We start from the raw sequence: 144,179 nt of genomic DNA, 5'->3' as shown, positions 1-144,179 counted from the left end.
TGATTGGCCCTGAAATCTGTGCCACTGTTTGGGTAGGCACCCCATGCCAGCGGTGCTGAAGGTCACAGCTGCCCTCAACTTTTATACCTCCAGGGGTCGGAGATTGATCTTTGCGGAGTCTCCCAGTCAGCTGTCCACTCTTGTGTCAAGCAAGTGACAGACGCTCTATTCAGGCGTGCATTGACCTTCATCCACTATGCTGGGATGAAGCCAGCCAGACATACTGAGCCAGAGGCTTCACTGCCATTGCTGGCTTCTCCCATGTCCAGGGTGCAATAGACTGCACACATGTGGCCACCAAGGTGCCAACTGGTGAGCCCAGTGCCTTTGTCAACAGGAAGGAATTCCACTCCATGAACGTGCAGGTAGTGTGTGATCACGGGATGCTGATTCTACAAGTATGCGCAAGGTACCCAGGCAGCTCCCATGATGCCTACATCCTCAGACACTCCTAGGTGCCGGGGCTTTTCAGTGCTCCAGCACAGCTGTATGGATGGCTGCTGGGTGACAAGGGCTATCCCCTCAGAAGGTGGCTCATGACGTCTCTGCGCCATCCAATATCAGAAGCTGAGCAGCGGTACAATAGGAGCCATGCTTCCACAAGGGCTGTGGTAGAGAGAATCATCGGTCATCTCAAGATGCGCTTCCGATGCCTGGATCATTCAAGGGGCACACTGCATTACCCCCCAGATCGTGTATCACTGATAGTGGTTGCCTGCTGCGCTCTCCACAATCTTGCGCTGGAAAAGGGTGACGCAGTGGGCAAAGAAGATGTAGATGCTGTTGCTGCGGCTGCACACAAGGAGTCCAGTAGTGAGTCTGAGGATGAACACGCACAGAAGAAGGCTGAGGGGGTAGACGCTGACCCAGACGCATACTCCATGGAGGCAGGGACACTCAAGAGGCTTTAATCCAATGAACCTTCAGCTAGCACATCACAGATGGACCTCCAACACAAGCCAGGGCTGCAGGTTCCATATTCGATACCTGAGTGCTAAATCTGCTGGTACCATGGGCACTCTCTTTCTCCGCCCGCACCTCAAGCAAGTGTGAAGTGCCCTCACCACTGTGCCCCGGGACACTAACCGATGATCTAATTCCCACCGAGGTGCTAGTATCTGCGCTGGTGCCTGCTTGGCAAAGATGGTGTGACGCTGGTGAGTCAAAATGTTCAGGGCCCTCAGTTGTGAGAGGTGGCCCCTCTGCCTCCTCCCCCCAGCCCTGCTCCAGTGATGCTGAAAGGAAGAACAAGGACTGTTGATTAGTTAAAGTGGAGACAATGTCAATGTGCATGCCCGTCCCCCGGATCATTATGCGCTCATCCTTCCATAATCAATGGCCAACCCATGTTGCAAGCTTCAATCACTGAGCATTCAGCAGTGCCATAGCTGCTGGGATGCACATGGTAACCTCAGTGCTCGGCAACCATACCTCCCCGTGGTACCTCAGCCTCACTGCCACCGGTGGACCTAGGCAAATGGCGCCTCTCCAAATCCATGGCCTGCTGCTCGAATCGAGGCACAATAGTCAGCTGGGCCTGGCCTCCGCCAGTCTGTATCCATTCAGTGGCATTGTGTGCAGTCTTCTCCTGAAAAGGAGAGATGAGCATTGATTAGTTCAGCCTGTACCTGGATTCCCATCACATCCCTGCCAACCCAGCCAGAGTGGGACATTGCAGGGCCCTGCAGCTGCCACACACTCACACAAAGAAGCCAGGGCTAACCCCACCCTTGACCAAACGCGGCCTCCATCACATTTGGCATCACAAGGTCTAACCTTGCAAAGCAAGGAGCACAAGCATGTGGAATGCAAAGGCCAGCAGATAGATTGGTGCCCCACAAACTGGAAGCTCCCCTCCCAGCATGTTAGCACCCTGACTTTGACATGCTTCGCAGTTCCAGCACTATGCCTAGGTGCAGATCCTTGAGTTTGCCCCCGATTCTATACTCTGGGTGTCAGTGTCACACATGCTGCAGATGCAGAACCCATCTTAGCACAACCATCTCAGGGTCAACTAGGCATGGGCAATATCTGCTGGCTCACCCAGCAAGGGAAACATGCTGTGAAGCATTCAATGCTTTACCTACACTCAGAGTTGTTGTGGGAGCGGGGGGGCACCTTGGGGGGAAAGGCTGACGGCTGTATTAAGTGACCTCTGCCAACACGGTACTCACCCTTCCCGAGCGCAGGAGGTTGTTGAATCTCTTGCGGCACTGGACCCATGTGCGTCGTACCACATCATGGGAGATCACGGCCTTAGCCACCTCCTCCCAGGCACGTTTAGTCAGGAGGGCAGCTAGGCACTCATCCGAAAACTGAGGGGCACACTGCCCCACTGCCCTACCCTCCGGCCTGGCCTGCTCCACTGGCCTACCTTCCAGACTGACCTGCTCACCAGAAGCCCTCTGGTGAGCCCTTCTACTTGCCATTGTGAGCAGCATTTCCAAGGCTGCCAGTGCTTCATCTAAACAGGCCGCTGCATTGCCATTGGACCCGGCGGTCATTGCACTCCCACCGCTGCCCGCCCACTCCTGTTATCCTTGGGAGTTGTGCATTATGCTGGGCGGGCCTTAATTGGCACGCCCGCCTAAAATGACCGCGCGGACCTGATTGCAGGCGGCGATTGGGTCCACGCCAGCTCCCGCTCAGCCTACCTGACATGTGGAAAATTCTCCCCAAACATTCAAATTAAGGCCTACAGAGTAGTGGGGCTTGATAATTCGTGCACTTCTCCCATCCCCATCATAACATAATCCATGGAATCAGTCAGGCATCACAAGGTAGACCAACCTCAGAAACTATTCCTTTCAGCTCAGGTTCATGACTTAACATTGAAATACCCAGAATGTTTTGACAAAATTTGCAGTTTTAAGGGAGCTTCGATGTTACTCTTGTAGAAGAATGCAAGTCCGTCAATTGATCCACCATGTAAGTGCTACATCCACATAAAAGACAAATTGAAGGCTAAACTAGACCAAATGAAGAAAGATGAAATCAAAAATAGCTCCTTCCTATCTACTCTCTGTGCCACTCAATTTTACACACCTCAATTAAATCTCCCTTCAACCTCTTCTATTCCAAAGAAAACCATTCCTCCTAGCAAAAATTCCCCATTGCTGGAAACAACTTTGTAAATATCCTTTATCTTCTCCCTGATGCAACCACATTCTTCTTGTAATACTGTGACCAGAACTGTAAACAATAACCTACCTAGTGTTTTGTACAGTTCTAGGCCTTGTCCAATAAAGGAAAGTATCTCGTAAGCCTTCTTGACTACTTTTTCTACATGTTTTGCTACCTTCAAGGATCTCTGAACATACACTCCAATGTCCATCTGTTCCTGTACACTTCTTAGAATCCTCAAATTTATTGTATATTCCCTTGTCTCATGTGCCCTCCCCAAATGCATTACCTCTCACTTCTCCATATTCAATTTTATTTGTCATTTTTCTGCACATCTGACCAGTCCATTGATATCTTCCTGCCGTCCACAGTTCAGAATCTTTTCCAATAACTTGCTCACTGAAGTTAGGCTAACTGGCCTGTAATTACATGTGCTATCACTTTCTCCCTTTTTAAACAATGGTATAACAATACCTGTCCCTCAGTCCTCCAGCACTGTGCCTGTAGCCAGAGAAAATTGGAAAATGATAGTCAGCATTACTGTTATTTCTTCCCTCGCTTTCCTTAGCAAGCTGGAATGCATTTCATCCAAGCCTAGTGATTTATCGTTCTTCTGCTTCTTCCTTCTTCCATTTTATTGGGGCTGCCACAATGTTGGTTGACTAGGCTTCACTGTCTCCTCCTGTCACCCATTCTCCTTCAATTCCCAACACGTTTAAATCTCTCACCACTGCATCTTTCCATCTAGTCTTAGGCCTTCCTCTTTCTCTTTTTATATTATAAATTATAATTGTCATATCATTATTATTATAATTATCATTATTCAATAAAATTTTTGTCCCAACACAAGACTTGGCATTGTCACTTATTCCTGTTACGGCCAGAGAATGGCTCCAAACCTAAGTGAGATACCAAAGGGACTCTCACGCCTCTACACCCTCTGAGGTGAGAATTTTACGCTTTGCAGATGGGCGTGCGCCCGACTCGATTGGGCGTAAAATAGCGCGAGATGGTGTCGGGTAAGCATCCCGACGTCATCCCGCACATGCGCAATCTTCAGGTTGGCAGGCACGTGCGGGTGTCGGAGCCGCGTCCACCATCAATTAAGAGGCCACTTAACACCATTAAAAAGGCAATTGATCCCGATTTTATGTTTCCCGTGTGATTTTGCGATCGCCGCATGTGCAAAATGGGTAGGCGGGCAGCCCACATTTTGCAAAACCTCCATGATCCCTGTTGTGGAAGTGTCCATGCACCTCATTGACCCTTTTGGCCGAGCGCACTGCCTCCTCCATTGAGAGAGTGGTGACTCTCATGGAGAGGCAGCTCCAGGGACAGAATGAGGGATTCCTGGGGTTGGGCTCGGACCTCCAAGTCCTCACACGGGCAGTGACCTCAGGTGGTCAGTGCCAGTGTGGGAGATGGATGAGGCACCCAGTATCCCAGCTAGGTGCCCATCCATCAATGGCAGGCAGGGAGGTGCAGAGCAACCTCACATTGGTGCACGAGTTGCTTGTCATCTCTGCAGGCTCCTCTCAGGTCGCTGTGGATGATGGCTGTAGCTCCTCTGCCCATCTGCCAGTTACCATGGCATCTGATGAGGCTGTGACGACTGGGAAAAAGCCAGCCGTGGCACTGGCCACTTCCTCCCAGGCGGGGCCAGCACAAGCTCCACTGGCCAGGGGATGACTGCCAAGGTTATCAAGGCCAATAAGACAGCAGAGTCAGCAGGCTGTCTCCAATGCCAGTGCCAGCGAGAGGGTCACCAAGATGTAGCACTTGCAAACGTAAGTTTAAGGCACCATGAGCACAAGAGGGACTGGTCATGGGTGATCTTCAGTTGTGTAATGTTTTGTTCATGTTTACTAGTCTGGGAATGAAGACCAGAGAAGGTTATGTTAATTTGTTTGGATTGTGAAAATGACATAAATTTTGTTTTTGTAGTAAGTTTCTATACCTTTTCGTAGCCTCCTTACATCATCTTCACAGCTTACAGTCCCTGTCCAAAAGCAATAAGACCTGGATAATATCCAGGCTTGGGCTGACAAGTGGCAAGTGACATTCGCGCCACATAAGTGTCAGGCAATGACCATCTCCAACAAGAGAGAATCCAACCATCACCTCCTGATGTTCAATGGCATGGCCCAGGACAGTCACTCTCACTTCTCCAGATACTCCGTCATGGTACCATTAACCATAAACTTAACTGGACTAGCCATATAAATACTGTGGCTACAAGAACAGATCAGAGGTTAGGAATCCTTTGGCGAGTAACTCGCTTCCTGACTCCCCAAAGCCTGTCTACCATCTACAAGGCACAAGTCAAAAATGTGATGGAATACTCTCTAATTGCCTGGATGAGTGCAGCTCCAATGACATTCAAAAAGTTTGACACCATCCAGGACAAAGCAGTCCGCTTGATTGGCACCCCATCCACAAACATTCACTCCTTCCTCCTTCCGATGCACAGCAGTGTGTACTATCTACAAGGTGCACTGCAGGAACTCACCAAGGCCCTTTAGGCAGCACCTTTCAAGCATACAACCATTGCCATCTATAAGGACAAGGGCAGCAGACACATGGGAACACCACCACTTGGAAGTTCCTCTCCAAGCTACTCACCATCCTGTCTTGGTAATATATCACCGTTCCTTCATTGTCGTCGGGTATAAATCCTGGAACTCTTTTCCTTACAGCACTGTGGGTGTACTTACACCACATGGACTGCAGCAGTTCAAGAAAGCAGCTCAGCACCACCTTCTCAAGGACAATTAGGGATGGGCAATAAATGCTGGCCTAGCCAGCGAAGCCCACATCCTGTGAATGGCCAAAAAAAAAAGTTCTCATCATCCCTACCATATAGCTCAATGTTACCTCCAAACATTATTGACCATGGCGCTTCCTGACTCATTTGCTCTGTTAGAACATCCATGACAATCAAGAAGAGGAAGGGCCTCAATGTCAGCACTTGGTACAATCCAACCTTGCCTTCAAAACTCTCAATCTCCGCATACTGCTTCTTACTCTTGTCTGGCATTCCTTATACATTCCAGTATTGGTTGCACATTCTTCTCAGGGGCTTCATGAATTTTAGTACATCTCCAGGCTCCTTCCCTAGGTACCTGGTCATAAGCCTTTTCTAGGTCAATGAATATAATCTTCATGTTGCATTGGCCTTCCCAATATTTCTCCATCACTTGTCTTAAAGCAAAAAATGACATTGGTGATGCTTCTTCCAGGCATGAATCCAAACTAACTTTCGTAGATTTCCACTATGTTTCCTCAGTCTCTGGTCCATGACTCTCTCCCATATCCTGAAGGAATATGATAGGAGTTCTCCTCAGTTGAATCTTGAATGTTTTCCTTTCATTTGAATATCAGTACCATAATGCCATTCCTCTGCTGGTATCTCATCCATTCCTGCAGCATTTCCATTTTTCATTTCACTTTCAATGATGCTAAATACCTTAATATTCCCTTCTTTACTAAGTTCATCACATGCATTATTTCACACTGCTCCTCCTTAACTATAACATCTGTTTTGTCCCTCTCTTTTGTAAAAACAGTCACAAGGTATTCATTAAGAATGCTGTCCATATCTTCCGCCTCCAATTGCAAGTAGCCATTTTAATCTCTAATTGACCCTACTCTTTTTGTGATTATCCTAATACACTTCATGTATCTGTAAAACATGTTTGGGTTTTCACTGATTTTACTTGTGAGTAAAAGTGTACAATTGCTCTCTTTGAGTGTACGGAGTTTCTCTGAGAGTTCCTCAATGAAGCTGTGGTATAGACATGCTTTGCAGTGTACAACTTGGCAGGCTGGTGTTTTCTGTCGTGCCCCCTTATTCTGCCTGCATTCACACACTGCTGTTCCTCCTTGTCCTCCATAATAATGATGTAATCTCTGATTCAAGAGCTATTCTGTTCAGCATTCTATATTCTAAAAATTCATTGTGAAAAAGATTATTCTAAATTTCTCATTTTGCGTCCCCTTCTTGTTATATTCTTAAGTTTATTAAAGGAACACACTTGGAACATTTGGGAAGTAGTCACAAAGATATAATAATGATGAATTAGATACCTACAAAAGGTTTTAATTGGGTGAAAAGGATACTGTGCATTGTGAAACTTGGACTGATTAACATTCATTCAATGTGCCTGCTACCTCTAAGTGACTAGCTGTCAGGGAGTGATGTAATAAATCAATAACCTCTTTCCTTTAAGCTTTCATAGGCACTATATAAGCTCTTGCTCTAAAGAATTGTGTTAATCCTGCTATTAGAAATCTCAGATGACACAAAAAACATGTCTTTTGGTGTTTGGAGTTCAGTAGAGGGTACTTTCTGGTTTTAGAAGCACTTTAATTCCTTTTTGCAAGTAATTGAACAGAACTTACTACTTTGCTGGTGGTTATCATACGTAAATAACAACCATAGGCCTGACTTTTTGCACAGATGGAGAGGCTCTATGTCTGCGCAAAAAAGCCGACAGTGGCCTGAATCAGGAAGTCCCGCCCCTAAACCTGGCCTCCACCATTTTTGCAGGGGAGATGGAATGGGGGTGTGTTCTAAATAGGGCATTCATGTTCATGGATGCAGTTGCCCATATGAATCAGCAGCTGCTTCCACTCATGTATGATTTTGTTGAGGTGAGTGTCTGAAACCCAAAGTGTGCAGATTTGACCAGGTAAGAGCAGGTCTGAACCTTGTGGATTTGTTTAGTTAGCCAGAGTACCCTTTTGGAGAGATAAAATACCCCTTTGGATATGGTCCTGGGACATATTTGGGGGAGATCAGGTGCCCTTTGGGATTATACAAAGTATACAGGATTGTGTATAAAAAGTGCAAAAACCTATTGGAACTGTCCAATTTGTCAAAGCTCTTTCAAAGCTGTCAAAGAACTGTCCAAGCTGTTAAAGAACTTCAAGCTGCCAAAGAACTGTCAAAACTAATGGAATTGACAAAACTCATTGGAACTATCAAAGCTGTCAGGGGATTAAACTCTGCTGGGCTGTCATAAAAACCCATCTGGTTCACTATAATGTCCTTTAGGAAACAAAATCTGCAATCCTTAACTGAACATGACTCCAGACCAACAGCAATAGGGTTGACCCTTAACCTCCCTCTGAAATGGCCTAGCAAGCCACTAGGGCAATTAGGGATGGGGAACAATTGCTGGCCTTGCCAGTGACACCCACATTCCATGAAAGAATAAAGAAAATAAAAGACTGTCACCGACCTTTTCAAAGATGGTTCCTCAAAGTCCCGCGTGAACAATGTATTTGTGAGGATGCATGTTTTACCCTTTATCCTTAAAGTGAATAATTCAGTTTAAAAATAACCCTTCACCAAAGCCTTTTTACTTAAAAAGGAAAAGGTTAGTTTATTTCACACTATTGCTGTGGAACTGCCTAAGAAAAGATAAGGTTACTAACATACACACACAAAAATTAGTTACAAATTAAGATAAAATGATATGTAAAAACATGAGTCAAGTTTAGTTCATATTCATCACAAGCCTTACATATTTTGAAGTCGAGATGTTGCTTGTCTGAAGTGAGGGTCTTAAGGTTGTAGAGTTGTCTCCACAGCTGCCACTGTCAATTTGCCGGAGGTTGCTTTAAACAGGTAGCTTAGTAGGTGGAACTAGGTTTACAGGGAGGAAAGAAGATTTCTTATTTCTGTTCTGCTGGCGTGGAACTTTTAACTGCCTAGTTACTATTGAGCAGACCAGTAGCTGTTTTTAGATGCTTTTCTGTCTGGGTTGAAGCTTGTTCAAGGTAGTTTTTACTTCTTCAAGATGGCTGAGTTGTATCCAGCCTCCTGCCCTGTTCAATGCTTTTTGCAGGAAAGTCAAATGGCAACTGTTATCATGTGACTTGTACAAGAACGACGTGTCACTTTCCTTATAAGACATCGACGCTTCAAACAGTCTCTCTCTCAGCTGTGGTTCTCAGCTTTTGTACTGGCCAAGGCAACGTTTACATTCTTACAATGAGGTGTAACCACTCCTGGATGAGACCAGAATGAACCATAATTAAATTAAAGATTGTCTTTTGTCCTCTCAGAAGCGGAGTCCCAGTCTGAAATCCACAATTCTGAGGTAGCAAGGATCCATTTTGAAACAATCTTTAAACTCAGTCCAAGGCTTTTTTTAAAAGTAACCTTTACATAAGTTTCTAAAAAATTATGTCATACTGTGCACTGTAAGGAGACACTGGCCAGGATATTGCCAACGGCGTGTGGGGGCGGGCCCGACACGCCGACATTCAAAATGACGCGCGATGACATCGGGCGTCCCAACGTCATCACACATCATTTAGACATTTCGTTCGGCGGGCATGTGCCTGTCGAACTGTCAATGGCCTATTAAGGCCATTAAGAAATCAAGCAGCCTTTAAATTTCTCAGGAAACCTGATCCACATGATGGGACATGTTTAAATAATTTTTTTCCTCCTTTATTAAAAAGTTTCACTATCAACTTAATCTCCCTGAGGCACGGAGCTGCCTCAGGGAGATTGCTGGGCTCTTACCGGCGCATGCGCGAAAGAGTGTAGGTCCCGACTCTCCCTCCTCTCCCTGCCCGCACAGGTAGCACTGAGCACTACCGGCCGTGCGTCACAATGGGTGAGCATTAAATGGCCCGCCCACGTGAAATGGCGGTGCACAGCCAATCACGGGCAGCGATCAGTTCCGTGCCTGTTCCCGCCCAGCCCGCTGTACATTGGTAAGATACAGCCCACAAATTTATTTCATGTCTGCTTGGCTCCTAAGTTATGCCTCTGGTGGATACTAGGTGAGTTGGCATGCAGGGGGAAAGGGCTATTGGGGCATGGGTTGGCATGTCTTGGCACTAAGTTGACAGAGGGGCTATAAAGGGCCATGGGGATGGGTGCGAGCATGTGTTGGCCTAGGGGTTATGAGGGGCCTTGGGGATGGGTATAGGGTGGCACGGGGGTATGAGGGACCATGAGGTTGGGTGGCTGGGCCATGAGGTGACATGGGTTGGCATGGGTGGGGCAAGGGTAGTGTGTGTGGAGGGCTGAGGTGGGTTGAGAGCTGGAGGACCGTTAATTTGTTTTGTTCATTTTTAAAAATAACTTCAACGGAGCGCCGGATCACAGAGGCAGGCCTTCCACCCCACCCGCCTCCGCACTCGTTCTGGGGCGACACGACTAGCTTCTAATCCAGCCAGCCAGTCCCCACTCCCACAATGAAAATTCCAACTTCAGGGCCCCTTTATCCCCAGATCAGGCTGGCCGAGGCTGGAAATATCCCACCTCTGTGCTCCTGACCCAAGTGCGAAAATCTGGGCCATAGAGTTAATTGTTATAGATTGGTAAGTATATTCTTTAAACTTGGTTTCTATCCAAGTGTTTTAATTAAATTATCTAAGGGACGATTATACTTTGTCAGTGATATCTTTATAACTGTAGAATTTTTAATAGCAGTAAATATTGACAGAGACACTAACATGCAGCTGCAGCTCTGTCATTTTTTGATTATTTTCCCACAGAAAGTATTTAGGAAAGTTACTTTTAATGTTGCCTTTTTAAAGCAAACACACTGACAAAACAAAAACAGAAAATGCTGGATAAACTCAGCAGGTCTAACAGCATCTGTGGAGAGAAAAAAACAGAGTTAACGTTTCGAGTCCGTATGACTCTTCTTCATGCTTTTGCACTTTGACAAAAGGTCATTGCTATGCTGATGAAGTTGTTTCCCCAAAAACGTGTAAACATATAGTTAGCATGCCTGAGCAATTAGCAAGTACCTCATGATCACTGATCGGGCAACAAACAATGGTCGCTGTTACACTTGTCTGCCCCTGTCTAATGTTGACGATATTTTACACTGCGAGTTGCTATTAGGGTGAGGTTGAAACAGCGCAGCCTCCTCGACAGACATCACCGAGCTGCGTAAACCAGGCAAACAACTGTGCAACTCCTGATCCAATCAGATTGAAGTAATGTGAAATTAGCACTGCAAAGACTGAGAAGGAAGTGCAAACTGGAATGGTGAATTCAATGCCAAATCAGATAGGGAAGTGAAGTAATGAGAAAAAGAGAAAGATTGAATTAAGAAAGAGAGAAAAAAAGAGGCAAGGAAAATATTTTTTAAAATTAATTTTAATTTTAAAAAACTCTCCAAAACAGCTGGAACCTGAAGGGATAAACATCAACTTGCTGTAATTTATTATGTTGCTAAAAGGGTACTTGAAGTTATATAAGCTTTCAGTTTATTACATATCAACCCAGCAAATGGAGGGAGTACATGCTGCTCAATGCATTTGAAATGGAGAACCAGACAGCAAGGTGCCACTTTCACAAATTACACAGCAAATCTCCAACAGCAATGCTTTGATTTCTACATTGAACCAGGCACCTGCCCTTGTCTAAGCTGTAGCAACATTTGTATAATAACAACAACTGCTACTAACCTCACTGTCATTGTTGCAGCCATTTTGGGCCAATATATTGGAAATTCTTTAATCTCTGAGAAAACAGAAGGGGATAGAAGAGACTTCCAGAATTTCCAAGGAGGTTCTTGCACTCATCTGCCAGTGAAAGGCCCTGGAAGGCTTGCTAAAATTATGTAAATGCTGCTACAATTACGGCAAATGAGAAGTTCCAGAGAAATTTACACCCAAAGACATAAGAACATACAAATTAGGAACAGGAGTAGGCAACTAGGCCCCTCAAGCCCACTCTGGCATTCAATAAGATCATGGCTGATCTGATTGTAACCTAAACTCCACATTCCTGCCTACTCCGATAACCTTTCACCCCCTTGCTCATCAAGAATATATCCACCCTGCTCTCATGCCTACATGTCTGTCCTTGGCTTGCTGCAATGTTCCAGTTAAGCTCAACGCAAACTGGAGGAACAGCACCTCATCTTCCGACTAGGCACTTTACAGCCTTCCGGATTTAACATTGAGCTCAACAACTTCAGATCATGAACTCTCTCCTCCATCCTCACCCCTTTTTGATTCCCTTTTTTCAAATATTTATTTTTAAATTTTTATATATACATTTTTTCCCCACCTATTTCTAGTATTATTTTCTAATCTTTTTTCCATTTGTTGTTTTATCCCCACCTTTTAGCCTATTTTGATCCTTGCTCCCACACTGTCCCCTCTCCCCACCCCAGCCCCACTAGGGCCATGTGTCACTGGTTCATCCTGCTTTCTATTCTTACTGTCACCATTAGCAGCTCCTTTAGCCAGTATCACCACCAACAACACCCCTTCGACCTTTTGTTTATGACATCTTTTGCAATCTCTCCTTTGCCTCCGCCTATCACTGACCTTCTATCCAGCTTCATCTGTCCCATCCCCCTTAAACAGTATATATTTCACCACATTTGTACTTCTGTTTAGTTCTGAAGAAGAGTCATCTGGACTCGAAATGTTAACTGCTTCTCTCCACAGATGCTCAGACCTGCTGAGTTTTTCCAGCAATTTTTGTTTTTGTTTCAGATTTCCAGCATCCGCTGTAATTTGCTTTTATTTAAGAATATATCCAGCTCTGCCTAAAAGTATTCAAACTCTGATTCTACCGCCTTTTGAGGAAGAGAGTTCCAAAGACTCAAGACACTCAGAGAAAAAAAATTCTCCTAATCTCAGTCTTAAATGAGCAACCCCTCATTTTTAAACACTGACCCCCTAGATTCTCCCACAAGAGGAAACATCCTCTCCACATCCATCCTGTCAAGACCCCTCAGGATCTTAAAGCTTTCAATCAAGTTGCCTCTTACTCTTCCAAACTTCAGCAGACACAAGCCTAGCCTCTCCAGGAAAGCCTGATTAGACAAATCTCTGATTCCAGGTATTAGTCTAGTAAACTTTCTCTGAACTGCTTCCAACTCATTCACATCCTTCCTTAAATAAGGAGACCTGTACTGTACAACATACTCCAGATGTGGTCTCACCAGTGCCATGTATAACTGAAGCATAACTTCTTCACTTTTTTATTCAATTCCCCTCACAATAAACAATAACATTCTCCTACCTTTCCTAATTATTTACTGTACCTGCATACTAGCCTTGTGTGATTTGTGCATGAGGAAATCCAGATCCCTCTGAATCTCAGAGCTCTGCAATCGCTCACTATTTAGATATTATGCTTCTTTTTTATTCTTCCTGCCAAAATGGACAATCTCACATTTGCCCACATTGTACTCCACTTGCCAGATCTTTGCCCAATCACTTAATCTTATGCTCCTTTTCACTTCCTTACGTCCTCCTCACGACTTACTTTCCTACCTCTCTTTGTGTCATCAGCGAATTGAGCAGCCATTCCTCGGTTCCTTTATCCAAGTCATTTATATATTTATAAATTGCAAAAAGTTGAGGCCCAGCACTGCTCCCTGTGGCACACCACTCATCATATTGTGCCAACTAGAAAAATACCCATTTATGCCAACTGTTCCCTGTTAGCTAGCCAATCACCTATCCATGCCAATATATTACCCCTTACACCCTGAGCCTTTATTTTCCGCAATAACCTTTGATGTAGAACCTTATCAAATGTCTTCTGGAAATCTAAGTACAGTACATCCACCAGTTCCCCTTTATCCACAGAAAATGTGACAAGGAGTCAAGAGCTCCAGTAAATTGGTTAAATATGATTTCCCTTTCACAAAACCATGTTGACTTTGCCTCATTGCCTTGATTTTTTCTAAGTGCCCTGCTATAGCATCTTTAATAATAGCTTCTAATGTTTTTCCTATGACAGATGTTAAGCTAACTGGCCTGTAGTTTCCTGCTTTCTGTCTCCCTCCCTTTTTGAATAAAGGAGTTACATTAGCTATTTTCCAATCTAATGGAACCTTCCCCAAATCTAGGGAAGTTTGGAAAATTAAAACAAGGCATTAACTATCTCACTAGCCATTTCTTTCAAGACCCTAGGATGAAGTCCATCAGGACCTTTATTTAAAAAAAAGACAAAGATATCTGTTTGGATTTTCACAGAGACTAATTTAGAAATGCTGGTAAATAGTTAGATGTCATTTTGTTTAAGCCAAGATGTAGGATCCACTGACTTGAAGAAGCTTAACATATTCTTTACTTTGTATAAGTACATAAAATATGTTTAATTGTACTGATTGAATTAGGTGAGTTGGGTCATATCAGCTGCTCTGCATGTTCACCTTACTAAGAACGAACGCAGTTTATTGATTTGTACTAAGCCATGTCTCTTTGAATACTTCCTTAGTCTGTCATCAATTGAAAAAACACACTCATAAGGCATGCATATTCAGCTCAGGTCATGGGGATACTGTTGTTATATCCTGGGTTATGACATCACATAGTTATAGTATGTCACTATATACCCTTTACCCCGCTATCCTTGCAGACTACCATCCCATCTCCAACCTCCCTTTTCCCTCCAAAATCCTTGAATGTGTTGCTGCCTCCCAAATCTGTTCCCACTTTTCCCGGAATTCTGTTTAAATCCCTCTAATCAGGTTTTCACCCTTGCCACAGAACTGAAACAGCTCTTATCAAAGTCACAAATGACATCCTACTTGGCTGTGACAGGTAAACTTTTGCCCCTCATCCTTCTCGACCTGTCTACAGCATTTGAGGTGGTGGATTATACCACACTCCCCCAGTGCCTCTCAATTGTCATCCAGCTGGGTGGGACTGTTCTATCCTGGTTCCATTCTTACCTATCCAACTGTTGCCAGAGAATCACTTGCAATGGCTGCTCTTCCTGCTCCCACATCATTACCACTGGTGTCTCCCGGGGATCAATCCTTGGTCACCTCCTATTGCCTCTTGGTGACATCATCAGCAGCAATGATCAGCAGAATTTCCTCCAATGAAATGTTGGGAAGGCCATTGTCTTTGGTCCTGTAGCAAACTCAGGTTCCTAGCTACAGACTCTATCCCTCTCCTTGGCAACATTCTGAGATTAAGCTAACCTGTTCACAATCTTGGTGTCACATTTGATCCCAAGATGAGCTTCATGCCATCACATAGACTATCTATTTGTACCCCCATAACATAACCTGACTTTGCCCTTGTCTTACCTTATCAGCTGCTGAAACCCTCAATCATGCTTTCATTCCAATGCACTCCTGGCTGTTCTTCCATATTCTACCCCTGTAAACTAAAAGTCATCCAAAACTTGACTGCCTATATCTTAACTCATAGCAAGCCCTGTTTCCCTATCACCCTAGTCCTCGCTGACCTACATTGGTTCCTGGTCAGACAATATGTTGATTTTAAAGTTCTCATCCTTGTTTTAAAATCCTTCCATGGCCTCATCCCTCCCTATCTCTATAGTCCCCTCCAACCCCACAAACCTCTGAGATACCTGCTCTCCTCTAATTCTGGCCTCTCGTGCATCCCCAATTTTAATTGCTCCTCCACTGGTGGGCACGCCTTCAGTTGCCTAAGCCTAAAGGCCTGCAATACCCGTCTTATGCCTCTGTACCTCACTTTCTTCCTTTAAGACACTCCTTAGACCTGCCTCATTGACCAAGATTTTGAACATCTCATCTAGTACCTCCCTATGCAGCTTGTTTGTTTCATAATGCTCCTCCGAAGCGTCTTGGGATGTTTCAAGTATTTTAAAGGTGCTCTATAAGTTGTTGTCGTTGTTGGACAACATGAGCTTTTCTGCAATTCTGTGCCCTAAGGAATAGTTAAAGGAACAGTCCAGGTTTCCAACTAACTATTTATTAGAATAAAGGCTTATGCACATCACCAAGATTTCCCTAATGGAAAAAAGGAACCTAGTCTATCCAAATGGGAGGTCTTGTGGAGCAGTGGGCAGTGTCCCTGCCTCTAAGCCAGGAGCTCCCTGTTGAAGTTCCACTTCAGGACTTGACGGCTACAGAAGGTGCATTTGTTAAGTGGTCAAACAAATTGACTACTGGCCACTTACGGGCCTCATTCTGCCTCCGATGCTATTTTACATGTGGTAAGGGAAGGTGGAGACAGGCAGTAACCCAGCAACTTTCACCACACAGGCTGCTGTTGGGCAGGAAGGGAAATTACCTCCTTTGGGGGGGTCCCCTGTGTCCATCAGAGGCAACGTTCCCTAGACTGTGCTCCCCTTTTCACCCACCCTATGGTCTCAAAAATCCTGCCCCCAACCACCCTCTCCCTCCTCGCTGGAGTTTACCAGGCAGACCCATTCAAAATCCCAGACTTACTTGAAGTCCGTGCTCCATGACTTTTCTTCCTCGGGGACTGCTTGCAGTCCCAGCAATGACCACTGCTCGATCTTGGCGGTGCTGGGGCTACAGAGTTTCCAGCCAATCAGTTTAGCTGGCAACTCTCTCGTTCCAGATGGGGGAGGATGTCCCACTCTGAATCAATTAAGGATGTTTCTAGTATAATATCATGACAGGACATCCGGGTTTCTGGTGGGCATGCTGACAACTGACCTTTTTGTTGGTGGGGCCGGGAATACAGCAACTCATAAAATCTAGCCTCATGGCTCAAAGATTGATGTATGGAAAATGGGTTTCAATTGATGGGGCACTGGCACCAGTACTGGGTAAAGGACTGTTGGGATGGCCTTCACCTGAACCACACTGAGACGGCAAGTCAAATAACTAGGCCTGTAGAGAGGGATTTAAGCAAAATAGTGGGAGTGGGGGAGGGTCCATGTGAGGGGAGATTTGGAAAGTTAAAGAGAAATGGCAAGGCAATAGTGTAAGGAAGCAATACGGGTAATGATAATCAGGTTGTGGCAGGAAGGGACAGAGCATATAAACATAAGAGTGAATCAGCAAATATGGTCAGAGAGGGGGCAAATAGCTTTAAGTTAACAGAGTAGGAAGAGGGTTTGGGTGAAAGGATATTTAGAAATTCAAAGATAAAAGTTGAGGTAACAGAAAATATATCAATGTGGTTAAAGACGAACTGAGTGGGACAGGAAAGGACAGAGAGTTTAGTTTGACAGTAACAAAAGGTAACATCCATTCAAGGAATAATAATAAAAATATAAAGTTGAAGTCACTTTACCTGAATATGCAGAGCATTCACAACAAGATAGATGAAATAGAGGCACAAATGGAACCAAATGGTTTAAATATAATTATCATTACTTGTCAAAGACATGGTTACAAGGTGACCATGATTGGAAAACAAATATCCCAGGGCAGGATTTTCCCCCCGTCGGAGGCGAAGTTGAAGGGTGGGTGTGCACAGGCACGCCATTTTACGTGAGTGGGCCAATTAAGGCCCGCCCAGCATGATGTTCACACAGAAGCACTATGTGCTTCCTGTGCGAGCGGGGGAATTCCCAAAATCATGAGTGCGCTCTTTTGCGCATGCGCACGAAAGAGCGCACTCATCTCTCTGAGGCTAAGTGTAGCCTCAGGGAGATCGGCCCCAAATGTAAAAAAGCTAATAATAGAAAAATAAAATTTCTCTAACATGTAAGAAGGGGTAGTTCTGTTGTCGGTGAGGGACAGTCGAGTGGTTGGGGGGACAGTCAGGTGTTTGGGAGTATGATTTGGAGGGGCAGTTGTGGAGTTATCCAGCTGTTAGACCAGACTTTAATCTAACATTTCCTGGGTAACTATCCAATAAGAGCTGCAGATCTGTCTGAAGTCTTTGACTCTGAGCTACAGTCAGAGACATTTTCACAGGATCTCAAGAAGAATGGGAATAGCCCAACAGAAGGTTAAAATTTCCCAGCAATTCCCACATAGGCCCACATGTCAAAACTTCCACAGGGTCCTGCATCTTCCATCATACGTCCAGTCTGTGATGATTTGGAGACCGGATGATTTGAGCCATTTTTTTGCGAAAGGGAAATCCTGTTTGAAAAATTTATTAAAGTTTTTAGATGATGCGACTAGCAGAGTAGATAAAGGGGGACCAATAGATGTAGTATACCTGGTTCTCCAAAAGGTAAAAAGGTGTCACACAAAGGTAAATACACCAGATAAGGGTTCATGGAGTTGGATAAGTTATATTAGCATGGATAAATGATTAGTTAATGGACAGGAAGCAAAGAGTAGGGATAAATGGGGTATTTTCAAGTTGGCAGGCTGTGACTAGTGGAGTGCTGTAAGGATCAGTGTTGGGGCCTCACTACTTACAATCTATGTTAATGATTCAGACAAAGATAAAGAGTAACATATCCAAGTTTGCTGACGATACAAAGCTAGGTGAGAATACAAGCTGTGAGGAGGACACAAAGAGGCTGCAAAGGGATATAAGCAAGCTAAGTGAGGTGGGCAATGAGGTGGCAGATAGAGTATAATGTGGGAACTTGTGAGGTTACTCACTTTGGTCGTACGAATTAAAAAAGAATAATATTTTTAAAAAGGCCTGAAACTTGTAATGTTGATGTTCAGAGAGGCTTGTGTTCAGAGAGACTTGTACAAGTACAAGTAACACACAAACTTAGTCTGCAGTTACAGCAAGCATTTAGGAAATCAAATGCCATGTTGGACTTTACTACAAGGGGATTTTTTAAAAATTCATTCACGGGATGTGGGCTTCACTGCCTGGGCCAGCATTTAGTGTCCATCCCTTGCTGCCTTTGAGAAAGTGGTGGTGAGCTACCTTCTTGAACCACTGCAGTCCATGTGGTGTAGGTACTCTCACAGTGCTATTAGGAAGAGAGTTCCAGGATTTTGAACCAGCAACAGTGAAAGAACGATGATACATTTCCAAGTCAGGATGGTGAGTGACTTGGAGGGGAACTTTCAGGTGGTGGTGTTCCCATCTGTCTGCTGCCCTTGTCCTTCTAGATGGTAGTGGTCATAGGTTTGGGAGGTGCTGTCTAAGGAACCTTGGTGAATTCCTGCTGTGCATCTTGTAGATGGTACACACTGCTGCTACTGTGTGTAGGTGGTAAAGGGAGTGATTGTTTGTGAATGTGGTGCCAATCAAGTGGCTGCTTTGTCCTGGATGGTGTCAAGCTTCTTGAGTATTGTGGGAGCTACACTCATCCAGGCAAGTGGGGAGTATTCCATCACACTCCTGAATTGTGTCTTGTAGATGGTGGACAGGCTTTGAGGAGTCAGGAGGTGAGTTACTTGTCGCACTATTCCTAGCCTCGACCTGCTCTTGTAGCCACAGTATTTATATGGCTAGTCCAGTTCAGTTTCTGGTCAATGGTAACCCCCAGGATGTTGATAGTGGGAGATTCAGTGATGGCAATGCCATTGAATGTGAAGGGGCGATGGTTAGATTTTCTCTTGTTGGAGATGGTCATTGCCTGGCACTTGTGTGGCACAAATGTTACTTGCCACTTGTCAGCCCAAGCCTGAAAATTGCCCAGGTCTTGCTGCATTTGGACATGGATTGCTTCATTATCTGAGGAGTCACAAATGGTGCTGAACATTGTGCAATCATCAGTGAACATCCCCACGTCTGACCTTATGATGGAAGGATCTTCATTGATGAAGCAGCTGAAGATGGTTGGGACGAGGACACTACCCTGAGGAACTGCTGCAGTGATGTCCTGGAGCTGAGGTGACTAACCTCCAACAACAACAACCATCTTCCTTTGTGCTAGGTATGACTCCAAGCAGTGGAGAGTTTTCCCCCTGATTCCCATTGACTCCAGTTTTGCTAGGGCTCCTTGATGCCACACTCGGTCAAAAGCGGTCTTGATGTCAAGGGTAGTCACTCTCACTTCACCTCGGGAGTTCAGCTCTTTTGTCCATTTTTAAACCAAGGCTGTAAGAGGTCAGGAGTTGAGTGGCCCTGATGGAGCCCAAACTCAGTGTCAGTGAGCAGGTTACTACTAAGCAAGTGCTGCTTGATAGCACTGTTGATGACCCTTTGCATTACATTACTGATGATGGAGAGTAGACTGATGGGGCGCTAACTGGCCGGGTTGGATTTGTCCTGTTTTTTGTGTACAGGGCATACCCAGGTAATTTTCCACATAGCCAGGTAGATGTCAGTGTTGTAGCAATATTGGAACAGCTTGGCTAGGGGTGCGGCAAGTTTTGGAGCTCAAGTCTTCAGTACTATTGCTGGAATATGTCAGGGCTCATAGCCTTTGTAGTATCCAGTGCCTTCAATCATTTCTTGATGTCACGTGGAGTGAATTGAATTGGCTGAAGACTGGCATCTGTGATGCTGGGGACCACCAGAGGAGGCCAAGATGGATCATCCACTTGGCACTTCTGGCTGAAGATCGTTGCAAATGTTTCAGCCTTTATTCTTGTATTGGAGTACAAGAATAAATAAATCTTGCTATAATTGTATCAGGCTTTGGTGAGACCACATCCAGTGTGCAATTTTGGCCTCCAAATTTAAGGTGGGATATACTTGTATTAGAGTTACTACAACAAAGTTTCACTAAATCGGTCCCAGATTTGTGAGGCTTGTATAATGAGAGGCTGAATACATTGGGTCTATATTCTCCAGAGTTCAGGAGAGCAAGAGGTGATCTCAGAGGAACATTCAAAGCTATGAAGGGGCTTGGCAGGGTTGATACTGAGAGGCTGTTTCCCTGGCTAGGGAATCTAGAACAAGGCAGCACAGTTTCAGGATAAGGGGCCGATCATTTTGGGCTGAAGTGAGGAGAAATTTCTTTATTCAAAGGGTTGTGAATCTTTGGAATTCTCCACCCCAGACAGTTGTGGTTGCGCCATCATTGAAGTTATTTAAGGCTGAGATAGACTGACCTTTGGTCCCTGGGAATCAAGGGATATGAGGATTAGGCTGGAAAATGGAGTTGAAACCCAAGATCAGCCATGATGATATTGAATTGCGGACCACACTTGATGGGCCATATGGTTTTCTCTTGCTCCTATTTCTTTTGTTTTTATTTAGTGTAATGGGCAGGTTTGCAGAGCAGACAGGTCAGATTTTTCTCTAGATACCTTACAAATATGGTTGAAAATGTGGAAAAGAAAAGGAATGTCTGTTATAGGTTTTAAATATATCTTACAAATAATGAGCGCATCGAGCAGTATCGGTGGTAATCACCACCAATCGTCATTGTGTTAGCCTGAAACTGTACGGAGAGGTATAAAAACAACAACTTATATTTACTTAGCACCTTTAATGTAATGAAAGTTCCCCAGGTGCTTCACAGCAGTCTTATAAATCAAAGAATGACACCGAGCCACAGACTGAGATATTATGTGAGATGACTAAAACCTTCACCAAAGTGGTATGTTTTATGAAGTGCCTTAATGGACGAAAGCAAGGTAGAGAGGTGGAGTGAAGCTTATTATCTAAATGGTGAGAGGTTGCAGAGCTCAGTTACAGAGGGATTTGGGTATCCTAGTGCATTAATCACATAAGGCTAGTGTGTAGGCACAGCAAGTAATTAGGAAAGCTAATAGAATGTTATCATTTATTGTGAGGGGAATTAATTACAAAGGTAGGGAGGTTATGCTTCAGTTGTACAGGTCACTGGTGAGACCACATTTGGAGTGTTGCATATAGTACTGGTCTCCTTATTTAAGAAAGGATGTAAATGTGTTAGAAGCATTTCAGAGAAGGTTTACCAGACTAATACCAGGAATGGGTGGGTTGTCTTATAAGGAAAGTTTGGACAGGTTAGGCTTGTACCCATTGGTGTTTAGAAGAGTAAGAGTGGACTTGATTGAAACCATTAAGATCCTGAGGGGTCTTGATAGAGTGGATGTGGAGAGGAGGTTTCCTCTTGTGGGAGAACATAGAACTAGGGGTCACTGTTTAAAAATAAGAGGTCGCTGATTTAAGACAGATGAGGAGAATTTTTTTTTCTCTCAGAGGGTCGTGAGCCTTTGTAACTCTCTTCCACAAAAGGCAGTGGAAGCAGAGTCTTTGAATACTTTTAAGGCAGAGCTGAATAGATTCTTGATCAACAAGGGGATGAAAGGTTATCAGGGTAGGCAGGAACATGGTGTTGAGGTTACAATCAGATCAGCCATGATCTTATTGAATGGTGGAGCAGGCTGAAAGGGCTGAGTGGTCTGCTCCTGCTCTTAACTTGGATGTCCGTGTGTGATGTAGGGGTGGAATTCCAGAGCTTGAAGCCTAGGCAACTGAAGATACGGCCATTAATGGTGCAGAAATTATGATTGGGAATGCACAAGAGGCCAGAATTAGAGGACACTGATATTTCTGTCAGTTTTGGGGTTGGAAGAGATTACAGAGTTAGGGAAGGGCAAGGTTATGGAGCAATTTGAAAACAAAGATGAGAATTTAAAAATCAAGGCATTGCTTGACCACAAGTCAATGTAGGTCAACGAGCACAGGGGTGATAGTTAAATGGGGCTTGCTGTGAGTTAAGGCAGCAACTTTGAATGACCTCAAGTTTACAGAGGGTAGAATGTGAGAGACCAGTCAGAAGTATATTAAAATAGTTGGGTCTAGGCGTAACAAAGACATGGATGAGGGTTTCAACAGCAGATAAACTGAGACAGGGGTGAAGTCAAAAAGGAAAATCTGAACTAAAGTACCAAAAATCATTCACTATCAAGGAAATTGTACTATTATCTTTTTAACTGAGTTACAATGTTCTTGTTGCAACATGCAGGTTTCATTTGTAGTTATCCTGCAAAGCTATAAAGCGGCATTGCACATTTTCACATTATTTTGATTTCAGTTAGCAATTCAATCAAAGGTATCATAGAATCAACCATGGCTTAAAACTAGTTTCATTAAAATAGAATCAGGAAAGTTACCCTAAGACTATAGCCTTATTAACAAGTTATATTCCTGGCCAAGATTGGATCTGCCTTCAGGAGCTTACTGTTAAAGGGAATGAGAAATAGCATAACAGTTGCAGCTCTTAAACCGTGACAGCTGTTGTTTCAAGTGGACGCCTTTGTTGTTGGGCACAAAAGGAAAACCAATCAGCATGACAAAATATAGATTAGCTGGTCATTCATCTTGCTGCAATTTATGGGGCTTTGTTGTTGGGAAATTGGCTGCCATATCTTTCTGCATAATATCAGTGACTATATATCAAAAGTAATTCAAAAGCACTTTGCAACATCCTGAGGAAGTGATAAGGTACTATATAAATGCAAGTTCCTTTCCTTTCCTTTCAAGCTGTATGAACAGAGGCAACCATTGGTTTGTCTTGTCATAATCCTATCTCTTTTGTCAATAGAAAAGATAATTACTTGCTTAATATACAGAAATGGCCATGTAGCATGTTAAATTCTCACCTCATAGACTTTAACATTTCTGTTTTTCTAAAAGCTATCCAATTCTCTTTTAGAAGAATTTGTGGAGTTTCACAAATAGCTTGTGTCAGATAATTTCTCATTCCCATCATCTTTTCTGAATATTTTCCCCTAACCACCTTCCCCTAACCTTTTGTGATGACCTTAAATTCATGCCTTTACCATCTGTTTACCAATGAAAACATTCTATAACTATTTACCACATTATAATCCTTCATAAACTAGAACATAGGAAGACCATAGTCAGTCACCCCTTTAACTTCTCAGCTCTGTTGAAAAAGCTAAATTTCTAAAGCATCTTCCCATCTAATTTCCTATCATTGATAACATCCTAGTGACAATGTGCTGTACTTTTTTTTCCATTTGAATAACATTTTTATAATAGTTTGCCAAAATTATACATAATGTACCAATTGCAACCTAACTAAATTTATACAAGTTGAAATAAACATTTTGCTTTTGTATTCTAATGCTGATAGGTATAAAGCCAAGGGCCAGCAATTTACCAATGACCACTTGTGGTCTGGAAGGTTGTTTTCCACAGATTAGTCAATCTACTTTACAATGTAGGCTTGTAAATTTACTTTCCATTTAGCACATGAACTATCACCAACTCAGAGGAATTAGACAAAGATTAGTGTATAATCAAGGAAATTTTAAATCAAAATACTGGGCAATCTGTTTCATCCAATTAATATCACTCTTACAACAAGATTAAATTGAAAAAATTACACCTGTGTAACATACAGGACAGAATGCTTACCCTTACTACAGTAGTTCCTCCATGCCAAGAAATCTGAGTGTAAAGTGACTCAGTTCCAATGTCAATGATGTATGTCTATTGCTAAGCTTTAAAACCAGTGTAATTTTCACTTTCTTCTACACCAACATTACAAGTACTTAAAATCAAATCAATTTACCCAATGCATTGAAAAGGAGTCACATGCATCATGTTACAGGTTCTTCATGCATATTGAAAATAATTTAATTGTCTACAAATCCTGCAAGCCAAGCAGCAAATATGGATTAAAACAAAATTTGATTGAGTTAACCCATTGACTCAAAGTACTAGGGCTAGAAATTTCCTTGGATAGCAGAGCTCCAGGCAGTGGTCTGGAAGTTTAGCACCACTTTTGTGTTTTTTCTTGTTCTGCAGGGCAGTTCCTGCACAACTCGCACTTCATATTCTGAGAGGAGCAGGCTGCATGCAAGGGTATCCCCAGTGTGCAATGGAAGACCATGAATCAATGCTATTGTGATTAATGAACAACGTACTGGATTTCCTTATGAACATATGAATTAGGAGCAGGAATAGGCCACTCGACCCTTTGAACCTGCTCCAACATTCAGTGAGACCTTGGCCGATCTGACTGCAATCTCTTGCCCTCCACCGATTCACCCTCTTTCACCACATTTGTTTATCAAGAATCCATCTACCTCTGCTTTGAAAACATTCAAAGACTCTGCTTCCGCTGCCTCTTGAGGAAGGGAGTTCCAAAGGCTCACTACACTCAGAGAGAAAATTCCGTCTCATCTTTGTCTTAAATAAGCGACCCCTTATTTCTAAATGGTGACCCCCTAGTCCTAGATTCACCCACAAGGGGAAACCTCCTCTCCACATCCACCCTGTTAAGATCCCTCAGGATCTTTCAATCAAGTTGCCTCATACTCTTCTAAGCTCCAGTGGATACAAGCCCAGCTGAACAACCTTTCCTCATAAGACAACCCATTCATGGTATTAGTTTAGTAAACCTTCTTTGAACTGCTTCTAATGTATTTACATCCTTCCTTAAATAAGGAGATCAGTATGTACACAGTACTCCAGATATGGTCTCACCAATGCACTGCACAACTGAAGCACAACCTCCCTACTTCTATATTCAATTCTCCTTGCAATAAACAATAACATTCTATTAACTTTCCTAATTATTTGTTGTACCTGCGTACTAGCTTTTTGTGATTCATGCACAAGGATACCCAGGTCCCTCTGAATCGCAGAGCTCTGCAATCTCTCACCACTTAGATGATATGCTTATTTTTTATTCTTCCTGCCAAAATGGACAATTTCACATTTTCCCACGTTATACTCCATTTGCCAATCTGTGCCCATTCACTTAACCTGTGTCCTCTTGTAGCTGCCTTAAGTTCTCTTTACAGCTTACTTTCCTACCTATCTTTGTGTAATCAGCAAATTTAGCAAACAAAGCTTTGGCCCTTTCATCCAAGTCATCTATATAAATTGTATGATCAATGTCTTCCAGCAGCATTAGGAAGAAGATAGCAGTGCGGGCACCATTCCATCAGACACTACAATCATTCAGATCAGATGAGTGCACCAGATTTAAGTGCTACCCACCTAAGCCTAAATGGAAACAGACATCTTGCAAATCATGAACCCGGTGCCTGGAAATAAAGGCAACCCAACTTCTAGCCCTTGGTTTCATCTAAATACCGATGACCAGCATGAAGAAATTGTCCTATGAGGACATTGGATTCTGCTCATTTATAGAATTAGAATAATTCATTGTATAGGCATACTTAACATCTATTTCTCTCCAAACAGACTACATGTCATTCCCTAGACTGAACCAATAAATGATAGCATGGATTCACACATCTGTTCTGGGACAGTCACAGAGTGTCCTCTTTCTGGGTATTTTGTCTTACAAATGTATTTTGCTGTAATTCATGCAAATCTTTATCGAGCCACCATTGGCCTGTAAACAGGTTGGCTCTAAAGACTAGAGAAACTGCAAAACTGTGACCTTATCAGTTTGTTGAAAGGATATATTGGAACAGAACTGTAAAGAAAATATAATTTTTTCTCAATATTATTGTGGGATACTGTGAAGCAGGCTTGTAGGGGCTGTGTGCATGTTGTGTGTTCATGTGCATGACTAATTTAATTAACTGAAGACAGTCAGATTGCAAGGTTTAAATCATCAAAGGGTTAAGATGTAAAAGCAGGCATTTTGAAGTTGAGATGGATGAGCTAAGAAGGAATCCCAGTAGATACATCCTGAATAGGATTTTACTATAAGATATAAATGAAGGGTGAATTTTTATCTGTTGAATTTCAAAGAGACAGAAAGGAAGTTTGACAACTGGCAAAGCTCATAAAAAAATAAAGCAAAGTTATTAAGTTTATTTTTCCTGGAAGTGCTGGCCATAAAGACAACACAAAATATTTTTAGATTCTGGGAAAGGTAAGTTTCAAAGGAAGGTTAAGAACAATGGGCTTAAAAGGCACAAGGGGAGAAAATATATTTAAGGAAAGATTGAAAGCTGTATGAGCTGAGTTGCCACATGAGATCTTGAAGCTGTGTGGAGCCAGACCTGTGAACAAGCAACCTCTAGCCACCCCAGAGAAGTGCTTGCTTTTTCCAGAAAGCCAAGATTTTGCACAAGCCTTGGATTTCCATTATTGAGTGAGCGGGAGTGAGAAGCCCTATGACATACCGTGTACTATCGCCAAGTTTGTGGATGACACAAAAATAGATGTGAAGGCAAGTGGTGAGGATGACACAAAGAGTCTACAGAGTGATATAGACAGGTTAAGTGAGTGGGAAAAAATATGGCAGATGGAATATAATGTGGGAAAATGTGAGGTTATGCACTTTGGTAGGAAGAATAGCGGAGCTGAATATTACTTAAATGGAGAAAGACTGAAGAACGCTGCAGCACAGAGGGATTTGGGGGTCCTTGTGCATGAATCCCAAACAGCTAGCATACAAGTTCAGCACGTAATAGGTAGGGCAAATGGAATGTTGGCCTTTATTTCAAAGGGAATGGAGTATAAAAATGGGGAAGTCTTGCTAAAAATATATAGGCACTAGTTAGACTGCACCTAGAATACTGTGAACATTTTGGTCCTCTTTTCTAAGGAAAGATATACTGGCATTGGAGGCAGTCCAGAGAAGGTTCACTAGGTTGATCCCGGGGATGGAGGGATTTTCTTATGAGGAGAGGTTGAGTAGGTTGGGCATGTACTCATTGGAGTTTAGAAGAATGAGAGGCAACCTTATTGAAATAGATAAAATCCTCAGGGGACTTGACAGGGTAGATGCTGAGAGGTTGTTTCTCCTTGTGGGAGAGTCTAGGACCAGGGAGCATAATCTCAGAGTAAGGGGGCACCCATTTATAATAGAGATGAGGAAGAATTTATGCTCTCAGAGGCAATCTGTGGAATTCTGTACCACAGAGGGCTGTAGAGGCTAGGTCATTCAGTATATTCAAGGCTGAGATAGACAGATTTTTAATCAGTAAGGGAATCAAGGGGTATGAAGTAAAGGCAGGAAAGTGGAGTTGAGGGTTATCAGATCAGCCATGATCTCATTGAATGGCAGAGCAGACTCGATGGGACGAATGGCCTACTTCTGCTTTCACATCTTATGGTCTTATGGTCTATAGCAACAGTGGGCACCTTGTGGTAATGTTACTGGATGTTTTATAGATTAATAACCTATTGGGATTGTTGCCTGGGAAAGGGTGTTTATTTGTGAGTTTAGCTAAGTAGAAATATTTTGGAAAATGTTATGAAACAAAATATAACTGTGTAACTGCAATCTTGTGTGTTTATGTTTTCTTTCTTTTGTTAATAAGTGTTTTAATTTGGTAGTGGAATCTTTACATCTGACCTCAGTGCACATACTTTCTCTTAATAAAATACAAATTGTAAATCATTGTGATAGTTTGGTCAAGTTTCCCTTTGGGATTTGATCAGTCCAGCAATTACCATCTGCCATTTTATAACAGGACAGTAACACTGAGACAAGGGAAGTTGCATTTTAGAATCTGATGTGCCTTCTTGATTATTTTCATACAATTCTAACTGTGGGATATGCTAACAAGATACATGAATGTACATCATTACAAGAAGTGATACAACATCACATGATTTTGCTCTCGTAGAATTTTGTGGTAAGATGTAAACACAGTAAGAGATGCTTCAATAAAGTTAATGTTTTCCATACTTCAGCAGTCTCTGTAAATATTCCAAGAATATTATAATTACATTTCAATTAAATACTTTGAACGGAGTAGTCTGGAATATATTTTATTGTTCTTCTGTAGAACCTTGGGAATCCAGCATCACCACTGAGAAGTTTCTAATATGACACAGTTCTGGCCTGTCTGCCCAGAATTCTGTGTACTTGTGCTTCCCCCAAGGCACTTTATTTGATTTTTGTTTTTAAATCACAAATTAACTGCACATTTACACAAGCCATGTCAGATTTATGAAATGCTAGGGCCACAAAATTCGATATGGCCTGAAAACAGACATGGGGATCAGGATGCGTGGTTAACCTTTGCCCATTTCTTCCAATGCAGGCAGCATCATTGCCACGATTATAGTATGCAGCCAGAGTTAAACATGCTATTGAATGGTTGCATTTCCTGAGCAGGGCTGCAGAGTCATGAGAGGCTAGAACCACTTAAAGTTAGCATGCATTACTTAAAACCAGTTTTCATCTTTTAAAAGAGAATTGCATTCTGACTCAGGAGGTGCTGGAATGGGTGGGGAGAATATCCAAGCAAGAAGACGACTGAAAATTGGCAAAATAGGAGAGTGAGCTCTAAGGTTCGCTAATGAAGCACTTAGTGCAGGAACTGGACAGGAGGAGAGATGTCCCCTATCCATAGGGAGCAAGAGGATCCCTAAGCAGATGCTTCGAAGACAGTGGGAGCAGATAGCCATTGCGGTGAATGACAGCAGGGCCACAGGAAGTTCAGTGACCTCCAATGAGTGGTTAAGGTCAATGAATACATCACACTTAGTACTGTTGCAAGCCTCACCCGCCACAATTCGCACCTTGCACATAATGCACCCAAACACATTGCACCATATTCACTGACACACCTCCCTCTCGCTTGCAGGACAAAGCGGCACCCAAATACAGGCAACATTACCTAATTGGTGGACAGCATATCTTTACCACAAGGGAGGTGGCAGTGCTTTTTGGAGCAAGCGCAAATTTAGTTGGAGCATTCATGTCAAAAACAGCGTCAAATCAGCGTTAAAAGCCAAATAAGAAAAAGAAAAGAACAAAGAAAAGTACAGCACAGGAACAGGTCCTTCGGTTCTCCAAGCCTGCGCCGATCATATTGCCCGTCAACTAAAACATTTTGCACTTCCGGGGTCCGTATCCCTCTATTCCCATCCTATTCATGTATTTGTCAAGCTGCCTCTTAAACACCACCATCATACCTGCTTCCACCACCTCCTCTGGCAGCGAATTCCAGACACTCACTACCCTCTGCGTAAAAAACTTGCCCCGCACATCTCCTCTATAGTTTTTTCCTCTCACCTTAAATCTATGTCCCCTAGTAATTGACTTTTCCACCCTGAGAAAAAGCCTCTGACTATCTACTCTGTCCATGCCACTCATAATTTTGTAAACTTCTATTAAGTCGCCCCTCAATCTTCGTCGCTCTAGTGAGAACAATCCGAGTTTCTCCAACCTCTCCTCATAGCTAATAACCTCCAGACCAGGCAGCATCCTGGTAAACCTCCTCTGCACCCTCTCCAATGCCTCCATATCCTTCTGGTAATGTGGTGACCAGAATTGCACGCAATATTCCAAGTGTGGCCTAATCAAGGTTCTATACAGCTGCAGCATGACTTCCCAACTTTTATACTCAATATGACGCCAGAATTTGCATACTCTACATATTTTCGGCTCATTCTCCCAGTGACTGCATTTATAACCTTCCCAAAATGGCACCCTGCTTGATCAGTACCAGAAGTGTACGCATGCAGTACTGATGCCATTTTGGATCTGAATAGCATCAGAAATATGGGTGTTACACAACCAAATTTTGCAACTTTGATGCCAAAAATCATGCCTTTTTAAATTGAATGATAAAATACTCAACGCTTCCTGTTTCCAATGTCAGGATTTACCTTTCTCTGAAAAAAAAGTAAACAATAATCTCTCAGCTCTTGCAATTGGCTGTATTTTCAGTTATGATGACAATAACATTGTGATGCAGCTAGAGGCTATAAACAGGAAATCATTTCCTGTGATTTATAATATAAACTGTATTTTGATTAGCTGATTAGTTGCTTTGCTTTTGACCATCTCCTTTTCCCAAACCTAGTATCACATCATCCACTAAGACCCAGGTAATATCATTGTTAACAAATAGAGGTAGTATAAGTAAATTATATTTGTATTTGTGGGTGTTAGGAATAAGTTTTAACTTTAAAGTTTAAGTTTGATTTGTATTTCTGTATTTGTGTGTTAAGAAAAGGTCAAGTCGAGTTTTAGTTGCACTTTAAAAGGTGAAACCTGGGATTGAGTTTCATTTTTGAGGGAGACAGCAGGTCCAAAGCTATTTATATACCTGCATTTCTAATGATTTCTACAACTCTAAGAGAAGTTAAAGTAAACATAAGAGTAGGAAAAACCGTGCTGCTACCTAGCAACAGGAGTCCACAGAGGCAGGACACACACACACACACACACACACACAGACCAAACTAGAAGAAGCAGTTTGAGTTCAGTTGGAAGAAGGTGCCAGGACAGGCAGGACATTAAAACAGAGATAGCAGGTTCCAAACCAAAGAAGAAAGTCCGCAAAATCCAGGGGAGTGGGACAGGAGAGAGTCCCAAGAAGATCTTCCAGTCAAAGGAAGGACAGCAATCTGGAAAAGGTCCTGTTAAGTGAAGTTAAGAGCAAGGAGCAGAGGAAGGCTCCAAGCTTCAAGCTTAAAGGAAGAAAAGCTGCAGGAAGTAGATTAAAGCGAGAGACCAGAAGGTCCAAAGAGGCAACTGAAGGTCTCTAACACTTTGCTATGGGCATGTGAAACAGTGGTGCACTGTTGATGGCTGAGTTGATGAAACAGAGTGCATGGAAGAAAGCTTGAATGCGTATGGTGACCCAGGGGAGAGGAACATCAGAAGGAGAGTTTAAAACCCTGGAAGCAGACTCTTGAGGAAGATGTCTATGTGAAATGTTGTTTTGGAAGAAGATTCCAAAGCAAGTTCTTGGAGAGTGAAGATTGGAAGACTTGTGTGAAAGACGGAGTTCAGTAAGACCAGTTGGCTCACGGTGTAACGAGCATCTGGGGAGAGTTGAGGAGAGATTCATAGCATCTGTTTGGGGCGGCATTTGTCACTTGGTTACAGAGTGTGGTGTGTCTGACCACAGGTTGCCTATCGGTTTACATGGACTGTGCACTTGCTGTGAACATTAGAGTATAAAACAGCTTGTGTAACTTGTGTTATCCTTACAAATCTGTACATATCTGTGAAGGCATAATTGTGGGTGAAACTGTAATGTAGTATGGTTCATCTTTTCTGGTTTAATAAATGTTTTATTCTTTTGTTAAAAGTTCATCAGCTAACTCCGGTGACTCTGTTCAGTAGCTGCCCTCCATGTTTCTAAACAAAAATTTAAAAATTAGGATCTGTCAAGCTGGGTTGTAGTAGTCCAGTAGTAACATCAGCTTGGGTCATAACATCATAAATATCTTAAGATAAAGAAAAATCAATAAACATGACTTTTGAATGCAACAGGCAAGACTCATATTGCGTAAGCCAACACTTAAAGTATAATGATATTCTGAGGTTGGAAAAAGCAAAGAAAATAGTGATGCACTGGAGAGGTATTGTTGTACTTGGTAAATCGATCCTGAATTTTAACTCAATGTAGAACTAATTTTATTCTTCTGGTTGTCCTACATTAAATTAAAGCCAGATATTTTTTTTAATTATTTCATGGGATGTGGGTGTCACTGACAAGGGCAGAATTTGTTGACCATCCTAATTGCTCTTGAACTGAAAGTTTGCTAGGCCATTGCAGAGGGCAGTTAAGAGTCATTGCTGTGGGTCTGGAGCCACTAGTACACCAGACCAGGCAAGGATGGCAGATTTCCTTCCCTAAAGGAAATTAGTGAATCAGATGGATTTTTATAGCAATCGCTGATAGCTTCATGGTCACTGTTACTTCGAATAGCTTTCACTTCCAGTTTTTTAATTGAGTTTAAATTCCACCAGCAGCCAAGGTGGGATTTGAACCCACATCCCCAGGGCATTAGTCTTGGCCTCTGGGCTACTAGTCCAGTAACATTACCACTATATCACTGCCTCCTCCAAAGTTGAGTTACCATAAAACAGTTTATTTGAGTTATTTAATTTGGCTATATTTATATGTATAGTAACAATTCGTTATACTTGAGTCTAGAAATTCACAATAATAATTGAGCTAGTTAGAAATATGTGCCAAAGGCTAGTAAAGTTAGGAACAAATATGTTTCTCTCCCTCTACTCAATCTTAAATTGTTTTTGGGGATGTGGTGAATAGCGTGCACTGTTCTTCAGACCATGCATGGACCTAGCTTCCTGAATTAAAAGGAGGAGCACAGCAAAGTACAGGCTTCACACACAGTGAGCTGGATTTTATGCAGCTCATCATGTGGGGGACCATGGCAGCCAGGCCCACATAATTGTGGGGGTGGCCCTGCTTCAGTTTCCCAGTGGCGAGTGAGTCAGAGGGCGGATGCAGGATTCCAGGATGCTGACGTTAGGATGTTAATTCGGCTCAATAATCAGCCAATTGATGCCCATTATCCCTGAGCCGCCGCAATTTAGTGGTGGCTCAGAGATTAAATGGAGGCCATGCAGGTCTCCCACACCCTCGGAAGGCCACCCAGAAATCCCTATCGATTTTGCCAACAACCACCCTGGGGAGGTCCCTTCCTATCAGGCACTTTGTGCCCGATCGAGGGACCCAGAATCAGGAAGGCGTTTGGCTGCTGAAAGACAAACCTGCTCTTGCCTCCCAGCCCTCTTTTCCCTCACCACGTGACCTCCACCCTGCGACCTCCTTCCCACCTTCACTCATCTGTGGTCCCTCTGCGATCCTGGGCCTCAGGTAGGTGCAGTGCTGCAAGCAGCCACTGCTCCCACTGTTGCTCGTGGCATGAGGTGCCACCAGCCTTTAACTGGCCGGCAGTTCTTGGCAGGCGGGACCTCCTCCACCACCAGGAACCTCAATCATAGGGAAGGTCCGAAAGTGGCAAGTTAAATGCCTGAAGGGCACTTGATTCTCTCGGTCTCTCATGGAACAGATGCAGGTTTCCCATCACTTCTCCGAACGGTGGACGAGATCCCATTGGCCAGACAAAATCCTGGCTGGTTGTGCGATGCATTTTTACTGCCCACATGAATGGAGTATTGCAGGTGAGCCTGCTTTTTGTTTGCAAGAATGACATGAACAAAAAAATTCACTATAATGGTAACTCCTTTTGGTGCTTCCATGCAACACGACTTAGCTAAAGAAGATAGGAAACAGCAGATGAGGGCTACCAAAAAGGTAGATGGCAAAGGAAAACTCTCCCAGTCTCTCACTACATCACCCTTCAGAACAGCAGACACAGACATGGCTACATAGCTAACCTTCTCAGATTGTATCCAGAATACTTTAATTTTGGTTCTGAAAGTTAAAACAGACAGGAAGCATGTCTACTGGGAGATCAAGGCTACACTCTTTAGCTTTGCAATGGTGTCATTAGCCAAGGAACATAAACATAACGTGAATGTGATTACAACAAGGATCCGTCTGCAACTGCCAAGATCATTACTGAGAACACCACTTGCATTTTGAAGCACAAATTCAGATGTCTGCACAGATCAGAGTTACAGCAGAGCCCATAGAGTATCCAGGGTCATTAACAACTGCATGCTTTGGTTCTACAAAAGGTGACCATGGAGATGTCCAACTTAGAAACAATGCCAGAGCACTAAGGCATAAAGTGAAATCAGTACAGTCAGGAAGACTAGTTTACCACGTTCTTATACTAATGGTCATAGTCTGGATGTCTTCCTTTTTATGTGCAGCTGGTCACAGTCACCTGTATAGAGAAGCACTTTGATGACTGCCTCTGTGATTTTGGTGGAGCCATGCAGTCTGGAGAGATTGAAGGGCTTCCCTGAACAGAACCTAATGCTGATTCCTATTGGTGACCTAATGCCAACCCTTATGAGAATCTTAGCTGTGATCAACAGAACAATTATTTATCAATAATTGCCATATGCATTTTTGGATCCTTTTCATTTCCAGATGCTGACCATGTTAACATCCTTGAGATTCAATTGAACATTTTCCTGATCTCAGATACTCTTGAAGACGTCTGTTATTTTGTTAACAAGCTTTGCAGTATTACTCTTCCAAATCTCTGCTGTAATGCTGTCAGGAGCCAGGGACTTTGCCTTGCTTGGTTGATTTGATTGCCTTTATCACCTTCACAGTAGAAGGAGGAAGAGACAGGCTTTCTCAGGAAACTGCTCAATTTGATGCATAGAATCCGCTGAGTTGTGGGAATCTCTGTTGAGGAGCTCATGAAGTGCACGTGCAGTTTTCATTACAGGAAGACATGCCGATTATGGCAAGAAAATTCTCAACCTCTGGATGTTGCACTGCTGGACCCTCACTTGGTAGAGCACCACCAACCTCACCATCAGCACAGGACTGGTCTAGATCCTCACCAGCCAGCTGGATGGCTCTGTTTTCAAAGTCCATGAGGACCTTGATTTCGGACATTCCGCCACCGGTCTGTGACCTATCTCCCTTGTTGTGTGCCAGGTCATCCTGCATAAATAGAGATAGAGAAATTGTAAGCAGGATGCCTGCCAGACCAGATGAAAAGTACTGAAGGGTTCTCAAAATTCCCACATTTTTCATATCATCAACAAGGATATGACTTTTGGACTTTTAAACTGCTGAGTTAAGTGTAAAACCCTGCAGACAGGAGGCTGGGCCCATGAAGGCCTGGGGCTGCACATGCCCGGGCTTGTTGAGAACATTGTGGATTGTTTTGCCTGAAACCAGACAACGAGAGGAGTCAGAATACGCATTCTTCCCTTTAATACAATCAACCCAGAGAAAGACTTCACCTCACATGAACCTGAAGCCCATCAAACTCTTGCATAAATAATCGCTACTAACTACTAAGGCAGGAAGGCACAATCAATTCAATTATGCGAACCCATCAACACTCCACACAAACAATGGCTTTCAGTTCAAAACTAGATACCAGGCAGGAAGACAATGATAAACATCATGCGAGCCCATTAAAAACAACGAGACATACAATGACCTAAGGAAGCCCACCAAAGTCAAACAAAGAACTAACCTTGATTTGGATTCCGATAAGAAATTCGAAAGACAGTATAACTGGCCAGGTCAGTTGCGAGAGAGAGAGAGAAAACAAGCTAGCAGAAGGGTTGCTGTTTTGAAAGCTGACAGGAGGGAAACCAGCTAGCAGGCAGTGAGCAGTTGGCGAACTGACTAAGGCCCTTGAGTCCTTCGAGAAGAGTAAAACTCCCGGAAGCGACAGCTTGCCGGCGGAGTTGTATTCGGCTCTGTGGGACTGGATTGGCCCAGACCTGCTAGAAGTGTACGAGAGTATGCTCCTGGCCGGCAGCATGTCAGAATCCATGAGGAAAGGCATTATCACCCTCATCTACAAGCACAAGGGGGGAAGGGAGGAAATTAGAAATTGGCGACCCATTTCACTGTTGAATGTGGACTATAAGATTCTGTCCAAGGTCATCACCAATTGGGTCAAATCCGCTCTGGAATTGGTGATTCACCCTGACCAGACCTGCACTGTGCCGGGCAGGAAGATCTCTGACAGCCTCGCGCTGCTCAGGGATACGATTGCCGATGTACAGGACAGGGGTGTGGATACCTGCCTCATCAGCTTGGATCAGGAGAAGGCCTTTGACAGAATATCGCACACCTACATGGTGGATGTGCTCTCCAAAATGGGGTTTGGGGAGGGAATTCGAAATTGGATCCAACTGCTCTATACTAACATCAGTAGCGCAGTCTCAATCAATGGGTGGGAAACAGATAGCTTTCCGATTAAATCTGGAGTCAGGCAGGGCTGTCCTCTCTCGCCTGTTCTTTTCAAGTGTTGCATAGAATCCTTTGCTGAGTCCATCAGGAAGGATCCGGGCATAAGAGGAGTGACGATCCCAAGCAGTGGAGGCACTCAGGTCAAAGCCTCCCTGTACATGGATGATGTCGCCGTCTTCTGCTCGGATCCGCTGTCGGTTCGCAGACCGATTCACATCTGCGACCAGTTCGAACTGGCCTCGGGAGCCAAGGTAAATCGTGGGAAGAGCGAGGCCATGTTCTTTGGGAACTGGGCTGACTGATCCTTTGTCCCCTTCACTGTCAGGGCTGACTGCCTGAAGGTGCTGGGGTTATGGTTTGGAGGGACCAGGGCATGCGTTAGAAACTGGAAGGAGCGAGTGTCTATGGTGAAAAGGAAACTGGGCATGTGGGAGCGACGCTCCCTCTCCATTGCGGGTAAGAACCTGGTCATCAGGTGTGAAGCACTCTCGCTGTTGCTGTACGTGGCGCGGGTCTGGCCCATTCCACACTCCTGCGTGGTGCCGATCACTCGCGCCATCTTCCGCTTTATCTGGAGGTCAAAAATGGATCGTGTCCGCAGGGACGCGATGTACAAGCCCCTAGATAAAGGGGGAAAAAACGTGCCCAACATCGCCCTCATACTGATGGCCACCTTTGTGTGTGGCTGCATCAAGCGGTGCGTAGACCCTCAGTATGCAAACACCAAGTGTCACTACGTGCTGAGGTTCTACCTGTCCCCAGTGTTGCGAAGGATGGGTCTGGCCACGCTGCCGCGGAATGCTCCAAGTAGTTGGACCGTACCACCTGTCCCTCGTGGAAAAATTTATGCAGAGAAACACCTTTGACCACAAGTCCATCAGGCAGTGGGCGGCACGTAAGGTCTTAGAGGCCCTGAGGGAAAAGGAGAGGGTGGATCCTGTGGGATGGTACCCCGAGCAGACTGTCAAAGTCATTTGGCAGAATGCCTCATCGCCAGAACTTTCCAACAAGCACCAAGACGTAGCTTGGCTGGTGGTGAGAAAGGCCCTCCCCGTCAGATCCTTCCTACACGCCAGGAGTCTCACCCCCTTGGCACGTTGCCCTCAAGGTGGCTGTGGTGGGGAAAAGACCGTCGTTCACCTCCTTGTAGATTGTGCCTTTGCAAAGAAGGTCTGGAGAAAGATGCAGTGGTTGCTGTCGAGGTTCATCCTGAGCAGTTCTGTGACACAGGATTCTGTGCTCTACAGGCTGTTCCCAAGGACACACACCGAGACAAACATCAACTGCAGCTGGAGGATCATCAACTCGGTGAAAGACGCTCTTTGGTCTGCCCGAAACTTGTTGGTCTTCCAGCGCAAAGAGTTGTTCCCGACCGAGCGTTGCAGACTGGCACATTCCAAAGTCCAGGACTACATGCTGAGGGACGCACTAAAGCTTGGGGCAGCCGCCGCAAAGGCGCAATGGGGAAGGGTCGCTGTCTAAGACCTTTCTGCCACAGTGCACCGAGGGACTGGGAACTGTTTAAATCCCCTCGGGCTGTACAGCTCAAAATGAATGTCTGCAAATGATTGTAATATTGTTTGTACTGACGCACCTGGTGATACATGTTGTAAAAGTTGAACCTGATTGTACCTTTGTAATGGTGTTTTTGAAATGGTTTGGAATGTGGTTGAAGATATTTTATGAATAAAATATATTTTTGCAAAAAAAAAAGTGAGCAGTTGGGAGCTGTTGAAACAGAGTTTAAGCAAGAAGATCTGGGGGTGACAGACTCAACCGAAGACAACAAGGCCGCAACCGCAGCCCTCCACAAACATCGACCACCCACAACCGCGCCCTCCACCCAACTGAAGAACCTTCGCAGATGCCACAGACCAGGACCACATGGGGACGGCAGGCCCCAGAGGACACAAAGAGCGTACCCCAAAGCTGCAACCGGCTTACCTGGCTAGGTTTCGAACTGTCAAGGAACCCTGGGTTGGTGAGCATGATCCCTGACCTCTCCTAGTTCAATTTAGTTAGGCTTTGGGGGTGGGACAAGGGTAAGGGGATTAGTAGAGTGATTTTCCCTCATTATGCCGTGTGTTCCCCATTCTTAACTAAGTGTACTTTGTAAGTCTGTATAATCTCAGTGTAATCCTAATGTTATAAACTCATTTGTGACTTCAATAAACTCAGTTTTTCTTGCAACAAAACCAGTTGTCTGCTGCACTTTGTCACAACCCACAAATAAGTCCAAGGTCTAGAACCCAGGGAGTGGGAGTGATTCGAACCGCTCAGAAGACAGAGGTAAAACTGACTCACACACTACCACCCCCTACAGAATGCCTGGACTGTGTCGGTGGTGGTGGTCCCATGGACAGGATAAGGACAATGACAGTGAGTGAGAGAGTGAATGGTGATGCCCCTTGAACCGACAGTGAGTGAGGGCCCTGTGGATGTGTGATGGGTTTCTGAGTGTGTGAGTTAAGAGTGACGAGAAGAGTGACTTACTCTGGTGGAAAGGAAGAGGTCATTCATCCTCTTGCGGCACTGGGTGGCTGTCCTCTTTTGAAGGGTGTTGATGCTGACCACCGTTGCCACTACCTCCCAAGCTGGGTTAGTGCTGTTGCTGTCCACCCTGCAGCCAGAGCGGGAGTAGAGGACATCCCGGCAGGCCTCCACAACATCCAAAAGGTGCCCAAAGGATGTGTCGCTGAACCTGGGGGCTGCAAAATTCTCCAGTTTCAGGGCCATGTCTTCTGTGCAGCAGTGATGGTCTGGAAGCACTGAGATGTGTGCATGCAGCTTGAATTTAAATATGGTAAAATGGCATTTTAGTCACCAGCCGCGATGGCGAGTTTTCATGCCGTATCATCCCAAGCCCACACATTATTTATGCACTTCCAGGAAACACGCCATTTCCATGGCGGGCGGGCGAATGTCATTTTCCCACCTGCTACAGCACTTTGTCCCAGATTTGCACTATCCGCCTAACATTTTATCCATTAAGCCATCACAATATCCAATGAGTTCAGCTTGTCCCTGTCAGTGGTATCTTCCCCTTAGCATTTACACTAGGATCTAGAACCAACCCTTATATAATCATGTCTTACTGTCGCTGACAGTCCCTTATTTCGAGGATGATATCTCCTCAGGGCAGTGAGTTTGTGCCATGAGTCTTCATGTGACTGGAAAAGCTGATTCTCAACCAATCTCAAGGATGTGCCATGAGGTAGTGAGATTTGGAGTGCAGGATTTTCTTCCTTTTCTTTCCTTCTCCACCGCTGCTCTGCCACACCATTAAAATGGTGTGACTCTAAGCGCGATGCAACTAGAAGGACAAATTGTCACCATTCTGAAGGATTGGTAGCAAACTCCCCCCAGTCATTAATGTCAATGCTGTTATGCTTCAATGAGGCCTTCAGAGTGTCTTTGAAGCATTTATTTTCTACTCCTCTGGAAAATTGGCCATATACGAGTTGAGAAAACAGGACCTGGTTGGGGAGACAGTTTTTGGCCATCTGGACACAGTATCTAATCCGTCGTAGATGATTTTACAGGAGTTTTGCCTGAACGCTTATGCAGCTGGCTTCAAGAAGGACACTAGCATTTGTTTAATGGCCCTCCCTTTGAATCAGAGGATGTGGCAGAGGCAGTGCTCTTGGAAATTCTCTAGAATTCTTATGTATCACTGTCACACTTTCCAGGTGTGGCTGCAGTACAAGAGTGTGGTGACAACAACTGCTCTGTATACTAGGATTTTATTGACTTGCTACGGTCTTTGTTGTCTAACACTCGCTACCATAGTTTGTAGAAGGCTGAGCTGGCACATCTGATCTGGTATTGGATCTCCTCGTCAATGGTGGTCTTCTGAGCGAGGCAGCTGCCAAGGTTTCTCCTTCTTGACACAATGTGGGCATTATGAGCTGCTGCTTCCTGGATAACAGCCAATGATGAACATGACGGTGTTTCTGCTGCTTAGGCAACCACTAACTGAGTGCAATTTTGTTTTTAATATGAAGGCCATAGGGCAGATATGACAAACCCCTGATACCTAAATAGGTGCCATATGCAAATCTGCACCCAATGGAACCACGCCATCCAATAAAGGCCATCTATCCTACCCCATTGATAACTTAATTCACCTACCCTGTGGAAAGAAAGTATGGGGGCAAAATTTTGCCCTTGGTGTGCGGGCTAGGCAGGGTTGGGCAGGAGCAGTCAGGAAGTCAGCCGCCGCCCGCGATAAGGCTGGAAGGCAATTTCATGCTGGCAGGCCAATTAAGGCCTGCCCGATGTGAAACGCGAGCGGCAACGCTGAGCACTGCCTGTGTGGGTGGAGGGAGGAGGGCGAGCAGGACCTTTGCTCATGCATGAATGCGCGCTACATAATCTCCCTGAGGCCGATCTCGGCCTCAGGGAGATGAAGATAAACAAAGATATATGAAAAAATATAAATAAAAATAAAATGTAATGAAACATATCCCTTCATGTGACTCTGTCACATGAGCAGGGACATGTTATTAATGAAAAAATAAAGTTTTTATTTGATTTTTCTTTGCTTTTGGAAACCTCATCCACCCGTAGATGAGGTTTCCAAAAAAGCTCAAAGATCGCTTGGCCTATTTGGCTGCCCGCCAACCATAAGGTTGGATGGGCAGCGAAAAATTTCCTTTAATTAACTTTTTAATGGCCTTAATATGCCACTTAATTGTCAGAGGATACACTGCCAACTCCAGCACGTGCCTGCCAACCAAAATATCACGTGAGTGCGTGATGACATTGGGACGCACGCCCGATGTCATCGCGTGTCATTTTACGCTCGGTTGGGTCGGACACACGCCCGCCCACCAAGCTACAAATTTTGGGTTCTCAAATCCAGGGTACATGTCTACACTGCAGGCTATATGATCTGGATGGTGTTTGCTGGACTGGCTTGAAAGGATACAATGCATGAAAATTATGGAAGCTTCTTGCAGTGATAATCTGACACAATAGGCCTGAAGGTTAAGGTACACCATTCTCTGTCGACCTGCCTTGTGAAGCAGAAGCAACAAATACATGCTGGAACTTTCCAGCCACGTTGGCATTGGGTGCCGTGGTTGGTGGGTTGGGAGGCCACAATATGGCGAGAAGGCCAAAAATTGGTTTCATGAAGTTGTGAAACCAGTTTGTGATCCACCTGTAAATGGCTGGCCGCGTTTCTCACCACCACATATCAGGAAACTGATTTCAGTACGTTGATGTTTCATTATAAGCCCTGTTCGTCGGAGTCATCCCCCCACGCTGGATCATCCAGGCTCATCTGCATGATTGCAGGCCGATGTGGTTCATAACTGGACATAAGCGACGTGCAGCTGGCAGCCTGCCCATTGCTCTAGACTTTGAGGTGTGTGTTTGCCTACCTGGCTTCGGGCAGCACTCACAGGTCTTCAGCACCAGGCTTCACAGGCAGCACCACATCACTTTTACGGGGCCTCATGGACAGCCTCTACCCAGCAGAGCAGCCATAAGGACTAGGGCTTGCTAGGGGAAGGGGGAGAAGTGGCCTCAGGCAGGGGAAGAGACAGCAGGGTGAGGGCTGCACTGGGAAAGGAAGGCATCCCAGGGTGTGTGTGGGGGCACATGTTGATCTGTGCAAGTGACCTCAAGATGGTGAGGGCTGAGGAAGCAATATCCAGAGGAGATGAGGCCAGGTGGAGATGTGAGGGTGTGTGTGAGAGAGTGAGTGGTGATGTCCCTTGAACTAGCAGTGAGTGAAGTGAAATGCCAGTGAATGTATGATGGCCTTGTGAGTGATGAGATGGTTGCCTTACCCTGGTGGCATGGCTGAGATCATTCAACCATTTTGTGAACTGTTGGCTGATCTCTTATGTGCAACATTGCCACTGACAACCTCTGCCCCCGCCTCCCAAGCCAGAGTGGTGAGACTGATGGGCCTCCTGCGGCCAGAGCGGGGGTCGAGGACATCGGAGCGGGCCTCCATGGCATCCAAAAGGCATCTCAGGCATGCATCACTGAATCAGGGGGCTGCACTCTTCTTGACTTTTGGGACCATATCTTCACCTGTCAGTCCTGGGCTGCAAGCATTGGGAAGCGTGCGCACAACTGCAGTTTAAATATGCTGCCCGGCGTGAGGAAGTGGCGAGGTAATGGTGTGACTGACAAATTGGAAGCCAGCCACCAGCAAGACTGTGATTATGCAGCCACAGGAAACACAATGAGGCAGGAATGGTACGATACGCCGTGAAAAGTCACCATTGCAGCTGACGGGTAAAACGTCCTTTTTTCCACCTGCTACCACAATTAGTACAAACCTGGGATGATTCCACCCACAGAGCTCCTATAATGAATTGAGGCATAGGTCCTGGGGCAGTGTTGGTTAAGTCTGGAATGCCTCAAGGCATTTGTTGGCCCCCACACAAATGCCTTGTTTTTAATTTCAATCATGTAACATGTTTGAAACTCCTGAAGGTTCAAGATCACTGCCTCTTTGTACAATGTTGCATCAAAGCAAACAGACGGGCACATGAGACAGCACATCACTTCAGAAACTGAAGCCTATTGATTATTCACCAAAGCAAATCAGTCAAAACAACCCAACACTGCATGGACTGCAAATTAACTAATATGTGCAGAGAAGTTAAAGACTGAGGTGGATTTACTACAATCACAACTTTACTTAACTGCAATTGCAAGGGTATGGCCAATGGTATTATGAGTGAAGACAGTAAAAGTAAGTTGATACATAATATCAACAGTATTTACGTTTATCATAGTGATACCAGTAACTTCATTGTCAACTTCACAACCTCAACATAAGATGGGTTTCTCTTATTACAGGGTGTCTGCTATGAATGATAAAGTTTATAGAATGGCTCTGAAAATCTTTGGACACCTAGCTTCAATAGTTGTACTGGTGCTAACTATGCTGGGCCATTTTGAGGCTCAGGGTCACAGTGTTTCTGTCCCCTCCTGTCCAGCTTGCTCCTACAATCCTACATGGGCATGTTTGGCATTTGGGCAAAGACTCTGCCTCCAACAGAGGAGGGTCTGTTACCATGCTAGACACTCCAATACTTCCCCTTCAGTTACAGCAGGATGTACCAGATGGACCATAGGTTTTCAAGCCCAATTTTAGTGTTAGTATCAGTATTTTCATTTGTAAGTCTACAGACATGTGTTGATGGGGCCCTAAAATCATATAAGCTTTCTTTGAATAGAACACTGCCCTGGTAATAAACCATGTTGCTTTCCTCAATAATGCTGTGGAATCACCTTTGGATTGTTACTGCATTGAGTCACCATGATCTTATTTCTGCTTAATTTATAGAGATTGGTATGAATTGTAAATTTCCTCTGTTGGTATCAAATAGAAAATAAAGATTTAAAATACTGCAAAAATTAGTGGTAGTCCAAAATATTGGGAAAAGTTTAGAAACCAGCAAAATATGACTCAAAAAAGCAATAAAGAAGTTGGAGAAAGAGAGAAAAATAGCAAGCAATATAAAACCAGATAGGAAAAGCTTCTACAAGTATATAAAAAGGAACAGAGTAGCTAAAGTGAGCATTGATCCCTTAGAGAGTGAGACTGTGGAATTAATAATGGGAACAAGGAACTGGCAGAGACTTTGAGCAAGTATTTTGTATCTGTCTTTGAAGATACAGAAAGCATCCCAAGGATAGGAGAAAATCAAGAGGCAAAATCAAGGGAGAAACTTAAAGCAATCAAAATCACAAGAGTAAAAGTACAAAGAAAACCATTGGTACTGAGGGCTGACAAGACCCCTGGACCTGATGGCCTACATCCTAGTGTCATAATAACATAAGAGCATAAGCATAAGCAGGAGTAGGCCTTTTGGTCCTTTGAGACTGATCCACAATTTGATAAGATCATGGCTGATGTGATTGTGGCCTCTATTTTTCTATATACTCCCCATACTCTTTGGCTCCATTGTCAGTCAGGAATCTATCTACCATAGCCTTAAAAATATTCAACGACCCTGCCTTCACTGCTCTCTGGGGAAGAGAATTCTCCTCATCTCTGTCTTAAAATAGGAGACACCTTATTTTTAAACTGTGTCCCCTAGCTCTATTATCTCGCACAAAGGGAACATCTTTTCAGTATCCATCCTGTCAAGTCCCCTCAGGATCTTATGGGTAGAAATTTACGCCGGCGGGATTTTATGGCCCCGAAGTCAATGGACTTTTGACTGGCTTGTCGCATTTTATGGCCCCGCCCCCACGTCGACAGGGCTGTAAAATTCCGCCCTATATGTTTCAATCAGATCACATCTCATTCTTCTAAACTCCGATGAATACAGGCCCAACCTGTCCAACCCTTCCTCAAAAAACAACCCCTTTATCCCAAGAATCAGTTGAGTGAACATTCTCTGCACTGCTTCTGATGCAATTATATCCTTTCTTAAATAAGGAGACCAAAACTGTACACAGCACTCCAGATGTGGCCTCACCAACTGTAGCAAATCTTGCCTACTTTTATATTCCACTCCCCTTGCCTTCCTAATCACTTGCCGTACCTGCATGCTAACATTTTGTGATTCATGTACCAGGACACCCAGATCCTCTATACCATATAGTTCTGCAACATCTCTCAATTTATATAATATGCGGTTTTTCTATTCTTCCTGCCAAAGTAGACAAGTTCACATTTTCCCATATTATATACCATCTGCCAAATTTTTGCCCACTCACTTAACCTATCTATATCCCTTTGCAGGCTCCTTTTGTCTTCTTAACAACTTACTCTCCTACCTATCTTTGTGTCATCCGTAAATTTAGCATCCATACATTCAGTCCCTTCATCCAAATCATTCATATAGATTGTAAATAGTTGGAGCCCCAGCACTGATCCCTGTGGCACTCCTCATTACATCTTGCCAACCTAACAATGATCTATTAATCCCCACATTGTTTCCTGTTAGTTAATCAATCCTCCATCCATGCAGAATCGGAGCAACAAGAAAGAGCTAGACCAGGAGCAGGATGCAAAACAGCAATCTGCCACCTCCATCAGGAACTAATCAGAAGCCACACTCGTAAGGAAAAATCGAGGTGTGACATCACAGGGAAGCAGGTAGGTGATTGACTGGTGAGTATTTCCTATTTATTTTATCTAAACAAGGGAATAAACTGGTGAGACTTATCTTTCTTTTTTAAAGTAAGGCTTATTACTACTGTTAAGGTTTATTCAGTATTAGCAGGGTTTATCAGTATTAATAAGGTTTATTAGTATTGCTAAGATTTATTAATAACAGCGAGATTTTTAAAGAATTCATTCACAGGATGTGGGTTTTGCTGCCTAGCGCAGCATTTATTGCCCATCCCTAATTGCCCTTGAGAAGGTGGTGGTGAGCTGCCTTCTTGAACTGCTGCAGTCCATGTGGTGTAGGTGCACCCACAGTGCTGTTAGGTAGGGAGTTCCAGGATTTTGACCCAGTGACAGTGAATGAACGGCAATATATTTCCAGGTCAGGATGGTGAGTGACTTGGAGGGAAACTTCCAGGTGATGGTGTTCCCATTTATCTGCTGCCCTTGTCCTTCTAGGTGGTAGTGTTCATGGGTTTGGAAGGTGCTGTCTAAGGAGCATTCCTGAAGGTGAATTCCTGCAGTGCATCTTGTAGGTGGTACGCACTGCTGCTACTGTGTGTCGGTGGTGGAGGGAGTGAATGTTTGTGGATGTGGTGCCAATCAAGCAGGCTGCTTTGTCCTGGACAGTGTCCAGCTTCTTCAATGTTGTTGGAGCTGCACTCATCCAGGCAACTGGGGAGTATTCCATCACATTCCTGACTTGTGCCTTGTAGACGGTGGACAGGTATTAATAAAATTGTATTGATTAATATTGATAAAATTTTATTTACGGTAGTAAGATTCATTTGAAGTAGCAAGGTTAACAGTGAAATGGCAGAACAAAAACAAAATTACCTAGAAAAACTCAGCAAGTCTGGCAGCATCAGCGGATAAGAAAAGAGTTGACGTTTCGAGTCCTCACGACCCTTCAGCAGAACTGAGTATAGTTATGAGAGGGGTGAAATATAAGCTGGTTTAAGGTGGGAGGAGAGAGAGAAGTTGAGGGGGGGGGTGTGATTGTAGGGACAAGCAAGAAGTGATAGGAGCAGATAATAGACGGAGACAATCACTGAGAAAGGAAATATGGCTGTAAAAGCGGGTTTTAGTAAACACCTTGTCAAACACCAGGAGAGAAATGGAAAGCAATGAAGGTTAACAAGGCAGAAGAGACAGGCGGAAATCCTGTCGGGGAACAGAGCAATACTTCTTCGAGGTAGGTATTTCTTGAAGAGGAGTGGCAGTCAATTAAACACAGAGATAAAAACAAAAAAACTACTGTGGATGCTGGAAATCCAAAACAAAAACAAAATTACCTGGAAAAACTCAGCAGGTCTGGCAGCATCGGTGGAGAAGAAAAGACTTGACGTTTCGAGTCCTCACGGCCCTTCAACAGAACTGAGTATAGTTAGGAGAGGGGTGAAATATAAGCTGGTTTAAGGCAGAGCTACTCCAACTTTGAGAGTGCACATCCTGTGTTATGTGAGAGCTCCAGGATGCTTCCTGTGTCCTGGGTAACTATTTGTACACGAAATGTTGCCAGTTGCAGCAGCTTGATCTCCAGGTTTTGGACCTTGAGCAGCTATTGGCATCACTGTGGTGCATCCATGAGGTTGAGAACTTTGTGGATAGCACATTTATAGATGTGGTCACCCTCAAGCTTAAGTGTAGGCAGGGAGAGAGGGAATGGACGATCACCAGACAGTGAAGTTGAAACAGGCAGTTAGTGCATAAGCCCTCTGAGTGTATCCCCTTCTGCAACCAGTATTCAGTTCTGAATATTGATGAGAGTGATGGTGCTCAGCTATACAGGGGGGTGCAAGGAAAACTAGACAAACAATAGTGATAGGTGATTCAATTGTTAGGGGAATAGATAAGTGTTTCTGCACACAGATGTGAATCCAGGGTGTTATGTTACCTCCCTAGTACCGGGGTCAAGGATGTTACTGAGTGGCTGCAGAGCACCCTGACGGGGGAGGGTGAACAGCCAGCTGTCGTGGTCCACATTGGTATGAAAAACATAGGCAGAAAGAGGGATATGGTCCTGCAGTCAGAATTTAGGGAGCTAGGTAGAAAATTAGCAAGCAGGGCCTCAAAAGTAGTAATCCCCGGATTACTCCCAGTACCACATGCAAGTGAGTATAGAAATAGGGGAATACAGCAGACGAACATGAGGTGTGAGACCCGCTCGCCGATGCGTAAAATGACACAAAGTGATGTCAGGCATGCGTCCTAACGTCACCCTGCGTCATTTAATTTGTCAGTTCGGCAGGCGCACATCCGACTCGGATGTGCGCCCGCCGAACTGCTAACAGCCTATTAAGTACATTAAAAAAGCAATTGAACTCATTAATGGACCTGCCCATCCAACCTTAAGGTTGGCGGGCAGGCCGGGAGCCCAGGTGGGCTTGTGAAAAAACATGAAACCTCATCAATGGGCGGGATGAGGTTTCATGAGTGATTTAAAAAATGCAGAATATTTTACAATTAAAGTCATGGACATGTCATAGCTCATGTGACAGCGTCACATGAGGGCACATGGCAGGGAAATTTTTTTCTAATCCTTATTCAAAGTTTTAAATCAGAGCCAATTTCCCTGAGGCAGCACTTTGTCTCAGGGAGGTCTGTGCGCTCTTTCGCGCACATGCGTGTAAGAGCGCACTCCCATGCGCGTAAAAGAGCACACTCCCGACTGAGCAAATCCCCTCCCGCCCGCACAGGGAGCGCATAGCGCTTCCTGGCGGACATCACGCTGGGCATGCCTTAATTGGCTTGTCCACGTAAAATGGTGGTGCGCCCCTGATTGGGGGCGCCGATCAGAGGTGCGCCCGCTCGCGCCTGCTCCCGCACATCCCCCCCCGACAGGTGAAGAATTTTTCCCTAAGATTCTTTGGACATTAGGAGCAGCTCTTGGGGAGAAGGGACTTGGACAGGCCAAATGGGTTGCACCTAAATAAAGCTGAGACTATGTTCCTTGTGGGTTATTTTGCTAGTGTGATTGGGGATGACTAAAACTAACTTGGCAGGGGTGTGGGAACCAGGAGGTAATATCAAAGAGGAATAATAAGGTGCACAGACTACTGGGAGAGATGGATAGCACTAGAATAAGGAATAGTAAGTTAGTAGGTGGAGTCAGAGTAAAAGAGAAAGTGATAAAATCTAAATCAGGCTAACTGTGCATGTATGTTATAAATAGAGTGTAGTAAATAAGATTGGTGAGTTACAGGCACAGATTACCATTTGAAAATACAATATTGTGGCAATAAGAGAGATCTGGCTCAAAGAAGGGCAGGACTGGGTGTTAAATATTCCTGGATACAAGGTGTTCAGAAAAGATAGGAAAGGAAGAAAAGGGGCAGGGGTGACTGTATTATTTAAGGAGAGTTTTGCAGTGCTGGAGAATGAGGATGTCTCACAGGGTTCACAGACAGAATCTATTCAGCTAGAGTAAGGAACAAAAAAAAGTAGTGATTACATTGCTCAGTGTATTCTATAGGCCATTGGCTAGTGGGAAGGATGTAGAGGAACAAATCTGCAAGGAAATTACAGAGAGGTGCAAAAGTAATAGAGCAATTATAGTGGGGGACCTTAATTATCCAGATTTGGACTGGGATAGTAGTGGTGTGAAGGGCAGGGAGGAGCAAGAGTTGTTAGTGTTTGTTCAGGGAGTTTTCTACAGCAGTGTGTCCAACGATGGGGGGGAAATTCTTCCCCATGTGTATGTGTTTAATTTGTTGTAAATCAATAAGTGTTTCATTTAGTTTGATATAAAAAGCTCTCAAGAATTCTTGAGCTGCAAAACATACCAATTGAAAAATATAGGTTATGACAGTTGTTTAAAGTTTCCCTCTGGGATTTTAACTAACTCAGCTTTTACAAATTGCTGTGTCATAACAAAAAGCAAAGGGGAAATATGAAAAAAAACTGGCAGCCAACATAAAAGGGAATCCCAACATCTACCATAGACACATAAATAATAAAAAATATGGTAAAAGGAGGAGCAGATCTGATTAGGGACCAAAAAGGGGATTAATGCATGCAGGCAGAGGGCATAGCTGAAGTATTAAATGAGTACTTTGCATCTTTATTTACCAAGGAAGAAAATGCTGCCCAGGCCATGAAGAAAGAGGAGGTGTTTCAGACATTAGAAGGGCTTAAAATTGATAAGAAGGAGGTATTGGATAGGCTGCCTGTACTTAAAGTTGATAGGACACCAGGACTGGATGAGATGCATCCAAGGATACTGAGGGAAGTGAGGATACAAATTGCAGAGGCACTGACTGTAATCTTTCAGTCTTCCTTAGACTCAGGGGTGGTGCCAGAGGACTGGAGGATTGCAAACATTATACCCTTGCTTAAAAAAGGGAGTAAAGATAACCCAGCAACTACAGGCCAGTTAGTTTAATTTCAGTGTAAGGGAACTTCTAGAAACAATAATCCAAGATGAAATTAATAGTCACATGGACAAATGTGGGTTAATTACGAAAGCCAGCACGGATTTCTAAAGGAGAAATTGTGTTTAAATAACTTGCTGGAGTTTTCTGATGAGCTAACAGAAAGAGTTGATGAGAACAATGCTGGTGATTTGGTGTACATGGACTTCCAAAAGGCATTTGATATGGTGCCACACAACAGGCTTGTGAACATAGTTATAGCCCATGGAATAAAAGAGACAGTAGCAACATGGATACAAAATTGGCTGAGTAACAGAAAACGGTGAGTAGCGGTTAAAGTATGTTTTTTCAGGCTGGAGAAGGCTTGTAGTGGAGTTCCCCAGGAGTCAGTGTTGGGACCCTTCATTTTCCTGATGTATATTAATTGCTTAGACCTTGGTGTACAGGGCGCAATTTCAAAGTTTGCAGATGGTATGAAACTTGGAAGCATAGTGAACTGTGAGGAGGATGGTGAATCACTCAGTGCAGAAGGGGTCCTTCGGCCCATCGACTCTGCACCAAAGCATTTCAGCCTCTCTTAAAATGCTTAAAAAATACATTTTAAACATACCCTCTGGGCCTCTTCTGGCCCAGGGTCCAGCTCCTGACAAGTTTTGCCTTACGGGTGAGATGGCACTACTTTACCTGCTCAGACCTCAGATTGAAATTGCAGATCAGGTCCTGATGATGCTATTGTGTATAATATTCACAGAGTGTTTGAAACAGGAGCCCTTTTCCTTCCTGTAGGTATCCTGCTCACTGGAACAGTTTAATATGGGAATCTGCCAGAAAGAAGGTGGATCAGTGGAGATAATTGATTTGAAATTTATTTTATTTATCTAATTTAAATGTCCCCTGCTGCCAAGTTTCTACCAAGTTTTGTAGTAAAACTTGGGCCCCTGTGTTCCTAACCATTACATTTTCAAGTACCTTTTAAATTCAGCAGAAAATGCTCTTTTCTTTCTAGTAAAGGACAATAATTTTCTCTTGTCTGTAATTTATACAGTACAAGTTGAATTAATATGATATCTACCTAGCAAAGATATTTGCACTATTTTTTGATAAAGGAGCTTACATGTAATTCCTACATTGTTTTTCAAACAGTGTTTTGTTTCAGGAGTTGTCAGCACTCAACATTACTAACCTCCATTAACTCATGAATGAAATGAACACAGGACAGGACAAGTGGAAAACCTATCAATGTACTAAAATATAGTGTAGAACATCTATAGTTGCCCCTATGTCATCTCATCTCATAAGGTCACTTTTCAAACCCTTTAAAAAATATTGTTTTTTATTTGTCATTTGTCAGCTGAAGTATTTCACCTTTAATGAGCCAATTGAAATGATTCACATAAACTTGGATTTTGTGTTCATTGTCGTGAAGGGTGACAATGAAACAAATTGAATAGCTTGCCACTTTGTATCATGTAATAGCACCAAGGTACTCCAAGGCTAGATTGTGTCTAGTGTTGTTACTGCTGGATTGGTGAACTTCAATTGTTGTCTCAGCTGAAGCCTCAAACTACATTATTCATGATAAAACTGTCGTTTTGTGCTTATTCAGGTGAAGGATGACAGTGCCACAGAAGGGAACATTTTCCATTTGGCAGCTGGTAGCAATATATTCTTAAGTTATGTATGGTGCTGTCAGTACCGCCAGTGAGCTTCAATAGTGTGACCTCAGCCAGAGCTTCAGAAGGGCATTGACTTTCCAAGTTTCCTGCTGCACTTCATATCCCAGATCTGAAAACTCTGATAACCAAAATGAGACTTTGTTATGGTAAAATGCTTGTGGCTAAGCTGAGGCTGTTAATTTAAACCATTTGTGATCCTTGATGGGAACAAATAAGAGATGATTTTCTGCGTTGGATTAACTCTGGCTCTGTAAAATTTAAGACCATGAATGTTATCACAATTTATTCCATAACACTCCATTTATAAAAAAAAGCTTTTAAATGTGTTCATTAAAAGGCAGTGCAGTTTTGACAGTGCTCATTAATAAACATCAATGTACTGAATAATAAAAACATTTTGTCCTCTCTGAATTTGCTGTCACTTGTTAACAATTTGAACTGGCAAACATTCAGTGATTGTTGTCCTATGTACAGATAATGGACTTTACCACCTCATTGACCTATTTTAATAAGAAAACCATTTCTAATATTTACATTGTCAGCATTAAATTTGCATTCTTGCCAGAAAGGAAGCTTAACTATGACTTACATATGGAGCTGGTTAAATATGCACATTTCTGAGAAAACATTTACTTCAACAGCAATAAAATGACAATACCAAGTCATGATCACCAGTAGTGAGGACAAGGGAATGGAGGGGCACAATAGGCCAGAATGGAAGGAACATAATTCTTGAAGAATGGTAAGGCTGGAGAAGTTTACAGGGGTATGGAAGAAAGAGAGCACAAAGGAAATTGAACACAAAGCTGAGAGTTCTAAATTTGAGATATCCAGGGACAAATGCAGGTCAGCCTTTTATTGAAACCCTCTCTCCAAACTCTTCTTCCTGCTAACTCTGGTTGCCTTTCTCTGGGCCCCATTCTCTAGCTTTTGCTCCCTAAACCATTTGTCTTTTCAACTTCCTGTCCTCCTTTGAAAACTTACTTAAACTGAACTGTTTGAGCTCTTCATAATTGTCCCCATCATCATCTTCTTTATCTTGGTGTCCATGCTTTTGTTACGCTTCTGTGAAATGCAGTGGAGCATTTTTCTGTATTGAAGACACTATTATTATATATATGAGATAATTCCAACGTAACTCTACACAGCTCCTACCTAATCACTCCTGACACTTGTTCTGCTGAAAAGTCATCAACCTGAAATATTAACTAATTCTCTCTCCACAGATACTGCCAGTCCTGTTGAGTATTCCAGCATTATCTGTTTGTATGTGTGTTCCATTGTCTTACTTTTCTCTTTCCTCTGACAGATTAGTCTAATTCATCTTGTTCAGTCTTAAATAACCTCCCTATGAGAATAACGCTTCCAGCTCCATTAATGTTTAGGCTACATTTGTTACAGCTTCATCTTGTAACACATATGAAACAAAGCAAAAACTGTAAAGAGCAGCACCTCAAGCTGCCAAAAGCCACAAAAAAACTTAACAGAGTAAATCAATACCCCATACCTTGAACATCTTGCTGAGTAATCACCTGTTATCAGTGACAACAGGGAGGTGCATTAGTTACAATACCAGAGCCCGCTATAAGGTGGCAATGGTTGATTTTTGCAGGCTTGAACATTTATAGAGATCTTTCAGGAAGATGGGAGTATAATAAAACATTGGGCTGAAACAAGTCAGCAGTCTATCTTGAGGATCCTTAAATTGTTCAATTGCCCAGTTTCTCAAATATCTGTGCAATTATTCTTTCAAATTCCCCATATAATCTGCATTTGCTGCGATGTTCACCATTATCTTCCAGCTTGACATTATGAAGTGTGTTGAGGTGTCTGTTCAAGGAAAGCTTATGGAACATGCACCATGTTAATTGCACATTAATTGTATGTAGGTGATGGGCATTAACTGGGGATTCACTTATGCTCCTGTAAGTAAGAACAGACTGAAACTGTGCTGGTTGGATTAGGAGGTGCATGCTTGGGTTGTGTAACTCTGTAAAGAATGCTTATTAAATGTGGGTTATGGTTTGACCCCAGTTATATCTTTCACTATCTGGCTTTCTGAAGCAAACCAGTCACTGTCAGATGGTGAAAACAGGTATTGCTGCTGATCCAGCTGCCTGAAGCATGGGACCTAAATGAGAGGGAGAGAATGGAGTCACATATGAGGAGGAGGGAGCTTTTCAATTACCTTGTTATTGATTCCCATATTGGGAGGGAGAAAGAGGAAGAGACAATAATAATCAACAAAATCTGCTCTGGAGGAAGGAGAGAGACTGAGAGAGAGAGAGATAGACACTAGCCCTTACAACAAGATCGGGTTGCTTGGTGCCTATTTCTTAAAGACTGTTTTTGAAGTTGGAGGGCAAGGAAGAAAGAAAGAGGCAGGAAGGTCATGAAACAAAAACAAAAATACCTGGAAAAACTCAGCAGGTCTGATAGCATCTGCGGAGAGGAATACAGTTAACTTTTCGAGTCCGTATGACTCTTCACCAGAATGGAAGATTATGAAGTGGGTGTGAGTGTGCTCCTGCAAACTGTCTGGGCTGAAGACACTAATAGCTTCCCCCCCACCCCCCCCCACCCCTACCATTCACTGTCCATCCCACCACCTCACCATTAACGGCCTGGGAAAGCTGGACCTGCCTTGATGTAGTTTTCTTTCATTGTATCAATAAGGCCTGGTGAAGAACTGTGCCTGTATGTCCTGGGTGAAGATATCTCCTCCCTCCACCAGGAAGATCACAACTTGAAACTTGAAAAATCCCCAGAAAGTGCACCCTTGCAGCATCCACCCATCACCAAGCCTGACCTTTGAGTGGTAACTCCACCCTGTAACCTTTCTCTTTCTCCCCTCCTTCCCTCCTTTGTTCTCTCTCTTTCTTTCTGAGAGGCAAACTGACTTGAACATCAGCCTCATCAGTAATTATTGCTGTGTCTTTGAAACTGTACAGAAGGGAGGAAGCCACTCTCACAACCGAGTCAAAGGGAGGGGTGTTTGCCTTTCGCTGCCCCTCTGTGGTACACAATGATTGTCATCAGGCCAGAAACTTGGGGTGGCTGTAGCTAACAAAGTTTCATGGCAACTCCATCTTTGCCAGTGGTGGGGTCTGCAAGGACTTAACTGAGAGTGGCTGCCTCTGCTATTCCCTCTCCCCTGTCCATTATTTACACTAATCAACAATATGCTTCGAGTGAAGACTGAATGTGACAATCAAGGCCTATGCAGAAGTCATGGCTGGGGTTGCCAGTCCTTCAGCTATTGTAGCTACCTCAAAAATACACCAGAAGGCTGTGCTCTCCCTGAAGACCAAGCAGGCAATGCAAATGGCCCTCGAGAGGAGGCTAATGGTGGGCAGGACCTTCCTGCTGGTGGACTTTCTTGAGGCAACATGCAGCATACTGTTATCTCCAATATCCCATCCTATACCCTAGGTGAGCTCTTCCTTCCCAACCTTCACCAGCTAAGTGAGGTGAGGTTGGGGACGGTGTCGATCCTCTTCGGCTTTAGAGAGCTCAGCCTCCAGCCTGTCCTCTCCTTTCAGTGCCAGGTCTTTGTAGGAATGGCACAGGAGGAGGCTACAGAGTGCCCTTTCACTGTCCAGCACCAGGAGGCCACTTACCACATTTCCTGGATGTCAGATCATGCTATGCCTGTAAGAAGGTAGGGAATGTACAAGGGAGCTAGCCCGCCTCCCAGACCACCAAAACATCCCAGGCATCAGAGGTTGGCCCTGCCTCCCCTTGCTGCACTCCCAATTACACATCCAATCCCTTGGGTGTGCGGTCATTGCCGGTGATGTTGACCATCAAGAGTGAGGAGGGTGGGGTGGGGGGGTGGGGTGGGGATGGAGGGAGTGTCAGTGCAGAAGAAAGACGCAGTGAAGAAGAAGAAACCTCAAGGCAACCCTCCGATAACATGGGTTATCCCACGACTAACTCAGCCTGTGCCCCTGAGCTCGTGAGTAGTCCAACATGTGTTGCTGTGCTCCCAATGAATCCTGCCTGTGCCCCTGTGATCATGAATAGTACTGTGTGTCCCTGTGCCCACAAGCAATCCCATGAGTGTTCCTGTGTCTGTGAGCAATCCCATGTGCATCCCTGTGCCCGTGAGTAGTCCCGCTTGTGTCTCTGTGCCTGTGAGCACCCTGTGTGTTCCTATGTCTGCAAGTGATCCCACATGTGCCCCTGTGCCCATGAGTCATCCCACATGTGTTCCTATGCCTGAGAGTGATCCCATGTTTGTCCCTGTGCCCAGGTGTGATCCTGTGTGTGCCCCTGTACCCATGAGTAATCCCACATCTGTCCCTTTGCCCGTGAGTGATACCGCATATGTCCCTCTGCCTGTGAGTGATCCCATGCCCACCAGTGATCCTGTGTGTGGCTCTGTGCCCACGCGTGATCCTGGTTGCAACTCTGTAACTGTACTTGAGCCTGAAACTGCGCCCACTTTGGCAGAACTTACACATTCCACATCCAGGCTGGAGGGTGCAGCAGGGAAGGTGCAGAGCCTGAGGCCTCAACAGATATGGAGGTCACCCTTTCTCCACAAGCTTCCTGGAAAGGAAGGAGGAGAGCTCAAAGAAGGTTTGGCCCTCCGTGGAAGAGGAATCAGTGCACCTCATGGATCCTGCCCCACCCCGTACCAGTAACACATGTTGTCAACGGAGGTCGTCCGTCGTTCAGGAGGTTGCAACTGATCCCTATGTCCGACCTGTGCCTCCTGGGGTTGCGAGAGGCCCACTGCCTGAGGTAGGTGTGGATATATTCACCCAGTTTGACTCAGCCACTTGTCATCAGGTGGCTGCCCTGAAGGCTGAGGCCCGTGAGGTCGATGAGGCTGAGCCCCCCCTGGCCACATGCTGACATCCCTCAGGACCTGCTTAGCCTGCAGAAGTATTCACTTAAAAACACACAAGGTCAAAAGGCCGGAATTGTTGTAATGATAAACGTTTAGCAGGTAGGGGGTCAAACAAACTCACAAAACCTCCAAATTCCAGCCATATACCAGTCAGCTACTGATGGTATAATGCTTTACAGCAACAGCAATTTCTAAACGACATGCTGTACCAAGTCATTCTTACTATTCATCCTTCATGTTAATATTGTATAGAGTATCTGAATGGCGGACTTCATTTTTTTTGGACTCATATTAGCTCATTTATTCCAGGATCAATTAACCACATAAATATACAGCTGGTGTGGTCATTTCAGCTTTATGGAAATACATTACAATTCTACCTTTCTAATTCAGCACAACTATTATCAAATGCCTTCAGAATTAAAATTGTTGCTTGCAGTAGAAATTAAATAAACTAGGATAGCACACAATAGACAGTTGTGTAGCGCCATTAGCTGAGGTCTTCATGCCAACTGAGGAGCCATTGGCTGCTTCCTGTGCAACATTAATGAGCTGGAGTGGCACAAGTAGCTGCACCAAGACTAGTGCAATGCTGAGCTCCTCCATTCATGTACCTATCCAGTGGCTGGAGGCTTTCTGGCAGGCCTGTCAATGCACCAAGTATCTCAGTGTGTATCATCATCAGCGTTTCCTGTAATCCATCCCAACAAAGTGCTCATCTGAGCCCCCTGCAGCAGAATCTGTGTGCGGCCTGGTTCTCTGGGAATTGTGCACATGAGCTGACCTATCCCTCTGGCCTGACTGCAGTCTACTCATGTCTTGTGACTCACCATGTGCAGATCCTAACCCTATACTAGCCTCTAAGATATGCACAGAGTCAGTATTTGAGCTGGCAACTGCGTGCGTAAGGTCAAGTGATGGTGCTATTTCCTCTGATATTTGCTTTTACTCTTGGCCTTCCTCATGAGGCTGCAATGTGGCCAGGCAATAATTCCAGATGACCTCAAATTTGAAAAGCTTGAGGGGGAGGGGAGGGTTGAGGAAATTGGGGATGGGGAGGAAAGCCTGCAGTTCCATGTCATGCTACCTGTCACGATGGGAGCGAGGAGCAAGTAGAAAAGTGCACAAGGCAACAAATTATCATCATTCTCAATGGCCTCGGCAGCACTGGATCCTTGCCCTGTGGCATTGAAGCCAAAGTTTCTATGTGCCTTCCCTTCCAGGGTGTTGACGGGATGTAGGTATGATGATCCTTCACTGATGCTGTGGGTTTCCCTCCTTTGTGGGCCACTTTCTCCTGCAAGATAGAGGCCTGAATGTCAGTGACTGTGTGGGTTCTGTGCCTTCCACAACTTAATAACTTTAGATTTGAGGGGATATGCATTTGTGGCTGGCATATTGGAAGATATTTGTGGGTGAGGTGTAGGTGTAAGACCTGAATGTCAGGACATGCTGCTGAATAAGTAACAGGGATGTGGTGCATCAAGGAGTGAGGGAGGTCAGTGGGGTGGTAGGTGTGGGATGTGATGTGCCGATGCATTCACTCACCTTGACCACTCCAGGATTTTACCTAGATGATTCTTCTTCCTGTTCAGTTCTTCTTCCCAATTAAACTCTTTTTTGCATTGTTATCATGCCCGGGTTGCAACATTCCAACCTTGCCACCTGCTTCTATTCTCCTCAGAGGCTCATTCTTGAGGACATCCTGCTCCCCAACAGAAACATGGCCTTCATCGTGGCATCAACTCTCTGACTAGTGCATTCGGTGTGACATCACTAAAGAGGGAAGCCCTTCCTTTGGGCTGATTTGCAATCCTCCTTTTCTCTCAGTGCTTCAATGTGATTATTTAGCATCCTGCAGTGCATTGCCGCAACTTCCCTTTTATAGGGACTGAACCTTTAAGAAGCAAAGATTGCCTGAAGGCTTCTTCAGAATACTACTTGGCCCCCTGTGGTACACAGAAGACACCAATAACATAATGAAGACCAGTTCAATCCAGCAGCCACTCATGGTCATGCTACAGTCAAGCAAATGAGGTCGGTATGTGAATTTTACATGCTCCCCCAACATTTACAATCAGTGTGGGCATGTCACAAATCATGGACCCCTTGCCCAAAAATTTGGGCAGACGAAATTCCAACACTGTAGATTGGACTTAATGGACCTTCCAGGGCGAGCATGGTAGTAGGGGGTGGCGGGGCAGGTAGATGCTGGGAGAATCGGATGGGAGTACCCGCATCAGATTACTGTCCTTGGAAGAACTGCCCCCAACTGAGTTGGGAGTGTGAAGGGCCTGATGCATGAATCCTGCCCACTGGTGGCAGGAAAGCAATTAGGTTCATTAATGAGCTATTTAAAACCAATTATCTCTGAGCCCGCTGGAATTGAGTTACGGCTTAGGGATTTAACAGGACTCGCACAGTTTTCCTGTGCCTCCTAAAGATCGCTCAGCAAATGATGTTGGATTTGCCTGCAGCTTCATGGGTAGGGTCCCTTGTTCACAGGCACTTTATGCTCAATCGAGGGACCCAACATCAGAAAGGGGGACACTTTAAGGCCACCCCTGCCTTTTCCTTAGAATCACCCCCTCACCGATGACCCCCTCCCCACAACCCCAACACCCCCTCACTCACCTCTCCAGTATTGATCCTGGGACTGGGCATCAGTGCAATCCAGTGGTGCTGCTGGCAATGGATACCTGCCAGTGTCTGACTGGCCAGCAGGTCTTGGGTGTGGGATTTCTGCCGTCCAGGGGCCTTAGTAGCGTGGGAGATCCGACTCTGACCAGTTATGCACCTGACGGTCATGGAAGCGACACAGGGTTTGCACTGTTCTCCCAACCAGTGAGGGAAACCTGTATCACTGAAACAAAACATTTAGTGACCATTATCATTTTATAGTTAAGAGCAAATATATTTTGGGCAAAAGAAGTAATTGTAGTATAAGAGTTTGTAAGGGTTAATGTGCAAAAAGCACCTCCCATAATGATGATTTAAGAGAACACATGACTAAGAGTCAAGAAGGAGAATGTTCATGGCTTAGATAGAGTAACACCTCATCATGAGTAACTGTACATCGTTTAGTTATATATCATAAACTAGTTGGTCTTTGAACATACCAACATCTCAGCAATTGTTCCTCAGCTAGACTAACCAACATACGACATGGTGTCAGAAGAGAAATCCTGCAACATGTTGGCAGCAGTGATGGATCCCAAAACACTGAAAATTCAACTTTAAAGAAGATTTGATGTCAGACCAGCAAAGTGATGCCAAAACTGCAGAACTCTAAGACACAGTTGAGAAACACCAAAGTTGCTCCATAGATGAAGTGGAGGCAGTAAGAGTCAGAACGTCAACCTTGAAAGTTAATCAGTACTTCACTGCAGCACATGGTGGTCTGTGAAGGAAGTCCAGTGATCATAGGCTTCAAGTTGGAGAACCAAACAAAGATCATGGAACTGGTGAGCAACCCTTAAAGAAGGGTAAAAAAATCAATTTGACTGATGCAATGGGCAGGAAGCACATGGTAAACCCTGCAGTCTGGGTCCGAGATCAGTGCCATTACACATGGCAACCGTGGGGCAGCACAAACAAATACAGAAAGCAGCTGCAAATACTCGATGCTCCAGGGCAAGTGAGTGAAGAGGTTATATGAAATAACTTAAAGCCATGTAGTTTTTAATAGCTTTTTGGTGTTGAGAAAAATAAATAAATATCAAGTCTAGCTGTGAGTTCTTCCAGGGAGGGACAGTGACTGCAGCGGGTCTCATTCAGAGGCTGAACAGCACACAAAAGCTTCAAAAACTGGAACGAAAATTTAAAATTTCCGTTAAACCACCTAAAAGCTTAAAAAAGCCGTGGATCCTCAATCTATGCTGGGAGGCTTGGACACATGGAAGGGCCAAATTAAACTCAAAACTGGGCACTTTGGAGAAAAAGATTCTGAAAGTTCTGAATTGCTTCAGGGTTGGACAGTAAGTCTGAAGCTCAACAGGGCAACACATCACTTTACTCCACAGGAACAGTAGCAGATGATGTTATTGCAAGACAGGGCATCAATGACACCCCTGATAAATTTGAGGAAGTCTTAAAAGCCGTTGATAATTATTTCAACTTGAAGAGTAATAAGATTCTGAAAAGGGCCAAATTTAACAAAAGGGCCCAGAAACCAGGTGAATGAACAGGCACTTTTATTAATGGCCTTTACAGGCTGACTGAAGGATGCGAGTGTAGACACCTAAAAAAATAATTCATTTGAGGTCCCATTATAGTCGGTGTTACCGATGAACCCTATCAGGCTTATTACAACTGAAGGAAGACCTAACTTTAGAAAAAGCAAAAACAGCTGGTGAGACAAACAGAGTTCATAAACACAACTGGGCAATACTGCAAGGTAAAGAAAAACTTTGGCACAGGAAAACTCCAGTGACCATACAGTTCCTTAAGTCCAGGAATGTAAAAGAAGCATCAGAAAAGAAGGTACAATTTGAAGGGAAAGTACAAGATGCTATAAAACTCTACCAGCACTGTGGCACCAAAAAGGCTCACAGGCACAAACCGTGTCCTGAAAACATTGCAGAATGCTTTCTCTGTAGGAGAATTGGCCATTTAACTAGATAATACAGCAGGCGTAATGGTTTTATTACACAATGGTTACCAATGCATTGCCAGTAGCCAATGGAAATCCAGCTATACAGTCCGGGAAGGATCCAACTGAAAGTCAAGGGACAGTTACAGACAAAGGAAAGCAGATATTAGAAACATTGTATGTTTTGCAGAATAAGGAATTCTTTCTTTTAAGTAGAAAACCATACATAGACCTCAACCTTGTCAATAAAGTGGAGGGATTCAATCAGCAAGAATTCAAGGGTGACTTAAGAAATGAATCCCTGAAACTATCCAACTGCAATGAAGATCTGGATTGTGACTTCAGCACTGACTTTTTGACACTCTTCACAGAGATCGATAGTCCACTGTTTTGCAAGAGGACACCCAGGAGCAGGTGAGTGGACTCACAATGAGTGCACAGTGAAAAAATTAAACCAGAAAAACCAAGAAAATTAGAATAATCACTCATCACTCGTAGTAGTGCTTCAAAAGTGGAAGAGGAAAATCTGCTGATGGAACACTGCTCAAATACCACATTCACCCAACAGTGGAGACCTTCTAAAGTACATCTACATGTATCCATCCACCGATAGTGGTCGTCAAGGGTGCTCACAGTCAAAGAAGTCAATAAGTAGACATGGAACCAAACCACGCAATGTCTGCCTTTTCTACGTGGGAAGAAGTGAACTTATTGATAAAGCAGTTCTGCTGGATTTTGAGGGAAACCAAGACGTTGATCAGGTGGATTCCTCACATCCTACCCAAAGAATCACTTCTGGGCTAGAAGATCAGGATCATCAGAGAGTTTAGAATGAGAGACTGCAAGGAGTCATCATCTAGAAGTAAAGAACTTTAGAGAAAAACAATCATAGGAATGAGGCTGAACTCCAGAGGCAACGATAGGGAATGTGTGAAACGCAAAGAGCAGGATAAACCAACAAAATTAAATCAAGGAAGAGGGACATGTGATGGAAAAAATGTATAACAACTAACAGAGGAAGAAAAGGATCAAGTCCAGATCCAGAAAGGAAAGAAGGAATAATATTACAGAGAGGTGACAAGCAACAGAGATCATATTTAGTACACACTGTTACGACCAGGATGGGATGACTGCACAGTTTTTTGAGCACCACTACTCCACAGGTCGCACCATTAGTGTAAATGTCTAATTCACTCACCAAAATGGCCAATTGTGTACCTGCACTACTGTTAGACCCAGGATAGAAGAAACTTTAGCCAGGCTTCTTTCAATAAACTCAAAATGATTGATTTATTATTAAATGAAACTTCATTTTAAAACAAGTTGCAAGAGCTGGTTAAAACACAATTTGTAATCTGGAAATGCAACTATCCAACCCTTTTAAAATACCCCAATGTGCATGCACGCATGCATGCACACACACAGGTAGGGTCTCTGTAGAGATTGGTGGTTAAAGAAAAACTTAATGAAAAGGATAAAGTTCACAGGATTTTGATGTTGTCAATCTGATGCTCCCTTGTATGAAGATGGATCACTAGTAAATGTGTGAAGGTGCTCACCAATGAAGCTTTGACGTGGTGGAGTATAGAACTGGATCAATCTCAGCTTCGCAGGTTTCCAAACACAGGCAAGTTCCACTGAGATGAGGATTTCTAGCTGGATGCTGATAATCAAACTGTATTTCAAGCAAAACAAGGAGAGCGCAGGTTGGCAGCTTTCTACTTCTCGGTTTTTCCCAAATGAGTTAAAAAAAAAGTTCAAGACATAAAACTCATCTGCATGAGGTGATTTACAGTAAATCACCAGGGCCCAGGCCTTTAAAACTGTTTTATTTTCCAGCCATTAGAGTAATTACAGCTCAAATAAATAAATAGTAAAGAAGCATTAGAAAAGAAGGTACAATTTGAAGGGAAAATACAAGAAGCTGTAAAACTCTGCCAGCACTGTGGCACCAAAAAGGGTCACAGGCACAAACCGTGTCTTGAAAACATTGCAGAAGTTTTCTCTATAGGAGAATTGGCCATTTAACTAGATAATACAGCAGGCGTAATGGTTTTATTATTAGCATCCAGCTAGAAATCCTCAACTCAGTGAAACTTGTCTGTGTTTGGAAAACTGAGAAGCTGAGATGAGATGGAGAGCCCAAAGATTGATCCAGCTCTATTCTCCACCACGTTGAAGCTCCATTAGTGAGCACCTTCAGACATCTACGAGGACTAGCCATTAAAGTAATTACAGTTCAAATAATATGTTCAAATAAGTGACTAGCTCTCCTCCTCAAGTGCCATGCTGGTCATTTACCTGAAGTCATGTGATTTCATGGAAAAGACATGCTTTCTCACAGTCCAAGGTGAACCTATCCAGGCCAGTTCCCAAGTGTACTTCCAAATTTTTAAAAGAAAACACAGTTCTTGAAGATACGGTTTCCCAACAGTACTTCGGAAGGTACTATGCAAAGGAACCAGAGGAATTTTATTTCTATTCTTCAAAATGACAATCAGTCATATATTTGGAAGAACCAGACGTTGAGTCAGAATTTAATAAAGAACCAGGTCCTTCAACAACTATCAATGAAGGTCATCCAAGTTGGGACAAATGAGTTCAAAGCAAAACTACTGATCTTCCAAGCCTGACAAGAACACAATCAGGGAGAGTTGCGAACACTCCTGACAGATTGAATCTGAGATGTCAGAGACTTGGGGGATGGGAAAGTATGTAAATATGAATGTAAAAATTATGGACGAAGACTTGGGGGAGATGTATTATTTGAATTTGTAAGGATTAATGTGTGGGTCTATGTAAATAGTAACTTCCATAATGATGACGTAAGAGAACACATGACTAAAATATACACGGCTTCAAGAGAGTAACGCCTAGTCATGAGTACCTGTACGTAGTTTAGTTATATGTAATAAGCAAGTATTGTTTGAACATATCAACGTCTCAGCAATCATTCCTTAGCTAGACTAACAAACATACATCATGGTGTGAGAAATGGAATCCTGCAACAGCAGTGATCTACAGATATGGCCCCCAGTATTAGTCACACCGTTCTCATAAGTGCTATCACAATCCTGCTCCTTATTTCTTTGAAAAGTAGAAATTACTTTTGTAATGTTATCAAATGGATGTTTAAAAAAGTCCCCACAAGGGGAGTGTTGACCATTCCCCGACAGAAGCAAGCTGTCATGAGAAGAGACCCGCCTTAATCCCAAAATTCACTGTAGAACATACTCATGTTGCACCTAGTAGAAGTGCTAGAATAAGAGAAAGAAAGGCACATTTGGACACATAAGGTGGACTTGTGTTCACTTTGAACTTTGTTGTATTACAACAGTGTGTGCACTTATACCATGTTTTGTGCTTGATTGAGGTTAAATTCACAAAGAAAGGACGATTTGATGCCAACTTATTCAAGTTGCTAATTCTTATTCTCTAGTCATGTGAACCCAGAAGTCAAGTGTGGTGTCCTGCTCTCATGTGGTTACTAGATTGAAAGATTGGTCCTTTATTTGAAGGTGGGGATAAGGACTTAACAGAGAGTGACTAAGGTAATTGTGTTAAACTGAGAAGAAGATACCAGTGATCAGATATGCTCTGATGCCTCTTGCAGTTGTCACCACCATGTCCCCTGAGTGACAGCCCTAGTGATGCTCCCCTACAAGTACTTCTGTCTCCAAATTGCCATAGCAAATCCTCTGCAAACTGTTCAAATCAGGCTTTCTCGTAATTTAAAATTGTGAGCACACTGGACAGTGTGACACGTAAGTAAGAACACACTGCAATTCTTTTTCTACTTGCCCATGCAACAAATTGTTCCTTGAAGACTTCAATAATCACTTTTTAGTGTGTATATTCGTGATTTATATATACTCATAGAGGGAGGTGTGTTGAAATTTTCAGAAGGTGCTAAAATAGAAGGTATGGTTAATTCCTTAGAAGTTCAAAGGGAGTTGCAAAGGATAATTGATAAGATGGGGAATGCTAAATACATGTTAGATGGAATTTTATATCAGTGACTGTGAGCTGATGCATGTTTGTAAAAAGAAGCAGCCATTATACTCTGAATGACAGTACCATTGATGCTGGGGAAGAGCAGAAGGGTTTGAGAGTTCAGATACACAGGCATTAAAGACAGCACCTCAGGTTGATAAATTATAAAAATAATGGATTTCTAACTTATTGCAAGAGGTATAGAATTCAAAAGCCTCAAGATAATAATGAGCCTATATAAAACCTTAAGACACCAGTTAGAGTTCTTGAAATATTTTTTATCACAATTAGATGTTTTATTTATTTGCTCAAAATTAATAAGGTCCTTGAAAGATAAAGGTCAAGTGTTGATAATTTATTAAGCAGACAGTTCATGCAGTAGTAATTAACCATATACATAGAAGATAGATCTCACAGCCAGGTCAAATGTTATAGGTTGCAAGAAATAAAGAGAAAAATAAGATTGGCAAGGAGAGAATATGAGAATAGAATAGTGGTCAACATAAAAGGTGACCCAAAAATCTTCTACAAGCATATAAGTAGGAAGTGGGTAATAAGAGGTGAAGTGGATCCTATTAGGGACAAAGAGGGTGATATACGCTTAGAGGTGCAGGGCAAGGCTAGAATACTTAATGAGTACTTTGTATCATTGTTTGCAATGGAATAGGAATCTGACAAAATATTGATAGAAGTGGCGAATGTGGAGGTAACGGATGTGGTGAAAATTGAGAGGTAGAAGATACTGCAAAGACTGGTTATGCTTAGAGTGGATTAGTCGCCTGGTCTAGATCGTTTGTATTCCAGATTGCTAAAGAAAGAGGAGGCGTAGATAGCAGTAAGGCTTACCATTATCTTCCAATCTTCTTGAGATAGGGGGAGGTGACAGAGGATTGGAGAGTGGTAACTGTGACACCTATATTTAAGAAAGGTTGTAATGCAGTCTTAGCAACTATAGGCTAGTTAGTTTAAACTCAGCGGTGGGTGAGGTTTCAGAAACAATAATTAGAGAAAAAAAATCAACAAGTAATTGGAGCATTTTCAATTAATTAAGGATAACCAGCATTGGTTTGTAAAAGGCAAATCGTGCTTGACTAATCTAATTGAATTTTTTGATTAAGTAACAGAGAAGGATGAAGGGAATACAATGGATGTTGTCTATTTGGATTTTAAGAAAGTGTTTGACAAAATTCCACATACAAGGCAGATTAACAAAGTTGTGGCTCATGGAATAGGAAGTTCAGCAACAACTTGGGTTAAAAGAAAATAGTTTAAGAACGGAAAACAGTGAGTCATGACTATTGTTCACTCTGGAGGATGGTAGACAGTTATGTTCCCCAAAGACCAGTCTTAGAACTTCATTTGAGATACATATAAATGACTTGGATATTGGAATAGTGTTCAGAAATATATATAGTTTATTAAGTTATATTGGTATTTGTGGGCATTAGGAATGTGTTTTAGCTTTAAAGTTTCAGTTTGATTTGTATATCTGTATCTGTGTGTTAAGGAAGGTCAAATGGAGTTTTAGTTTCACTTTCAAAAGGTGCTTACATTTCTAATGAGGTGTTTTATGACTCCTAAAAAGGGAAACATACAAGGGCAGGATAATTGGACTGTTGCCTAGCAACAGGGAGCCAGAGAAGCAGTCCCCTCCCACAGACACATACAAAAGCAAAAAGACAGCAGTTTGATTTGGAAACTGTTGGAGTTCAGCTGGTTTGGAAGACAGCTGCCAAACAGAAACCACCTAGAGTGGACAGATAGCCAGTCCAAAGCTAAAGAAACAAAAACAAAAATCCAGGCGAATGGAAGAGGGGAAAGTCCCAAGAAGACCTTCTAGTCAAAGGAAGGACAGGAACCTGGAAAAGGCCCTGTTAAGTGAAGTTAAGGTTAAGGGGCAGAGATAAAGGCTCATGCCTCATATTTAAAGAGACAAAAGCTACAGAAAGCAGATTTAAAGCAGAAAGCAAGAGAACAGCTTGCAAGAGGCATGAAGGTCTGTAACTGTTTGCTATGGGCATGTGAAGCAGTGGTACTGCTGGCAGCTGAGTTGGCGAGAGAAAGTGCATGGAAGACAGCTTGAATGCATGTGGTGACCCGGGGAGAGGAAAATCAGAAGGAGAATTCTAAACCCTAGAGGTGAACCCTTACATAAGGTTTCTGAGACAAAGTGTTGGTTTGGGAGAAGATTCCAAAGCGACTTCTTGAAGAGTAGAGATTGGAAACCCTTGAGTGAAAGACCGAGTTCAGTGAGACGAATTGGCTCACAGTGTGACACGTGTCTGGGGAGAGGTGAGGAGAGACCCATAGCATCTGGTTGAAGTGATATCTGTTACTTGGTTTCAGACTGGAGTGTGTCTGACCACAGGGTGCCTATTGGTACATGGACTGTGTACTCACTGTGGCCATTAAAGTATAAGATAGTTTTTGTAACTTGTGTTACCCTTACAAATCTGTGTATACCTGTAAATATATAGTTGTGGGCAAAGGAGTATTGTTATGAATATAGTTCATCTTTTCTTGTTGAATAAATGTTGTATTTTTTTGTTAAAAGTTCATCAGCTGACTCCTGTGACTCTGTTCAGTAGCTACTCTCCACGTATCTAAACAAACAAATAAAAGTTGGGATCTATAAAGCCAGGTTCCACCCTGGGAACAGGCTTGCCCAGGGGTAGTCTCAGCTGGGATCGTAACAATGGAGAGAAAAAGAATTCAAAATTTGCCAATGATACCAACTTGGAGGAATGATAAACAGTTAGGATCATACAAATTAACTGCAACAGGACATACATAGGCTAGCAGAAGTGGGTAGGCAAGTGACGGATGGAATTTAATACGGGGAAGTGTGCAGTGATGCAGATTGACAGAAGGGATAGGGAAAGGCCATATAGAAACTTGGAAACATAGAAAATAGGGGCAGGAATAGGCCATTCGGCCCTTCGAGCCTGCTCCGCCATTCATCATGATCATGGCTGATCATCCAACTCAAAAGCCTGCTCCCGCTTTCTCCCCTTATCCTTTGATCCCTTTCCCCCCAAGAGCTATCTCTAACTCCTTCTTGAAAACATACAATGTTTTGGCCTCAACTACTTTGTGTGGTAGCAAATTCCACAGGCTCACCACTCTTTGGGTGAAGGAATTTCTCCTCATCTCAGTCCTAAATGGTCTACCCTGTGTCCTCAGACTGTGAGCCCTGGTTCTGGACTCCCCCACCATTGGGAACATCCTTCCTGCATCTACCCTGTCTAGTCCTGTTAGAAATTTAAGGCTTCTATGAGATCCCCCCTCATTCTTCTGAACTCCAGGGAATATAATCCTGACCGACTCAATCTCTCCTCATATGTTAGTCCCACCATTCCAGGAATCAGTCTGGTAAACCTTCGCTGCAGTCCCTCTATAGCAAGAACATCCTTCCTCAGATAAGGATTCCAAAACTGCACACAATATTCCAGGTGTGGTCTCACCAAGGCCCTGTATAATTGCAGCAAGTCATCCTTGCTCCTGTACTCGAATCCTCTTGCTATGAAGGCCAATATAACATTTGCCTACTTTACCGCCTGCTGCACCTGCATGCTTACCTTCAGCAACTGGTGTACGAGGACACCAGGTCTCGTTGCACATTCCCCTCTCTCAATTTATAACCATTCAGATAATAACCTGCCTTCCTGTTTTTGCTACCAAAATGGATAACCTCACATTTATCCACATCATACTACATCTACCATGCATTTGCCCACTCACTCAGCTTGTCCAAATCACACTGGAGCATCTTCTGCATCCTCCTCACAGCTCACCCTTCTCCCCAACTTTGTGTCATCTGCAAATTTGGAGATATTACATTTAGTTTCCTCAGTTAAATCATTATAATATATTGTGCATAGGTGGGGTCCCAGCACCGATCCCTGTGGTACCACGCTAGTCACTGCCTGCCATTCAGAAAAAGACCCATTTATTCCTACTCTTTGTTTCCTGTCTGCCAACCAGTTTTCTATCCATCTCAATTCACTACACCCAAACCCGTGTGCTTTAATTTTACACACTAATCTCTTATGTGGGACTTTGTCGAAAGCCTTCTGAAAGTCCAAATAAAATATATCCACTGGCTCCACCTCAACTCTACTAGTTACATTCTCGAAAAATTCCGGTAGATTTGTCAAGCATGGCTTGACAATAAGCCCTAAGCACGGGTAATCTTAGGGGCAGAGTTTGCTAGCCTTGGTCTTGGAACAAGCATGTAGTTTCATCAGGAGCTCTGTAAATAAACTTTACAGTTTCTTACAAGAAACCTGCCCTGCATTCCAAGTTTATTACAGACTTGTAGGACACAGATTTAAGGTTTTGGGCAAGAGTTACAGGGGGAATGCGAGGAAGAACATTTATATGCAGGGATTGATAATGACCTGGAACTCACTGCCCACCAAGGAATGACTTCAAACGGAAATTGTATTGGCACTTGAGGGAAATAAACTTGCAGGGGTACGGGGATGGAGTGACGGAATGAGACTGACTGGATTGCTCCACAGAGAACCTCATATGCTTGATGGGCCAAATGCACTCCTTCTGTCCTTCCGTGCCCGAAATAACTCTATGGCTCAATGGGTTGGATTTTACAGGGCATCACAGTTCCTGGCCCCACGGCTAAAAGGCTGGTGGGCAATCTGCTCATGATCCTGATGGTTTCCCCGTACCAATTTAATGCTGGGAGTAGTGTTAATTGCTTTAAGGCAAGACTTCCATCCCTTTCGCAGGATAAAGTACTGCCTTGGAGGGCTCAGATTGGATTGGTTGGCAGCTCTGTAGTCCCAGCAGCATCACCAGTAGCCACTGCAGGGGCTAGAGGCAGTCGACAATACAGAGGAAGCCAGGCTGACAGGTAAATCTGGGGATAGGGGTTGAAGCAGGGGGGATAATTGGGGCTGAGGGGGTGAGTGCGGGGTGGGGGAGTGGGGTGCCAGGTTCAAGAGGCCAGGGGTGAGGGTTAAAGGGGGAAATAACCTTGAGGGGGTGGTGCCTTCAATGGGCTGAGGGGACCCTCAAAAGAGGCTAAAAGCAAAATACTGCGGATGCTGGAAATCTGAAATAAAATCTGAAAATGTTGGAAAAACTCAGCAGATTTGACAGCATCTGTGGAGAGAGAAACAGAGTTAACGTTTCGAGTCTGTATGATCCTTCTTCAGAACCAAAAGAGGCTCCCCCCTGACACCAGCCTGAGCAACCAAAGCTGCCAGGTTTCCGGTATGGCATTGGCCTCTCCCAGCACAGGTAAAATAAATGTGGGGGCCAGATGAGGCCCTTAAATGGCCATAATTGGCCACTCACTCAAATAGGCCCAAGGGCTGGCGGGGCGGGCGCCGGGGTGGGGGGTGGGGGCATGCCACCCAATGCCTCGCCCTCCTCCCACCCCTGTAAAATTTCATATAGGTAGGGGGCGGCTGTTGATGGTGGGAAGGCCACCCACTGGATTTTACTTGCCCCCCCTCACCTTCAAACAGGAGTGTAAAATCTAGCCCTATGACTAACCATAGCTGATGGTTGGCAATGTTAATACATTAGAACCCTAATAGTTTTTATACAATTCTTTCATTCTGACTACGTGACGATTCATATATTTCTGCAATAAATTATTGTATAAAAAATAAAACACAACTTCATTTGAGAAGGATTTAATTGAACTGTCCCTTGTGGCTAACTTTATTTAATAAACTGGTTTCCTTACTTAACAATCTCTTTATCTGTTGGGTTAATGAGATTGTTATGACTCCTTTACTTCATTATCTTATCGATATTTTCATTCTTCTTACATATAAATGATAAAGAAAGACTAGCAATTCTATAGTGCCTTTCATGAACATCGGATATCCCAAAGCTTTTTACAGTTAATTAAGTACTTTAGAAGTGTAGTCACTGGAAATGTGGCAGCCATAGCAAGCTCGCAAAAATAGCAAAGTGATCAAGACCAGATAATCTGTTTTTGTGATGTTGGTTGATGGATATGTATTGGCCAGGACACTGGAGATAACTTCCCTGCAACACTCAATTATGGTGCTATACTGTGGTTATGTTACTGCACCAGTAACTGAGAGATCTGGACTATTAATCAAGAGAATGCAAGTTCAAATCTCACCTTATCAGTTTGAGAAGTGAAATCAAATATCTGGAAATAATGAGCTGGTGTCGGGAAAAGTGAAATTGTCAGATTAGCATAAAAACTCAAACAGAAAGGAAACCAGCAGTCATTACCTTGCCTGACCTCTATGATTCTATAACCCAAACCATTGTGATTAACTTTTATCTGCTCCCTAAGTGGCTTAGGATGCCATTCAGTTGTATCAAACATTGCAGGTCAAGGAGAAAACCCACCTTGACATTCTCAGGGGAAGCAGGGGCTGACATAAGAATTGATTTTGGCAACTTCACCTATATCCTGAGAATGAATACTAAAAAAAAGTTATTGTTTGTCCTCCAAGGCAAAGGTGACCATGTTCATTATCTGGGGTGTTTGGTAGTGTTCCCATTGATATGTAGGTGAAAGCTAAGGCTGACCTGCACCGAGAAGGTTCTGCTGCAAACAGGTTAGGACAACACAGATAATTGAATTTTGGATGAGTTGCTGGCCTGGAATTCCCCCTCTTGGTGTTTTCTCTCTGCCTCTGATATGCGCTTACTTTCAAGAACAAAGAAAAGTACAGCACAGGAACAGGCCCTTCGGCCCTCCAAGCCTGCGCCGATCATATTGCCTGTCAAACTAAAACATTTTGCACTTCCGGGGTCCGTATCCCTCTACTCCCATTCTATTCACGTATTTGTCAAGCTGCCTCTTAAACACCACTATCGTACCAGTTTCCACCACCTCCTCTGGCAGCGAATTCCAGACACTCACTAGCCTCTGCGTAAAAAACTTGCCCCGCACATCTCCTCTAAAGTTTTCTTCACTCACCTTAAATCTATGTCCCCTAGTAATTGACTCTTCCACCTTGGGAAAAAGCTTCTGACTATCTACTCTGTCCATGCCACTCATAATTTTGTAAACTTCTATCAAATCCAACTCCATCGCTCTAGTGAGAACAATCCGAGTTTCTCCAACATCTCCTCATAGCTAATAACCCTCAGACCGGGCAGCATCCTGGTAAACCTCCTCTGCACCCTCTCCAACGCCTCCATATACTTCTGGTAATGTGGCGATCGGAATTGCACGCAATATTTCAAGTGTGGCCTAACCAAGGTTCTATACAGCTGCAGCATGACTTCCCAGCTTTTATACTCAATACCCCTGCCAATGAAGGCAAGCATGCCATATGCCTTCCTGACTACCTTATCCACCTGCTTTGCCACTTTCAGTGACCTGTGGACCTGTACACCCAGATCCCTCTGCCCGTCGATGCACTTAAGGGTTCTGCCATTTACCGTATAATTCCTACCTGTATTAGACCTTCCAAAATGCATTACCTCGCATTTGTCCGGATTAAACTCTATCTGCCATTTCTCCGCCCAAGTCTCCAACCAATCTATATCCTGTTGTATCCTTTGACAATCCTCTTCACTTTCTGCAACTCCTCCAACCGTAGTGCCGTCTGTAAACTTACTAATTAGCCCAGTTACATTTTCCTCATAATCATTTACGTATACTACAAACAGCAAAGGTCCCAGCACTGATCCCTGCGGAACTCCACTAGTCACAGCTCTCCATTCAGAAAAGCACCCTTCCACTGTTACCCTCTGTACCAAGCCAATTCTGTATCCATCTTGCCAGCTCACCTCTGATCCCATGCGACTTTACCTTCTGTACCAGTCTGCCATGAGGGACCTTGTCAAAGGCCTTACTGAAATCCATGTAGATAATATCCACTGCCCTTCCATCGTCGATCATCTTTGTCACTTCCTCGAAAAACTTGATCAAGTTAGTGAGACACGACCTCCCCTTCACAAAACCATGCTGCCTCTCACTAATATGCACATTTGCTTCCAAATGGTAGTAAATTCTGTCATGAAGAATCTTCTCCAATAATTTCCCTACCACTGACGTAAGGCTCACTGGCCTGTAATTTCCTGGATTATCCCTGCTACCCTTCTTAAACAATGGAACAACTTTGGCCATTCTCCAGTCCTCTGGGACCTCACCCGTAGCCAGTGAGGATACAAAGATTTCTGTCAAGGCCCCAGCAATCTCCTCCCTTGCCTCCCTCAGTACTCTGGGGTAGATCTCATCTGGCCCTGGGGACCTATCCACCTTAATATTCTTCAAGATGCCTAACACCTCCTCCTTTTTGATCTCAACATGATCCAGGCTATCTACACACTCTTCCCTAGACAAATTGACTGCTAAGTCCTTCACTTTGGTGAATACTGATGAGAAGTACTCATTTAGTATCTATCCCATTTCTTCTGGCTCCACACACAGATTCCCACCTCTGTCCCTGAGTGGGCCTACCCTTTCCCTGGCTACCCTCTTGCTTTTTACATATGTATAAAAGGCCTTGGGATTTTCCTTAATCCTGGTTGCCAATAAATTTTCATGACCCTTTTTAGCCCTCCTGACTCCTTGCTTAAATTTCTTCCGACTTTCTTTATATTCTCCACGGGCTTCATCTGTTCCCAGCCTTCTAGCCCTTACGAATGCTTCCCTTTTCTTTTTGACTAATCTCACAATATCCTTCGTTATCCAAGGTTCCTGAAACTTGCCATACTTATCCATCATCCTAGCAGGAACATGCCGGTCCTGAATTCTTATCAACTGACGTTTGAAAGCCCCCCACATGTCATGGAGGTTGCACAATTTTTTATTTGGTTGCGCCCGGTGCAGCGATCCAAAGTGAGCTTCTCCAAGGACTCAAAGTCGATATCAAAACACCTGAGTGAAGCTTAAAGAGTGTCCTTGTAGCACTTCCTTTGACAGCCATGACAGCGCATGGCTCATGGTCTCCATATAAGATTTGTTTTGGTAAGTGAGTGTCTCAAGTCCCACTTCAGGACTTTGATAGCCACGGAAGGCGTGTTCCATAATGTGGCCAAACAAGTTAATTATCAGCCTGTAAATCTTTCCAGTATGCCTGATGACAGACGGTAAGAGTTGGGAGAGTTTTCTGGTCAGCCATACTGCAGGAGGCAACAGTAAACAACTGCAGTACTTTGCTAATGTTATGATCCCAGCTGATGTTACTATTGGACAGGTCAGATCCCAGGGTGGAACCTGGCTTGTTAGATTTTGTTTAGAAACGTGGAGAGTAGCTACGGGGACAGAGTAACAGGAGTGAACGGATGAACTTATAACAAAAGAATAAAACATTTATTAAACCAGAAAAGATGAACTATATTACAATGCTCCTTCACCCACAACTATACCTTTACAGATATATACAGATTTGTATGGATAACACAAGTTACAAAAGCTATCTTACACTCTAATGTCTACAGTAAGTACTCAGTCCATGTAAACCAATAGGTGACCCGTGGTCAGACACACCACACTCTGAAACCAAGTGACAAATGTCACCCCAAACAGATGCTATGGATCCCTCATCAACTCCACCCAGGTTCTTGTCATACTGTGAGCCAACTGGTCTGGCTGAACTCCATCTTTCACTTGAGGATTTCCAATCTCCACTCTCAAAGAACCCGCTTTGGAATCTTTCCCTAACAACACTTTCTCATGGATGTCTTCCTCAAGGGTCCACCTCCAGTGTTTTAAACTCTCCTTCTGATGTTCCTCTCCCCTGGCTTATCACGTGTATTCAAGCTTTGCCTTCCATGCACTCTCTGTCTCAGATACTCAGTCATGCCAACAGAACACCACTGCTTCACATACCTATAGTGAAGAGTTACATACCTTCTCCTGTCTCCTTGGATCTCTGGCTTCTTGTAAGCCTTTCTGCTTTAACTCTGCCTCCTGCAGCTTTCTCCCTTTAAGCTTGGAATCTTTCTCTGCTCCTGGCTCTTAACTTCACTTAACAGGACCTCTTCCAGATTCCTGTTATTTCCCTTTGTCAAGGTTTTCTCGGGACTGCACTTCTTCTGTTCTTTGGGGAAACCTGCTTCCTGCAGTTCCCTCCTGACCAGCTTCTCCTGGCAGCTGGTTTCAACTTTAGTTTGGGACTTGCTATCTGTCCCTCTCCTATGCTGCTTCTGCTGGCAACTTGTAGCAACTTTAGAACACACTGAACTCAAATTGTTTTTGGTTTCTGTGTGTGTGTGTGTGTGTGTGTGAGTGGCCTACCTCTCTGGACCCCTGTTGCTAGGCAACAGCACAGTTTTTTTCTACCTGGTTTGTTTTAACTCCCCTTCAAGAATCATAAAATCTCTTTAACATGCAGGCAGCTTTTAAAGTGAAACTAAAACTCAGGTTTCATCCTTTTACCCCACAAGTACAGAAGTACAAAATTAAACTTAGGGCGGAATCATCCCAGGTTTGCACTAAATGCAGTAGCAGGGTTTTACCCGCCGCTTGCATTGACGGCTTTTCACGCTGTATCTTCTCAAACCCGCCACATTAATTATGCATTCCCAGGTAACATGCCGTTTCCATGGCTGGCGGGCTCTCATTTACATGACACACTATCACTTTATCTCTTCATCACGCCAGGTACCACATTTAAAGTACAGCCATGCCCAGTGCTTCCAGCCCAGGATTGCCGCAAAGAAGACATGGCCTCAAAAGGTAAGAAGACTGCATCCCTCAAGCACCTTTTGGATGCTGCGGAGGCCTGCTGTGATGACCTCTACCCCTGCTCTGGCCGCAGGAGGGACAGCTACATTACCACTCCGGTTTGGTAGGCAGTAGCTGTGGTGATCAGTGCCAATGTTGCACAAAAGATGTTGGACATTCAATGCAGAAAGAGGGTGAATGATCTCATCCATGCAGCCAGGGTATGGCAACCATCTCATCACTCTAAACTCACACACTCAAGACCATCACACACTCACTGGCATTTCACTCACTGCCAGCTCAAGGGACATCACCACCCATTCTCACACACATATTGTCACATGTCCACTGGCCTCATCTCCTCTGGATATTGCCTCCTCAGCCCTCACCATCTTGAGGCCACTTGCACAGATCAACATGTGCCCCCATACACACACTGGGATACTCCCGTTCCCCAGTACAGCTCTTGTCCTGCAGCCTCTTCCCTTGCCTGAGGCCACTTCTCCCCCTTCCCTAAGCATGACCTTGCCCTGAAGCCATTGAAAAGCCACTTACATATGGCTGATCTGGTAGGTAGAGGCGTACCTGTGAGCACCCTAAAAATAATGTGGTGCTGTCTGTGAAGCCTGGCACTGATGACTGAGTGCTGACTGAAGCAAGGTAGGCAAACAAATATTGAAATCCTGAGCAAAGTGCAGCCCACCAGATGCACGCCTGATTTTTCCTGTTGTGAAACACGTCGGTTTGTTTTCCTATCAACATGGGCGGACGGTCCAGTGGTGGGGGGAGGGGGAATGAGTCGGGCAGGCTGGCCTTATAATGATATGCTGATGTATTACAATGAGGTTCCCGACGTCCGATGGTGGGGAATGCAACCCACCATCGGTGGGCGGAGCGGACGATCGCAAACTGGTTTCACGATGTCGTGAAACCAATTTTTGGCCTTCTTGCCAAATTGTCCGCTCACACGACTGAACATGCCCGACACCAGCGGGCATAGAAAATCCCGACCTTAAACTTAAAGATATGCCTTATTCCTAACACACCCAAATACACATATAGCTTACTTAAATTATCTCTAGTTCCTAACACCAAGCATAATCATGGAAATGAGTGTCAAGCATTCTGGCTTCATGACCATCACAACTCAGTGCATGTTGTGGGTGCTTTGTGTGCCAGTGCATGTGAGCACCTCAGTGCTATTCTGGCAAGTGAAGTATCGAATAAAAGACATGCCATTGATTCTGCACTAGCTAATTCTCACATTCTACACACACTCCAGTTAAAAAGACAATGGGTCAGTTTTTGTTGAAAAAAATAAGGGCATGTGAATTATTAGGAAATAGACACAGTTTAAGTAATAAAAACAAAAAGCTAAAAGCTACTGCGGATGCTGGAAATCCAAAACAAAAACAGAATTACCTGGAAAAACTCAGCAGGTCTGGCAGCATCGGTGGAGAAGAAATCAGTTGACGTTTCGAGTCCTCGTGACCCTTCGGCAGAACTGAGTATAGTTAGAAGAGAGGTGAAATATAAGCTGGTTTAAGGTGGGGGGCTGGGGGAGAGAGAAGTTGAGGGTGGGGTGGTTTAGGGATAAGCAAGCAGTGATAGGAGCAGAGAATCAAAAGATGTCACAGACAAAAGGATCAAAGAGGTGTTGAAGGTGGTGATATTATCTAAGAAAAGTGCTAATTAAGAATGGATGGCAGGATACTCAAGGTACAGCTCTAGTGGGGGTCCACTCCTCCATCACCCCCTACTCCTCAACCCCCACCTATGGCACCTCCCCATGCCCACGCAGAAGATGCAACACCTGCCCCTTCACTTCCTCTTTCCTCACCGTCCAAGGGCCCAAACACTCCTTTCAAGTGAAGCAGCATTTCACTTGCATTTCCCCTAACTTAGTCTACTGCATTCGTTGCTCTCAATGCGGTCTCCTCTACATTGGAGATACCAAACGCAAACTGGGCGACCGCTTTGCAGAACACCTGCGGTCTGTCTGCAAGAAAGACCCAAACCTCCCTGTTGCTTGCCATTTTAACACTCCACCCTGTTCTCTTGCCCACATGTCTGTCCTTGGCTTGCTGCATTGTTCCAGTGAAGCCCAACGCAAACTGGAAGAACAGCACCTCATCTTCCGACTAGGCACTTTACAGCCTTCCGGGCTGAATATTGAATTCAACAACTTTAGATCTTAAACTCCCCCTCCCCCATCCCCACCCCGTTTCTTCCCCCTCCCCCTTTTTTTTCAATAATTTATATAGATTCTTCTTTTCCCACCTATTTCCATTATTTTTAAATCTAAAACTAAAACTTTGTTAGTCTTTCCACCCCACCCCCACTAGAGCTGTACCTTGAGTATCCTGTCTTCCATTCTTAATTAGCACTTTTCTTAGACAATATCACCACCTTCAACACCTCTTTGATCCTTTTGTCTGTGACATCTTTTGATTCTCTGCTCCTATCACTGCTTGCTTATCCCTAAACCACCCCACCCTCAACTTCTCTCTCCCCCCGCCCCCCACCTTAAACCAGCTTATATTTCACCTCTCTCCTAACTATACTTCAGTTCTGCCGAAGGGTCATGAGGACTCGAAACGTCAACTGATTTCTTCTCCACCGATGCTGCCAGACCTGCTGAGTTTTTCCAGGTAATTCTGTTACAGTTTAAGTAAGTTTTATGTGTATTTTCGTGTGTTAGGAATAAGGTATATATTTAAATTTAATTTATATTTTTTTCTATTTGTTGGTCAAAAGGAGAAACCTGAGATCTAGTTTCATTTGTGAGTGGAGACAGCAGGTCTAAAGTTCTGTTTGTATACCTGCATTTCTAATGAGAATTTTACGACTCTTGAGTTAAAGCCAACAAGAGTAGAAAAAAACTGCTGTTGCCTAGCAATAGAGGTCCAGAGAGGAAAGCCCCAGCCACACACACAAACAGACAGAGAAAACTAAGAAAAAACAGTTTGAGATCAATTGGAAGTATTTGCCAGCAGAAGCAGCCTAGCAGAGGGACAGATAACAAATCCCAAGCTAAAGTTGAAGCCAGCTGCCAGAGAGGCTGTGCAGGAGAGGGAACGACAGAGGAAGCAGGTTTCCCCAAAGAAATTAAAGCATAAAGTCCTCAAATCCAAGAGAGTGGAACAGGAAAGGGCCAAGTACGACAGTTAGGTCAAAGGAAAAGGTCCTGTTCGGTGAAGTTGAGAGTGCACTGCAGCAGTTCAAGAAGGCAGCTCACCAACACCTTTTCAAGGGCAACTAGGGATGGGCAATAAATGCTGGCTCAGCCAGTGAAGCCCACATCCCATGAATGAATAAAAAAAATATGAGCCAGAAGAGCCAAAGATACGGCTGAAGTTCTGTAACTCTTTGCTATGGGCATGTGAAGCAGTGGTTTCTGTTGGCATGGCTGAGTCAGTGAGAGAGAGTGTGTGGAAGAAAGATTGAATGCACATGGTGACCTGGGGAGAGGAACGTCAGAAGGAGAATTCAAATCCTGGATGGTGGACCCTTGTGGAAGGCGTGTGAGAGAACGTATCATTTGGGAGAAGGTTCCAGAGCGAGTTCTTGGAGAGTGGAGATTGGAAACCCTCATGTGAAAGACAGAGTTCAGTGAGACTGGTTGGTTCACAGTGGGACAAGCGACTAGGGGGAGTTGATGAGAGATCCATAGCATCTGTCTGGGGTGGTATCTGTCACTTGGTTTCAGAGTGTGGTGTGTCTGACCACAGGTTACCTATAGGTTTACATGGACTGTGTATTTACTGTGAACATGAGAGTATAAGATAGCTTTTGTAACTTGTGTTATCCTTACACATCTGTATATATCTGTGAGGCATAGTTGTGGGAGAAGGAATATTGTAATATAGTTCATCTTTTCTGTTTATGTAAATGTTAAAAGTTTTGTTAAAAGTTCATCAGTTGACTTCTGTGACCCTGTTCAGTAGCCACTCTCCACGTACCTAAACAGAAAATAAAATGTAGGATCTACCAAGCTGGGTTCCAACCTGGGATCAGGCTTGTCCAGAGGTAAAATCAACTGGGATCATAACAAATAACAAATACTATTATTAATGAACAAATCAACCACAGCTTGTGGCAAAGATGACACACCCCAGAGTTGCAAATTACCAAAAATTGCTGAAAAGTTTTCTTGAGAAAAAAGGCATACCAACCTTAACCTCCTGATAAATATCATGACATTGCTGCATTTGCACATTAATTGCCCATAAAACACTTCACAAAGTTAAGTCTAGTAGTTAGAGGGGAGAGAAACTGCCCTTAACATCAATGCAATATTTGACATCAAGGACTCCTAGCAACTTTGAAGTTAATGGGGATCAGAGGGAAAACTCTTCACTGGCTGGAGCAAAGGAGGATGGTTGTGTTGTTTGAATGCCAATCATCTTTGCCCCAGGCCATCACTGCAGGTGTTCCTCGAGGTAGTGTCCTAGGCCAAACTATCTTCAACTCCTTCATCAATGACCTTCCCTCCATCAGAAGGTAGAAGTGGGGATGTTCACTGATGGTTTAAAAATGTTCAGTTCTCCAGATATTTCTCAGATACTGAAGCAGACTATGCCCTCATGGAATAAGTCATGCACAACATTCAGGCTTTCTTAATAAGTCAGAAGTAATATTCATGTCAAACAAATATCAGGAAAAGGCTATCTCCAGCTAGATAAAATCTACCCACCTCTGTTTGACATTCAATGGCATTAGCATTGTCAAATCCCCCACCATCAACGTCCTGGGGATTACCATTGATCAGAAACTTAAATGGGCCAGCCACATAAATACTGTGGCCACAAGAGCATTTTAGAGTCATAGAGGTCTACAGCACAGAAAAAGGCCCTTTGGCCCGAGTCTACGCTGGTCAAACAAGTATTCTAATCCCATTTTCCAGTACTAGGCCCATAGCCTTGTATGCCCTGGCATCACAAGTGCACATACAAATACTTCTTAAATGTTATGAGGGTTTCTGCCTTTACCACCCTTTCAGACAGCGAGAGAGAGAATTTAGAGAGTGGGTATTCTTTTGCAAGTGACTCACCAAAGTCTTTCCACCTTCCACAAGGCACAAATCAGGAGTGTAATGGAATACTTACCACTTGCCTGGACCAGTGCAGCTCCAACAACACTCAAGTAACTCGACATCAGGACAAAGCAGACTGCTTGGTTGGCACCCCATTCACCACCTTAATCATTCGCTCCTTCCACCTTCTTGGCAGCTGTGAGTACCATGTACAAGATGCACTGCAGCAATTCTCCAAGGTTTTTTTGGCAGCATCTCCCAAGCCCACAATTGTTGGATATTTTAAAATGTCAAATTTTAGATTTTAAATCTTATTTGCTTACCTTTCTTCCCAGTTCTCCCTCCACTGCCCGCCTCCTGTGGGAAACCTAGATCTGGGCAAATCTCAGTGCTCTTGCATCCTGGCTTTCTTGATCCCAGGCGAACTGCACAAGGTTGTGTGCCTTCACAAAGGTGGTGTCTACGACCTCATGGATATGTTGTGGGTGGAGGCTTGCGATATCCCACAGAGGTCGCCTGTGGAGCCCTGAAAGGAGCCACTGGTGTAAAGATTGAGAGCTGTGATCACTTTCATGGCCACTGGCAGTGGTTGCCCTCCATATCCCCGTGGGGGAAAATCTTGCAGTAGCTGACAGATATGACCAATCAGTTCCCTAGAGCCACACAGTCTTTGGCGACGCTGGTTCTCGGTCATCTTCAGGAATGAAAGGCGGCTCCCATAGGCCCTGGGTGTCACTAGGCACCATCTAGCAATGGCTCACTGTGGCTCTTTGGCAGTGTGTGTGGGAGCCCCAGCCGCCCCTTCTTCCTGAGGGTGCTGCTCATCTCTCTGCGCAGTCAAGCACATCCGTCACTCTCTTCTCAGCCGTCTCCACTTTCTGTAAGCCATGAGGCACACAGCTAGTTCACCAGGCTGCATGCTCCTGATGTACTCCTCCTGCTAGATGAAAGAGAGAGACGTGTGGGTTAGCTTGGGTATTCTAAGCACCTCTCTTGGTTAAGTCTGAAGGCCCCCTAATGCATCCCAGAGAGTGCTTGCCACTACTTGAATGGCCAGAGTTTAGTGCACTGCATGGCTGCCCGAGACCCCATCTATCTCTGCTCCACTGCACCTGACCAATTGGTGACAGCTTTGCCCATTGGACTGCATGCTGTGATCTCAGCTCAGGTGCAGGCATTGTCCTAACCCGTGCTGCAAGGCTGCACTGTTAGCTTGAACCATGGGGGAGACTGGTCCAAACCGGAATGATGACATTGCAAGGGGCTGTGAACGTCTCCACCAGTGGCTGCTCCACAGCCAGCTTTAGCAAGGAGATTGTTCAACTTGCACAGTTGTCCAACTGTTCTGCAGTCCACTAAAACACTCATTATTTTGCTGTCTGTGCCCAAGGGATGAAGAGCTCTGGAGCACTTGGTGGCACTTTCACACCTCTACATTGCTCAATTGGGCAGATAGACTAGAGGCCAACTCCAATCATGTCAGTGTGGCTGTGTCTGAACTGTCTCAGCTGTGGAGGAATGGTCACTTTGTCCAAGGCTTCCATAATTCGTGGCTTCCCTTCCCCCAACCCCGAATGTGCTTGTGCGTTACCATCAACCACAAATGCAATGCAGCAGCCCTTGTCCCTCCCCACAACTAGCCTCAACCCTTGCCCTGGCACCGCACTTTCAGCCAGGTGCGAGAAAGCGACTTGCCTGTGCCCTCACCTAAATGCACAGTGCCTCAAACTTGAAGCCCAACAGGCAACCCTGGCGAGCGCCACGCAATGTTACTGTGCACTCACCTCCAAGTTCCCCTCGAAGTGCAGCTCACACCTTATATATGCTGTTGTGAAACAAATGTGTTCGGATGATCCAGCGTGGGGGGCTGATTCCGGACAGCTGGGCTTATAATGATATGTAGATGTATCACAACGGATGGCGAGAAACATGTCCCGCCATTGAGAGCGGACGATCGCAAACTAGTTTTGTGACATCATGAAACCTATTTTTGACCTTCTTGCCATATTGTCCGCTCACGCTGCCAAACAAACCCACTGCCAACGGGCACGGAAAATTCCATGCTATCTCTTTGGCTTGTAGCTTGTATCAGTGGTTGCAGCTCCCTGAAGTTTAGGAATCTAAGATCAATTTAATTAGTTCCATTATTAAGTAGCTGATTATATACTAAAATTATATGCTTACATCCCCTCCAAGTCACTCACCACCCTGACTTGGAAATATATCACCGATCCTTCATTGTTGCTGGGTCAAAATCCTGGAATTCCCTTCCTAACAGCCCTGTTGGTGTACCTACACCACATGGACTGCAATGGTTCAAGAAGGCAGCTCACCACCACCTTCTGAAGGGCAATTAGGGATGGGCAATAAATGCTGGATCAGCCAGTGATGCCCACATCCCATGAACGAATTTTTAAAAACTGGCCATTGTAGTAGGGTCAGATTCATTTCAAAAGTTCAGTGGTTACTGCTTTAAATGGGATCAAACTTCCCTACTTAACATATTCTTAAAACTAGCATTACTACAACATAAAGAAAAATCAGCAGCTATAGCACATTAGCACACTTCCTATGACTGACCCTTTTGTTACAGAGTTTTTAAAATTATGAAAGGGTAGGGAAGAGTAGGGAGAAACCCCATAGCTGAAGATTTAGAATGAAGGACCATTGAAACAAAATTAGATCAGAGAGACAGCTTACTGTCAGTAAGATCAGAGGCTTTATCAAGCAAAGAATTGTGAGACTGTGAAAATTTAACTTCCAATAATTGCTGATCATTCCACAGTACATTGTTTGCATCCAAGCAAATGGATTTTTCCTACATTGTTATTTATCCATTCCCTGAAATTATTCTGCCCTGTTTGAATTCAGCGTTGGTTGCACACAATCCTAATGCCTCAATTTTGTGCATCACAAATGATGCATCAAAAATTGAAAGTACTAAAAGATTCTCCCTGACCTTCATTCAATTAATTACTGGGTATGTTACAGATCTCTGTCCATTAGAAAATAAATAATTGCAGATGGACATCTTGCTAACATTATTTTCAACCTGTAAACTATAGTAAATGGTTATATCAGAGTATGTGCTCATATTCTCAAGTAATTTCATATCTGTCAAATAAAAAAGTTCCTCAAAGTAAATGACATTTGTCTTATAAAGGTCACCTGCCATTTTTATTTATTGACTTATAAAAATATTACCTTGAAGCACTAAATCTTTTCTGAAATAACTCGTATGTTTTCAAAGGGATGCACAATATTGGATCTGGCTAAGATGTCTTGGCTAGGTCAAACAAGCAGTAAGCTGTCTCTCTGAGGTCAGAAAATATCTTATGTTTGCTAACACTCTTGGCACAACAATGCACCATAATGTTGGAGGCTGTCAGCTAGGAGACAAAACCTTCCCTTGGTATCAAAAAGACATCTGGCTCATTACTTTCACTGTGGATAGTGTCACTTCGCATATATAAAATGATACAGTAAATCAAACATCAGTGAAAGATCTGTGATAGACGTCTTTGTTAGACTTTGAAGAAAGGACAAAAGCAACAAAATGCTTAGCACCTCCCCTCTCAATCATTCATTTGCGTTCTGATTAAATTCTGTGGTCATCGTTCTTGAATATGAAAACATGTTATTATCCTTTAATGCGGAGTTCGGTGGAATTATTTGACAATCTGCTATAAAGCAGTTTCTAAGGCTCAAATCAGTCAGATTGGAATTAACTTCAACATCTGTCAAAATGGTAACAAATAGTTTTGGTTCAGCAGAGTGTATTTTTCTCATTTTAAACAAATGAAGAGGTGTAAGCCAGTAAATTTGGAATCATTTGCATAAATTCATCAGTCCAGCTCAAGATATCCATTTTTGGTGGAAGAAATGCTCAGTAGCAATGTAGTAAATGCATTGAAATAGGATGCAAACGATTTTTGAACTTCAACCCAAAATGGAGACTGAAGACAGCATCGGGAGGCTCATAGGAGGCTATTTTTAGAATCAGTCCTCAACCACCTTATTGAATTTTTAGAGGAGGTAACAGAGTAAGTAAACAGTGTTAATATAGTAGATGTAATTTATCAGGATTTTCAAAAGGCCTTTGATTAGGTGCCCTATAATAGATTAATGAATATGGGAGGAGAATGTAGAACTAGGGGATAAGTGGAAGAATAGATTCCAGCTGGCTTCAAGACAGAAAGCAGACAGTGAGAATAAAGGCAAGTTATTCAGAGTGGCAGAAGGTGGAAAGTGGTGTTCCACAAACAGCAGTGTTGGGACCACTGATGTTCACAATTTACATGCATGATTTGGACTTTGAAGGATATTAATAAACTTGCAGAATGCACAAATTATTAACAAATGAAGTTCAACACAGATAAATATGAGGTAGTACAGCTAAGTAGGAAGAATAGGGAGGTTGCTTATAACTTGGAATGTGCAAATCTAGTTGTGGTAGAGGAACGAAGGGATCCCAGAGTACAAACATACCAATCACTAAAACTTGCACACAGGTTATTAAGGCCATTAAAAAAAACAAGCTCTAGGCTTTATGTGTAGAGGAATAAAATTGAAAAGAGGGGATATTATACTAAATCTGAATCAAACCTCAGTTAGACCACATTTTGAGTACTGTGTGTAGTTCCAGTCATCATATTCTACATAGGATATAAAGGATGGAGATGCTGCAGTGAAGATTTATAAAGATGATATCATAGATGGATGGATATGTATATCAGGAAACGATTAATGATTTGTCTCTCTTCTTTTGAAACAAGAAGACTGAGGGATGACCTAATAGAGGTCTTTAAAATAGTGAAAAGTTTCGATAGACTTGTGTTATGACCACAGCTGATCTTAATTTCTGTGCAAACCAAGTCCCAGAGAGAAACTTGGCTTACCTTTTTTTTGTATTCGGAAAACAAGAAGACGACATGCTGATCTTAGCAGTAAGAGGTCCAGTAACTCTTCTGGGATTTTAAAAATTAAAAGTAAAAGTTTTATTAACAAGAATAAAAGAAAACTTAAGCACACAAGATTAGAGTTGCACAATTAAGGTTAGTCTTAGAAACATAACCCCCCCCCCCCCCCCAAACAAAAAGGACTCTCCACTTGATCAGACCCACAAGTAAACACCTTCCAGGCAACTCTCCCTTAGAGATGTTTAACTATAAGAAATCCAGTAATGTTACCCAAGGCAAACTGCTGTAGCTTCAATAAAGGCATTCCACATGACCTGTAACTCCCTTCCACTTTGCTGTGAAAATCCAAACTTCAGGATAAAACTGCTTTTTGAAGGCCCAGAATTTTATGGCTTGACTGGACAGTTGATTCAAATTGCATCCTCTCCCAGCTCCTGCTCAACCAGCTCCAGCTGCTCAAACAGCTATATCAGCTACCCTATTGCTACCCTAAGCTCTCCACAGTAACTCTGAAATACTCCCCCCCCCCCACCCCCGCACATTTCATCTCAGGTTCCATTGTTCTCACACCTTTTTGAAACTCAAATCGTTCCAAATATAAAACCTTTCATGCCTCTATCTTGTCTTTGCTTTTGGGTCAACAAAATATAATATCCCCCCTTCTATTTGTCTATGGAACTCCTGCAAGATGCAAACATGTTTCTTGGGACTTCCGGCTCCCCTTTGATATTTAAACAAGCTCTCAACTTATCTGAAAATACAAATGTTAGATATAACCTATTAATATGTACCTCAAACATAACACTTCTATCCTTTTCATGTTTTAAACCCCCTGACAATCTGTCTCCTATAAATCTCTGCCCAGGTTAATTAAATCATAGACATACACACACACACATACACAAAGCCTTTTCCACAGAATAACACAATATTTCCCAAAAATATATTAAAAAACATCCATTTCTCACAGTGGATATAGAAAGTGTTTCCCTTTATTGGAAAGAGCATAGCTAGAGGAAATCAATATAAGATAGTCACCAAGAAACTCAATAGGGAATTCAGAAGAAATTGCTTTGCTCAAAGAGTGGTGAGAATGTGGAACTCACTACCAGAAAGCGTGGTTGAAACAAATATTACAGGTGTACCTAATGCAAATCTAGACAAAAATTTGAGGGAGAAAGGAATGATTTGGATGAGGAAGGATGGTAGGAGGTTCAACTGGGACATAAACACAGGGGTAGACTAGTTGGGCTGACTGGTCTGTTTCTGTGTTGTATACCCAATGTAATTCAAATGCAGTTGGCAAATGGATAATGTGCTGCAGCTAACAATTTTAGCAGGGCAAGGAATCAGCCAGCTTCTATACAGAGCCAGCTGGGTGGTTATGTCAGGAGGAGAGCCAATCCCTCAGGGAAGTGAGCATGGACTGGTAGATGCCCACGTAATTTTTTTTTAAGCCAGGATAAGTACTCCTGCTTGTCCTGGTCCCACAAATGATATAATGGTGTCATCCTGGGGAACTTTGGTTGAGCAATCACCAATGGTCGCTTTAAGGATCATTGGTTATGCCAATCACTGCCTCGAAGGAGTGATGAAGTGTGCATGATATGTGATCCATTCATTTGCACTTCAACATTTCAATTATTGCTCTACCATAACATAGGATCCTGACTTACATATTTAAACAGCCTCAAGCTCAAGTAAGGTGGGCATGCCATGTCGGCCCACAGGCAAAGCACATTAAATGGGCTTTGGGCATCCATAGGTCAGTTGAGGTCCTCCCCGTGCCCAATTTTACTCTGCTGGCTGCATCATTTGCTTAGAGGTGGCGAATTCAACATCATCCCTTTTACGTTTCAGGTTATCAGGTTCGCTTTGTTTGGTGAACACTAGCTGCACCCTTGATATTAACAAATTAATATTATTTTGGTGCTTGAAACAATTTGGCAGGGAGAGACCAATGGACTGAACAAACACTGGTGGTTTATTGGAACTAAGAACAGGACACTAATACAATGTATACTTCTTCAATCACTTCCAGCTTGAGACTCATAGTTACCAAGGTAGCCCGCACTGTATAGCGATTGATTAATACAGTCACGTGGTCAATCAACTGCATTCTCTTAAAGGTACGTAGCTGTACATTTTACCACATCCCTCCCCCTTTACTTGAAAGTACAATTGGCAAGCTTCACAGCATCCCAACTATTTACATGACTAATTATTTACAAGTCAAGTCTCTCAGCATCGTAGCTCAACGACCTCGGCTGGTGTTTCCGAGACCCCCTCCTCAGGGGTCAACTGTCTACCGGGCCTTTTGCTGGAAATGGGTAAGACTGTGTCTTCGACCTTCTTATGTCCAACAGGACCCACCAGTACTTCCAAATTATGTGACATTTCTTCCCCGTGCAGTGCAGACTCAGGCGCAAATGATGACTGCATTCCTTCTTGTGGGACTGTCTCTCTTCTCTGGAGATGATCCATGTGTCATCTAATTATTCGGCTGTTTACCAATACATTATAGGAGAGAGGTCCTGTAACGGCACTCATCTCGCCGAATAGCCAATTGGGCCCACCTCCAAAGTTCTTGGCGAGATCTGTGTCTCCCACCGTGAAATTTCTTTCATGATTATGGCCATCATATCTGGTCTTCTGGGCCTCTTGGCTTCTCTCCATCCTGCCCCCTAAATTCGACCTGAAAATAGTTCGACGGGTACGGAGATGTCTCTTCATTAGTAATTCAGTGGGGACAATACCGGTGGTCGTGTGTGGCGGCGTCCGGTATGCGAACAGGAACCGAGACAATCTGGTGCTGATGAAATCCCCATCCAGCTTTTTCATCCCGGACTTAAAGGTTTGGACTGCCCACTCAGCCAGACCATCAGAGGCGGGGTGGTAAGGCAAGGTTTTGATACGAGTTATTCCGTTGAGGAATAAACCTGTGGAACTCCACAATGGTAAATGCAATCCTGTTATCTGACATGAGCACCTCTGGTAACACATGGTCTATGCTGGCAGCAGACATGGGTGACCGGACTTCGTAGACATCCATCCACTTGGAGTAGGCGTCTATTAGTAAAAGGAACACCTTGCCCAAGAAGGTTCCTACGTAGTCGACATGGAGGCAGGGCCACTGCAGCCATTCCCAGAGGTGCAATGGAGCTAAATGAGGTAGCTTTTGTACCTGTTGGCATTGAAGACAATGTTTGACTAGAGTTTCGATGTCTGTGGCCATCCCTGGTCACCACAAGTAGCTGAGCGTGAGCACCTTCATCCTACTAATGTCAGGGTGAGCGCTATGGAACTCGGCCAGTAATGGCCTTCGCCCTCTCGGGGGCAAGATAACCCTTGCTCCCCAAAGCAATATGCTGTCCTGGCTGGTGAGGTCATATCTGCGTTTGAAATAAGGCTTCATGTCATCAGACTTTGACTTGCCTGACCATCCATTCAAGACTTACTCCCTGATGTGAGATAAAAGTGGATCTCGGCTTGTCCACTGACAGATTTGTTTGGCCTGGACCGGCAGGGGGGAGGTGAATCCAAAAAATTTAGTACTAAGACAAGTTCCTGGAGATTTGGAACCTTCACATTGTTATCTGGCAGGGGGAGGCGGCTCAGTGTGTCAGAATGTGCAGTCTGGCTTCCTGATCAGTGGATAAAAGTATATTCATAAGCAGCCAGTATCAGTGCCCACCTCTGGATATGAGTAGATGTAATGTGGGGGGGGGGGGGGGGGGGGTGGGGTGGGGAGCGGTATCACCTTACCTTCTCCAAGAGATTTGTGGTCGGATATAGTGTGAAAATGGTGACCATGGAGGTATTGATGGAATTTCTGAACACCAAACACAGCAGACAAGTCCTTCTCAATTTGAGAATATCGTCGATCTGCAGCACTGAGCGTGCAAGATGTATAAGCCCTAGTGGGCTGTTCAGAACCGTCCGCCATCCAATGTGAAAGTAAAGTCCCTACTCCATAAGGGGATGCATCGCGAGTTAAAATCAATTCTTTTCTTGGGTCAAAGTGGACCAGTGGGGCCGATGATCTTAACAACTGCTTTACCTTCAGAAATGCCTCCTGGCGCGGAGCTTGCCAAATCCATTTATGGTTTTTATTAACCAATGCATATAACGGAGCCAGCACGGTTGATAGATTTGGGAGAAAGCGCCCATAGTAGTTTATCATGCCTAAGAAGGCCTTTGGTTCTGTAGTGTTTCTCGGTGCAGATGCCTCGCAAACTGCCTTGACCTTTACTTCCACGGGATTCAGGCCCTGCACATCGACCTTATGTCCCAAGTAAACTACCCCTTTGGCTTTGAAAATACATTTCTCTCATTTCCAGCATACCACACTTGTGAGAAGCGTTTCAGCACTTCCTCCAAATTAGCTAAGTGTTCTTCGTCAGTTAGTCCAGTGACTAAGACATCATCCAGATAAACAATGACATGGGGCAGTGCCCATAGTAGATTTTCCATGGTACTTTGGAAAATAGCACATGCCGATGAGACCTCAAAAGGTAGTTGAGTATATTGATACAATGCTCGATGTGTATTGATGGTCACAAATTCCCTACAGCCTTCTTCCAATTCTACCTGCTGGTAGGCATGGCTCATGTTGATTTTGAATATAATTAATCAATCTTGGTTACGGGTGTCTATCAAGTTTGGCCACGCTGTTTACAGTTAACTTATAGTCACTGCATAAGCAAACACTTTGGTCTGGCTTCGGTACGGGTACTATGGGTGCTGCCCACTCAGAAAATTGCACCAGTTGTAAGATCCCAACTTTTCCAGTCTGTTTAGCTCGGTCTAAACCTTGTCCCATAGAGCATAAGGGACTGGTCTGGCTCTGATAAATCTGGGGGTTGCATTAGCATCCACGTGGATTTTGACTTGTAGCCCATGAATCCTTCCTAGCTCGTCACTGAAAATGGAAGCGTACGTTTGCAACAATTCCTGTAAGTTTCTCATTCTGATTTGAAAAATCTCGGCCCATTGCAATTTAATCTTTTTGAGCCAGTTGCGACCAATTAAACTGGGGCCCGCCCCAGCTACTACTATAAGGGGTAAATTTGCAGACTGATCCCCATACTGCACCAGGACTTGGCATATCCCTTTCACTCTTATTTCTTCGCCCATATATGTTTTTAATTTAGTACCCGATTTTTCCAAACTTAAAGGATGGACTCCTTTTTTCAGTTATTTGAACGCATGTTCTCCTATGACAGACATTGATGCCCCAGTATTGACCTCCATCTTGATGGGTTGTTCATTGACCCTAATGACTACCTGGATTGGCTCAGTTCTACCCACTTTCAGGTTGTATAATGAATACATGTCAGATTCTGCTTCCTCTGGTTCTTCAAGGTGATAGATTTCATGCTTTTTCCCTTTGTTTTTAAAATGTTGTCTCAGGCTATCTTTACAGTGCCGCATTACGTGACCATTGCGGTGGCAAAAAAAGCATTTGATATTTCTGAAATGCCGATCGCCTGCAGGCTGCCTGGATGCATTTCTCTCATTAATGTCCTGTGTTTTCACTGTAGTACTGTTGTTCTACAATGGTCTGTACATAGTGGGCATTTCCCACCTTTCTGCGGAGTCCGATGTTTTTGCACCTTTTGTTACTGGTCCTTCCCGCCCTACCAGATGGAAGGCGCCATTTTGTGTATCTCCTATTGCCTCCAAGTCTCTAACAGCGCTCTCCATGGCTCTTGTCAATTCTAATGCTTTTCTGAAGCCTAGATTAGTTCCAGGTAGCAATCGCTTTTGAATAGCATCGTCCCTGATTCCACATATCTATCAATCTCTCAACATGTTCCGAACTCACAATATTCTGTTAATTCCTTTAAAGCAGCTATATAGCCAGCAATTGTCTCTCCTGTAAGCCTAGTCCTCGAATTGAATATAAAATGCTGCATGGTGACTGAGGGCATTGGCTTCTTGTGGTTTTTGACAACATTTACTAACTCGTTGAACATCTTTGTATTGGGGGGCGTCAGGTGACATAAGGCTGTTGATCAACCCATACATTTTGCTTCCTCCATCTTGATGGGTTGTTCATTGATCCTAATGACTACCTGACGTTTGATGTAATGAGACAGTCATCGGAAACGGGATCGAATGGCTCAAGATGTCCAAACCGTGGCATACTCGATGACCTAGGAGACTGTGCTTTCAAACAGCTTTCAAGGTAGTGGTGAAGTAACGTAGCTGGCTTACCGCGGCTTTCTTGATCACCGTCAATTGACCCAGTTTATCCTCATCTCCAGCTTTACGTTTTAGGTTATCAGGTTCATTTTGTCCAGCGAACGTGAGCTGCGCCCTTGCTATTAACACATTAGTTGGTGCTTGAAACAATAAGGGCAGAGAGACCGATTAACTGAACAAACATTAGTGGTTTATTGGAACTAAGAACAGAACACCCTCACAATGTGTTCTTCTTCGATCACCTGCAGCTCTAGACTTACAGGTACCAAAGTAGCTTGCGCTGTATAGCGATTGGCCGATACAGTCACGTGGTCAGTTAATTACATTCTCTTAAAGGTACATAGCCCTCCACTTTAACACAGCCCCCAATATATTTACAATGTCACCAAGAACAGTAATCAAAATGCTGCTTTCCCCATTTAAAGCTCAATAAAACATTGCTAAAAGCATACAATTCTGACTGGGGTACAGATAACAGCCAGTAATATGTTAAAATGATTCTGGACAGTAGTTGTACACTTTTCAAAATTTTGATACATTTAACATGACCAAAAAGCCTTTGCGCCACTGTGAAGAAACATATGGGCCCAGGTCTTTTGGTCTCCGGATCACCAGAGATCAGACGTATGCCAGAAGATATGCTATGGGAACGCTCAGAAGTCCCAATGCACTGACTCCATGGGAATTGCCTGGGAAGTTTGAACTTCAGATGAGTAATTCCCCTGTATCCTGGTAAATTCAGTGACCCAGCCAAAGGTCCATTGACTTCAGCGGTGAGCAGATGACCCCAGCGGTGGATGGGGCCAGAAAATCCCACCTCTAGTCTAACTCCTGGGTAACTATACAACCGACCTCTCAATCATTCACACTGGCCCCGTGACTCCCCCCTCGACCCCCCGACTCCCCCCATCTACTGACTCCCCAAAATGCAACCTGACTAGCCCCGACCCTATTTGACTAGCCCCCACCACTCGCCTCCCCACAACCCACCCTGATGAGCCCCTGACCTGAAACCCCTCCAGACCCAATCCAATTACCACGTGGCCCGCGTACCACCTCAACCACCTGTCATGCTACCCACCTACCCACTCTCCCACCTGCCACCCTACCCACCTCACCCACCTTACCGAATTACCCACCTCACCCACCTTCCACCTACCATATGCCACCCTACCCACCTGTCACCCTGCCCACCTATGCACCTGCCACCCGCACTTCACATAGCTTCCAGCTTTCCACCCTATGCACCTACCAACCTAGCCACCTGCCATCCTACCACCTCACCCACCTGCTACCTGGCCCAACTACCCCCCAATCCAGCTACCACCTCACCCACCTGCCTCCCTACCCACCTCACCCTTCACCGAACTATCCACTACCCTGCCACCCTATACCATGCCACCCTACTCAATTGCCACCCTATCCACCTACCACCACACCTACCTCACCCACCTGCCACCCTGCCACCCTGCCACCCCACCCACCCTACCCACCAGCCGCCCTACCACCTCTCCCACCTACCACCCTACCCACCTACAACCCTACCTAGCTGCTGTTCTACCCGCATACCACCCTACCACCTCACCTATCTGCCATCCTACCTAGCTGCCCACTTACCACACCAACCCTAACACTTTCCCACCCTACCACTTACCTCACCCACCCTACCCTTTCCCATCTTACCACCTTATCCACCCTCCCCACTTACCTTACCTTCCTTATCCCCTCACCCACCCTACTCGTTCACATTACCCACCCTATCCCCTTACACACTTACCCTCCCTCCTTTTTAAAGAAACTTTTGGACATTTAAACTCTTTACTTACCGGCTCATGCCATATAAAGGTGGCGTACTTGACTTCCTCTGATGATCTCGATGAAGCATTTCTGGCAAAGCCAGGATCGGAAGTCCTGACCAGAAATGCAGTGCTTCAGTGCGGCAATCTGGAAACGATTGCAACTCCTCGGAAGATCTGGGCCATTATATCCAACAGACGAAGACTAAAGCAGTTGGGTTGAGGAATGCTGCAGATTGTATTTACCAGCTGTGTGAGGGGCATGGACGGGGTGGATAGGGAGCAGCTGTTCCCCTTAGTTGAAGGGTCAGTCACAAGGGGGCAAAAGTTCAAGGTGAGGGGCAGGAGGTTTAGGGGGGATGTGAAGAAAAACTTTTTTACCCAGAGGGTGGTGATGGTCTGGAATGCGCTGCCTGGGAAGTACCTGGATGAGCACTTGGCATGTCATAACATTCAAGGCTATGGGTCAACTGCTGGTAAATGGGATTAGATAGGCAGGTCAGGTGTTTCTCATGTGTCGGTGCAGACTCGATGGGCCGAAGGGCCTCTTCTGCACTGTGTGATTCTGTGATATTTTCAGACCAGAACTTAATCTACACCAGTGTAGGAAAATCACTGTGATGGCAGTTATATTTTACTTTTACTTTTAGCAGCATTTGTTGGTAAAACAAGATGAATGTTAACTGATGCACGTGGGGATACCATGAGGTAAAATTGACAAATATAGCTGGTAAAAGCTATTGCATGTTCAATATTCTTTGCCCAACATCTTTCTTAACAGACCGTTAAAAATTGATCCATGTCTAAAATGAAGTAATTCTTATTGAAACTGGTTGCAATCAGGCAGAACAACAACAATAATGTCTACAGTTTGGAGTGAAATTAGCCCATGCCAACTGCATGGTAGAGGACCAGCACCCAATTTTTCAAACAGCCCAATCTTCGTTCTGCTGAAGTTCACAGAATGATAGTTCAGACTTTTTGGAGACTCATTTCCTCATTTTACTTTAGTTTTTATTTGGTCTGAAATGAAAAATCTTGGTAATGCAATGGAAAATAAAATATGATGACAAACAGGCTGTTGATTTGCTAGCAGCCCATTTCATGCGACTGATGTAGACCAGTTTTGCCCTTTTGCCTTTTTGTGTAGTTCCTTTAACATTGTAAAACATCCCAAGGGGCTTCACAGGTTCATTATCAGGCATAACTTGAAACCGATCCATATAAAGAAATTAAGGGAGATGACCAAATACCTCCAATGAAGAAAGTAGGTTTTCAAGAGCATCTTGAAGGAGGGGAGAGAATTAGACAGGCAGATAGGTTTAGGGAAGGAGTTCCAGAGCTTAGAGCCTAGATAACTGAAGCTGCAGCCACCAATGATGGAGCATGTGCGAAGATGTGCAATATAACACTTCCCATAAGGCTTCTCCAAAGGCATCCAGGACCCTTAGAGAACAAAACATCAAATTGAACTGAAGATTTGAAAAATATCAATGCTTTACAACTGAGTGGCGTAAGGGTGAACTCGAGGGTAGATTTTAGAGCCTTCAACTGCTGCTAGTAGGACTTTCTGAGATGCATTGAGAGTGGGCACAGCTCAGAAAATCTGCCCTTGGGTCAGGATTCTCCCTTCGTCGAGTGGGCGCCCACCCGCAGGACGAAAAATTCTGCCCTTGGGTATCAAGTAGGATTGAAATATTGGCCTGCAGGAAGGCATGACTGAGAAGAATAAAGGCTAGAGGATATTGTTGCTGATATTATCAAACACTTCACGGGGGATATAGCGTTCCCCGAGGCACTATGGTAATATAGTTAAAGCAAACAATGTGGGGGACTTAACTCAGTTTGGCTCTGGTGGGAAGTGAAAATGCAAAAATATAAAGCTTAAACATCAGCTGCCTTGAACCCACCCAGTTCCAGTTTTAGTGGAGCCATGACAGGCAATGACAGGCCATCAGGCAACCAATCAACCAGGAGGCAGGTCACATATTTAAATATTGTAATAAGGCTGTTGATCTCAGATTTTATTTTCTTCCTGGGGCTCAGGAATACCGGGAGTTTTATGGGAGCAGGGTGGCAGGCGGTGGGGAGGGGGTGTAAAGTTGGGCACCATGGCAGCAGCTCTATGCCTGGTGCCTACCCACCCTCACCCATCTCCGCTGCAATTTTGGTGGTGGGGAAGGTGTCTGGTGGCCCACTCACCCACGAGCCAATTGAGTCCATTAATGACCAGTTAAGATGAAACCTGGTGGTCTGCTGGCAGGCAATTGGGGGTGCCTCTTTTCAGGCACACTGTGCCCATCAATTATCTCCCACAAATATAAACTCCATCCCCTTGACCTGTCAGCCCTTACCCTCCCGCTCCCTTCATGTCCCTCTGTAGGGCTTGTCAACCCATTGAGACCCCAGCCTCACCACAAAGTCTGGGCTCCATTACTGAACCCATTCCTCAGGGACTATTGCAGTTGCAGCAGTGACCACCTTTCCCAGTGGCGCAGATGGGGCAAGCGAGCTGCAGCCACTTGACTGGCCAGTAGCTCCCGGAGGCTGGACTTCTTCTTGGCAGGTGACAGGAGGCCCAACTCAAGCCTGGCAACTGTTAAATGACCACACGGAAAGCAACCAAGCAGAGGTGGGACCACCCCTGAGTTTTACACTGGGGGGGGTGGTGTAAAGTTTGGCCCAATGATTCTATGAACCGACACAAGGAGACAAGGGCTGTGGCATGGGACCATTAAGTGTATTTCTAGCACGTCTTGTGGATCAGGAGAAGCAGAAATAATTCCCTGGCCCAGCAAGCAAACCCGTTAAAGTCCCTAGTGATCAGACGCTCCAACATACGAAGATTAATTGAAAACTCTTATACCAATTCTACCCTTGATCCCTAGATTTCTTGCACGCTATTGTTAAATCAGAATACATAAAAAAATATATAGGTCAGGATTTCCCCTTGTCAGGCGAGTGCAGCGGGCGGGCCTGGGAAAGGCCGTGAAACAGGTCACTGCCCGCAATCGGGGCCCGACCGCAATTTCACGCTGGCCGGCCAATTAAGGCCCGCCCACCATCAAATGCGGCTCCGTACTGGCCGGGAAGGGGCGTGGGCCTGTCGGCCGCTGGGTCCAATGGCGACCCGGCAGCTGGTTTAAAAACGGCCTAGGCAGCCCGAGAAAGGCAGCCAGGGAAGGACTCCTGTCTGCTGTTCTAATGATGGACTTGGATGTGGCTGCAAACACCAGGCGGGAGGGCAGCTCGGGTGGGCACTCGGCCCCTCGCTTTTCGGATGAGCGCCTCGCTGCCTTCCTGGAGGAGGTGGCTGCCAGGAGGAGCACCCTTGTCCCCAGAGATGGGGGAGGAGGAGGCCACCTCACCTCACCAAGAAGACATGGGAGGAGTTGGCAGCCCAGGTGAGCAGCCGTGACGTGGTGCGGCGCACCGGGGTCCAGTGCCGGAAGCGCTTCAAAGATGTGCGGCTCTCAGGAAGGGTGAGTACCGTGTTGGCATGGGTCAGTGTGCAGAGGTGTTAAGGTCTGGCCGTCCCCCCAGTGGACCTCAGGAGTGCTAGAGTCTGAGTGCCAACTGTCAATCATGCCGGAGCTGGCCAAAGGGGTGAGCCCTGGTCGCTTGGACTGAGTGCCATGCAGCTCGAGGGCCACGACTTGGATTTGCCCTGCCGTTCTCCTCAGTTGGGGTTGACCAGGGTGCAAAGGCGCTGTAGATAGAGAGTGGACTAATCGATGATCCTCTGATCTTGCAGGAGAAGACAAGCCATAACCAAGCCGAGAGGGCACGTACAGGCGGAGGCCCGCCCAACCTGCTGCTGCTCTTCTAGTTCGAACAGAAGGCCCTCAAGCTTGAGAGCTGGCACGGTCCCCGTGTAATGAGGCATGGAGAGGCGGGGTGCCACACGAAGACAGGAGCGCAATGCACAGAGGTGAGACTTCCGGATTGTGCAACCATCCAAGTGTAGTCTCTTCATTGATGTGAGCCTCGAACCTGGAGTCCCCATTGATCATTGAAAGATGATGGCACCCTTTTAGGTTTGCCAGCAGGCATCCGATCTGCAGAACCTGAAGGGCCACCCCGACACCGGAGGACCATCGGGCGTCATTTTCACCTGCGTCGCGCCCAGTCTCTGAAGCAGGCACCAGCGCAGATACCAGCACCTTGGTGGGCATTATATCGGTGGCTAGTAACTCGGTGCACATTGGTGAGGGCATTTCACAGTTGGTTGAGGTGCAGATGGAGGCAGAGAGTGCCCAGAGTGACGGCAGTCGAAGGACTGCTGAGGGCCAGGACAATGCTCATTGAAAGATTGATGATGAGCCTCTGGAGTCGTCCATTAGGCGGCAGATGCTGGATGTCCAGTGAGATGTGCGGCAGGATCATGCGGTGATCCATGGGTGTCTGCATGCCATGGTCTCCGTGATGGAGGAGTCCATGCAGAGCATGAACACTCTTTGACCATCCTGGGAGAGCGCACTGCCAGGAACTCTCTGCCCATGAAGGTGGTGAAAGTGGAAACAATCAATGATTTCAAAAGGAAACTGGATGGGAGCTTGAAGGAAATAAACTTGTAGGGTTATGTGGATCAAGTGGGGGAATCGGACTGACCAGATTGCTCTGCAGGGAGAGGCATGGATTCGATAGGCCAAATGGCCTCCTTCTGTGCCATAAATGACTGCATGACTCTATGAGGGAGAGCAAAATAGAAGGATATGTTGATAGGGTGAGATGAAGTCAAGTGGGGTGAAGCTTATGTGGAGTATGAACAATGACCTGTAGGGCCTAATGGCCTGGTTTTGTGTTGTAATCTCTATTTATTTTTGTATTAAAACATGTTAATATATGGTTGACTGCCAATTAACCAATTTTTACATATCAGGATAGGTTTTATGAATTTGTACTTCTGTCATGAAGTTCCAGCCATAGGGAGGTCATTTTGTGAGTTAATTTTAATGTATAGATAACTATACATTAAAGATAATATAGATTATTATATGAATGGCTATAAATTGAGAGAGGGGAACGTGCATCGTGACCTGAGTGTCCTTGTACACCAGTTGCTGAAGGTAAGCATGCAGGTGCAGCAGGCGGTAAAGAAGGCAAATGGTATGTTGGCCTTCATAGCCAGAGGATTTGAGTACAGGAACAGGGATGTCTTGGTGCAATTGTACAGGGCCTTGGTGAGACCACACCTGGAATATTGTGTGCAGTTTTGGTCTCCTTATCTGAGGAAGGGTGTACTTGCTACTGAGTGAGTGCAGCGAAGGTTTACCCGACTGATTCCTGGGATGGCAGGACTGACATATGAGGAGAGATTGAGTCGATTAGGATTATATTCGCTGGAGTTCAGAAGAATGAGGGGGGATCTCATAGAAACCTATAAAATTCTAACAGGATTAGACAGAGTAGATGCAGGAAGGATGTTCCCGATGGTGGGGGAGTCCAGAACCAGGGCTCACAGTCTGAGGATATGGGGTAGACCATTTAGGACTGAGATGAGGAGAAATTTCTTCATCCAGAGAGTGGTGAGCCTGTGGAATTCGTTACCACAGAAAGTAGTTGAGACCAAAACATTCTATGCATTCAAGAAAGAGTTAGATATAGCTCTTGGGGCGAAAGGGATCAAAGGGTATGGGGAGAAAGCGGGAGCAGGCTATTGAGTTGGATGATCAGCCATGATCATAATGAATGGCAGAGCAGGCTCGAAGGGCCAAATGGCCTACTCCTGCTTCTAGTTCCTATGTTTCTATTTTTCTATGCTGAGCTCTATGGCTCCAGCATCTGATTTCTCTATTTGTGCTACGGGTGGTTAAATCTCCATCCTGAGAATGCAGATTCATTAAAGCTAACCTGTAATGTATAAGTATTAAATGAATAAAGAAGGAGCTCACTGAACTCCATCCATGCTAATCAGACCTGTGGTCTTTTGGGGAATTAAAGCACTGGATAAGAAAAAGAGTTCTATGCCTGTTCCTGTAACGAGAAGGAGCTGAGAAAAGATTTAACTGCAAAGCTCAAGGAAATGTGGCAGATAATCGTTTGCAGGCATATCAGCAGCCCGCTCCAATGAATGATAGTGCTAAACAGGTATTCTTTAAATTGCATGGTTGATAAATAAGTACCGATAATTACCAGTTGAGATATGAAGTGTCAGTAATATAAGGGATAGCAAAATTACTTTGTCTTACAAGATAGCTTACTTGTTCATTTTACCAGGATCTTAATATTGTTAATAGTTCTCGGAATTGCAATAAGCCAAAGAGTTTATCTATTATGAAAATTGCATTTTATACTCACAGTCCAATGACCCCATTATCCAGCATGGGACCAGAGGAACTGAGTCTAAGTAAGTGATGCAAAGGAGCATCTGAATACAAGGAAGCATAGAGCTACCATTCAGACAGCTCAGCCTATTGAAGGAGACATATGAGGGTGGATGTTAACTCAAGGCAGGTTTGCAGGAAACTGCTTCCACGGGTTAAATCACTGTCCACTAGACTGTAGCAGGAAGCCACAAGGTTAAAATGTCACTGGGGTCCTTTTGATGTATTCAGACTTGATTTGCATTAATTCATGCCTACTTTTGGCAAGCATCTCATCTGTTTGCAGAACCCTGTCAGGTAATAACTGAGATGGTGGAAAAAAGTCAAATTCTGAATGGATAAATAACCTTCTAGTTTCTAACTGCTCAATCATCGAGTTTCTGATGGATGTGTAGAGTTGAACATAACCTCATAATGATTTTATTCTTTAATTTTACAAAAGTAATGGTATTGGTAATTCTTGTTGTCAATTTATGTTTTAAAAATTGCGGTTGTGTACATAGATTGATCAAACGCTTGACAAAATTCAGCTATTATATGGACATTTTAATAATCATCCATACAAGATGTGTACTTTACTGTTCTCATAACTGGAATATTTGTTTTTTTAAGGGAAAGGTTGACATGTATTTTTGTTGCACTGAATAACAATGACTCTAACTTTTTCTTCTTTGCACTCACTCAGGATGGTGACTCGGAGATGAGTTCTGCCTATGGTTGCATGGATACCTGGTCAAATTTCCAGCCCGTTGTTGTAATATGCATTTAAGGCATAGCAGCGTGCCATCACTAGAAGGGAAGTGTGTCATGAGATCCAGTCTTAGTTTCACTTTGGACTATGAGCAGAACACAGCACACCCATCCCTGCTGCTGATGGCTTCAAGCTTTGCTTAGTCTCAATAAATGAACCCACAATGTGTTTACACAATCCATTGTGAGCGATTGATGCCTTTACATCTTTATAAGAACACAACATGATGTTCAGCAGTGGTCAAACTTTGTGGCAGGAAGATTGAGTACAGGTATGACATGGTGTTGGATCCTAGTCGCCAGTTTGCTGGATCCTGTTCGCACGCTTGTTGTAAAGGGGGCTGATTTGGTGCTAATGATAGAGTTGAGTAGCAGACACTTCATAGGTAGAAACTCTGTGTTTGCTTACAAAGGTACTCAGCAGCAACCAAACATATGCTTACACTTCAAACTCTATCTCTACATTACTGCTACTACTACCTACTGACTACAGGCTACTAACTGCAGAGGCAGTCCGCACTACTCTGTTGTTGGATACTAAGATCATGTGATCTTCCATTATAACATTTTTCTCAAAAGTATATTACACATCAGATTACCACATCCCTCCTCGTTTATTTAGAAATACATTTTATATTTACAATTACAATTTTCTCAAAATAGCATGGCTGATCCTCTTGTGTTTTGGTTTCCACATTCCCATCAAACCCTGATAACTTTTGATTCCCTTGCCTGACAAGAATCTATCTACCTCTGCCTTAAAAATATCCAATGACCCTGCCCCCACCACCTTCTGAGGCAGAAAATTCCAAAGTCGCACAACCCTCTGGGAGAAAAAAAAATTCTCCTCACCTCTGTCCTAAAAGGGTGACCCCTAATTTTAAAACAGTGCCCCATAGTTCTGGACTCATCCACGTCCACCTTGTCAAGGTCGTTCAGGATTTTATATACTTCAATCAAATCACTCCTCACTCTTCAAAACTCCAGTGGAAACAAGCCCAGTCTGTCCGCCCTTTCCTCATAAGACAACCCACTCATTCCAGGTATCAATCTAGTAAACCTCCTTTGAACCATCTCCAATGCACTTACATCCTTCCTTAAATAAGGAGACCAAAACTGCACATAGTATTCGAGGTGCAGTCTCACCAATGTCCTTCCATTATAACATTCTTCTTAAAGGTATATTACACATCAGGTTACCACACATGGTGAACAGTCTTAGGTCATGCTACATAACATGAGACGATCCTTGATGTTTTGGTCAGACCGCGACAGAGTCACCATATCAGAGAATGTTGAAATCACAGTGTGGTGACTGCATAGAAAAGCTTTGAAGACACAGTGCCGAGACAGTGCTCAAATAAAGAGCTGGTAAGCAGGCAGATCCCTCGTCATGAGATTGCAGTGCATAGCCTGTCAGTTTAGTGAGTGGGACAATGTGTCAAGTGGACCAGCACCAGGTTAGCTTAGCAGGGAAAGGTGAGTGACCAGGAAGTGAGCTGGGTCGATAGCGAATTAGGGAGCGTCAAACAAAAAAAAACAAACAAAACCGTCATAAAATCAGGCCAGAGAAGGTTGTGATTATAACGGGCGGAGCTTAAATTAAAAAGTCTTACTAGATAGTTGCTATCTATATACTAATTAATAATTGATTGTAAGTGCAGAATTACATCCAATTTATGATCCACGGCTATAGAAGTGTTACTGGTGGAAACTATGACCTAAAGACAAGCATGAGAATGAAGACATATCTTCAACTCAGCAGAAGTATTTTTGTGGATTGTAAGCTTGAAGATGATTGTGAATCTGTCTAGAGTAAACCACAACACATTTGAAATTTCCCTTGTTCATCTATCCCTTTCCACTATACTTATTACCCAGACCTCAGATAGAATAAGGAATGATGATTGTTCATTACTGTTAAGACCCAAGGATGGATGAGATACTTCATCTAGAATCAAAACTATCAACAAGGCTATTATCTACAACATGGTGCATGAAATGCAGCTGTAAGCTTGTGGTTAAATTGCACATCAAATATAAAGCACTTAAAGCCTTATGGAATGTTGACATAGGGACACATGAAGCGGAAAGGCTTCTGGGGAACATTAGTGCTTTAAAAGGTGCATTATTATTTAAAGCGCTGATAAAGAATTGCATATCCTTCTATAGGCTTTGTAACAAGGCAAGGCCACATGAAAGATTTATCATGGGCATGGCTTCAGCCCAGCTTATTTTCAGGATAAAGGATGGATTTTATTGAAATGCTGATGCTGTGAAGGATCGATGCTACTTAGTTTATAGCTCAGCAACAGCAAAGGCACCTGGGAACATGCATTAACACGACTTCAGTTACTGTAACAGATAACATGCTTGGACAGCTTCCAAGAGAACTTGATGAGATAATGCTGACGTATGCACTACAAAGTCAAAAAGTACAGACAGTTCTTTGGTGTCTGGCAGATTTCAGAGCAGGAATCAGGGAGTTGTACTAAAGAAAAGACAGCATTGTAAGGTTGCTGCTACAATTTACTTTTCCTGCCAAATGTTTTCATACCACAAATGCCAACACTATTTTTAACTGGCGTGAACAGTTTCCTTAACATTAACCAAATATGAAGAGGCATCCAAGGGCAAGTTACAGTTTGTCGCTTGACACAGATCTATGTGAATGTTGCTTAAATTCAGCATATTTTGCCTCTTTTCTGCTATAATAGTTTATACTTCTCACAAAGAACACAGAAGTCAGATTATTTAGTCTTGAATTTTCCATTGGCTTTGGAACTCAGACACCAGGGCCAAAAGGGTGTTGCAAGCCTGCACATCCGGGCAGTGCGTTTGATGGTGCAATCTTCCCGGAGATAGTCTCATAATTGGCCACCTCCATGCTTATCATCCAATCAGAGGGCCAGTAACTCTGGAGCCTCAACAACCACACCCGCCCCCCCCCCCCCACCCCCACCCACCACCAGCACCCTCCATCACCTTCCCTCATCCCCAGGAGAGTGGGCAGATGCTTTTGAGGCGGGATAGGGATGGCGAGGATGCCTCAACATGGAGATGCCTTCAGAGGTGAGCATTTAAATTACAAATTCTGCGGGGCAAAGTCATGACTTCTTTCAAAGGAGAAGGGAAAACTCTCCAGTGGATCGGTTGGGCTGCAGGCCCCTCTTTGGGGCATGGAGCCTCTGGTCCTCCTGTGGCTTCCTGACCTGCCGCAGGGTGGTCGCCTCCACTGAGATGGCAGCCTATGCACGTGGCAGGGGCTGCTTCGCCAGCATCAAAATTTTGGCATGCTCACAAAAGCTTACCTAACTGGCCCTGTCATCATCTTAATTGGCTGTACAACACCATAGAACAGGCAGCCGCTCCGAGTCCCTGCTGCCCATGAGAAACATACCCAGTGGCGAGACTGCATCATGGCAGCAAACCATTTTCCAAATCCCCCACCCCGAAGCCCGTCATCATGGGGTAGGCAAAAATTCATCCTTTATTTCAGTAATTTGAACACGATGGCAGCCGAACCCTGAAACAAAATCTGAACAAATCTCTGCAACGTAAATAAAGCAGTGGCTCAAAATTAAGATCATCAGCTTAATTAAAATAACATTCACAAATTAGCTGAAGTTATTTCTTAAAATAGTTCACTTGGATTTTTTTAAATTTCAGAAGTGAGAAGCAAAGATACTATATATGTTAATGCTATACATTAACCTTTTGTGAAGGTAACTTGTAATGATGCTGAATATGTAACCTTGTCCCAGTGGATCAGCATTCTGTTCAAAAAATAAATGAATATTGTTCATCATAGAAAATCCAATTTATACAATGTTTCCTCATCTCATTCTCCCACAATATTATAATAATTAGACAATATATTGTGTACACAAATCAGCAAAGATATATAGAAAACAATCTTGCAATGCAATAGCACTTATTCTGTAATTTGAAATCCTTCAGCTCAAATGTCACATTGCAAAATAACATTTTTTGACATTAAACTGCCTCAGTCTTGGAGCTAAAGGGGAACAACTGCATAAACTTAAATTTTACCTTCACTGCCTGACTGCTTGCCTGACATCTAGTTCTGCATAAGACTTAACTTCCTCCAGCTAAACATTTCCAGCCCCCTACCACAAACTCAGGGCCCTTATCACCACCTCCTCTTCCTTCTTGTCCACTGTCTCAGGCCAAACCAAATTGTTCACAATCTCACTATTATGAGTTACCAATTCACATATCCTCTCCATGGCACAATTCTCACTTGCTCTCACCTCCGCAGCATTGCCTGCCTCCGTTCCTACTTCTGCCTATCTGCTGCTGAAGGCCTCATTCATGCATTAATTACTGACACATTAGATTATACTGCATTCCTTTCATGGCCAATCTCTCATCCCCACAACCCCATAAAGTTCAGTTCATCCAAAACTATTATGCCTGCACATACTCTAACACTTACCATGTCCCACTTACCCATCACCAACCCTGTCCTATCTCAGTCCCACAATGCCTAAAATGTATAATTACTATGCTAGTGTTTGAATTTCTTCATGGCCTTTCCCCTTCAACACTATAAAGTCCTCCAACCAACAACCCCTGCACCATAGTTCTCTGATTCTCTGACTCCGGCCTATACTTCCCTCTCTCCCTTTATCCCACAATTGGCAGCTATGTTTTCAGCCATTTAGATCCCTTTCTTTGGATTTCCTTCTTAAATCCTGCTATCCGTCTTCTTCTCCTCCTTTCCTTGAAAACTATTTCTTTGACCAATCACTCTTTATTTGATTTGGCATCCATTTTTCCTCCAACCCCTGTAAATCACCTTGGAACAGTTGTCTAGATTGAAGGGGCTACATTAATTTGTTAATTAATTAAGTTGTTGTTTTTAAGCAATACATAAAGACATATGTTCACACATACACTCACACAGACAGCCATGTAGAATGTTGGTAAAACACACATCACATAAGATAACAAATATGTTGAAAAAAGTCTCTGAATTCAAGTACCCAAGGTTTGATCATGCTCTTCAGCTCCTGATTCTATCCTCTCTCCGGCCACTTGCTGAGCATGAACCAAATTGTGGCAAACCTTGGAATTCAGTTTAGACCAGAGCTGAGCTTAAAAACTCAATTCCCTCCCTTTACCAAGGCTGCTTATTTTCACCTCTGAAACATTAATCCACTACGTCTCACCTCTACCTCTCTTCAGAAATACCACTGAAACTGCAATCTATGTTTTTGCAACCTCTGGACTTAAATTTTCCAATGTTCTCTGTGCTCTTCCCTCAACCTTCACATTCCATAAATCATAACCTGTTTAAAACTCAGCTGCCCATATCTGATTACACACTAACTCCTACAGCCTAGTCTGCTTGCCCATCCTCACTGGGCTCTTATCTCCACAAGGTATTGGCTTTAAAACCTTACTGCTTATTTTGAAATCCATCCAAAGTCTTTTCCTGGTCCACCTCGGCAAAGCTTTCAGCCTTACATTGCCTCTGTGGTTTGCATTTTTTTGTGTGTCAACCTTCCTTTTGCCTCACCATTGGTTCAGAGCCTAAAAACACTCAGTGCTTGTTAAGGAAAACACCCCACAAGCTTCCTTTATTTGTATGTATTTATTTTCTTTCATTCTACTGCAAAGTGAAGTGGGACATTTTCTATATTTAATTCACAATGCAAATGTTGTTTGTTACTGATTTATCAACCAGCAGATATATTGAGGTAAGTTTTACTTCAGCAGGGTCACAAAACTGGCTATATGAAGGCTGTCATGCATTTCTCCAGTTTCCTTTCCAAAGTCAAATCCTAATAGGAATCAGTTTCCTCAGAGCTTCTCCATTTTGCTGCTGTAGCTTCATCCTAAATTTGGCAGGAACCCTTGTTTATATGGTTTCTGATGAACTTCCAATAAAGTTTCAACAGTGGAATAGGAGAAGCCCAGAGGAACTCACCCTCATTGACCTTCCTTTGTAGATCTAATATCTACCTAACCAAGAATATGAAGCCTGTCCAGCAATTCATGTAAAGATTGGCAGAGTGGAGTTTCTGCTTTGGGTACAATTGAGAAATTGAGCCCAAAATGTGTTTGAAATCGAGCTGGCTAGGTTGCAGTTCAAGTTTCCACAAACATTTTTTTGCATAATCACAAACATAAAATCTTTCAAGGACCAATACAAACCTGGAGCTGTTTTAAGAATATGAACAAAATTAGTTTATCACCCAAAAAATATTTTTATAAGGTGTCCAGTACATTACCTGTGAGTTACCTGATTTAAAAGCTCTGAAAATGACTTAAAAGATCTACAATATGCTGAATCATTTAACAGTTTCATTGGTGTACATCTGTTAATTTATTAGTAATTCAAATATTTTTTGATAAGATAAAGTTTTAAAATGCACTTCTATAGCCTGTGTACCTAAGAAAATGAGCACAATTTGAAGAGCCTGCCCACAAAGGAAGATGGCTGAGGTTGTTAGAGGTCAGTCATCTCAGCCGCAGGACATCACTGCAGGAGTTCCTCAGGGTAGTGTCCTTGGCCCAACCATCTTCAGCTGCTTCATCAATTACCTTCCTTCCAACATAAGGTCAGAAGTGGGGATGTTCGTTGATGATTGCACAATGTCCAGCACCATTTGCGACTCCTCAGGTACTGAAGCAGTCCATGTCCAAATGCAGCAGATCTGGACAATATCCAGGCTTGGGCTGACAAGTGGCAAGTAACATTCACACCACGCAAGTGTCAGGCAATGGCCATCTCCAGCAAGGGAGAATCCAACCATCACTCCCTGATGTTCAATGGCATTACCGTAATTGAATTCCCCATTATCAGCATCCTGGGGGGTTACAATTGGCCAGAAACTGAACTGGACTAGCCATATAAATGCTGTGGCTACAAGAGCAGGTCAGAGGCTAGGAATCATGCGATGAGTAACTCACCTCCTGACTCCCCAAAGCCTGTCCACCATCTACAAGGCACAAGTCAGGAGTATGATGGAACACTCCCTACTTGCTTGGGTGAGTGCAGCTCCCACAACACTCAAGAAGCTTGACACTGTCCAGGACACAGCAGCCTGCTTGATTGGCACCACATTCACAAACATTCACTCCCTCCACCACTGATGCACAGTAGCAGCAGCGTATACCATCTACAAGATGCACTGCAGGAATTCACCAAGGTTCCTTCGACAGCACCTTCCAAACCCATGACCATTACCATCTAGAAGGACAAGGGCAGCCGATAGATGGGAATACCACCAACTGGAAGTTCCCCTCTAAGTCACTTACCATCCTGACTTGGAAATATATCACTGCTCTTTCACTGCTGCTGGGTCAAAATCCTGGAACTCTCTTCCTAACAGAATTGTGGGTGTACCCACATCATATGGACTGCAGCGGTTCAAGAAGGTAGCTCACCACCACCTTCTCAAGGGCAACTAGGGATGGGCAATAAATGCTGGCCCAGCCAGCGAAGCCCAAATCCCATGAATTTTAAAAAAACTGCACTATGGGCAAAATCTCACAATTCTGACGTGGGATTGTGGTCAATTTTGTTAAGGCCTGGTTCAAGCTAATTGAATCTTAAGCCAGTGCAAAAGATTGCAGAGGGCACACTCGTAAGTGTTTTTAGATGTACACTCAATTTTTGGGTGTGCACTTATGTTTTAAATTCCCCAACCTTTGAGCTAGTTCCACCAATTGGTTGGAATCTTGCGTAAAACTAAAAGTGTAAACGCTAACAAATAGAAACATTAACAAATGGAAACACTGCCACAACATCTCCAGAAATGCAGCATTTTCTGCGTAGATTATGCGTCCAACTCCATAAGTGGGTCTTGAAACCACCACCAGCTGATTCAGAAGTAAAACTGTACAAAATAAGGTGAGCTGATACTCTCACTTCCTATGAATAAAGAAGACTAATTTAAGAAAATATTATGTTTCATGCCAAAATATTATTATAATATTGAGCATGTGAAACTCTAAGAGGATGTGATTCATTTTCTACCTAACCATTGATAGAGCTTAATTTCAAAATTATAGTTAGCATGAATACAGGGGCAAAGTGACATATTTTGTATCAATTTTCATAACACACTTCCTTCTCATGCTGGTTTTCAATCTGGAACTTTGTGATACGCTTTGCCTCTCTGATAATTTCTCCATCATTTATCAAATCTCGTGTGACTGCCTTTATTAATGTTCTGCGTTTATAAGGAATTGTGTCTCTCCACAGAACTGCTTGATGAAAGCATCTGTCATTTCTGTTAGGTGATTCAACATATTTCTAGCCTTCACCAGCATATCAATGAGGAGATGTTACTAGCTTACCCGTCTCATTGTAGAATGCTCTGGCAGAAAAAATGACTTCATGTTGCTCCAAAGCTGCATTAGTCTTTCCACGATGGCAGTGATGCTTCCCAGCAGACCACTATATCTGAAAAGATCCATAAATTGTTTTCTGCGATATGTGATTTGTAGGCTGAAGCTTTAATAGATATGTGGATAGCAATCTGAGAAACAAGATTACCAACTTGGAGTTAACTGCTCAATTTGGGTGCATTTCTGGTCATTTTAAAACTGCGGTAATCTGATGTGTAATATACCTTTAAGGAGAATGTTATAACGGAAGATCTTAGTATCCAAACTGGAGTAGAAGGGGAGCAGGAGGAGGTTTGGCTTGATGGACAAAGAAAAGGGGAAAATAAGCAGCAAAGGCAGCTGGGTAACTCTTGGTGGCATCCAAATCTATAAAGTCCTTGCACTTGTAAATGGGTTATCGGTCTAACACTAGAACAGGGTGAATAAAGAAAGACGCATGGTAAGATATGCTTCCATCCCCCCACTTGCTGCTGATCATATACAGATAAAGTAGTGTGGGCTACCTCAGTAGTCTACAGCTAGAGTCTGTAGTGTAGAGACAGGGATTGAGTTGAAAGTACACAAGTGTAGCTGCTAAATACCTTTGTAAATAAACAGAATGTGTTCCACCTAAGAAGTGTCTATTGACCTACTCTGTCTATTGTACCAACTCAGACAACCCAAAACAAGTGGGCAACCCGAATCCATAAGTCCCAACAAACTGGTGACCAGGATCCTACAATAACAGAACTTATTCAGGGGTAGCTCCTGGTTATTATAGGCTACTCTAAAATCTAAAAGCAATTTCAGAGTTAAAAATCAGTCTAACTGAGTTGGTAGCCCTCCAGGACTTGAGTGCCTAATGTATGTTGGCAATGCAGTGTAATACTGAGAGAATGTCAGAGGTCCTTTGTTAAACTGAGGCTCCATCTGTCTGTCTGCTGGATAGTAAGGTATCTATGGCACTTTGAGTAAGCGGGGTGAATTCTCCTTGTGTCCTGGCCTCAAAAGGCAGATTAACTGTCATTTTTCTCAGTGATGTGTGCAAAATGGTCGCTGTATTTGCCTATATGATAATTATATTAAAACTTCTCATTGCACATGAAGTTCAATAGTATTGCTATAAAAATACACGGGACTGTTTTTCCTCACCTTTGTCCCCAGAAACACGCACTTCTCAAGTGCAAAGGTCAGAAGAGTGGCTATGGGTGCCCTTATACAAGGTATCCAGCTGCTTTCCATTGCCATAGGATTACTAGACTTCTCCTAAGGGACAGAGTTGGCCTTGTGCCTGCAATAAATGCCTCTGAGTGTACCAATATCAATGTGGTGGAACAATGTGTTCCCAGTCCCTTGCCCCAGTTCACAGTCACAGCAGCACTGGGTTGCCAAGATGTGATGTGTTTTAAGAAACTGGGATTGGATTTTCATCAGGGCCCCTCACAATGGAAGCTCTGAGGGGCCCAGCAGCAAGTTAGACAGGACATCAAAGGTAGGTTCAAAATTTATGATGAGAGAGCCACAAGATCTTTGGACTTTGGATTTTTACAGGTACAGTAGGAGAAAGCATTCAGGATGCTATGAAGCCAATAGTCAGGACCATTGTTTTTTTACTTCTTCCTCTTTCCATAATTTTCTGCAACAAGGCAATGTAACCAGACCACGTTACCAAGCCAGCTCATCATATAAGCTTCGGGATAAGTGCAGCACATTTCAGGTGGACTTTATCTGTGTATGATCAGCAGCAAGCAGGGGGATGGAAGCATATCTCACCATGTGTATTTCTTTATTCACCCTGTTCTGGTGCTAGACCCATAACCCATCTTACAAGTGCAAGGAGTTTATAGATTTGGATGCCACCAAGAGTTACCCAGCTGCCTTTGCTGCTTTTTTACCATTTTCTTTGTCCGTCAAGCCAAACCTCCTCCTGCCCCCCCTTCTACTCCAGTTTCAAATCCCTAGGGAAGAATATTCCCCCCGTTTGGGGGTATATCACATCCAAGAATGCTTCTTTACTCTAGGGTGGGCAGGCAGAAAGAACTGGAAATCTGAAACAATAACAAATTCAGAAAATATTAGAAACTGCAGGCCCATCAGAGGTATGAAGGGAAAATGCGAGTTTAAAATTTTGGGTGCGGATGGCAGATCCTCATCAGGATTGGCACCAAAAATGCCAAAGATTCTGGCAGTTATTTGAGAGAAATACAAGCAATTAGCCACACATCAGCCTAAATGAAATTTAAAAAAAAATATTAATTTGACCTTCAATATGCTTCTCTGCTATCTTGACAGCCCTCAACTATTTAAACTTCACTCACTGTTTAAACAAAGGGTGCAATGGGGGAGTGCTTCCTGCTAATCTGTTTGCAAGAGGGCAGCATTACTTTTCTTTGAAATGGGGCAAAATCACAGAATTTTTGACTCACACTTCACTCTTTATAGTTATATGGATGGTATTTGTTTAAAGACAATAAACTTTGCTCTGCATTCGTGTTCTGAGTTCAGCTGCTTTATATTTTTCAATCTTAATATAAAGTGCTGATAACTCTTCAGTGGAAAATGAAGAGAATGGCAAATTCGATTGCCTGTAGTCCAATGTAAAGTGGTTCACATTGAAATGTTTTTCTGAGAGCAGCAAAGTCTGGGGTATAAAAAGGAGACGAGTCAACATTCAGTTGAGAGTGGAAAATCGATCAAAGGAATGAATCACTATAGGTTGTTCCATTGGTTGTTGGAATATACATCAGGGTTAGAAGCTCACATTAGTTAATCCTTGAATGCACATTGGGGTATCTATTGAGGAGGAAGAAATTTAGCAGGAATAGAAATTTACTAAATTCAGCAATTTAGTAGATTTGTCACAATTGCCCTGTTTGAATAGATAGCAAGGGATCCTTGAGAGATGCAATAAATTAAAATTTAGTCAATTAAGCTCCCAGTCAGCTTGTAATAAGATAACTGTAACAAATTGTACAATTCAAGCAAATTAAAGGGAATCAATGCTCTGACATGTGAAGAAAGAGATCAGGATAAACCAAACAGTGGAATATCCATAGTGTTAAAAGCTATCTCTATCCTTGGATTTAGACTACCCATTAGAAGAAGTAGGCAGCATCACTTACTCTAGATTGCCTACTGAGAGGAAATCATCAGCAGGTATTCTTCAGGGGATTGAGATTGGTCAGATAAACTAATATAGATAACAGCAAAAAAACGAGAGTGTTATTTCTCACACGTCAAGGTATTGATTCTCTTTAATTTGTTTTAAGTTGTAGAATTTGCTATGGTCATCTTATTACAAGTAACAGGGTGCTTTACTGTCCAAATTTTCATTTAATGTTTTCTGATTGCAATTTTATAAAGATCACCTGATATCTAATCAAACATGACAAGCAATAAATATGCAACTGCGCTCCTGTAATGAGATGTTAAAATCAATTTTCCGTCAATTCTCAACTGGCAACTCCCGAAATCAATTCCTGACTGGTGAGCTATCTTGGGTCGCCCATCAGGCACTTGCAACTTACTGGCCAGGTGCTAATAAGACCTCACCAGCGAGATGGGGCAGGTCTCTCACCGCTGCAATTCAGCACAATGCTGACCATCCACCCAAGTTCTGCAGTGTACCAAAATCTGTGTTTGCTTTATTCTTATTCTTGCAGCTACAATATTGAGGAATCCTACTTAAAATGAGGTTCCTTCCAGCAAAAAAAAACATTTAAATGTAAAACAAAACATTTGTCCTTTTGGCTCGGCCTGCAGCATGCAGTCCCATTAAAATAAACATTGTTAGGCCCTCCCACAACAGGCGCCAATGGGTATGGTGGCCGTGGCACACTGTTCACCCACTCCGTAAATGACAATCACATCAGAATCCTACAACAGGCATAGCACACCAATTTAAATCATTCCTGGCAGGAGTGTTGACTACCATTTCAAGATCTACTCAAAAAATTGAGTCAGGTGAGCCTGGGAGAGTTAATGGATAGGACTTTTAAAAAAAAAAATACCACTCTGTTTCCTGACATAAGTGGGTTGGCAGGCAAACAAATATCAGCTCCAGAACCTCACTGACAATTCCTCTTTTAACAAAAATTGAGCAAACGTCTGCTTTTTAACAACTAATAATGATATCATAAGTAATATAAAGCAAAATACTGCAGATGCTGGAAATCTGACAGAAAAGCAGAAAATTCTGGAAAAACTTAACAGGTCTGACAGCATCTGTGGAGAGAGAAACAGAGTTAATGGCCTGAACTTTTCAGTTGGCGGGCGGAGGCGGTGGCGGAGCCGATCGCCGCCCACGATCAGCTCCGTGCCGCCATTTTACATGGGCAGGCCAATTAAGCCCCGCCCAGCGTAAAACGCGAGCCAAAGCGCTCAGTGCTACCTGTGCGGGCAGGGGGAGGAGGGAGTGTCGGGGCCAGCGCTCTTCCGCGCATGCACGCAAAAGAGCGCTTCAACCTCCCTGAAGCACGGAGCTGCTTCAGGGAGATTGAAGCGGTTTTCAAATACATAAATAAATGGATCAAAAATATATTTAAACATGTCCCCTCGTGTGGCTGTGTCACATGAGATGGGACATATTTTTATATTTCATAACTTTATTTATTTAATTAATAAAAGCTTTAGGGAACGTCATCCCGCTCGTGGATGAGGTTTCTTAAAAAAAGTGAAGGCTGCTTGGCCTTTTCGCCTGCCTGCCAACTTTAAGGTTGGATGGGCAGCGTCAACAATGACCTTAATTACTTCCTCAATGGCTTTAATAGGCCGCTTAAATATTGGCAGGCACACAGCCGACTCTGGCGCGTACCCACCGAATGAAACATCGCGAGACAGCGCGATGATGTCGGGATGCACCCCTGACATCATCGAGCGTCATTTTACGTGTCGGCGTGTCGGGCCCACCCCTCCACGCTGACTGAAAAATTCAGGCCAATGTTTCGAGTCTGTATGACTCTTCTTCAGAGCTAATTATATCACCTGATGTACGTTCAATGCCATATTGACAGCGGAAGATTTCTAAGCATCCCAAGCAATGTCCTTAAACAAGATTTATGTCCTTTGTACATTCTAATGAGGGGCCTAATGCCAGTTTAAGAACCCCTTGGCAAAATTCATCAGTGGTGAGTGCAAAAGGTACTGGATGTTTTGCTCAAATTTTTCTGGAATTTTGTCACAAGAAAGTTAAACAAAAAGATTTGCCAGGAGCAGTAATGCTTCTCTCAGCCTAAACAGCATATCTTAGGGCTGCTGCTAGTCTACTATCATCTCCCTTCAATTCATCTCTCCCCCTAGGGCTTACCTGACGATCATTGCTGATGAGACAGATGACCACCATGGAAGCAATGCTCTATGTGTCTCAAGAGTGATAACAGGCAGCGGCAGATCTCCCCAGATGTTTTATTCGTTCATGAGATGTGGGCATCACTGGATAGGCCAGCATTTATTGCCCATCTCTAATTGCCCTTGTTCAGAGGGCATTTTAAGAGTCAACCACATTGCTGTGGGTCTGGAGTCATATGTAGTGCAGACCAGGTAAGGGTTGCAGATTTCCTTCCCTAAAGGACATTTGTGAACCAGATGGACTTTTGCAACAATCGGCAATAGTTTCATGGTCATTATCAGGCTTTTAATTTTTGTTCAATTTTTTTGGGAATTCAAATTTCACCATCTGCTGTGGTGCGATTCAAACCCAAGTCCCCAGAGAATTACCCTGAGACTCTGATATACAAGTCCAGTGATAATACCACTATACCAACACCTCCCTAATATTACAATAAGGACCAAGTTCAGATTAGGCTAGGATTTGAAACCAAAACAGAACGTGCTGGAAAAGCTCAGCAGGTCTGGCAGCATCTGTGGAGTGAGAAACAGAGTTAACAGGCGAATCTTCCAACCCCGCCAGCAGCAGGGAGCATGGCGAGCAGGGAAACTTAATTTGGCATGCGGCCAAAAATCAGTTTCCCTCTGGTGGGATGAGCTTTAGCAATTATGTTCTCAGGACCTCAAAGGCGGGTTAAAGGCAAGTCGACGTTCCTGACGAACAATGTCGGGAAGCCCTTTTGCATGCATTAGCATGTCATACATGCACATTAAAAGGCCAGCTCACCAGAAAGTGCTGGAAAAGCTCAGCAGGCCCTCCAAATTATGTTCCCCACCAGTGAGAAATTAAAATGTTCACTTTTATGACTGTACATAAGTGGCGTGCACCTGCCCAGGTAGACTTCTTCCATGCTTAACAGTGAGTCGCTGTTGCCTTGTTCTCTTTGGGGAGTGTCTGCAAATGTCAGCCTATGCTTGAGACCAGGTGGCAGCAGTGCAAGTTGTGTGGAGGATGAAGGGAGGAAGGGTTAGTGGGGATGGGTGGAGTAGTGGCCAGGCGTATGTGGAAGGGATAGTGCAGGCTGTCTGAGTGAGCTTTAAATATGGTGCCTGGACCATTGAACCCAAGAGGTAACAGCAGAGATGGCAACTTCCTGCCTGCCCCCGCCGAAAAGATCGGTGAGCTCCTCTTGGATGCATATTTAATGAGCTGAACAGTGCAAGATTGCGCGTGGTTGGCCATTCCACACCCCAGCGGAAATCAGTCCCACTCCCACATCCGCCATCGAACTTAGGCTCCAGAACGGAAGATTCTTGCCAATGTTTCAAGTCCAATATGACTCATCTTTGGAACTCGGAACTAAACTTAGGAGACTTGGATTTCCTGGTTTGTGACTGCGCTGCCAACAGGCTGTTAGTTATATACCCAAAAACAGGCCATAACAAATTTCTACACATAAAAGTCTAACATGGGAGCCATGGAGAAGCATAACCTGGAACTGATAAATGTGTGAATGAGAATTTCAACAGTAATGTGGGCAAGTAAGGAATAATTTGCAGCACCATGGAGGTGATAATTGCTGGTCTTACTGATAGAAATAAAAGTTTAACACTGAGTTGTGTGTTAGATATGAGAGTGAGATTAAAATATTGAACTTACTGCTATCAAATATAGTCAAATCTTTATTACCTTTCACAATGGAAGTCACCTTATGATGGATAATGGAAATTGGAACAAAGTTGAAAGTCCCTAAATACACATACAGTATAGCAATACCCTAGGTATGGAAATGAAGGCAAGTACAATGTAAATCACATTTAATATTTATCTGAATTGGATTGACATCAGATGGAAAGAAATTAATATGGGTCATGAGGCAAGTTCACATCTCATACAAAGGCAAGGTTTCCCCATGGTCTTCAGGGCCCTGTCATCAGCTCAAATGGGGGTCAGAAGCCTGCAGTACATGGGAAATAGTCACACAGCTGTGATTTTCCCTGATTTGGCCAATTAGCATGCAGAGGACAGGCTTATGACCCAATGAAGGACAGTGGCTGGATTGTGGAAGCAGGAGGGCCAATACCAGGTCCACCATGGAAGAGACAGCAGGATGCCCTCTCAAGGTAAGTGAGAGAGAGGGCACCCTGAGATGGAGGCACCCTCTCTCCACAATTTTAAAATTTAAAATAAAAATCCTTTTACCAGTCAACACATTCAGAGAGGGAGTTCCTCCACAGGGTGCCCTGTGGCTGCAGGGCAGGGAGAACCTCTAAGTTTGCTTGGATCCCTGGACCCCCAATCTGCTGCCAAGAGGGTACCTCCATGCACTTCTTCAATGTCTCCAGGACTTTTCCAGTCAGCTTCCAACAACAGGGCTTAATAGGCCATTAACAAGTTCAATTGGCTACCTGCTGCTTATGGGTTGGTAGCCCTGCCACCAACCCCCATACCGCCTCCAGAAAAAAGGGCCCAGGGGCGAGATGAAGCCGGGGAACTGGCATGCCAACCAACGGTATAAAGTTCCACACCCGCTTGCTTCTGTGCCCGCCTTTACTAGGGCCTAAAAATTCAGCCCAAATTTTCCTCACAAAAATTTCCGATCAATAATCAGGAAGATGGATAATTGGAACACATTCATTTGAGACTTCACATACACTTGATCCCACAATTCCGGCAGGGTAAACAATGGAAGGCACCAACAGGTCGTTCCTAGTACAATATTGCTGGCATCATAGGTTGTGAACTTACAGCATTGAGTTATTTGCTTATATCTTATTTTCTTTCCATTCTGCTCCTTCCGTATGTGTTTTTTTTTCAGAATAGCCTTTGAACTTAGCAGCAGTACCTTACAAAGAACAGTAAAGGCAAAGCCAGAGCTGGTAAAATGAATAGTGGTAGAATTAGATAAACTAATAAAGTAGAATGATAACTTTATGTGGATGGTATTTTTGCTTTTTGGTTTCAAAGAGGGAGTTAGGTATTTTCAGTTTCAATGTTTTTGAACAATAACAACTGGAAAGAAGAGTTTTTTTAAAAAGTAAGATGTACACAATAAAATCAAATTAACTAGCAACAGAGTTACATTTGCCTTTTTTCCCATTACACAGACTAATCATATCACTGACCCCAATTCTGTGTTATTACAAGAGCTGATGTCAATATGTTAGAAACATAGAAACATAGGAGCTAGAAACAGAAATAGGCCATTCAGCCCATTGAGCCTTCTCTGCCATTCAATATGATCACGACTGATCCTCTATCTCAATGCCATATTCCTGCTTTCTCTCCATAGCCCTTGATGCCCCTAATATCCAAAAAATTATCAATTTCTTTCTTGAATATACTCAGTGACCCGGCCTCCACAGCCTTCTGTGGTAGATAATTCCAAAGGCTGACCACCCTCTGAGTGAAGAAATTTTTCCTCATCTCAGTCCTAAATGGCCTGCCCCATATCCTGAGACTGCAGCCCCTAGTTCCTCAGGAATTGAATATTAATCACTCACGCTGCTTTTAAAAATCATTTTCTATGTAATTTCTGTCTGTGTTAGACAATTCCACATGGTTCCCATTGATTAAGAATTCAATATTATAATTTTTCTGCCAGCGTACAATGTATTTCTATTTTTATTTAACAAATTCCTGTTCAATATGGTTTAGGTGAAACACCTGCACTTCCAGCACACATCCAGTTTTGGCAGTATGCTGCAAAAGCCTTAAGTTGGGCATGAGCAGGAAAGGCTGGACCCCAGCCTTAGGTCAGCAATTCCAGAATGGCCACTTAGAGGTGGGGCTTACACTCACCCCAAACCATGCCATAGTGTGAGTGGGATTGGGGGGTGGTATGGAGTTCCTACAATGGGAGTTACACTTTCTTGCCTTCAGAGGGATTAAGCATGGGATACACTTCGTGAGAGAAGGCCACCCAATCCTGACCTCTGAATTTGGGTGGGGAGAGCAGCAGAGGTTCCAGGTGGGCATACAGTGGCACACATGCTGAGATGTTCCTCTACCACACCCAACCACAATAGGTTTTCATCCTATTAAATTTTACAATACTAATTTCTTGTCTTTTTTCAATCATTCAGAGTTCTAAAATATCACAGAAATCTCCAGCTGCCTTTCCTCCCCCAATGCTTGGAGAGCTTGTTAATAGTTCTGTTTTTATGTGCACTGTTTGCCAACCTTTCAAAACTATGTTAACACCCAATAAACAGAGGCCCGAACAATCCCCATCCACCGCTACTCTCCTCCATCTGGCTGAACTTGTTCTCACACTGAACAATTTCTCCTTTAACTCCTCTCACTTCCTCCAAATAAAAGGTGTGGCTATGGGTACCCGCATGGGCCCCAGCTATGCCTGTCTCTTTATGGGGTATGTGGAACATTCCTTGTTCCAGTCCTACTCCGGCCCCCTCCCACAACTCTTTCTCCGGTACATCGATGATTACTTCGGTGCTGCTTCATGCTCTCGTCGGGACCTGGAAAAATTTATTAATTTTGCTTCCAATCTCCACCCCTCCATCATTTTCACATGGTCCACCTCTGACACTTCCCTTCCCTTCCTTGACCTCTCTGTCTCAATTTCTGGTGATAGACTGTCCACCAATATCCATTACAAGCCTACCGACTCCCACAGCTACCTCGACTACAGCTCCTCACACCCCGCTTCCTGTAAGGACTCCATCCCATTCTCTCAGTTCCTTCACCTTCGTCGCATCTGTTCTGATGATGCCACCTTCAAAAACAATTGCTCTTACATGTCCTCCTTCTTCCTTAACCGAGGTTTTCCACCCACGGTCGTTGACAGGGCCCTCAACCGTGTCCGGCCCATCTCCCGCGCATCCGCCCTCACGCCTTCTCCTCCCTCCCAGAAACATGATAGGGTCCCCCTTGTCCTCACTTATCACCCCACCAGCCTCCGAATTCAAAGGGTCATCCTCCGCCATTTCCGCCAACTCCAGCATGATGCCACCACCAAACACATCTTCCCTTCACCCCCCCCCAGTGACATTCCGTAGGGATCGTTCCCTCCAGGACACCCTGGTCCGCTCCTCCATCACCCCCTACTCCTCAACCCCCACCTATGGCACCTCCACATGCCCACGCAGAAGATGCAACACCTGCCCCTTCACTTCCTCTCTCCTCACCGTCCAAGGGCCCAAACACTCCTTTCAAGTGAAGCAGCATTTCACTTGCATTTCCCCTAACTTAGTCTACTGCATTCGTTGCTCCCAATGAGGTCTCTTCTACATTGGAGAGACCAAACGTAAACTGGGCGGCCGCTTTGCAGAACACCTGCGGTCTGTCCGCAAGAAAGGCCCAAACCTCCCTGTCGCTTGCCATTTTAACACTCCACCCTGCTCTCTTGCCCACATATCTGTCCTTGGCTTGCTGCATTGTTCCAGTGAAGCCCAAAGCAAACTGGAGGAACAGCACCTCATCTTCCGACTAGGCACTTTACAGCCTTCCGGACTGAATATTGAATTCAACAACTTTAGATCTTGAACTCCCTCCTCCATCCCCACCCCCTTTCCATTTCTTCCCCCTCCCTTTTGTTTTTTCCAATAATTTATATAGATTTTTCTTTTCCCACCTATTTCCATTATTTCTAAATCTATACCTTTAATGCCTTGTCAGTCTTTCCACCCCAACCCCACTAGAGCTGTACCTTGAGTGTCCTGCCATCCATTCTTAATTAGCACATTCATTTAGATAATATCACCACCCTCAACACCTCTTTGTTCCTTTGTCTGTGACATCTTTTGATTATCTGCTCCTATCACTGCTTGCTTGTCCCTACAACCACCACCCCCCACCCCCCCAACTTCTCTCCCCCCCCACCTTAAACCAGCTTATATTTCACCCCTCTCCTAATATTACTCAGTTCTGTTGAAGGGTCATGAGGACTCGAAACGTCAACTCTTTTCTTCTCCGCCGATGCTGCCAGACCTGTTGAGTTTTTCCAGGTAATTCTGTTTTTGTTAACACCCAATTCCTTAAAAAAAAATGGGAGTTAACTCCTGCATCGTCTCTTACTACAGTCCCATAGCTGGCCAGTCTTAAGTCTCTGCATTGAATGATTCTTTCAATTACTCCCTATGGACATGTTTACTTCAGTTTATCAACTGAAAAATATTGATTCTAATGGTTGGATGCCAATTTTTGCCATATGCAACCAGTTTCAGATCAGATTCAATACCGAAAAGAACATAGAATTGCACTTTCAGAAAAGAGATATGTCCAAGCTTTTCATCTTGCACTCATCAGGACACTTCACAAGAATACCAATGTAAAGGGAAAACAACAATTCATACTGTACGAGAAGAAAGTGCTGATTGGTTGGCAAGTGGACTTTGATTGGCACAGGCATGGCCATGGAGAATACGCCAGTGATGGCGGCTGACAGTTAACTGCTAACCATTGTTTGAAATTTAAACCAGGCAGCTTGACCCTGTAGGTTCCCTACAACCACCCACCACCCCCACCAACTTCTCTCCCCCCACCCCCCCCACACCTTAAACCAGCTTATATTTCACCCCTCTCCTATTTTTACTTAGTTCTGTTGAAGGGTCATGAGGACTCGAAACGTCAACTCTTTTCTTCTCTGCCGATGCTGCCAGACCTGCTGAGTTTTTCCAGGTAATTCTGTTTTTGTTTCAGCTTGACCCTGATTGGTCAATGCATTGCCCTGAGGAATGAGTCAGTGAATGGCTGACACTTATTTTGTTTAGCTGAAACAGTCAAAATGTCTGTACATGTTCTTTCTGTCTGCAAAGAACAGGACCCTGTGTATTAATATATGTAACTTGCAGTACACATGAATTTGCCACGCTGCCAGCCCAACAGACATTCTTAAATTGGTTGTCAGCATAATTCTTAGCACATTGAGGATTATTGAGCAAAGGTTTTCCAATTGTGGAATCACATCTAATGTTGAATACCGTGTTTTGAGTTTTGCAAGCACAGGCTGGTTGAGTAGTCTGTACCTTGCCCATTGTGAACAGTTCTGTACTTCCAAATGACTAATTGCACTCTCTTTGAATTAGAAGTCTCTTAATCAGGATTTTCTCCAAATAACCACCCTTATTAGGGTGCACGTGTAGGAAACAATATAAAGATTGGAGACTATCGCTTCAATCCACTGCAAAGAATCTGCACCTAAATTATCCTCCACAAAATTAGTCGCTCTGCTTTTGGGCCCTCTGGGATTCTGATCCATTGCAAACAAATGGTGTCATATAGGGCTTGGCTAACCTTTTCAACTCACTTATTTCCAACTCAACCCAACTTTATCGTAAACCCTCCTGCCAAATAATTACCACCACTGTTAGCCTGAGAAACTGCTGGGAGATAAATTGTAATCCACATTGAGGAGACCATTTTGTGTTGCTACTGAAGGATGTTGTTAATTTGACTGTATATCGATCTGCTTTGTAGACTCAATCAAGATCTTTGCTATTAGTTTCACTGTTTCTCATTATGCACATGGATTTACCATTCAGAATCTCCATTCTTCTGCGTTAAAGAAAGTGAGCACAATATATTTGCTAAAATCAAGTCTCTTAGATTGAAGCATTAGAGATAACATCTCTTCTCTGCATGTTGAAACCCACTCAACAGTCCTATAGGCCCAGAAGGTCTTCCTTAGACATTTCTGACTGTTAAAGCTTCAGAAGATTGTACTTTCCTTTGAAGGCTATTAACAGAATGCATTAGTATGAAGACCTACCACCCACTTTCACTAGAAGAACAGCATTGTCTACACCAATAGTAACCGTTACTACCTTGAATTTCTTTGCAACTGGCTTTTTCCAGGATATATATGATGATTTTTGCCATATTCTTGTTTGTTCTTCACGGTGAAGATGAGCATGTTCATCATCTGGGGTGTTCGGTAAGGTTCTGGTGGGCATATATGTGACTTATAAGGTCAATCTGCATCCAGAAAGTTTTGCTGCAAATAGGACACAGACAATTAAGTTTTGGATGAGTTGCTGGCTCGAGATTTCCGCTTCTTGCGTTTTCTCTGTGCCTCTGATATATGTTTCCTTTCGATGGAGGCCACAATTGGTTGCAGCAGGTGCAACAATCCTCAGCACATTTCAGAATTTGAAGTTGAAATCAAAACTCCTAAATGAAGCCGTAAGAGCAGCATGAGAACGCACCCCAGAATCAAGCTCTCCATAGAAAATTCACTTTGGTAAGGGAGTGTCAGGCATTCTGGCTACATAACCAGCCCAACTCAATTGTGACTGCCTCAATATGGTGTGGATGCCTGCCAGCTCTGGTGAGCACCTCAGTGCCTAGTAGTTTGTCCCACCATCGAATCTATAAAAACTTCCAAAGAAAGCTCAAGCAAAAGTGGTCAAGTTTCTTGGCATGGCGTTGGTACACAGTGCAAGTCTTGCACTTGTACAGCAGAGTGGTCAAGACTATTAGTCTGTAGATTATCAGTTTGATAGACAAACTTATTCCTCTTCATTCCCAGACTGATGTTCGAAGTCTGCCAAAGACTGGGCTTGCTTTCACAATTCTTGCATGTGTCTCATTGTCAATAATGACAGCCCGAGAATGCATGCTGCCGAGGTAAGTGAATGGCAGGTTCTGGTCATGGACTGAAACACTGGGCTCAAGATAGAGCTTTCATGGAATAGCCTGGCACATTACTTTAGTGTTCTTTGTGCTGATCACAGGCCTAAGTTGTCGCATGCATTGAAGAACATGTCCATGCTTCATTGCATGCCTAGTTCTGAACTGGCAGCTGGTGCACGGTCATTGGCAAAAAAGAAATTGCGAAGTATCTTTGAAAACCTTGCCTCGAGTTGTCTCAGATTGAGCGGCTTTGATCCATACAATATCTGACTTGGATGCCAGGATTACCATCGTGGAAGCATCGGAAAGTATGTTGGAGAAAAACATGCTGAAGAGGGTTGGCACTATTATGTAGCCTTGTTTAACTCCATTAGCGAATGGGAATGTGTCAGATGACTCACCATCATCCAAAACATGTGCAAGCACGCCGTCATGGAATTGTCAAACCATTGTGATGAATTTCTCAGGGCAGCTGAATTTCTCCAGTACTTTCCAAATACCCTTACGGTTGACTGTGTCAAAGGCTTTGATTGGGTCGGCAAACACTGTGTAGAGGTTCATGTTCTGTTCTTGGTACTTCTGCTGGAGCTGTCTGACTGCAAAGACCATATCAGTGGTCCATCAACCTTTACTGAAACAGCACTGATTCCCTGGAAGCAGGCCCTGGTCAAGATGTTGCACTAAATGGTTCAGAAGGGTTTTGGAGCATTGGAGAGGAGCAAGATTCTTCTATGATTGTCAAAAAATTGGTGAGTTCCTTTCCACTTGTACAGGTGGATGATGGAGGCATCTTTGTATTCTTGTGAGATGGCTCCTTGGTCCCAAATAGACTGAAAGAGTTCAATGAGCCTCTTGACCAGACATTGACCTCTAGCCTTGAAAACCTCACGTGGGATAGCATCAGCTCCTGGAATCTTGCCGCTAGACAGGAGTTCGATTGCATTTGTCATTTCTAATAGCATTTGAGGATCATCAAGAAAGCAATTGATGACAACCTGTGGCAGCCTGTTGATTGCTTCTTCATTTATGGATGAAGGCCAATTGAGGATAAGGTTAAAGTGCTCTGCCCATCTTTCTAAAATTTGGGATTTTTTTGTGAACAGTGTTGACCTACTGACCCCAAGGATTGGTGAACCAGACAACTAGGGCCCATAGATAGTTTCTGGCTTCCCTGACTGATTTCCACCTTCCCCTCTAAATTCAGCATTATTAAGCTCAATCTTGTCCTGAGACCGCATTTCAACAGTAACTCCGCAGGTGTGACGCCTGTAGTGGTGTGAAGGGTATTCCTGTAATAAAAAATAAAAAAGAAAGAGTGCTAACTTGGTTGCCAAGGAATCACCAGTTAGCTTTTTCATTCCTGCCTTGAATGTTTGAACTGCCCTTTCGACCAGTCCATTTGAGGAAGGGTGTTACAGTACAGTTTTCACAAGTGATACCATTGAGGCTGATAAACTAGTGAAACTCAGCACTCATAAATGCCGTGCCGTTATCAGAAATTACTACTTCTGGTAGTCATGAATGGCAAAACTCTTATGTAGTTTCTCAATTGTAGTGCCCAATGTGGGTGACTTCACCTCATATATGTCCAACCACTTTGAATGGGGATCAACAATGAACAGAAACATTGTTCCCAGGAAAATTCCAGGGTAGTAACGACACCCAGGGTCTACCTGGTCCCTTCCATGGGTGTAACGGAGCTGTCACTGGCAACTTTTGTGGTTGCTGACATTGCACATGGTGCTTTACTAAACTCTCTATTCCGCCATCCATCTCTGGCCACCATAGATAGCTGCATGCTATGGTCCACATTCGGGAAATTCCTGGATTTGCACTGTGTAGTTCAATTAAAAGTGTCTCCCTTCCCTTTGGAGGAGCTATCACTTATGCATCCCACAATAGGGTGCCATCCTGGCTGGTTATTTCATGTCTTCTGTTGAAGTACAGTTTCATTTCATCAGGTATGGGCTCCTGAGACCAACCATGTAGCACTTGCTTTCATGTTGAAATAGGACTGGGTCCCAACTTGTCCAATCTCTGATGTGTCAACCGCATACCAGTGAGGAATCTAAGGAATTTAACAGTAAAACAAGTTCCTGTGGAACTGGGACATGCTCATCATTTTCTTGTAAAGGCAAATGACTAAGGCCATTGGCATTTTGCAATTTGATTGCCAGGCCTATGTACAAAAGCGTATTCATATGCTGCCAGAATTAAAGCCCATCATTGTATTCTTGCTGAGGCTATGGGTGGCATAGACTTTTCCTCACTAAACATTCCTAACAGTGGTTTGTGGTCTGAAATGATTGTAAAATGGCTGCCGTGTACATGCTGGTGAAATATTTTGACACCAAAGATGATGGACAGGCCTTCTTTTTCTATCTGTGAGTATCCCTTTCTGCTGTGGTGAGTGTCCTTGATACATAACCTATTGACTATTCCGTGCCATCATCCATCCGATGACATGGATCTGCCTCCCACTCAGTAGGTAGATGTGTCACGTGTCAGCAACAATTCTTTCGTCTGGTCATAATGCACTAATAGATTGGATGAGTGAAACAATTGCTTCACCTTTATGAAAGTTTCTTTCTGGGGCAGCTCCCAAGACCAACGTTGGTTCTTCTTGAGTAGAGAGTGCAGGAGGCCAGCACTGTAGACAATTTGGGTAAGAACCTCCTGTAATAGTTGATCATTCCTAGGAATGATTTGAGCTCTGAGGTGTTCTTTGGTGCAAGTGCCTTTCTTATGGCTCTCACTTTCTCCTCAACTGGGTGGAGGCCCTGTGAATCTATCAGTGATCCAAATAGATTACCTTCCCCCTTGCTTGGAATGTGCACTTTTCTTGTTTTAAACACACTCCAGCTTGCAAGTAACATTTTAAGACTTCTTCTAAGTTTGCCAAATGCTTTTTTATAGTGAACCCTGTCACCATTAAATCGTCTATGTAGGCTACAACCTGGGGCAGCCCCTGCAGTAAGCTTTCCATTGTTTTCTGAAAGATGGCACAAGCTAGGGACACATCAAAAGACAATTGTGTATATTAATACAACCCTTTTTGGGTGTTAATTATGACAAATTCCCAGGAGGCATATCCAATTCTAGTTGTTAATAAGCATGACTCATGTCGAGCTTTGTGTACGTTGTCCCTCCTGCTAGCTTGGCATACAGGTCTTCAAATTTTGGAATGGGGTGCCTGCCAAGCTTGGCTATTTTAATATGCACAATAATGCAGCATCCAATCCGAGTATTTGTGTGGCTTGTCCACGTTGTGTCTTAACTCCAGGAAACCACAGCCAAGGGGAGTGACTCAGGTGAAAGCGGAGCTCGGAAACAGGGACAAGTGGCCGTCATCCAACGATGCCCACCAAGCGTGAATGCACGAACTTACAGGTACTGATGAAACTGAGCGACCAATCACATGGTTAGTGGTCCCAAGACCAGCCCTTTGAGTCATCATCTGAAAGTGCCTTTTGTTGCATGGTAAATTACAGACAAAACATTACTGTTATCATCTTTATAATTAAAAAACATGCCCCAACCACCCAAATAACAATCAAAGAATTATCAAACCATTATGCTAAACAACACAAAATCATCAAACCCATAAACACAAATCATGCATCTTACCTACTCACCAACGATCAATCAAGGTATGTACCTTGCCCATCTCATGGAACCTTCAAGTTCAACATCTTGGGTCTTGCGATTTTCAGGCTGGGAGGAAGGTCTGTTGGACGATTCTCTGGTTACTGGTCTCCAAATATTTGTAAAGGTTCCAACATCAGAGAAATCGTCAGTCTCGAGATAAGCTGGGCGAAGGATTTGTGTTTTTGAATCTTCAGGAAACACATGAGGCTGTTGTTTAACTCGAACCATTTGCCTCTCGCTCCCATGACGAATCCAAAGAAATGCACGGATGTTCCTCCGGTTAGCTTGAGTATTTCATCCTTCAGATGTTGGTATTTAAGTTCTTTTTCAGTCCAAGCTTTCTCCAGGGAGTTGTTGTTGTCTTCGTACCTTACTGTAACATCCACCACCGCTACTGCTCCGTCCTTGATGAGTACCAGATCTGGCTTCCAAAGGGTCCCATCCTTTCCAAAGAGTCGCGGTTCCAGGAATGATGTCCAGCCATATTTGGAAATGAACTGCTGCAGATGATCCAGAATTTTATGATGTCTCTTGATCCGGGCATTCTTGACGAATGAACAACTGCCGGAGATGTGGGCCAATGATTCAAAGGAGGCCTCACATCGTCTGCACGATTTGTTTGCATAATGTCTTCCTCTATTTATTGTAGATCTCGTAGGGTAGAGATTACACCGTAGTAGAATACTGTTGATGAGTCTTGATTGTTTGATGTGGAAACAGGTTCTAAGCCAGGAGTTAGATGTGTAGTCATTACCGTAGTATTTAATTCTGATTCCTTGGCATTGAAGTTCAGTCCATTTTCGATATTCGACCTCCCTCCAAGCCGCATATCTATTGACGGGTTTCGGTCTTGACCTCTGGTTCCCATCTGTCCTTCCGATGTTGATGACTTGGTCTGCACCATTTCCTTCCAGCAACACTCTTGGATTCCCTTTCTTCTTGAGGGATTCTTCAATTTCCCTCAGCACCTTCAGGTTTCTCAAGGAGTCGATCGTCTGTTTGTTCTCAATGCCGCTGAATTCAAATGAAGCCTGTATCACCGCGTCCAGTGAGTTCTCCAATGCCTCAAGTTTTCGGATAATGGCCAATGGAATCTGGACTTCAAGTCTAGGCATGGCTAGACCACCATTACGATTACTACTGTAAAGTATTCCATTCGTTGTGTGTGGTGGAAGATGGAGAATTTCTTTGGTTGCATTCTTGATATGTTGATCGAGCTTGACTAGTGTATTTTGCGACACTTCCGCAAGGATTAAATGGAAGTAGATTCTGGGAATCATATGAGTCTTGAGAATTTCAATTCTTTGGATGGGCCGAAGTGCTGCCTTCTTCAAGTTAGTTATCCATCCCTAAATTCTGGATCCCCATTCTTCCTCAGTTACCCCCGCCCAGGGGTCGATTCTTGCTCCAAGGTACTTCTCCGTCTCTCCTGGTGTGATGTAGGAGATTGGGCCACCTCTCAGCTGCCAGTTCGCCATGCTGTTGTATATGAACGTCTTCTTCTTATGGATGAAGTGAAAGCCTTTCATTTTTCTGGCATTCATCTTCAGCCCAGTCTTCTGGCAGAAGCCTTGTACTATGGCTAAGTTATTTATCATGCCGGTGTGGGAGTCGCTGAGTAAGGCGATGTTGTCCGTGAATGCCAAGGCTGAACAACTGATCTTCGCTCCCCGAAGGGGCAAGTGAACGCCCAGCTGTAGCTCTTGTATGGAGCAAATCAGGGGATCCATCGCAATATTAAATAGTATTGGCGATAACGGGTCACCTTGCTTGACCCCTCTCTTGATATTGATGGGATTCGTTTGGCCATCTTTGCATTCGATGTGTGTACTTGTTCCCGAATATAAATCCGTGATTAATGTGATGAATATTTTTGGCAGCCCCACTCTCTGAAGAGCTTTAATGAAAATTTTATGCCCAATGGAATCAAATGCCTTTGCCAGGTCCACAAAAACAACAGCCAGCTCTCTCCTGTTGTGTTTAGCACCTTTCATGATGTTGCTGAGGATCGTGATGTTCTCGTTGCATCCAGGAGTTGCCACCAGAAACCGTTTCTGTCTGGGGTTAATCTGGACTGCTTCACTCAAGTGTTTGGCGATGATCTTTGTAAAGAGCCGCAGTAATATCGGGCCGATTGTTATTGGTCTCCAATTGTCGATGTTTTTCAGCTTCTCGGCATCGTCAGTCTTGGGGATGAGTACCGTACAACTCCTTTTCAAAGCCCTTAGGATGGATCCTGACATGCGCCAAAGGGTGAAGAGACGTGGAATCCTATCTTCATCCTCAGCCTGGATGTCCCTGATATCTTCCACCTTCATCCCATCTCGACCTGCTGCCGTGTTCTTAACCATACTATCGATCGCTTGTTCTACCTCTTTCTTCTGTACGGGTTCTGTCAACGAGTCATAGTCCTTACTTCCCTTGCATGATGCGAATTTCTGAAGATTAGCTTTATTATTCGGTTTAGCGAGTTTCTCTGTAAAACTCTCTTCAAGTTCAGCTTTGCTGAGTGGGCAATGAAGAGTGGACGGAGCACCCATAATTTGTCGTGCTATTTTATGTTGTTCCGTTTTATATGTCAACTGTGTAGATTTGAAAATTCCTTTTTTAGCTGCCCATTTCTTTTTTGTGTTCGTATTCCTACTACCATCCTTAGGGCGAGCTATTGTTTTCCTGGATCGTCTGTTGGTTTCATCTTCCTTTTTCTTGGTCAATATTGCTTCGGTGATGCTCTCCACGAGGCCGATGGCCATGGCTCTCGTCCCTAGGTCATCTCGTACTTCCATCAATTCTTCAGCTGATTTCAATTGATCATCTAGATCCCTATTACGCGGGATACTGGCTGGGGGTCGAATCAGTCTCGCCGTTTGGGGGCTGTTCCCCGACGCCATCTCAGTGCCTTCCCCCTCATGTGGGTTTTCCGTTACCAAAGTGTCTTCCATCTGACTCTCCGCAATGTTGGTGCGCACGTTATGTTCTGCTCAGCTTTCAGAAGACATCTTCTCTTTGAGGCAATCTGTATAATAGTTTTGGATGTTAAATGGACTGCGGTTTGCTTGTTGACATCAGCATGGCCTTCGTACCTCTTTATCAAATCTCTGAGGAGGTCGGTTTCCTCTGTTGTCCATTTGTAGTCTCTCCGGCCAGGTTTTCCTTGTTGTAAGTGAGCTGCAAGTCTTTTGGCATTTCGTATTTCAGCTTGTCTATGATGCTCATGCTGGCTGAGTCCAATTTGCGACGTGAACTGCATTTCGCAATGTTCACAGGCGTAGATCGTTCCGGTTGGGGGTGGCCATACCCCTTTGCACTTGCTGTAATGACATGCAATCGAATGGTACTCACCAGTTCTTCTGCATTTGGAACATCTCGTACAAATACGCTTGATGTGGTGTTTTACGGCCATATGCTTGCTAAAGTCACTCATCCCGGGGAGAAGTAGATTACACTGTTGACAGAGCAGACCATCAACGGGGTAGTGGATCTCCACTTCACTCTGTACGGTCCGGTCTTCACTGGGAGGTAACATCACAGGCTCTATATAAGTAGATGGATCATTTGTCTCTCCTTGGGGCTCCCTCGCCCCGTTCACTTCCAAGGTAAAATCTTCCTTGTACTTCTTATTGTATAGGTTATCGTTCTTGTAGCATTCGTGTCTTCCCTCTCCCTTGTAGGACCGGAGTCCAAAACCTCTGGTAAATTGACATTCACTATTGGGATTTCCGGTTCATCTGGTCTGGTTGCTTTCTCCGGTTCCCAGTAGGGTAAGTAGTATTGTTTGTATGGCCTGGAGTCCACCTCGTTGGTTTGCGTTGAGGTGGTCTTCATTTCTAGTCCATTAGATGCGGAGCTAGCACTTGTGTAGCATTTGCATTTAGCACAGTGGCCTGCTACGAAGGGCACAACTGCGGGGACGTTTTTTATCCGGGTCGCTTCCCGTCCGGGCCACTCTGACTGACGACAGTCAATCATTTTCTTACAATTCTTCTGGTCTACGCAGACCAACCCAAATGGTGCTCTTTCTAAGGTCGTTTAGCCAACGCACCTTTCTCTCTGTGCCAACTCAGATAACGGTAGCGTTGTTACCAGCGGAAGCCACGAGGAGGCACAACCGACACTGCGGATGGCGAGAGCACCAAACCACCACAGGTCAAGTAACTTCTATTCAGACCAACTCTCAGGTGAGGCCACCACTGAAAGTCATAGTTACTCCCGCCAACTATTAAAAGGTTCATGGCTACACTCCAGTGAATTCATACCTGCTGCTATGTCTCCTCATCCTTTGCCACAGACTTGTGGCAGATAGATGATGGATGACAGATGACAGAAAGGTGATGAACATGACTTGCGTTATGTAAAGGGTTAATTTGGTGTCTTAATGATGAGATATTGAGACTTGTGTGTTTAAACATGAACACTTTATTTGTAGTCTTTAACTACAAATAAACAGAACCCAGCTACTGCCATACATAGTGCTGCTGCTGCCATGCAGGTCCCATCTAGAATGTTCTGAGTCTATCACCATATGACTCTATACATCATACCACAGGCAGTGCTATTTTCCAGTCCCACATTAACCCTTGCTCTGCTGTGCATCTTTACATTACAATGGCATGTAAGCATACACATCATGCAACATCCCCCTTTCTTGCCAAAAATAAGCTTTCCTCCTTTCCAATGGAGTATAACTATTTGCAACACAATCTTTAATTGCTATCCTTTCTCCCCACTGCAAGTCTTGGACTTTATAAATTCAGATGGTCCTGAGGCTTAACAGTTCTACCACATCTAGGTCTGTCACATTTGGAGGAATGGTAGTAGTACTCCATGTTTCTGGTAATTGGTTATCTCCATTTGATTTGTTTTTTGGCTCCTTCGAGTTGTGTCTCTCTTTATTAACAATCTGTCTGCTTTTTTCGGACGCTGTGGGTTTGTTGCGTTCCTTTCGAAGGGATTGTGCATTCTGTTCATTCCTAGAGTGGACTCAATTTTTTTTTCCCATGGTGTCCACTATGTTCTTGCTGGATGTTGATGTTTCACAAATGGAACTTTCATTTCCACTTGTTTCACAATTCCAGCTAACACTCGTTTGCTGTTTTATTTTCAAATCATTTTGCAAGCTTATGAATCTTTTCATTCAGCTCAATGGTTCTCAATATATCTGAGACTATCAGTGGTATTTCTTCTTCTAGTTCCTTGCGCTTCAGTGTCAAATATACATTATCTGATCTTATTTCTGTCTTTAATTTCTCTGTCTGCAGCAGAATTTTGTCCTTGTCCTTCATTTTAGTTTCTCTGTTGGCCAGGTCTGTCTCTGGCAAAGTCATAACTTGTTTCAGTTCTGTAATTGTGCTACTGATTGCTTCATTATCCGCTCACAGCTTGGAAAGTTCTACGGCTTTTCCTTTCAATGCCTCCTCATTTTTATTCAATTGTTTTTTCAGCTTTTCAGTCTATTTCTTATAGCTTTTGGCTTCCTCCTGGGATGTTGCTGAGTCTTCTCTGCCAACTGGTTCTTCAATTTGTTCAGAGTGACATTAAATTCATTTTTCTTCCATTTGTAATTTTCCAGAGGAATAAACTTTGAATTGAGGGATTCTTGTAGCATTTGAAGGTCTTTCAATAGGTTTTCCTTTTCTTTGTGAAGCTCACTTGTTTCATCTTGAGATTTCCTGTAATTCAACAGAGTCTCGAGTTTCTTCTGCTGTTCTTCCATGCTGCTGTTTAAGACAGCCTTCATTTATTCACATTGCTGAATAGTTACTCATTCCTTTTGCATTTGATCATGAAGGACAATCAACCTTGCTCTTGGGTCTTCTGTGTCCTTTACTCTTGGGCCTTTTGGCTCCCTGCCCCTGGGGCTTTCTGTCGCTCTCTTTCTCTCTCTGGAGTTTTTTGTTGCCCACAGTGCTTTTTTGGGGGTGTGCTAGACTTTCTTCTAGGGTCTGCGGTCTCCACAGCTTGGAGTTTAAAATATCTAAGTCTCACCAAATGCTGTTGAATATTGATCTATACATTCACTCGCAAATGAATAAAACCTTATCAACTTGTACTTCTTCGGATTCCTTGTTTAATCCTGTGATTCTCCTGCAAACTAAAAATTCTCTTCTCCAAGACTCCCACTCTTGGGTCTCATTTAACTAAAATGGGTCTGGTTCTTCTAAATTTTCTGTCCCTGACCATTTCTTTTTTCCTTCTCGTAGTTACAGTTTTCAATGTTGTTGCCCCTTTAAGGCTACCTGTGCAGTAACGGTTTTCTTCACTCAGGCTGTCTGCTGCTTGGTGGTTAGTCTCTCTGCAGTTTTCCAGCACTTTCTCAGTTCAACAGGATCCCTGTGATCATGGTCTTCTGGTTAAACATTTTTAATGAAAATACTGGAGCAGTTTCTTCCTCTTATTTATTATTTTCAAGTTCTGCAGGAACTTTTCTCTTTTTTTTCCCCACTTTATCTTGGTCACCCGTGTTATGTGGCGTCAGCTGGTATTGCAGCTTTCCTCCAGCTGCCCTCTGGATACACTGAACTCCAGGGACTGCCACCTATTCTAAAATTTAAGAACAGTTTCTTGTTTGTAGTTTTGCTCACCCATCCTATAATCTGACCAGGTACCTTCACCCTGTGTCACTCAGGGTCTTCTTGCAATGAATCTCCACTCACACTTGTGAATTCCTCAGCTGTCTCTTCAATTTTCCTTTTTAGGTGCACATCTCTCTCGTCAGGCTTCAGCTGCTTTTAGCTTTTCATATCTTGGGATTCTGTTCTGGGTTCATCGTTTAAATACCACCTTTCTTACTGCTGCTGGTCACCATGTTGTGTTGCGGGTTTGTTTAGCACCTTGATGAGATCTTGACTCTTGTATGTTTAAATGTGAACACTTTATTCGTTGTCTTTAACTATGTACTGATCCCAGTTACTGCGATGTATGGTACTCCTGCTGCCAGGCAGGTCTCTTCTTGATTGTTCTCTCCGAGTCTATTACCATACATCAAACTGTGGGCAATGCTATTCTCCAGTCCCATGTTAACCCTTGCTGTGCCGAGAACCTTCACATTACAATGGCACAGAGGCACGTACAATACCCTGCGCTTGAATTGGTTTATAGTGAGGGAGTTGTGTATCGCCAGCCTAGAAGTTTAGATAGCTGGAGATAGATTTGGATTCAGTGGGTGACCAGGAAGTCTTCTTGTCGAGGTCGATGTGTCCCACAACATGGTGCTGACCCGCCTTCAAGACCATTTGACCTTACATTGGTCTCATCCGCCCAGTCCACTGAAATCAGTCTTTGGGCACCTAGGTAGACAAATCCTTAAGTCACCAAGAGACTTAATGGCTAGCCTCACCTATTTTGGTGTGCCTATTGAAGCAATTTACTGGGTGTGGCCACTGTTGCATTCTATCAACTACTTGGAGCCACAGGTGAGAGCTGGGTGAAAGTGAGGACCAATACAGGGATGAGCCACTCCAAAGAGTGTGGCAAGCCCATCTGTGAGAGGTGCTACCCCACCCTTAAACCCTTTTGCCATTCCCGTCAGGCAGCTGCTCTCCACTGCATCAAGAAGGTTATTGATGTTCTGTTTAGGAGGCGTGCACAATTCATATTCTTCCCATATAAGTGTGCAAACACAAAGAGAGAGGGTTATCCTGTTCTCTAGGCTAGTAAAATTCCCACAGGTACAAGAAACAATTTATGGAAAGTACATGTCATCTCAAAGCTTTGTGTATAATTACTTTATGTTCTGAATTCTTTCTATTACTCTCCTGTTAGTGTGCAATAATAATCGCTTTCTTTTGTACATCAGTGCCAGATACCCAGAATGCTACAGTTTACCCTATGACTAGAACTTCAGTAAGACTTTCACAAAGAGAGACAAACAGTAGGTATAATGAGGACTAAGTCAGCACAAGAAATGTCATAGAACAGGGAATAGGAATTCTCATATCCTATTTTAGATGCCGAACAAACCTTATGGAGAAGTCCACAATCAAATCTGCCATCATGCAAAACCCCCAAAATAATGAAAGTAGAAATCAATTTAGAGCTGCATTTTATTCACGGAACAAAATTCACCAGAAAATTCTCATCACAAACACTTCATAACACCCTGTCTAACTTTTGTACCTGCTAATTTACTTACTCGTGCTTCTAATCTATTACTGTTGTGAGGTGCTCCCTGTTACACTAGTGTTCGTTCAACAGTCTTCCCATTGAATCTAAAGGGTGCAGTGGAGGCACTCTTATGTATCGCTGATACACAGTCCAGGTCTCACTGCAGTACAAAAGACGACAACTGTTATGTACATTCTGAGCAAACATTGGTGTGCTTCTTAAAGCCAGCTCCACAAGCATTCAGGCAAAACTCCTGCAAAATCAACTATGATGGATGAGAAACTGGGCAGAATTGTCCCAGATTTGCACTAAGTACAGTAGCGGACAGGTAAAACAACGTTTTACCCGCCGGCCACAATGGCGGTTTTTCACACTTTATCATTCCAAACCCATCATATTTATCATGCATTCCTGGGAAATGTACCATTTCTATGGTGGGTGGGCTCTCATTCGGTCGCCATACCATCACCTCACCACTTCATCATGCCAGGTGTCATATTTAAAGTGCTTCCAGCCCAAGACTACTGCAGGGAAGATGTCCACAAAGGGCAAAAAGACTGCAGTCCCCAGGCTTAATGACGTGTTATTGGAGCATCTTTTGGATGCTGTGGAGGCTCACCAAGATGTCCTCTACCCCTGCACTGGCTGTAGGATGGGCAGTGGTGTGACCAACTAGGTTTGGCAGGTGGTGGCAGCAGTGGTCAGTGCCAGCACCCTTCAAAAGAGGACAGCCACCCAGTGCTGCAAGAGGGTGAATGATCTCCTCCGTTCTGCCAGGGAAGTCATATTCTCAGCACTCTCAACTCACACGCTCACAAACCCATCGCACATCCACAGGGCCCGCACTCAATGCCGGTTCAAGGGACACCACCATTCCCTCACTCACACACACCTTCATTGCCCTCAACCCATCCATTGAACCACTCACCACCCACACATGCCAGACATACTTATCATCTGGCCTGGCAGGTGTCCAGCTTACACTCTCATTCTCTATTCATGGAGGACAAGCTGGCTCACAGCAAGAGGGAGAGGTTGCAGGCAGGTGGAGGAATGCCTGAAAGCAACATCCTCACAGACTTCAAAATTAGAGCCATCCAGCTAGCCAGTGAGGATCTGGACCATTCTAGTGCTGACGGTGAGGTTGGCGGTGCTCAACCAAGTGAGGATCCAGCAGTTCAACATCCATCAGACAACCATGCTGTGAGTGATGTGTTCTGTTTCATGGGACACTGCCATGCACTAATTATCTCCCCCTGCTTTTTCAGGCATATCTGGGAAACAGCCGATGGAGTCCATGACCCAGGGCCTCCAATCAAGCCCCAAAGAGATCTCTGAAGAGGAATCTGAAGGCACCCTCCTTGAAGTCCCGTCACAGCACTCACCCACACCCTCCACCAACGCAGAGACACACACCTCAGTGGAACTTAGCTTTACAGTAGCCTCGGGATCACAATGTGATGTGAGCACATCGCACTGCCAGTACACAGCAGGTGGTGGCAGGGGCTTCCCAGGTGTCTGGCGCTCAGAGGACTGCTCGGAGATGAGAAATTTGCTGAGTCTGAGTCAGATAAGGAGCCTCTGGACTTGGTCATGTCACAGTTGCTGGAGCTGCAAAGGCAAGCTCGGGAACATCAGGAAGGGATGGCCGCTGCACTCCTCCGATTGCAAGGCACGTTGGAGGAGTCCATCCGCCTTCAGTCTGAAGTGTTAGCGCCGGCATGCCAACGCACCGAGGTCAACACTGGTAGGATGGCAGCTGCCACAGAGACCTTGGTCCAGGATGTTGCTCCTGCACTGCTGTTCGGCTCAACTCCATTGCTGACGCCATAGTTGGCCTCCAACAGTGTATACGTGAGAGAGGTGCGGGGCAGCTCAACCTCACTCCAGCTTCCCCTTCTCCTCAAGAAGTCAGCCAGGGGCCCTTAGGCACCCATAGGGAGGAGGATCAGCAGGTGTACCCCCTGGGGTATCATCCAGGTGACTCCAGGAATGTCCGGCCCATCGGAATACCCTCTTCCTGTGACCTCAGCAGCTCCAGCTCCATAGGCTTAGGAGGATGCCACTGCCACACAGCAGGACTTTGAAAGCAGGCTGGGGCCCTCCAGAGGATGCCCATCAAGGGCATCACAGGCAGGGCTTAGCAGTCAGCAGGCTGCCTCCACCTCCACTGTGGATGGCCGGGGAGAACCAAGATGAAACAGCAGGTTTAGTAAGGTTAAGAATAGTTAGTTGTACTTCCTGGGTACGGGTGTTAATCACTTGTACATAATGCTCACTATTGTCAATAAACTCCCAAGAATGTCTCCCTGACTGTGGCTCTTTGTTCTGATGAGTAATGTTCCTTTCACTCAGATGTGAAACCTTTCTGCACAAGGTAAAGGCAGGTGCCTCAGTCCAGGCCTCTTCCCTGTGCTTTCTTCTGCCTCCAGGCCAAAATGATGGTTCAACCTCACACTCTCTGGACACATTACTGATGCCTGCACCTCAACAGTGCTTGCCATTGCTGCCAGAATGTTTTGGGTAGGTGTCACAGAGTTCTCTCATTCTTTCTGAGTGCTCTCAGCACCTTTAATATGGGGCTGGCCCCCCTCACGTCAGCATCTGAGACCACTGAAGCTGTGCTCCTGAAGGGCTCAGGTGCTGAAGGTAGACAAAGGATCAAATGCTTTTAGTTTCATGGCTGCATCTCAGTGATATGACCCTGATCACAGAGCACAGGCGAGCTGCCCTCAGCCATACAGGAGTCAGACATTCTCAGAAGCTATGTGAAGATCTATGGATATCCTCACTGCATGTCATCATCATCCTCCTGCAATCAAAAGACTAGTAGGGCCTGCACCGCATCTCCATGACAGGAGCATTATCACAGAGGGTATTCACGCTGCCATAAGCCAGACTGGAGCCAAACGTTCACAGATGCAGTATGAGGATCTATGGTGTCTCCTCACTGTATGTCATCATCATCCTCCACAAATCTAGCAGCTATGAGAGCCTCCCGAGCGCACCTGCCTCATCTGGTCAGTGCGAGGGCCTCACCCCCAATATCGTCACCTTCGAGGGCCTCCTCACCCTTTTCCCTATTGGCGTCCTCCTCATCGGAGGAGACCCCCAGCTCCACCATCTCCTCCTCACCCAGCTCCTCTCCCCGTTGCTGCATCAGATTGTAAAGGGCGCAGCAGATGATGACGATGCGTGACACCTTCTGCGGACTGTATTGCAGGGCTCCACCAAACCGATCCAGGCACCGGAACCTCATCTTCAACATCCCAATGATATGCTCCACCAAGTTGCGAGTTGCTGCATGAGCCTCATTATACCGTCACTCTGCTGCAGTCTGAGGCCACCACACGGGTGTCATCAGCCATGTCCTCTGTAGGTAACCCTTGTCCCCGAGGAGCCATCCATGCAGGTTCTGTGGATCCTGGAAGACTTCAGGGATCTGTGACTGACTGAGGATGTCACCCCCTGGAAACTATGCACAGACCTGCAGGATGTGTTTCTGGTGGTCACACACCAGCTGCACACTCAGTAAATGGAAACCCTTGTGGTTGACATAGTTGACCGCTTGTTGCAGTGGAGATCTGAGCACAACATGAGTGCAATCAATGATACCCTGCACCTGTGGGAAACCCGAGATCTGGGCGAATCTATTCACTCTTGCATCCTGGCTGTTCTGGTCCTGGGTGAAATGCACAAAGTTGTGTGCCCTCGCAAAGGTGGCATCCTTGGCTTCATGGATGCACTTGTGGCCGGAGGCTTGTGATATTCCACAGAGGACTCCTATGGAGCCCTGAAAGGAACCACTGGCATAGAAATTGAGCACCACGGTCACTTTCACAGCCATTGGCAGTGGATGCCCTCCATGTTCACGTGGCACCAAATCCTGCATATGTAAGTGACCAGATTCCTTAGGCTTGAGCAGTATTCAGCAATGCTGGTTCTCGGTCATCTGCAGGAATGAAAGGTGGCATCTATAGGCCCTGGGTGTCAATAGCTGCTGACCAACAATGGCTTGCTGTGGCTCTTCAGTAGTGTGTGTGGGAGCCCCAGCCACCCCTTCTTCTTCCTGAGGGTGCTGCTCCTCCCCCTGCACAACCAGGCGCCTCCATTGCTCTCTTCTCCTTCATCTCCACTCTCTGTAAGCCACGAGGCATGCAGCTAGATCCATGATCTTGATGTACTCCTCCTGCAGGATAAAAGAGAGAGATGCATGGGTGTACTAAGGACCTCTCTTGGTTAAGATGAAGGCCCCTTTATGCATCTTGGAGCGTGCTGGGCACCACTTAGATGGCCGGAGATTAGCGTGTGCACGACTGCCTGAAACTCCACCCATTTCCGCCTCACTCTACCCAACCGATTTGCGGCAGCTTTGCCTATTGGACTGCATGCTGTGCTCTCAGCTCAGGCACAGGCATTCTCCTAACCTGTGTTACAAGGCTGCACTGTTAGCTTGAACCATGGCAGAGACTGGTCCAAACCAGGATGCTGATGTTGCAAGGGGCTGTGAGCGCCTCCATCAGTGACTGCTCCACAGCCAGTTTTAGCGTGGAGGTTGTACGACGTGAGCAGTCATCCAACTGTTCTGCAGTTCACTAAGACATTCATTAGTTTGCAGCCTGTGCCCGAGGGGGTGAAAAGCTCTGGAGCACTTGGTGGCACTTTGATGCCTCTGCATTGCTTGAGAAGCTAGAGGGCCGACTCCAATCATAGAAATGTGGCTGCGCCTGAACTGTCTCAGCTGCAGAGGAATGGCCACTTTATACAAGCTATCCTTAATGCGTGGGCGCTTCTCTCCCCTGCTACCCCACAAATACTTGTGCATTATCTTCAACAACAGGGCAGCCCTTGCACACATCGCCCCCCCCCACCAAGTCACCTCAACTGCAAGGCAGCCCTTGACCCTGCACCAGTCCAACAGGCGACCCAACCGAGCACTCCACGACGTTACTGTGCACTCACCTCCGTATCCCCCTCAAAGTGCAGCCTGCCAAGTGCACGCCTTTTATGTGCTGTTGTGAAACATGTCGACATACAATAACACCGATATTGCCAGACGATCCGGCAATGGGGGTGAATGAGTCCGGCGGACTGGCCTTATAATGATATGCTGATGTATTACAATGAGGTTCCCAATGTCCGATGGCGGGAAACGCAGCCCACCATCAGCGGGCAGAGCGGACGAGCACAAACTGGTTTCATGACGTTGTGAAACTGATTTTTGGTCTTCTCGCCATATTGCCCGCTCACGCTACTGAGCATGCCCAATGCCAACAGGCATGGAAAATCCCAGCCACTGCGTCTGGATGGCTGAAAAGCATCCTTCCCATCAGGTCCTGTTTTCTCAAGTCTCAAATGACCAGCATTCTAGAGGAGGACAAAGAAAATGCTTCAAAGACACTGAGAAGCTCTCCTCGAAGCATGGCAGCATTGACATTAATGACTGTGAGGAGCTTGCTTTCAATCATTCAAAATGGCGACAACTTGGCGTAGTGGTGTTGTCGCTGGACTAATAATCCAGAGACCCAAGGTAATGCTTTGGGGACCTGGGTTCAAATTAATTCAATAAAAACCTGGAATTAAATGTCTAATGATGACCATGAAACCATTGTCAGTTATTGTAAAAACTGGTTCACTAATGTCCTTTAGGGAAGGAAATCTGTCGTCCTTACCTGGTCTGGTCTACATGTGACTCCAGACCCACAGCAATGTGGTTGGCTCTTAAATATCCTCTGAAAAAGGGCAATTAGGGATGGGTACTAAATGCTGGCCAAGTCAGTGATGCCCCCATCATAATGAATAAAAAAAAATGACAACATCTTAATGATGAGGCAGAGAAGGAAAGAAAAGGAAGTAAATCCTGCACTCCAGGTTCCACTACCTTGTGAGGTGTCCTGCCCCATGTGCTAAAGATCTGCGGTTTGAAAATTGGTCTGTTCAGTCGCATGAGCACTCATGGCAGAAACTCAGGTCCCTGAGTAGACATCATCCTCAAATCGAGGGAGAGTCAATGATGATGCTCCCTGCGTATGATGAGATTGCTGGGATTTCCACTGGAACCTTGCACAGACTCTTGTCTCAGGTGAGCAGCTATCTCCAAATTAACAGCTTCTCTTTTGCCAGCAACCCTGTGTCTAATCTCCTTTATGAAGGAAGCAACAGGCTTAATTCCAGTCTCTGGATATCATTGGTTAGAGGAGGGACAGGTGGAGGTAGCAATCCCATGGACTGGACTCTCCTTCTGTTGGTGGGTGAGATGCAGAGCAGGGATCCCACCCAACTTTTTGAATGTGAGTTCACACCACCGATCTCCCTCAAAATACTTTGTTGTTTGTGGAATTGGGACATGAGGGGTTAAAACAGCTTTCAGGTCTGTTGAACAGGGATGCTTTTTGTAACAGGCCTAAGGATAGGATGAGAGGCTAAAAAAATGGAAGCCATAAATCCACATTTTAAGGGGTAGGGATATGTTGTTTGGTCACAGTTAATAGTAATAAAGCATCTGAAGAACTTAAGTGGACCATATCACCATGGTAACAGAATCATTGGGAGGGATTGAGATAAAAATGAGTGTACCTTTGTGGCTTCATGTTATCTGAAGCCTGCATTGTCTTTCTTTTAATGTATGGTAATTTAATGTTGCGATGTATGTAATGTAGAGATCAAAAGGTAGTATATGTATAAGGCTCTTAAGTAAACTACTCTTTGCTGTAGTCATGCTGGAATTGTGAAGCATGCTACTCGAGTTCTTAACAGTAAATTGTGAACTCAATAATAAAGAATCATATAACCATTTGGAATTGTATTTTAAGAGCTGGCTGAATAATGATGTTGGATTGTGTAACATCAGCTTGTTTAAAGACAAGGGGAACAATTTAATGCTTGCGGCAGTGGGCCCATCGATAGTTGGAGAGCCGGTGACAGCCCTGCGGTGACCATTTTGCACCCATGACCCAATCCTGTGCCAATCAGGCACTTACCTGGTCAGCGTCAGGTTCTCATTTGTTCAAGATGGATATCCTGCCTCCGAGGTCCGCTGCCTAATCAGAGGCCGACAGCTCTCCAGTGCTGACAGTGCCACTGGAAGCAATTACCATTGTCGGTGCTGTAGGAGGCCCAGGCTGCAGCATTATTGCTGGAGCCTGGAATGAAGGTAGGTAAGGTGGGCTCGCTGGGGCCAGTCAGGGAGGCCCAGGTGAGGGGGGGATGGGGTTGTTTTAAGGACGGTGGTGGTCATCAACTACAGGTGGCCCATGGCTCTGGCGGCTCACTTCTTTGGGCATTTTCTGAGCAAGTGGAGGGGACCCTCCCACCAGGTCACACACATACCCAGTCGGGTTTAACAAGGAGTTGCCCATATGGCATGACCCCCACCAGTTACTGGTAGCATACCAGCCATAGTGGGATGAAGCCCTTAAGTGGTTTACATGACACACCTTCCTGCCTGATGAAATACCCCCTGCCACCCACTCCACCCGCACCCACACCCCACCTCCTCCCCCCCCCGCCCCCCCGGCATAAACTCCAAGCCCGCCTCTGGGGGGAAATTAAATTCTTCCCAAAGATTGGATTCTGTGGCTGTTACAACTGTTGTCTGCATTTAAAGTAACAAACGGAGCAGGAAAGCAGTCCAACACCACCCATCTGATTCTCTCACTTACTTCTGTGATTTCTTCCTGAAAGCAGGCAACAACCAGGTAAAGGTCAGCATTACTGAGCAGCAAGAGAAAGAATGACAGGAATGTCTGAGGCTGCAGCAGCATCTGGAAGGGTCGCTCGATCCTCAGGCAGATCACTGGAGCTGTCGTTGACAGAACTGAAGGCCACAGTCAAACTCAACTGGCAGGTGTTAAACATGAGTTCAGCAGAGCTACGCATCATTGTTAGTACAAACTAATCTTGAAAGTTCTATTAAAGTGTTATTTTCAAAGGATTAGCCATTTCTGTAACCTAACATTGTCAAGTTGTTTCAGAGCTATGAGCCACAGAAATTTCTTCAGCTGTTACAGTCTCTGGAGTAATCTTCCAGTCATGGGAACTTCACCCAACATGTTGCAGATGTGGGTGGTAGGCTCCTCCCATTTGTCCATCATCTCAACCATATGTATAGGAACCGTCCTCATTATCTCCACATGTGCCTGATGCTCCTGGATCATAGATTTTTGTTTGAAGAATGGGCCCTTGAGATCCAAGTCTGAAGATGGCTCAGCTCAGAGTGTTTATTCCTCCATCCTCCATGAAGGAATTGCACTCTCTCTCTTCTATCCCCAGCTCATCATGTTTGCTGATACACAGTGTCTCACCCAGTGAAAACCCTTCTAAATCACTAACTTCTTCCTCCTGCATGGATGCTATTGGGCAGAATTGTCCCAGATTTGCAGTAAGTGCAGTAGCGGGTAGCGGGTGGGTAAAACAATGTTTCACCTGCTGGCCGCAATGACGGCTTATAGTGTCATAGAGTTTACAGCACTGAAAGAGGCCCTTTAGCCCATTGTGTCCACACTGGTCATCAAGCCTCTATCTACTCTAATCCCATTAACTAGTGCTAGGCCCTTAGCCTTATACGCTATGGCGTTTCAAATGTTCACCTAAATACTTCTTAAATGTTGTGAGGGTTCCCGCCTCTACCACCCTTTCACGCAGTGAGTTCCAGATACCCCCACCCTCTGGGTGAAAAAATATTTCCTCAAATCCCCTCTAAATCTCCTTCCCCTTACCTTAAATGTCTGCACCCTGGTTATTGACCCCTCCACTAAAGGGAAAAGTTTCTTTCTATCTACCCTATCTATGCCCCTCATAATTTTGTTCACCTCAATCAGGTCCCCCCCCCCAGCCTTCTCTGTTCCAAGAAAAACCTTAGGATAGCCCTAGTCTATTCAATCTCTCTTCATAGCTGAAACTCTCCAGCCCAAGCAACATCTAAGTGAATCTCCTCTGCACCCTCTCCAGTGCAATCACATCCTTCCTATAGTGTGGCAACCAAAACTGCGCGCAGTACTCCAGCTGTGGCCTAATTAACATTTTATACAGCTTCATCATAACCTCCCTGCTCTTGTATTCAATGCCTTGACTAATAAAGGCAAGTATCCTATATGCCTTCTTAACCATCTTATCTACCTGTGCTGCTGCTTTCAGGATCTATGGACATGCACACCAAGGTCCCTCTGATCTTCTGTACTTCCTAGGGTCTTACGATTCATTGTGTACTCCTTTGCCTTGTTAATCCTTCAAAAATGCATCACCTCACACTTCTCAGGACTAAATTCCATTTGCCACTGTTCTGCCCATCTGACCAGTTCGTCTATATCATTCTGTAGTCTAAGGCTTTCCTCCTTGCTATTTACCACACCACCAATTTTCGTGTCATCTGCGAACTTACTTATCGTACCTCCTACATTAATATCTAGATCATTAATGTACACTACAAACAGCAAGGAACCCAGCACCAAATCCTACGGTACACCACTGGACACAGGCTTCAAGTTACAAAAACAGCCTTCGACCATCACCCTCTGCCTCCTGCCACTAAGCCAATTTTGGATCCAATTTGCCAAATTGCCCTGAGCCCATGGACTCTCACTTTCTTGACCAGTCCCCCATGTGAGACCTTGCCAAAGTCTTACTGAAGTCCATGTAGACTACATCAACTACACTACCCTCATCTACACACCTAGTCACCTCCTCGAAAAACTCAATCAAATTTGTTAGACATGATCTCCCCCTGAAAAAGCCATGTTGACTATCCTTGATTAATCCTTGTCTCTCCAAGTGGA

Source organism: Cetorhinus maximus, chromosome 2 (assembly GCF_964194155.1).
Source record: "Cetorhinus maximus chromosome 2, sCetMax3.hap1.1, whole genome shotgun sequence".
Lineage (NCBI taxonomy): Eukaryota > Metazoa > Chordata > Chondrichthyes > Lamniformes > Cetorhinidae > Cetorhinus > Cetorhinus maximus.
Note: the sequence above shows the minus strand (reverse complement) of the source record.